Consider the following 135420-nt stretch of genomic DNA (forward strand, 5'->3'; position numbering starts at 1 on the left):
GCGACCTGCGACTTATGCTGTCGTACGAAGGCCCTCCGAAGGCTTCCGCACGGGGAGCTACATCCAACCGAAGTCCCCCCCGAGCGCTGGCACACCGTCACTGTGGACTTCATCGTCGAGCTCCCCGAGGCCCATGGGTATGACGCGGTTATGGTAGTGGTTGACGCCCTCGGGAAACGCGCTCACTTCACCGAATGCCATACGACAATAGACCGGTCGGAGCTGCCCGCTTGTACTATCGGAACGTCTGGAGACACCACGGAACCCCGAGAAGTACATTTCGGACCGTGGTTTGCAGTTCATCGCTGACTTCACGCGCGAACTCTGGCGCTTAATTGGCGTCAAGCCGGCTACCTCTACGGCTTACCACCCGCAGACCGACGGACAAACTGAACGCGTTAACCAGGAGCTCAAGCAGTACATCCGAATCTTCACCAACTACCAACAAGACGACTGGGACGAGCTTATCCCTGCCGCTGAGTTCGCCTATAATAACCACGTTCACTCCTCCACTCAACAGGTACCCTTTATGACGGACACTGGCCGGCTCCCCCGAATGGGTTTCGAGCCGGGCACCCGCTCAGAGTTGGAGTCAGTGAACGAGTTTCGCGATCGGATAGCGAACGGCGTCTCCGAGGCGAAGGCCCGCTCGTCAAAGCCAAAGACGAGTATAAACGGTACTACGATCGGAGACGATCGGACGCTCCGAATATTCAAGTTGGTGATAAGGTTTGGTTAGATGCCTCTGACATCAGAACAACTCGGCCCTCCGAGAAGTTCTCCCACAAGCGCCTCGGCACCTGTAGTTGTGCACATTTGACAACTGCACTGAGTGCACTGAGTCAACCTGGTGTCAAATCCACTAGCTCCACTGAGGCCTGAGTGCAGTTAGTGCATTTGTCTTCTGTTCCCCTATAAGACTGATCAAACTTTGATATAACATCAGTATTAATAATGATTATACTTAATAAATGAATGTTAAGTTCCTTTTCTTCAGGCCGAAGACCCGTTATATAATTTGGAAGACTATATATATAGAAAATAATTAATAATCCCAATTTGGACAGAAATGATGTAGCTGGTTACAATCATCAAAACTTTTGATGGCAATCAAAAATGTTTCCACATTGATGACATTATCTAGATGCCATCAATTCCATCATCAATTCCTATAATAGTAGTCTTAAATAAATAAAATAAGCCTTTGAAGGAATGTGACATATGTGACAAAAAGCCCTGCTCAGTGTATTTGACAACCGTTATGCTAGCTGTAGCTAGTTGCATTTGTAAAAATATAACGCCTATGGCTCGCCTCGGACCGTTCAAGGTGCTCGCAGAGGTTAGCAAAGGTGCCTACAAGCTCGACCTCCCCCCGCGTTACTCCAAGCTCCACCCCGTCTTCCCCGTTGTTAAACTCGAGCTCGCTCAGGACGACCCCCTTCAATGGGACGACCCGGCTACGACGAACCGCCCCCGAACTAGAGGACGGAGTCCCCGAATGGGAAGTCGAGGAAATCTTGGATGCCAGGATAAGGTATAAGCGTCTTAACTACTCCGTCAGGTGGAAAGGCTACGATGCCCGCCACGACTCGTGGGTTCGGTTCGACCGTGTCTTCGCGCCAGACAAAATTGCGGACTTCTATCGGAGGTACCCAGGTAAACCACGGCACATCGCCTCAGCAACCTTCGACTCCTTGCCCTTCCGAACTATGCGTCGGGACGCCGCATTTAAAGGGGGGTGATGTCAGGGGAACCCCCGCTGGCCTCCTTCGGACCCTCCGAACGCATCCGAGGCGCATCCGACCGGCGCCCCCTCGGACGCTCCGACCCACCCCGACCATCGTCCACGGCCTCCTTCGCCCGCACAATCACCGATCCGTCAAGACCCTCCCAACGATCACCTTGGGACAGAGCCTGCGACGCCGCTCAGGCCTTCTGCGCTCTACGTCGGCAGTTACGGACGACCAGTATATAGTTGGCGCCCTAGCAGGCGGACCCTTAGAGTTTCTTCTCTTTGGATCCTCCCCTGCTAGGTCGGTCCCTCCGTGTATTTCCTGTAGTCTTATTCACGCTTTGGATCCTCCCCTGCTAGGCTTTTCGTCGGAGTCTCCAGGGTTGCCCTTACAGACTCAATTGAGCTTGAAAAACTATATATATCATTTTAGTGGCATCTATACAAGAGCTAAGAGCTGAAAATATACAATTGTGAAATGCTTTCCATAATGTCAAGACAAGAATCACTAATAAATGGTTATTAATTTTTGGTTTTTTTATAACAAAATACACAAACTAGTTTCTCCAGCAAGTAAGGAGATGTAGCAGACAAGTCCAGTGTTGTTGGAGCTATCAAGAAAGCAAGAAATGTGACTAGAGGGTGAAGCATTGACTACTAATAAGAGTTGTTAAGGTATGTAGCCAGGTTATAAATCAAACTTACTTTGAAAAGAATGTGTCCATTGTAGTACAGCCCATATATTCACGATGCCTGTTGCCTGTTACATAGAAGAATAGATTATCAACTGTTTCAAAAAAAAAAAAAAATGCTTACCCCCCATAATACAACAAAGAAGATAAGCAATTTTTTAGATTGCTGATATAAAGCCCAGGTTCGAATCATAAGAAGAACTATAATATAATGATTTATGAGTCTTCTTGTCCTCAATTGTGGTTATACTTCCTGCAATGGCAATTCCAAGCCCAGCAAATACTATATTATATTCAGCTCTCTGTTTTCATAGTTATGATCATACCTGTTGTGAATTCCATCAGGTGACCACATGATGTGGGATCTTGATGGACATCAACTCATTCTATAAAGTTGTTCAGAATCAAGAATGGAATAGTATAGTATATATTGTTAGTAAAAAGAAAATAATACCTTGCACTGCAAGAATAGTATCAATAAAGGTTGAATATCTTGTCCAGAGATAGATGACTTTGACCACACTCCAGCGTGATTTCCCAAGGGTACCGCAGATCATCAGCTGATGACATCAAGTCACATATGTCACATAGGGTAGGGTGGGTTACTAGGGTGAAATTTCACTTTTTGGACTTGTGTCTGGAGAAGGTTCATGGACATTTAGGAGGATTAGAAATGCACAGTTATACGTTTTTAGGACTTGTTGCCAAAGAATCTGGAATGTTCAAGGGCCTATATCCCAATCGGGAGAGTTTGATGATAAGTACAGTGCTAAACAATGACATGTAAGCATGACATTTACATCTGCTTCTTTCCTTCCCATATGATATTTCTTGAATGGCCCTGGCATAGACTCCAATGAGCCCAGTGCTGTGTCCTGTACAGACACTGATGACAAACAATTTCATTTTTGGGAAGTCACATGGCTTAGTCATGCTTACGTCAATAGGGTAGGGAGGGCTGACTCATCCTTAATTCACTTTTTCGACCCGATGTCTAGGATTTTTTTTTTGCGAGGTACCCTTGTGATTTCCAGATATAATGATACTAGATAAGATTTGGATGTTAATAATATAATGGGTGAAGAAGTTTAAGAAAATCATCCCTCAATATCAAAGTGCAATATAGTGTCATAGATCTAAATTCAATGCTTGAGGAAAGAAATTCAAGCTGGTAGCTGAGTACTTGCAAGTAGTGTCAAAAATGATGCTATTGGAATTTAATAAGTAAATATGGCAGTCCAAGTTGATCTTTGAGTTTGACCTTTCACATACTAAGATCATATTATCCAGTGAGTTGGGAATACTGGTAAGATGCCAATGCTCACAGCAACTGCTTGAAGATCTGTTAAAATGGAATGAGAAGGGGAATCCATACTGGCTTTCATCGAATATGCCTGCCTGCTTATTAGTACAGGCTCGGGGTCTTGCATCTGACACCTGGATCATGATCTGTAAGCTGTACCACTTCCCAAGGAGGATCTTATTGGTCCATGATCCATGGAACTGATCATCTCGTAGACATAGTGAAACACTGCAAGCGTAGGGGCAACTAAAATTGTGGTGGCTTTGAATGAAAAATATGGGATGGCAGTGCCTCTATGGCCCGGGGATTCGAAGTGAGGTGAAACCAACTCTCAACTCGACCACTAGATTAGGGTGCAGGATTGAATTATGGGGGGTTATTAAAACCGGTTTGAACTCCCAGCCGATTTAGAAACCGGTTTGCAAACAGGGATTGATTAAAATTGCCTAAAATGGCAATTTTTGACCTTTTGAATGATTTTTTGGGCTAGCATATGTATTCACTTGTTCTTTTACACCATTTCTCAAGCTTTCAGGGTACCCCCTGCTATCCTAAGTTATATTCTGTGTTGTCTGTATATGGTGTGACCCTATCACTGATGTGATGGTAACACTTAGAGCCTTTAAAAGACCTCCAGTAACATTAAATGGAGAGTAACAATAGTTGATTAGGATGTTACCTTTATAGCTGTAAGTATAGCTGCTACAGCAGGAGCCAAAGTCTGTCTAAAACCAGTGAATTGCCTAATTTTCCCACGGGTCATGTGTTTTGAAACAGCACTTTTTCTGGAAATAATTAAAAACAGCGGTTTGAAACAGCTGTTTCGAAACGCGGTTTGAAACACCACTTAAATCCTGCACCCTACACTAGATAACTTGTTGAGCTCACTTGAAGGGTATTGAAGCCGACGCCATTGGCGGAGCCTAAGTGGAACTTGCAGTCCGGGCCGAACAACGTCAGCCGGCTCAAAATTGACCACAGTGCACGGATATCAAAATCAACTTCGAGGCAGACTTCGAGGACACACACATCACCTTCTTTTTCGAATGTCACACATGGCTGTGACAGATCGCTTGTTCCGTCTCATCCACAACTTGACGGTGACCTATCTCACTTCCTGCACGAAGCAATCGCGAGGGCCAATGGCATACAGTGCTGACATCATACTGCCGCTTCCGGTTCCCGCTGTCTGATTCCCTTTTCACGCCTCGAGCTCTTTGCCGGCCTATCAGCGATGATTCTTCACGACACCTCGAATTCGCAACCCTACCACTTTCATGTCGAATATCATTGACGCTGTTGAGCACTACAGCGCTCTTGTGGACCTCTCGCGGCCTTCGCTGTACATTAGCCTGGTCTCCATCTCCGCCAGTCCCATCGTATGGAATATCATTGGGCGAAATGGTTGTTTTTGAATCTTGATATGTCTCCTTTCAACGTCTGCTTATATTACCACTGCACTTCTCCAGAATATAAGAACCACACACTGACCAAGCTCATTGGGGCCCGAACAGCATGCAGTATTCTGGGCACAGCGATCTTCCTTGCGGGTCTTTTGCGCGACGTTCTGTACAGTGTTTCCTGCGACGCGTCATGACCTACTCACACCTTGTTTATTAGCTACAAGATTGCTCTCCACGACCAACCCCAGTATCGCCTTCCTTACCCAATTCAGACCATCCTTGCCTGGATCATATTCGGCACTGGCAACTTCCTCGTCGCAATTTCCTACTACCAACTCGGTTTCTATGGTACATTCTGCGGAGACTACTTTGGTATTCTCAAAGAAGAACGCGTAACGAGTTTTCCGTACAACTGGCTGGATAACCCGATGTACATTGGAGCGAAGATGTGTTTCATCGGTGCCGCGCTTTGGTGAGTGTGCAGCGACTGTCAAAAATTTTCTCACGTTCGATTGTAGGTACGAGCGACCAGTTGGGTTGTTGATCTCTCTCTATGTCCATCTGGTGTATTCTGTTGCGTTGCATTATGAAGGGTACGGACTTGCCAGCAGGTTTCATGACGCTCAATTTTTCGTATAGGCCATTCACAGACATGATCTACTCGAATGTCAAAAATGAGAAATATAGCCAGTAGAAAGGAAGGGGCGAACGAACCGAGTTGGCTTTAGAATCATCTCACACCGCTGCATAAATTTTAGAACATGTCTCGAGTGCGTTACCGTTCGCGCTTCGCTTCAGTGCTTCAAATTGGTATACCTAATAGTAGTAGTGCTTAACAGCAACTTGAATCTTGGACCGAGCCTTATGTATGGGCGTCAGGAAACATCGCAGTGCCATACTTAGAATGCGACCCAAATGCGACCACAAGTTTACGGCTTGCCAATGTGTGATGGATGTGGTACAACTTTTATTCCGAATTAGCATGATTACTCTACAAAACAACATTTTAGAAGGATGCATTATAATCGACATCTCTACTGTCAAGCTAGTTGGTGTAGGGAAATGAGGGGAAGTGCATGACCTGCGAATGACGCGCTATTCCGAGTATCACCATGCACTTGAGGATGGAGCCCATATCTGACGTCTATATCGGACCAGTGGAAGCTAAAGTTGTATTCAGCACATGGTCTTCCGTAGCCGAGCTTACTGGGACAATGTCCAAGGCTCTTCGACGTCATCCCGCCGAAGCTCGTGTTGGATTCCTTCGCCAGCTGGGGGGGAGGACAGCATATACGACGCGAAGAGGCGAGAAACCATAGAAAGGTCGTCGTTGGTGTCGACCTGGCAGGGATTGATATAGGTCGAGCAAGGAACTCGCCCAAGTATGGATATAATCCACGATCACTTCTCCCTGCCTCGACGGGAATCTCGTCTTCCCTCGCATGCAACTTGGCTGTAGTCGCATCCAGGTCGGCGTTGCTTTCATAGCGAAGGTCGGTGGGCAGTGGCTCTTGCCTGAGCAGCAATAATATTCTTCGGGGAGTCCAGTAAACGGTTTCTTCAAGTTGTCATTATGTTAGTATGCTCAGACGGCGGCCCCAAACCTCGTTCCACTCGAGGAAGTTAGGGGGGTAAAGCTGATATTGAGAGCCTGGCGGTGACCGGCTGTGGCGGCACTTGACCATCCCTTGACCTGATATAATGGCGAATAAGGAAGAAAGATGACCTACACATGGTCGCACAATGAAGATACTATCTTGAGGGAGCAGCAAATGAGGGATGTGGATGACAGAATGACCTACGTAGCACGATTCTGTCGTATTAAAATGGCCTTTAAACATTGCTCTACTGTCGATGGAGTGAGCATAATATAAGCATGCCAAAGACAAACAAAGCTGTTCACCTGTGTACATATCAGGCTAACCACGATTGGATAGCCCAACTAATTATACCTGCCGCAGCCGCAACGCCCGCCAGAGTCCCTGCAACCTCCGGATCGCGCGTTTTGTTCCATACTCGATTGGGCAGTGAACCTTCGGTCGGTGATTGTGTTGGTGGGGGTGTTGGTGTCTTCTCCTCCTCAGCATTAGAAAGAGCCCGAGTTTCCGCCACGACTTTCTCAATCTTTCTTGCGATATCCGCCATCCCTGCCTCTACAACGCCTTTATACTCCGCCTCCATCTCCTCAATCTTCTTCTCAAATGTCATCGCGAGTCTCCTCCGCTTCCAAGGTTCAACGAATATAATCGCAGTGACGAAGACGAGCAAGTTCAGCGCTAGCGCGGCCAAACTCCCATATGTCGACGCGCTCCTGATCTTGTCCGACCACACCTGCTCTTCGTGATAGCGCGCCAAGATAGTACGCATAAGCTCTGTGAATGCGACCTCAACCGCTTCTTCCGAGTCGTGAACCGCTGCCCGAGCAGTAGTTTCCTGCTGCTCCAAGACGTGGTCTTGGGGGACAAGTGTGGTGAACCGGGCAATATCAGCGTGATTCCATGTAGACTTTCGCTGCAAGAGGTCGTTTATCTCGCGCTGGGAGTTCGAACGTTGCAACACGGCAAGGTCGTATGCGGCTTTGGCAGCACGGGCGGCATTACGCGCGTCGTTGATGTGGGATTCTGTTTATGAAGGAAGTTGAAGAGGCAGCCTTGGTCAGTTTTTGCGGTGGGAATAAAGCAAGACACATACACACCCTGTTCAACCACCCGTCGCTTCAGTGCCTCTATCTCCTCATACCCGGTAATCCGATTCAGATGCAGACCTAGCTGGGACAGCGTTGTCCTGGTCGACGATGAGAACTCGTCTGCGCGGGTCCGTACAGCAATGGCGGTGTTTTCAGACCAATTTCGTAGTCTGGCCGCCAGCTCGGAGGGTTGGGGATGAGAGCTGGAAGGACCAGCCTGGGGTTGAATCGGGTTTGCCTTGCGATCTTCTTGTTGTTGCTTGTCACTCTCCAGCTGAGAAATACTTCTAGTTGGCACCGTCCATGTGAGCTGGCGAGAGAGGATACGCGGTCTGAGTGACGACCGCAGTGGAAGCATAAAAAGAAGTCCGCTGTCACAAAACTTAACTTCCCCAACAAGTGCGAATTTGCAGTCGATGCATCTAAAGTTCTAGTCGTACTACCCAATTACACCTCGTTCTACTAGGATTAATCCTGGCTAGAATCCACCATTGTATAACAGGAGGGCATGCATTAGGGGCAAAAAATGGCAATGAATGATTAATCAAAGAGAGAGAGCAGGGACCCACACCCCCCCAACGTTCAACTCCACACATCCAGCATCAGTCGTGACCGTTCCTTCAACAGCTTGACCTCCGCCGCACCCTCCACCTCCGCAGAGCCGCCCTTGGCCTCCCCAAGAATGCGCGCAAGCACCTCCTCAACAGCCTTGCTCATGCTCTTCGCGTCGCCACAGATATAGACATATCCCTTGCCATTGATGATAGCGTCGGCAATGTGTTCCCGGTCCTCCCATACCAAATCCTGAACGTAGATCTTGCTTCCATCCGGTTTATAGGGCGGCTCACGCGAAAACGCAGTGTGCAGCTTGAATTTTCCCTTGAGCTCTTCCGCGTATTGCGGCCATTCATCCTTATACAAGAAGTCCTCCGTTGATTTCCGGCAACCATAGAATAGCGAAATTTGGCCCCAATCGGCAAGCGCATCAGGACCATTTTTCTCGATCGTTCGGCGAGCCAGGGCAACACGCTCTTGAACGAACCCACGGAAAGGCGCAACACCCTGATATTCAAGTTATAAACTGCTCAGATAGCAAGAATTAGCGACTTACAGTTCCGGGACCAATCATGATAACCGGGCTCTTGGGATTGGTGGGCAGACGGAAGGTTGAACGCCGGACATGGACGGGAGCTTTATAGACCGACTCGCTCTTGTATGCGCCGCGAGGGCCTTCAATAGCATATGTCGGAACTGGACCAGAAGAAGCCAACAGCGGCTGTGTTTCACCGGCAGCCGCATACTTGAGGTTGAGCAGGAAGTTGGAACCGACACCGAATACCCATCTTGGCTGGACCTTGGGTGCATCAACCGACTCGTATTTCAGCACGACACAAGTAACGTGGATCGAGGTCGGGTGTAACTTGGGGCTCGAAGAAATGGAGTAGTAACGGGGTTGAAGACGAGGAATCGCGGAAACGATGATGTCGAAGGGGATGGCCCATGCCGTTGTGTTTTCCGGTGTCGGGTGAGCGACAAGGTCGTTGCCAGCAGCCAGCTGTAAAACTTCACCCAGCTTCAAGCAACCATTGGCGACGACGTTATGATACTCTTCCTTGTTGGAATTAAGATTCTTCAGCAACTCTTCAGCCTCTGGTGATGGGGCAAACTTGGAGAGAGCACCGAGGATTTGACGTCCAACGACAGCGCTGATGTCGATATAATGGCGGAGAACGGTAGCGTATGTCGTGGGAACGGGGAAGGGGACTTTGGCCAGTGCAGGGTCGAGCGATTCGATACCGATGGTGTTGTCCTTTTTATCCCAAAGACCGAGGACACAGAGTAGACGGTCAACCTCCATATCGGGGTTGGATGGCCAGACACCGACATGATCTCCATGTTGGTAAGTGATGCCAGATCCGTCCGTGTTGAGCTCGATGTGGACACAATTTCGGTCAGCTGTGGACTGGAAGAGCTCCCGATATCCGGCAAGTGGCGCAGGGTACGGGTTCTTGGCATCGTGAATACCTTTGGTCCGGGTAAGCGCACGAGCCGAGAGTTCACCTGGTCAAGATTAGATCACAACAATCAGATATGAAACGTGTTGGGACCCACCAAGATAGACTTTCTCTGCGGGGTGATTGGGAAGCTCCGAAACGGCAAAGTCCGCAGAGTCACCGCCCTGGCCTTCTTCAACCCCCATTGCAGTCGCAAAGGCCTCCCACATGCCGTCTTTCCATTCTAGGTAGTCCTCCTCCATGCTCTTATCATCGTCACCCTCACCGCGTTCACCAATTCGGATACCGCCCATTTTGGAGACATATTGGTCAACTTGGCGGCCAATGAGATTGTAGTGCTCGTATGTCTTGTTTCCGAGGGCGAAAACGACATATTTGAGTCCGTCCAGTCTGCGGGAGCCATTGCTGAACTCGAATGACTCGTCGTTCAGGTTTTGCATAAGAGTAACAGCGTTATCAGTCGGTTCTCCCTCGCCATAGGTAGCCATAACGAAAAATACCGCACAGTCCTCCGGAACTTGGTCGAGGTTCTCGAAGTCGTATTCCTCCGGGTCGCATACAAGGGAAGCCAGGCCAAATTTGGTTTTTGCCTCTTTGGCCAGTCGGATGGCATACTCCTCCGCTGTGCCCGTTTGTGAGCCGTAGAAGATCACAATACGTTTTTTCTGTGGTACAGGGTGAGCCAGAGTGAAGTAGGTGGAGTAAATAGTGCCACGTACACCCTCCTTCATCTTCGCAATGAAGTCTCGAGGATTTCCTGAGCCATTTGCTGCCTTCGTTGGAAGCGGTGCGACTTTAGGTTTGGCGGGAGTGAAGAGTTGTTCGCGGAAGAGATAGAGGGCTGCAAGCACAACCCCGAGGCCGATGATTACTACGTCTGAGGACGAGCTGGAAGCCATGCGAGGGAGAATAGAGGAGACAGCGACCAAGGGTAGAACTGGTGATTGGGTGTCTGAGTCCAAATCCATAATGAGGGGGGATATAAGAAGAAGGGGAATCACCGAGAATAAAAGAGGAACCGACAAGCCCAGCTCTGGTTTATGTAGAGCAAGGACGGTCTAAGGATAAGACGTGGCGAAGCCTGATCAAAATCACAAATCACGTCAGTCACACGGTTGTCACGCGGGTTAGCCTGTTGCCGACAGCGAAAGCTTTCTCGAGTGAAGAGTACAGATCGTTCTACAATATTCTACCCAGTCTCGGTCGGCCTGGACTAACCGACTTTCCGTTTTATCATCGTGCTCCACGGCCAACAGCCAACTGCTGCGATCGGCCTTGGCCCGAGTCGATTCTTGCTCAAAAGCCCCAAAGATCTTGACCAATTGACCGTTACTCAACCAGCCGATGGCCATGGACCGCCCACCGGCAACGGCTCCCTTGAATTCCACGCAGTGTGTGCCTTGGGATTAGCAGCGAACCTGACAACTTCCAAAACAGTCTCGCTGTCTCCACCTAACTCTATCGTATACCATTTGGCAGCGAGCCTGGCCCAGCTCCGTACGGCAGAAAAACTGGCAGTGAAATCAGCATGCTTCTTTCGATAGATATCGCGCGGTTTATAGATAAACACGTACTCAGAATGGGCAGCAGCTATCCACACTGCGTCCGCTGCCAGTCGCCCACGTTCGCTCCAGTAGCCTTCTTCCTCTTCCAGTTTCCAGATGTTATTAATAGCCTCAATCGCCTCGACACCAGTAATGTCACCATTGCCCCACGTCGCAAAGTACCGATAAAACTCGGAAATAGACGTCAGCCGCCGGTCGGACGCAAGTGAGCCAGCATTGTCCAGAGAGCACACCGCGCAAGTGCACTCAAATCCGTAATGAGAAGAAAGGAAAGCTCGTCGCTCGTTCCGTGGTCGTTTGGTGTCCGTGTAAGTTGTAAGCAGTTCCTATCAGTCGCAGTTTAGTCGCGACGAGAGAGGAGCTACCATAGCAAACCTGGCCCTTGGAGATATTCCTTAACGCATGCACATATAGCATTTGCTCGCTCTCTCTCCACGTATAGACCGCATTGAATGCGCTTGAGCACCCATGGTTCAGTCTGGCCATTCCCGGAAATATCCCCACTTGCTGCCCAGCAGCGACCGCATTCGTTTCGAAAATTGCCAGCGCGACATGATCTCGTTGCGTCACAGTCTCCGGAAGGTTCACATACGAGAGGTCCCAGAACGCAGCCTGTCCTTCTGCGCTAGTCGCCTGAAGCAGCTTCCAAACTAGTTGTTGGGGGGATTCAGTGGCTGCAGAGACGTTCAGTGGAGCAAAACACGCAAATACGAGTAGTTACTTGACGATGGAACACGAAATAGCGGCTTTTCTCGTATGAGAAGCTCTCCTTGTTGGATATCTCGTTGAGCAATCAAGCCTTTTCCCTTTCCTGGGATCCGAACGACCTCGAATGCAGGCCGGTTGGGGGCATTAGCGCCATTGGTAAAGAGATAGGCAACAACTGCCACAACGAACGCGAGACCTAGGCGCAGGCCAAAGGAGAAACGCTTTGAATATGTAAGCATTCATGAAAGCTGACCAAGGCATCGCGTGCCTGAGGAGGTTTCTTGGGCGGTGGTGGTTTGCGTTTAGTTGATGTCATGACTTGAAAACACGTCTCGTCACATTGCACGGGATTACAGTAAGTACAGGAAATATGAGTCCTAATAACGTCTCCACGAGCTGCCAAAGTTGTAGTCAGCATAGTCTTCCGTAGCCTTGCTCATGACATCCAAGTACCAGCCAGGCTCTTCCACGTCATCCCACCCAAGCTCCCGCAAAATATCCTTGGCGATTTTGGCCAGCTGTTCAACCCAGTACGGTGGACTGGGGGAGGTCGGTATATACGAAGCGAAGAGACGGAAAAGAATATATATGTCGTCGTCGGTGTCGACTTCGCAGGGGCTGATGTAGTCAATAAAATCGCCGTCGATAGATTCGCTGATGTATTTGGCTATGGCGCGCGTAGGTCCGTATTTGGTCCTGTTTCGTAGGTCCTCATCCGGAATCTTGTCTTGCATAGCATACAATTTCGCAGCAGTACGGGTGAGATCCTGGTCGCCCTCAGCGTAACGGAGCGGAAAACCGAAGACGAAATCTGGCGGGCGGTCGCTTTTGCGAGAGCATGGGTAGTATTCCTCCGGTAGTTTATCCAGAGGAAAAGGCTGGTTTCGGCGCATGTAGCCTAGTCGCAGTTTCTGAATTATTGCTTTAGCACACTGGCGTCAATGGTACGCTTCAGAGTGGTACCTCATTATAAGGCAGAACTGGGATGAGAATATATTTCTCAGTGGTCTGAGCTGTTCGTTCGTCAACTAGTGTGGTTGCTCGCTGGATAGACATGGGGGAGGAAGAGCGTGTGTTTATGTCACGGTCATAAACACACATTGTTTGTCCATTGTCTTCTTGGGCGGTGAGGGTTTGCGTTAACGTTTAGTTGATGGCATGACATACACGTCTAGTCACATTGCACGGGATTATCAAGTACAGGAACTGAGTCAGATGAACTGACGCGTGTCGATGCATGGAGTCCTAATAACGTCTCCACGAGCTACCAAAGTTGTAGTCGGCATGGTTCTCTGTAGCCTTGCTCATAACATCCAGATACCAGCCGGGTTCCTCCACATCCTCCCACCCCAGCTCCTGCAGAATATCCTTCGCGATTTCGGCCAGCTGCGCAACCCAATCTGGGGGACGGGGGGAGGCGGGCATAAATGAAGCATAGAGGCGAAAAACGAGGTAAATATCTTCGTTAGTATCAACAGGGCAGGGGTTGATATAGTCGATAAAGTCGCCGTCAATGGAGTCGCGAACGTATTCCGCGATGGCGCGTGCAGCACCATATTTGGTTCGATCCCGGAACTTCTCGTCTGGTATTTTGTCTTGCATGGCATACAATTTTGCAGCAGTGCCGGTAAGATCCTGGTCGCCCTTAGCAAAACGAAAAGGAAAGCCAAAGACAAAATCTGGCGGGCGGTCGCTTTTGCCAGAGCATGGGTAGTATTCTTCCGGAAGCTCGTCTAAATGAAATGGCTGGTTTTTACGCATGTAGCCAAGTGTCAGTTTCTATCGTGCGTGAACTTGAGCATTACAGTACAGCGAAAACTTGAAGCTTGGCGGAAGTACCTTGTTGTAAGGAAGTATAGGAATCATAATGAAATTGTGAGGCTGCTGTGGCACTGGAGGTGAGGAATCATGATGCTTGACTGTACCTCGACCTGACATGAGGGTTCGAAAAGACTGAGAGGTCACACTGACACCGTGACCTCTCAGCTTCTTTCAACCACAATGACGGTCGATCCTCGCAAAATCAGCTGCGACGCCCGACGATGCCACTGTCGACATAATACCGCTACACTCAGACTACCCGCCTCCTACACTCCCGTACAATGAGGTTTTTTGTTTGTGTTTTCCGCCGTCCGGGTTCGCAGTGGGTTCGCCCAGCTTAATTTCGTAGTGCAACAACTTACTAGCCCCCCCCCACAGAAACTACTACTTAGCGATATGCGCACATGCCAGCCATTTACAGAGCTTCCGGAAGAATACTACTCCTGCTCCCAAAAGAGTCTAGATCCGCCATGCCTCTTGTATGGCTTTCCCTTTCGCTTTACAAACCTCGATGCTATTGCCGACAAGTTGTAAGCTATGCAAGACAAAATACCCATCGAAGCACTGCGAATCAGAGAAATATATACGCCAGGGAAGGCTATCACCCAATATCTGCGCGATCACATCGAAGGCGACTTTCCCAAATGCATCGGGACGCACTTGGTCGACTCAAAAGACAACATCTTCCACCTGTTCTAAGTATATCTACGGGACATTCACGGCTTATACTCCGCATAAGCCAGAGTGGGTAGATGTCATGGCGAAAGCCTGCACACAGATTTTCCGTGGGCTCGGTTGGGATGATGTCGAGGCTCCAAGGTGGTTTTTATGTGTATTCGCATTTCACTGATTACAACATAATGAGCTCGGTGACGGAGGACCATGTTGCTGACTACAACTTTGGTCACTGGGACAGGCGGATATGATAGTATGCCGCTAACGTAGCGAACCTTTCGGTCCTTCAAGTTGCGGTCGTCCCGCACTTGACTCTGTGATATTTTTAAAGCAGTTGCATAGTCCGGATCCATCACACTAATATTACTGTAATTGAAACTTGAAATCCAAGTCCACCACTGTCGTTTCCCTTTGCATGTGCTAGATTCAATTATGAAGATGGACAAACGAACAAGTAGTCAACTTGTCACACACTCATCCTCAACCACGATGTCCAACGTCGAAGCCAGATCTAGAGCTACTCCCTTCGAGTCCGTCGTCCGCATGGAGTCCAAAACTTCAAACATGTTCTACTATCGAGCCGAAATATTGCCTTATAATGAGGTGCCAACCCTTTCAGCGGTGTTTCTTCTGCTAAGCAACTCGCCCGCCCACAGAAACTGATACTCGGCTATATGCGCAAAAATCAACCGTTCGCAAGCCTCCCAGAGGAATATTACGAGTGCTCAAGAAAGAGTCAAGACCCGCCAGGCTTCATCTATGGGTTTCCCTTCCGTTTCGACAAGAATGGGGACCTCGATGCCACCGCTGCGAAGCTATACGCGATGCAGGATAGAATACCTGTCAAAGAGCTCAGAGACCGAACAAAATACGCGCCGGGGAAAGCTATAACCAAGTATCTACAGGACTCAATTGACGGCGACTTCCCCAAGTACATCGGGACGGACGTCGTTGACTCAGACGACGACGTGTTCCAATTGTTCCACATCTACGGGACATTCTTGGCACGTACCCCGCAGAAGCCACGCTGGGTCGATGCTATGGCGGATATCTGCACCGACATTTTCCACGAGCTCGGTTGGGAAGATGTCGAGGCGCCGAAGTGGTATTTGGAGCTTGAGTCGAGAGTATATCCGGATTCTAAGGACTACAATATCAAATATAACGCCCACGACTTGTATGCTTCAGTTTCCCCATGATATCACATGAGTGGGTGGGGCCCGGTCGACGCGATTGTGGACTTGCACAGAGACTCGATTTCCCATGCGCTCGGGGAGTCGGGTTGGGATGAGGTTTAGGCGGCCAGCCGGGCCATTTGGCATGGTGGTATTTGGAGTTTGAATCGAGGGCATATTCAGGACATCGACTAAACGGCTGTTGGCAGTATCTCTTGTGACTTATTGCCATCCACTGGCATCCAGTTCGACAAACTTGAACTAGGATGGCATTTCTCGCCTCGCTGTCGTAGTGAAGAGCATAGTACACAGGTCGAGGAAGAAGACTCTGACTTTTTGAATCGTGTTCAGACATACATAGTTCAGCCGTTTTGACAACTTGAGGCGTTGCACTCAGCTGGTGATGTCTTGATCATATGAGCATTCATGCCTTATACGGGGTCGGAAAGCTTCATGGGTTGCACAAGGGGTTGCAACTCGTCGAGACATGATTGGTAAGTAGCCAGATTCAGATGGTAGCGCGAAGCAAGGACAGACGGTGGGAAGGGGAACAGAGGTCAGCCCAGGTCAGCCGGGCAGAGGATCAGTCAGGGATCAGCTTCTTGAGCTTGTCTATTCTTGAAGCCATTGCACTCCCCGAGCCCTCTCGCCCTCTTCGTCTAATCGAGTCGGGCATCGGCCGGGCAAGCTATGGGTCGACGCCTTGACGGAGTACATGCTGCTTGAGCCGGAATGCATTACGTAAAACCGGGCGATTTACTGCCGGTTTTTTAACTCTTACCCTTTGCTTTCGACGACACCGCCGTTCAACAGACCATGGCTGACTTCATCCCGGAGAATGGGCTCAACACTTCCGCATGGGGAGCACCCATCTCGCCTCTTCCGCAATCAAGCAGCAGGCCCGCAAGCCTCCACGACAGGCCACAAAACTTATCGTGCGCCGCGTGCTATCCCTGTTGACTCTCGGCAACGCTGACCTCTCTGGTGCAGTCATACCCTCCGCCCACACTCCCGAGTCGACCCCAATGCCTTTCCTTCAAGTCGGTTTGGCGGCGGCTTGTCCTCCTCCCACAACAGCGAACGAATCCCAGCGCCGTTGAGCGTGCTCGTTCAAGGCACGAAAGTCTCTCTACCCCATTATCACGACGAATGCCGCATACTTGGAAGCAGCGTCCGGTACTCCCTAACGGACTGGCGCAAACGGGAAGCCTCGCAGGCGCTGCAAGATCCTGTTGCGGTCCAACGGTACTTCCTGACGGACTACGATGTGAAGGAGGTGTTCGACATGGAGGGCCGTCTTGTTAGCACCGCGCGAGGGAAAGGGTATCCGGAAATGCTGTCGATGCTGTGAGACGGTGGTATTCTATTTTATGGTTTGATATTGGGGCATTATCTTACGCAGGGCGCTGTTATATAAATCCTAGCCACCATGTAGTACCGCTAGTAGAGAACGGGGAAACATCCACTTGTTTCAAGTGAAGTATCATTCAACAGTGAAGACAGTTGTCGAGAAATTCAACAGCGATTTCCTCTTTGATCACACGTGGCCCGTTTACTCTTTGCGTCCATCTTCCACCAACCATTTCCCATGCCGGCTGGAGGTCATTGTCAATCCTACGCGATCCCACGTTCTCAGAGGCTTGCGATTGAATTTCTGTGGCAACCAGGTGGCAACTTGAATCCTACACTATGTCTCCGACAGCCAACCCGAGACAACGTCTAAAATACTATTCGGTCAAGCAAAACTGTACAGGCAACAGTAGTGATGTGCATATATCCTCAGGCTCGGACGATAGCAAAAGTGGCTCGTTGACGATGGCCTCTTCGTTCCCAACGTTGTTGTTTTCTCTACCTGATATGATCGATGGGATTGCAAGTATTTATGTAACTGTATGGGAAACGCTCAATCTGCGCCTGCCGGTGAGTGTAGCTCTGCAAAGGGGTCGATTACATCTCTCATTCGTTGCTCATTCGCCGACTTCAAGACTTCAGTCTAAAAATTGTTCAATTCAGGGCACCGTGACAGTGCTGATAAACAAGCTCACAAGCCAAATCTGTCGACACAAGTCACCTTTGGAGAAAGGATCACCGACTATGTCGTTCTCCATTGACGAAGTCATCTTTACACGAAGACCCAGGAGGAGATATTGATTGAGACTTAGGGACTAGGGCGCATGTGTAGCTGGTTTATGGACCCTGCGAGAAGACCATGGTTAGCCCTGCTTTTGTCTCTCGCAATATATGATGTTTCAGACTCTAAATAGTCTCAAAATTTTTCGCTGGCCCACTTTGCCAAATCCAGAGTACAATTTTTTAGGCGATGGTTGTCGGACTGTCGCTCGTCGTGATCCGACGTTTGTTTTACAGAGCTTCTTGGCTTGTGGGCCAAGTGTCAACATGATCTGCCAGCTTTTAGCTCGCCCGTCCGGAAGTTTCCTCAAAGCTTCCTTTTCCTCAACCTCTCCTTCCCCCTCCACATATTGATGATCTTACTTTTTCTGGTAGTTTGAGATTTCTGCATTGTGTCGCAGCCTTCTGACGTGTTTCGGGGGCTACGCAAGCAAAATCTCCGCGGTTCAAATATACTTGTTTTGGCGTCTGCGCCTATCACGATCTAGCGTCGGAGTCGGGTATCACGCTCATCATGATGCGCACGCCTGTCAGTCTTTTCTGCTGCCAAGATGCTACATTGTCGGGCTCGTCCCTCTTTTCTTCCTGAACAACGGACACACCGCGGTTTGTGCTCAGCATGAATGGTGCTCGCTCGAGCAATACTTCTTTGGAAACTGGGTCAAACAAGCAGCGTCGACCCCGATCCCCGCCGTCGATGTATGTCGCCTATGAATCGAACGTCGCGAAAGCGCCGAAGCCACTCATCAAGCTGGACAAAACGAAGAAGAGGGACAAGGGGAAGGACTCAGACTCTACCGCCAGTCCGCGACCATCTTCCAGTGGGACTGGAAGTAACTCTGTGCCCCGCCGACCCTCATTCCTCAGTCTTCGGCGGAAGAAATCCAGCAACTCCTCATTGAATTCTCACTTCCCTCCGCCATTGGAGATTCCGCCCCCATTACCGTCGCCCTCACTTACCAGGAGTGGAACTACACCCTCATCTGCCGCGTCTTCCCCATACGAGCTTCCCCGACTACCAAGGTCGTCACTCCCGCTTCAAGAAACACACGTTCATCCCGGAGACGATCTCAGCCTCAACGAAGATCTCACAATTGAAGACCATATCCCCGCGAGACGATCAGACAAAGCTGCACGAATGCTCGGCGAGCCGATTCAGAGGTACCCGAAGTACAATATTCCTGACGTATCCTATTTCGTCTCGCCTTCGGATGACGAGTTCCCGAGCCCAACTCGGGGGGCGGATGCCAAATTGCCGTCATTTTCCACCTCAAACGCGTTCTACACGCCAGAGGGCGGGTGGTACGCCAACGATGACGTGCCTGACGACCGCGGGGACAGAATTAGTCCTATTGCCTTCCGGCCACCTTCCCTGGCAGTCTTTCCGCCGAATCCGAAAGATAGAGGCGGCGATTCAGATATCGATGAAGGAGTAGACATGACGGCGGATGATAAAGTCCCATCCCCAAGAGCAATTCGACCACCGCGCGTAGATTCGCACATCCATCATGCTTATGGACATTTGCGTGTCGAGTCGCAGGCCTCGTCGTCGACAATAGCGATGGGAGGAGCCGCCAGACCGGACACGCTCTACATGGACCAGTTCTTGGCCCCCAATTCTGTCCCCAGCTCTAGTAACAGTATCCCAGCTCGACGCAATCGGGACTCCAAGGTGATACGAGCGGAGCGTGGCTGGGAGGGCGAGTGGAATCAGGGCGACATGAGCGATGTTATTAACAAGCTGCGGACGTTGCGGTGACTGGAAACCGCTAACAGTGACTCTACGTATCGATTTACAGCCGGCCTAATCGTAATTTCCTCCTACTTATGCAACCTGGTTCGTAATGTTTGGTACAAACAGTGGAAGGGTGTTTCAACTTTGCAAGCACCATGCTGATGACGATGACGATCACTGCATCCTGTGAGTTTGTACTTTCTGAGATTGGCAACAAGGAATTTTTACGGTAAGCACTCCAATTCACTTTGAGCTTACTTCCTTACAAGTAGGGCATATATCACTCACCCATACCCATCGTCCTCGCTGATTTATAACGACGGCAAAACGGAGGATGATTCCTCGCACCCCTCATCGGCGCATAAAAAACCAATGAAACGATCGTCTACAACACGAGATGACTCCCCTTCATTCCAAAATGCGTTGGTATATGGCTGAATACTTGCGTTTATTTACTAATATCTGAACGTACTTTTTGCAGGCATGAGCGCTCTGACGCGTAACCGCGCGTCCAAGACTATTCCGACCGAGATATTATAGAGCAATACTACCAACGCGCTGAGGGCGGTGCTGGTATCATGGTCCCCGAAGGTGTCCTCATTTCGCGTCACCGTCTGTGGAATCTGGATCAACTGCGTGCTGCGATTATACCAATGACATCGTAGAAGCAAATGGTCAGACGCGCCAGATAAGACGTGACGCAGAGGTCAAAGCTTGGAAGACGATAACCGAGGCATTTCATGGTGCAAGAGCAAGATTTATGCCCCAGTGCGTTCTTTCTCTCTGATCGTCTTCGAAACCGACACATTTTCAATAGCTCTGGCATATTTCGTGCTGAGAATTCTCCTTTCGCGGTTGAACCTCCAGAGTTTCGACTCTCGAGTGTTATGAATAGAGATATTTCCTGTTCAAGATGAGTACGAGAACGAAGCTTTGGATGTTGAACGCAGACCGTGAATCGTTTCAGGCTTTTGTCTCGTTACAGTTGCGATCAACATGCATTGGTCCAGAAAGAGTGCTGCTTTTCTGGTCCACCTGCGACGAGGTCCGCCCAGTCGATAAGGGACGCATTCGGTAGCTATTTCTCCATCGTTCGATTGTCGAAGAGGATGTTCCCCTCGCTAATGCTCACACGAAGGACATCGGCAGGCGGTTTTGATTTTGTGGTCTGGAAATAAGCAGTTAGATAAAAATGGCTGCGGGAAATTCACAGATGACAGTCATGAGTAAGGCATACCTATATGTGGGACTACTACATAGACGGGCTTGTTAAACTCTGTTGAACTGTCGAATGTTGAGAAGTACCCTCTTGTGCCTTTATTCAAGTTTATTGAGGTAATGAAGTGGTCGGCCCATAAGACTGATGAGGGGGTTGACATATCACTCGCAGTCCATACATATCCTTCGTCGATTCGCTCGTCGACACTGGCGCTGAGGCCTCAGGCTTGAAGCGTCAACGAACGTTGTCCGTAGTGTGACTCGGATATGTCACGATCCTGTGATTCTGTGACAGGTGCGTCACGCAACTCCCTCTTTCTACGGATGCAAGGTGCTGAGCTTCGGGCAGATTCGGAGTAAGTAGTCATGGATCTTTATCGACTTACCCCATTCCGAGGCATGTTGTACTTTTTCACAAATCATGCCACATCCGAGTCAACCCAAGTCTTCATTTTCCCGCCATCATACTCTAAACCTTCCTACCAGCGCAGCCGCTGCGTTGACCAAATCTACGACGGAGCCAAACGCGCATGTATTCTCCTGTTCCATCACCACCAGAACGACTACGCGGCTGTCCGCAACTCCAACACTTCAAGTTTCTGGGGGCCAGCACCGCTTCTGAATCACTCTCCGTCAGAGCTATTTGGCCATTCTCTAGAAGCGCGTCGAAACACCCAGCTGTAAACGGCGCCCTCGTGCTTCCCGAATAGGCGTCAAACTGCTGTCTGGCGGCCTTTTTGCGAATTGCTATTTTGAACAATTGCTTACTGGAATAATGTGATTGCAGTCAGCACAATAAATGTGATCCTCGTCGGTGCCGCTCATGTTCTTCCAGTTCCGCGGCATCTTTTCCCCATTCTATGCTGTTGCGGGCGGAGGCCGGAATAGTTCATATAAAAGGACTGTGCTCCAATCCACGACATTCTCTCTTTGCGTCTCGGATGGACACTCCCACCCTCAACCCACTACTCCGATACTTCAACGCGCCACGAGAGACATCCACTTGCCCCGTAATCTGGGACCTCCGCAAGGCCCCAAAGACGGCACATCACGTGCACACTATCGGCGAACATTGCCGACCTCTCTCGGACTCCGAGCTTTCGCAGCACGCAACCCACCCACCGGTGGCAACCCTGCGCGTCAGATGCGGGGTATACCCCTCCGAGACCTGGGTGTCCGAGGCGCGCAATCGTCAAGGCGTAACTGTCAAGAACGTCCTCGACGCGATCTACAGAACGCTGAACATCCAGCTCACGCATGCCGAATGGGAAAGTCTCTGTCCCAAACAACAGAACCGCGTCAATCTCGTGTTTGACGCCAGATGGCGGGCCGGCCGCGATCCCAAAGCGGAGCGCGCGGTAGGCATTCTCAGGCGAGACTGCCTCCTCCAGCATGTTCTGTTCGCTGGTCTATCGGAAACCGACGAGGAGAATGATTACATGATGACGGTTGGACGCACGAAATGATCAGACCTTGAAATCGGGCGGTGTTCGTTCTTGCCGGCACAGGTTAGCCTCGCAGGAGTATCATTCAATCAGTGCTTGAGACTCGAGCTGCGAGCGCAACTGGCGCTATCGCTTGTCCAAAGGGACAAAAACAAGCACAACGGAATCACATCCCTCCCAGTTTGCCAACAGTTTGCAGACTAAATCGGACAACTTGAAACTTGTCTGGTCACCGATATTGCTGTGAGTTATTGATTCTTAATAAAGTACCGTTTCACTGATATCTCTAGGCTCTTCCTGCAATGCTTCCATGGCAGAGATGTGGGGGGGCTATTTGCGCTGCCTTCATGACTCGGGGGCTTTTGTGGACCGCTCCTCATCATACGCTTGACAGAGAATTGTTGTTTGTTGAAGAGCTCGATGTATTATGTTTTACATATCATCAATTTGCAGGCATCTTGTTTCGTTTCTTAAGTAAGCACATCATCGTCCCTTTCCCCAACAACTACCCTTTCGAATTCTTTGTGTCCACCAGAAGCCACATCGACCACAAGCATACTGTAACGAAAGGAAAATGGAGCCAATCGATGTTCCTCCTTTCCTTACGACTCACTTCCCCCTCTCTCCATCCCGATGTCTCGTCTTTCCATCTGGTTAATCTTCGCGACGGCTTGCATACTTTTCACCTTCTACTTCATCGCGCGCACCCACATCGACCCCCCCTCCCTTCCCCGCATAACATTTGAATCGCACGCCCAGTCAAATTGGACCGCAGTCTTCTCGTCGCCCAGCCGGCTCAACCTGACCTTGGAGGGAAATGAGCGACGGTACCAAGAGGTCGTGAGGGAGCGCAAGGCCGAGATCCAGCGGTTCGGATCGGACAAAGTCGCGTACGTGCCATTGTCAGTTATGACTTGAAACTACTTACAACCCACAAACAGCTTCCCCGCGCCGTTCACCGAGTTCTACACGCTCTGGGACTTTTTTGTGCCCGCATTCTCCTGTCCGTGCCCCGTTTACCGCGTCGGCACGCTGGGCGACGGGGGCAAATGGACCTGCTGCGTCGAGCGTGCGCTGAAAACCAACCGGCAGTCTGGCGGGTGTGTCGTGTACTCTCTGGGTGTCGAGCGCCAATCGAGCTTCGAGCAAGAAATCCTGCATGCAGACAAACACTGCCAAGTTTTCGGCTTCGATTTTTCGGTCGCGGAGTTCGGGCCGGAGCTCCTCGCTGACGCCGCGGTCAACCATCGCGCGCATTTCTTTCCGTACAAGATTGGCGGCGGGGCGGACAACCACTCTGCGACGCCGCCAGAATATTCGTTGCGGGGGATTATGGATGAGCTTGGCCACGACTTTGTCGATATACTCAAGGTGGACATCGAGGGCTCCGAATGGCATGCCCTGCTCTCGCTTGTGAGCGCGTTTGAGGGAAAGCCACTCCCGTTTGGGCAGCTGCTGATCGAGATTCATGTTGGCTATATCGCTGGTACGCATGCGGTCGTACTACTGGAGTGCAACTAATCACATTAGAACGTAACTCCTTGGGAAGCATCGACGAATGGTGGTCAATCCTTGAAGATGCCGGCCTGCGGCCCTTTTGGACAGAAGTCAATCTGCTCGACGTCAACTTTCTAAGGAGAGGACCGTTAGTTGCTGAGGTGGGCACCCAATTAATTCTCGTTTTGCTTGTCTGCAAACTGAGCCGTGTCAGTGGTCATTCTTGAACATCCGCGGAAACCACGCGTTGGTAGATGATACCTTGCCAGATTATCCCTGATGTTTTGTTGTGTGCGAAACGGTTTTCTTGCACTGAAGGTTGGGGTGGACTCGATGTGAACTGGAAAAGTTGTCCATCGCAAGTGGATGGCTAGACTGCGGCGTTGTCATGTTATTTAGCTATGACTGAGCTATTGCCCGTTTTAAATTTCATTTTTTGGTTTCACTAGGGGTATGGATGCACAGCTGACGTATTCATTCTCTGGCCCATGGATTCCCATGACGCACAACTGGATTTCCGGAGCGAGCCACGACCCGAAATCCACATCGACATACTGCTCCTTTGAATTGGTGTCATTCCCAGAGGCCATCTCAAAGATTTCGCGATAGGAGAACGTGCGCGGCATGCGCCGCGGTTTTCTGTGGCTCGCGTTGACGATGGTGCAATGAAGCTGCACATTTCAGGTCAATAAATGTCAGATGGCAAAACAACAACACGAACCACTGCAGGCCGTTCGGGGTCCGAGATGAATCCCTCTTCGCGGAACCGTCTGTTAACCAGCTCTGTCAACCTTTATGAGTGTCCAACTTGAACCCTGCCTATGTTCTGTGGTGCTCACCCAGAACACGACGGAGCTTCATCGTGTCCTCGCTTTTTTCGTCCTTCGGGCCCAGATATAGCACGCCCGCTTGCCCTTTCTGCATTTTTAACACGCCCATCTTGTTTAATGGGACGCGCAATGGCCCCTCGGTCAGCTCCGCAACGGCTGGCTCCAGCGAGCGCAGAAGGGCGATGGCTTCATCGAGCGTATGGGTGGGTGGCGCTGGTGTCGTTATAGATGGTGGGCTGGTTCCAACAGCGGCTGAAGGCGAGAGCGCCATGACGCCGAGCGTAAAATGCAGCCGGCGAGGGTCAACCAGGATGCTCTTGTCGATCCCTTCTATCGCAGTTGCGTCCGGAGAGAGTACCCTTTCGTGCAACGCTTTTATTCGCGCGCGGAGCTCCGGATGGTGGCCCTAAGGTCGTCTATATCCTAATATGAATAGCAGAGAAAACTTGCGATTGGCAGAGACAAGACTTTTCGCATCGAAGGTCAGTCAGCCATAGTCTCGTCAGGAAGAGCTGGCTCACAGTGTGTGGGCCTTACATTCGTTGGCTTTCCTTGACCAGCCCGCGAGCGCCTGGGCTGTGGGTTCCGATTACTTGCGCTCTTCACGGTGTTCAACTTGAAGTCACTGGTGGAATCAAGTACTGGATGACCAGATGCAGTGGAAGGATTCTGAAGCATTCTGAGAAGTGAAGTTGAGCTGCTCGGAGTCACAATACATGAGTATGGGTATCCAACTCACATCGACGGCGACGAGGTCAAAAGGAATCGAAGTGCACGCATGTCGGAGTCACCGGCGCGATCAGGTGACCTGCCAACTTCGCGTTGACTGCTTTTCCCAAGCCTCAAGGGTTTGCATTGGCACGCGAAAGGGCACTTCATTGTATTGAAAGTACACAGACAGCATTTACTTGTTCTTACTACCACTCCGAAGAACTCGACCCATGTCCTTCGAAGGCTCATCCCGTGATCGCAAATTGTGCGAATGCGTTAGACCAGCGCTTGCGCTGCCCAGGCTTGTGAGCCTGTCGGCCGCAGAACCCGCCGTTCTACGATCCGCCGCTGCTCCAGCACCGCCTGATTTAACGGTTTCTTTGAAGAACTTGAGTGCGCGATCGTTGGCTGGCCAGATTTTGTCTGGTTGGAAGTATTCATCAAAAATATCTTCGATCAACGGATGAGACAGAAACGTGCGCTCTGCGGTCAAAGGGGGGGCGACTGATCTCGCTTTGCGTCCCGTATGAGGCACTGGCTTGGGCAGCAATATGGGGTTTTGCTTGATGATTTCCTCTCGCAGAGCTTCGCACAAATCGTACAAGGCGTTGCCGCTCTTCAACGGCAAATTATTAGGAACCTCATTCTCTGTGCCAGTTCCGTCGAGTGGAACAGTCTCATATAGGAGGGATCGCTTGCGGAGGCCATCCCCTGAGCCAAAAAAGTAGCTTGAGGGACCGCCATGCGCCTTGTATGTGTCAGGTGGGCAGTGCTCGGTATACCGGAACAGCATCCACATCTGTACCCAAAAGAGGGATTCAAGGTCATGATAGTGCTTGTGACCGAATCCGGGATTTCCAGCGTTACGCAAAATATCGAGTGCCATGAAAGGGAGGGTACCCTGAATGAAAAGATCAGTAAAGACAACAACTTGAACATTGAATCTTGTACCGTGAACCGCTTAAGACTCTCCTTCAGTGCCGTCTTGTTAATCGGCATCCGGTCCGGGAACTTGGCTTCAAACAGAGCGATGCCTTCATTGACAAACTCCGCGTAGTCCCAGTCAACCAAAAAGGCCCGTGGAAGTGGATCGTCCATAGTCGTCTCGTCGAATAGAATGTTGCCTTCACTAATGTCGCGATGTAAAACACCGGCATTATACGCAACCTGGTGGTCTGTAGAACACTTAATGGCGCGAAACAAAACTAGGCGGGGAATACGCACGCATACCGGCTGTCTGAATGGCCGTGCATAGCGCCTTTGTGGACGGAAACTTATTGAGCGGACGACCAACAGGGGTAAGGAGGGCCCGAGTGTGGTAGCGCTCGTAAAGACTGATATCCAAAGCCTCTTCTTCTTCGCCACGACTTTGAAGGGGCTGAGTGCAAGTTTTGTGAAGTTCGGGTTTCCAGACCCACGGAGGCTGGGGGCCCTTGAAGCTTTGGGACAAATTGAGCATCCCATGACACTTAGCCATCCCTGCAGCCTTCATTTTCTTCGTTCTGTCGTCGTCCTCCTCGAATTTTTCCTCCTCATTCAACTGTCGAATATAGTCTTCAATGAGGTCATAAAAATCAATCTCGTCGCGACGGCAGCCCTGCTTCCACGCGTCTTTTAACGCATAAATCGTAAGTTCTGGAAGGTCCTCGAGAATAGCAACTCGATAAACGTGGGTGGCACGGCTGAAGAGACCGTCTGAGACAGAAAGCGGTGGACCGATTTGAAGACAGGTGACCAACTCGGTTGGCGCGTCAGGATCGTTGGGTTTTCGGCGAGCGGCAATGTATTTACGACAATACTTCTCGAAGGTGGGTTCATCAAGGAGGTCCTTGTAGAATGTATGGCCCTGGAGCGCCTTCCACAGTTCTCCTAGATCTCTCTTCGTTGCAGGCCGGGCAGTGTCATCATCGCCGTCAATGCGATTGGAGAGGGGGCCGGATAAGCCACTGTTTGGTCGGAAGAGACGAAGGAGAAGCTCGATGAATGGACGAGGATTTGCAACCCAGTCAAACTTCTCTGATGCCTTGAAGCCACCGTGGTCGAAACGGAAAATGCGCGCAAACTTGTGCTGGAAGACACTCGCGACGAAAACATGAGTGCTGCCGGAAGTCATAAGCAAGCTTCGTGCACTCTTGGCCAACTGTGTAGCGGCATCCATGGATTGGCCATCGGTCTTCAGTTGCCCGTTTTCGTCGATAAAGTCAAGTTGGAGTTTGAACTCGACGATGGCCTTAATCAAGTTCCAGACCCATTCTTCCGGCTCGAGAGAACAATTCGGGTCCATAATGCCTACGTCTGGGCGACTGCCATGTTCGCCGGGCAAATGGGGACGAATGAATCGATTATGGAGGTCGAAGAATTTTGGCCGTTTACTAGGAGGAAAGTTCTGGACAAATGCTTCGAAGAGTTTTATCTGACGAATGTAAGTCAATGAGCAACAGATGAAGAGTGAGCGACAGACCAAGGACGGCAGCATATCGTTTTCATCTCTACGACCACCACGATTGCGCTTAAGACTCGGTATGCTCCTCAGCTTCTCCTTCGTAGTGGCAATTACTTCCGTTGATTGGTCGAATATTCTGCTGATCTGGGTTGGAAGAGTAGCTGTCGCCGAGTAGCCCATGCATTCCTCAAAGAAGTCGGCGATGGGCAAAACTCCTCCGTAGCCTGCTATGAGCATGTCGGTCCAGTCACGAATAGAGTCAGGGTCGTCCTTCGTTGCCTGAGAGCGAACAGCCGTTTGCTGGGAAGGAACTTTGTCCCGTTGTTGAGCGGGCGAGTAGCTTGCAGCTTGGGCGTAGTTGGTGACTGGTTCAGGGGTTGCCGCGCGATTGTTGCCACCTGAACCCGACCCAGTAGTCGGTCGTCCACCGGCTGGTGGCGAATGGGCACTGCTGGCCTGACTAGCTTGGTTGGGGTTGGTCCCTGAGCGGGACATGATGGTTAGAGAAAGAGATGGAGGAAACAAAGCGTCCTCACCAAATAAGGTCTATATAGCTCGTCAATGCGTAGTCCAAGTTGGGCCAGTTCCAACCAAGCACAAGAAGCAAGTGTGACAATCAACAATGACTAATGTGACCCGACGCGTTCGACCCAAACTGACATACAAATTGACAATAGCGATTTCAGAAGCCTCGCTGAGATAAGTACAGTGATTAAAATTACAGAGAAATGAAGGGCTTCGACAGATCCCTCATCCCTAATTTAAGTAGATGCAATGGATATTTCTAACAAATCGTCATAAAATGCGTTAAGGATTTGATTGCGGCATTCAACCAGAACGAGCCCCATCCTCTCCATGAACATCATCACCAAACATTACAGCCCGTGGTGTGTTCGTCCCGCTCCCACTCCCTGGTCGCTGAGAATCATGCTCTGCGAATCTTACTGATCTGGCAGGCGACACATCCCTCGAGCCTCTCCTGCTTGTCGCTACATCTGCCCTTAGACTGTCCAGTCGAGACTGCCTTCCAATTCGGCGGGCAGCAGATGGGTATGCATAATCAGTTGCGCTAACTGACGGATGTGGAGAGAGCGGAGGACGAGCAGGAATCGAGACAGAAGGGGAGTCATCGCCAGGAAGGTCGACCGGGGGAGGGCTTGTAACAACGGCTGGCAAGCTTGCGGTGGGTGGAGCCCGATCACGAACGGCTAGAGATTTCAAACCGGTAGAGGCTCGTCGTTTGGCTCCTGACTTGGTCTTGGGTGACTTCGAGCGCGGCCGGCGACTAGAACCAGCAAGGGGAGTAGGATGTGTTGCTTTGTTGCTATCTTCAGAAGCCCAGCCGTCGTCATCATCATCCTCAACTTGGTCCTTATGGTGGTAGAACCCAGGCAGCGGCGATTTCGAAATTCGCTCCTCTATACTCTTCCCCAATGCCTCCAAATCCATCTCCACTGTCTTCGGTGCGCCTTTGAGCCTATCCATCATTTTGTGAACAACAGCTTCAGAGCCACGATATGCAGATGATATATCTTCTCCGTCAACGTTCCGGATAACTTCCACTTCAACCTGTCTCCTGTGTTACAGAGGCAAAACGAAATCAGAGGACATACCTCTTCCCCAGGTCCCGCACGCCGTTCAATAATCCTATGATGCCCTTCCTGCCACTCTGACACCAACTCCTCTCCGTCAGGTGGTACATCGCCTTCCGGAGTCAAACCAGCCTCGACTTGACGCTGTTTTTGGTCCTTGTCCGAGCTCACGACAGTTGGACTCTCGCTATGCTGCTTCCTGTCGATTTCGATTTCCTCTTGCAAGCGACCATTAACAGTGTCTTTCTCTGGTCCACTAAAGCCCGTGCCTTCCTCGAGGTCTGCAATTCGATTTGGGTCCCGATTTGGGTCACGATTCACAACGATTCCACCTTCGGCCTTCCGAACCTGGTCCAACCAATCTGGTTGTTGAGCATGAGCTGTACCCGTATGTCTAGACCACGTCCGAGACACGGAATGCACTCTTCTGCCAAGAGAGAATCCAGGAATAGACAGTCCATGCACGGCAATACTGCACAACACCATAAAGGCACAAATAGGCTGTATAGTCTTGATCAGCAGTGCAACCTGCTCGTTTTCTTCGGCCATTGGGCTCTCTTGTAGCACTTCTGTGGCCAAAGTCGAGATAAAAACAGCGCCAACACCGATGGGTCCGAAATGACCGCTGAAAATAGCTTCGCGGAAAGTTTTGATGTCAGGAATCCAACGGTAAAACGCGATCATTGCAGGAAGACGACGGAAGAGAAGTACAAGAATGGCGATAACGATAAGCCGCCAGACCTGCAAGGTCGTCCCCTCGGGGTCGCTAAACGAGCCGAAAGGCATCCAAGCGCCAATGTAAACGAAGGCAGCTACGTTGAAGAGCAGATCGATGACGGATGAGAATACTGATTCTTCGGTTTGTCTGTTGAAAAAACCGTCCCAGGCAAAGGCCGCGCCACATGCAAACGCGCTTAGAAGGTCGTCTGATCCCAAAAGAGTGGTCAATCCAATAGTGAGCAGTGCCAAAGAAACATATTGGGCAACGTAGGAGTGTCTGTCGATGAGAGTGTGGCGCTCCGAGAACTTCATGAGATAGCGGAAGGCGAACCCAATCAGAGAGCCGATGACCACCCCGAGAATAATTTGGTCTAGATATAGTCAGCACAGGCAGAGTCCAATGAGACGGGGCATACAAAGCCACAGCTTCAAAAACCAATCCTTCATCGCATCATTCGTTGAATGATCCAAAATGAGGTAAATAGCGAGATATAGGAATGGAAAGGCTGCGCCGTCATTGCAGCCACTCTCTGCCGCAAGGAGATGACGAATATGAGCTGGAACATGCTTATCTGCATATTTTCCGCCCACGACAGCAGCTGCAAGAATAGGATCGGTCGGAGTTAAGCATGCTGCAACAACGAGGGACGAAAGGAAGTTGAGGCCAGGTATCAAGGCGAAAATGAAGCCCGCAGAGACTAACCAACCCTATGAATGAATGAGCACACGAACGGTAAGCCAAGGAAAGATGGAGCAGACCCAAATCATGATGGGGCCTAATAGAAAGAACAGACTCTGCCAATGGCGGCGCATGTAGGCTTTGGGGAGTTCGACGCCGATAGCGAATACTCCTATTGCAAGGACGACGCGAGAAAATTCTAGTGTTATTGTATTGACGGTCTCGACTATAGCGCGTCAGGTAATCACAGTAAAGACTGAGGAAACACACCATTATCGCCAGCCCATCCTCGCGGATTGAATATATTCGCGCCGTATGGTCCAATTACTACGCCGAATAGAAAGGACCAGCAAGCTTCACCGATGTAAAGGCGTTCGCGGAGTAAAAGGGAGAACATCCCAAACTATTTTGTGCATAAGAACCAGTCACAAGCAAAAGCGACACATACCAAGACCACGAAGCCCCCCAGGGCTGCATAGGCGACATGGGGCACGGTTACGTCGATCTAAGAGTTGGTGGGCGTCGATGGAGGAAGAAGGAAGACTACTCACGGGATGAAAGACCATTCTTGCCGGTTGCCCGAATGGCGAAAATCGCGCAAGTTGATTGGCTACCTTGAATTCACCAACTTCTCCCCAAACGACGTCGCCGCAGAAGGAAAAGGCGGAGGGAGGGATAGTGGCGGTTCTGAACAGAGAGGCGTTGGGATTTGACTGGATTCGATCGCGTGCTACAGCTCCGTTCTGCCGTTGACCTCCGTGAAGCAATGAGGTCAGTGCTCCCACTCCAAAAATATTTAAACAAAGAACCCTTCGCTCTTCCAAGAGACTCTCAATGACCACTGCCAAGCTCTTTTAACCTGTTCATGACTTGTACCCTCAATCAAACGTGTTTCATCAACTTTATGGCGAACCAGCAACTCTCCACGTTCCGCCACATTAGCCTCCGTTGAGGACATCCATAAGGGGTCCAGTGGTAGTCAGTGGTGCAAGACTGACTGCTCCACGCCTTCTTCATACTCTCATGGAAAGCATCGCGGTCCGGCCATCTGCTTCGTGTTCCCAGCACACTCAGGCTCAGTCTACGTGATTCCCTACATGCCGAATTTCAAGTGGATACTAGAGCTTATTTATTAGCAGTCTGAAATTTAGCAAAATTTAGCGGAGTGGTCTCTATTCACCAAACCTCCACCCCCTGCTCAAGCCCATGCCCTCAAGCCTCTTGAGCATGCTCTGAAGGACTCAACTGCTCGAAAACTAGAGGTTGAGATTCGGAGTCGTTGTCCTGTGAGCAAGTAAACAACTATTGTGGCAGGCTCCACTTGAAAAAAATTAACAGAGATATGACACACAAATAGAAGAGAAAAAAAAACGCGTTTTCGCCGCTGCTAATGAGCTCTACTATCAAAGGAACACCCTCAATGCCCAACCTACTCCCTTTGAAGTTCAAAGTTCTCAAGCAGAACCCAGTTCGGTGTCTATACTGTGATCCACTCCTGATCACCCTGGGCCTGGAGTCGGGAACTCGACGGCTCATTTGTGCTGAAGACATACGACATGTACGATCCAGATTTGGTTTCCCAGGAGCTCTTCAAGCGCTAGATCGATTAACGACTGACATCGTCGTTATCGCCTCTGGACGCTAACAAAGTCGTGTGCCGCAATCCAGAACCTCAATAATACCTCATTACGCTGTGCTCTTTAATACATCGAAGCAATGTCATCACTTGATTCCTCAATTCTCAAAGCCCACTCCGAGTCTTGCTCCCGCACCCACTCTTTATTCGGCACCAGAACCACTTTATTCAGCGAGCAACTGACGCTCCCCCAGCTTGACACATAGCGCATACACTCTGTTTGGCTCGGAGGATGCACCCGCACCCTCCCCATCGCCAAGTCTCGGTGGAACGCACGCTGTGCCGCCATGTAAGTGCTATAGGAAGGATGCCGGCGTCTGAAAATCGAGTGCAGGACCAGCGAGTGCTCGGTGGGATGGAGGCGCAGCGTTTTGATGTTGGTAAGACAGGGAAGGAGATCGGTAATAGTCCGAAAAAGGAAGTCCTGCGTCCAAACTAAGCAGAATGAATTTTTTGGCAGCAAAACACACCGAAGAAGGGCCGCCGGCCTCATAGAGGATGCCGACCGTCTCGCAACTCGGGAGCATACTTGCAATCAGTGGCAGAAGTGACTCGTCCTAGTCATCGAGCACGAGCTGGAGGGTGCGTGTGGCAGTGAGCCGTTCTATCAACTGAGCTGCCTGTTTGACAGATATCGCATCAAGGAGGTGAACTTGGTCCAAGTGGACTCCGGAAGCCAGGATGCTCATCGCCATGTCCCATGATCCCGAAAACGATTGGAGAAGCGGAAGAATAGGCGGCGCCGCGACAGTTGGTATCCATATTTCGTCTGAAGTAACCCCCAGGATTTGCAAGCGAACTAGGTTGGGAAAATGAGGAAGAAACAGCGTCGCTTGGCTTTCGGCATATGCTGTTGTTTCGGTGGAGGAGATAACTGAGAACTCGCGTACTCTGTGCCAAAGTTGGGAAGATACCTGGCTGCTTGGGTTGCACAGAACGATGTCGATCAGAACAAGGGAAGTGATCGTCAAGTCTGGCTCGTACAGCAAGTCCTCCACGTCAGAATGAGGCACGCAAACTGTACAGGACTGGAGTCGAAGCCGGTCAAGACGACGAAGTTGGCGAAAAGTGTCGAAGAAATGCGTGAGAATGGATCCTCCGACGATGGTGAGACAACGCAGATTGGATAGTGTCCCTAAAGAACGAAGACGGACAGCCTCTTGCAGGTCCGGCAGTTGACCGAGTTTTGAGTCGCGCAACTCATAAATGCTGATTGTGTCCGCCGCTGCAACATAGATGAGCAGCAAAAGACGAAAAAACAAGCGAAACGCACCCGAAGGAACTGCTCCAAGTTTCATTGAAATAACTCGGGGTATGCACCTCTTCTCCGGGTTTTGCAACAGGGACACCAACCGACTGTGGGTCTTCTCTGCGGTGTCCCAGACAAGAACTCGCAAGGCGATTTCTAGCCCCAAGACACGGAAATGTCGCGACGCGGAGAGTATTGACTTGAGCGTGTATGTATCGTAGATGTAGTCGAGGATGTTGATCCATGTTTCGTTGGGCAAGGACATGCCTGTGGGCGTAGATGTGGAGGATGGTTTGCTCGCCATTTCGTGGAATTCAGGAGGGCTAGTGTAGACCATGTGAAAATGAGGTCCAGCGTCAATTGACAAGAGAGAAGCTGAGTAGCTCCTATCGCCTCGAGAGGGAAAAGACAGAGCCCAGAATGTTTCACCGACCCCGTCAGTTTTCAGACTTCCTAGTGGAGCGTTCACAGACAGGGTTTTAGGTAGCCGTGAATTCCCCAGAGTTTATGTGGCGGCGTCTGGAGTCTGGACGGCAGTCATGCTGTGGAACATGTCGTCGTCGATGAGAGTGAACCGTAAATTGTTGAGAATTGCAAGTATTCTGCAGCTTGGATGAAGCATGCTAAATTTATTCTCCAACGGGTTCGGGCTCTTCTTGCATGGCGTGGCGGAATCCTGGTGGAAGAGGACGAAATCACGTTGGAAGCCCGGATGACACTGATGCGATTAGTCATAACGGTTGCCTTTCACGTCCGGTCACTGCCGTGACCCCCAATTGTCTTTGCTCAGGTCCTGCTATTGTGGTCTCCATCGCAAAGATGCCATTTCGTGACTTTGTGCGCCCCGTTCTTTAACCGACACAATAAGCGCGGGAGCCTCGTTTCTCATGCCGCTACTTAAAAGCAAGGGTCAAGCACAACACGGCCTTCAACCCCACTTTCTGGTCGTCTACTTTCCAGGTCGTCTTGCCGTGCCCTTCTTTTCCCCTGCTCGTCCTCACGCCCCTCCACCATATCTACCTTTCTCACGACCGCTACCTCGAAGCTACTTGGAGCAATGGACGCCTTTGTAACCACCACCATCTCCATCTTCTCTTACCCGTCCAAACCGTCGACCCCCGAGCAGCCACGTGCATCCACACCTCCGTCTGGGCGCCCAGAGGGCCCGTCACTCGAGGAGGAGTTTCCAGAAATCGGAACGACAGACTTTGACCAGACTTTGGGATCCTCTGGGTCATGCATCGTTGTTTGAACGACTGCGAATACGGCTCTTTATCTCCACCCGTAAGCAACATAACCTCTAAGTTCACGCTTGGCAACCACGCTCATCCTTGCCAGTCGCACCTATCCCTCTCTAATCGCATACCACTATCACACGCTCCACGCATACCCACATTCACGACGCCACGGTCCACAAGCGAACGAAACCGCGATGAACCCACACACACACGTTGCAACCCTCCTTCATTGGCTGGCCTCCAATTAAATCCCCCCATTGGGCGATCGTCTCTCTTTTTACCTACCCTCAGCGCTTGGCGCTACTGTACGACATGTATTTCTACTAATCAATGTATCGGACTTGTATCTGCTCAATTCAGACATGCTAAGTCAGCAACGCGATCACGTTTTTACCTTATTTAGCCAGAAGCGTTGAGCATGACTCATCTTCGAAGTACTCGACACAAGCTCTCACATGAACTGAAACAGTTTTCTTCGCCACGAATCAACCATAATTATTGAATTAACGCGTAACCCCAAATGTGACTGCCCAAACCTGAGAGGTGGAGCCGTTGCAGTCCACCGTTGTGACCTATGTTAATTCAGTCAAGAGGGTAGCATTGTTGATAGAAACCGACCGTTGTTCCTGCTTTGGTCAGACACTATATTGCAGCCGAAATCAGGCAGTGTCACTGAACGGAAAGGATAGCTCATACCTTGCCCTGCGCGTCCCATTGGATGATGACCGTGTTTGACGACGGACCGTTGAGCATCCGCCACAACTGCCGATTCTTGGCCGGGCTGAGGCATGTCTGCGCCTGGACTTGCACGTTGTCGTCGATGTTGCCGCCGGGGACGGTCAGACAGAGGTTTGTGCTCGAGCTGGTGACCATGTTGACCGCGACTGAACCAAAGTCCCCGGACTGGGCGACAGATGTGGGGTAGATCGCGAAGAAGCCTTGGGTGGGCGGGTTCGGCCGGGTTGGGAGGGAGGTGAAGCACGGGGTGAGCGTGCTGGGGGCGTTGATGCTCGAGTTGACAAAGCCCATACAAGTGGATGCTGCGGCGAATCAGTGAAGACATAAACGTGGCTCGGAGAAACACTTGCGGCTCGAAGGCGGGTGAAGGTCAAACACGCTGAGGAATGATTTAGCAATGGAGCCAAATACCGGTCAACATACAAGACATCTGCCAGAGCAAATTTGAAAGCGACGCAGACGATGAAAAGTAGAGAGTTCATCGCGAAGATAAGGGATAATTTGCTGCTCAGAGAGCCCTTTTAAGAGTCGTCAAGATATATATCCTTTAGAAGCGTCTCAGCGCCCACCCAGCCTCAACTTGTCAAAGAGACTTTCCCTGACATCGCTTCAAAGCAGATTCTGTCGTGCATCTGCGCGCCCGCCCTAAGTTGACAGTCGGCGCATCGAGGGTTGCGGGAAAGGATGGCGAGTTCCTGAGTTGACAACACGAGGTCGGTATCGGGAGAGCAAGAGTCCCGTTGGTTGTCCTGGGAAAAGGTTGAGGAAAGGCTAGCCAAAACCTCTGAAATGTCAGTAATAATGTTTCAAGTCCCCAGGTTGGACTGTCGAAATGACTCGAATTCGCCAGACGCTTGGAAGTCCCGACTCCCCAGGTTGGATGGTCCACTCGGAAGTGATTCGACTCCGCCAGACCCTTGACCATTGTCCATGATGGCCTCACAATCCAGGACGGCGTTGGCCGCAACATTGACTGCATTCATTTCAGGTCCTCTCGAGCCCGCACCCCTTTTCTTCTCCACCCACTATATCCCGCGGCTCGCGACAGCCATCGCCGCCGGGCACTCGTTTGTCGTTGGACCTTCTCGAATCTCGAGGCACCGACACCATTGCTCTCGCCCATCTCCTCCAAGCTGGCGTCCCACCCCAACGCATCACCGTCTTCCTACGCCATTCCGAAGTAAGCTGGGGTCCCCGTTTCTGTAAACAGGGCGTGCAAGTCGTCGTTTCGGGCCAAACACACACGGAACACGATGCTGCAATGACGGCGGCCAGTGATTATGATATCTTGCGCTATTTGACGGAGGCCGAGGCGAGGAGGCTGTATGGAGAGAAATACCGACCGAGGGTGAGTGGGACGGAGAAAAAGGAGATCAGGAGGATCAAAAATTGGTGATGAGTTATGAAAGTCGAGTGCCAGTGGGCCAGTCTGTATCTCCAACCACCTTCCAGTCTGACTGCGGGAGACATCACCCAAACGGATAGCTAATAGTACAGAAGTATATGAACAAGACATCATAGTCTACGGCGCGACTAGTACAAGTCCAACGTGAATTGAACATACAAGTCGAAAAGAGCAACAGTGCAGAAGTAATACATGGACAAAAAGCAACACAAGAAAAAGTCAAGGACTACCCTCAAAGGTTGCCGGACGAGACGAAGGTGGCGTCGTTTTGCGCTTTTTACTAGCCTGCGAAGTGGGATCCGTGATCTGATCTGAACCTCGCTTCAAGGGACCAGCAGCAGGAGCTCCAAGTTGTTGTTGCTGCTGAATTGATCTGCGCTCGCGCGCTTGGGACTGCCGAGCCTTTTCTCCATTCAAATGAGGCTTGTTGGCAGAAACGAGTTTGTATGGAATGGCGGTGTCGTTGACAGGCCACCCGCTCAATCGAAGAGCATCCTGTAGCATTGTGCACCATTTCTCATAAGATATTGGTTGCTTGACATGCCGGAGCGTGAGGGCACCAACATGAATGACTTCCGCGAGTTCGAGGAGCAGCTCGCGAAGGGGCGTTTCTTTGTCCGGAAGTAGTTCAGTTGACGAGCTCAAATTCAGCCACGCCAACTTGCCGCTTGCCTTAGGCGCGTCGAAGAGGTTACGACAAGCATTAGCTCCGTGAGGATGACAGTGCTTCGTATGGCGCAAGACGAGCCAAATCAAAACCCAGTATACGGATTCGAGATCATGGACAATGTCGTGACGTTCGCCACGCTCCTCCAGGATAGCGATGGCCATGAATGCAAACGTTCCCTACACGGTATTCAGTAACTTCGTGCAAGGAAAACCAACAATAAACTTACAGTCATGTCCTTCAGGGTTTCTTTTATCTCCTCCCAATTGGCTTTGATGCGGTTCGAGCCAGGTGTCACCTAAGTAAGCTACCGAATTCCTTACGTACGACCTAGTTAGATGTACTAGTTTGTAAGTAATAAAATTATCTAAGAGGGCTGTGGATGAAGTAGACTGCGTAGCAGCCTCAGCGGAAGCTTAAGCATGGGGAGCTGTGTGCAGCACCAAGGTAATGTTTTCCATGTCATATCATCCATATGTCAAAAACATGAAAAACTCAATTCTGGAGGGCGTACAATATGCTACAACTTACAAAGTACAGTATTCACAACATCGACGAGCAACAATGACACACTACAAGTAACAACGATAGCGATAGCGACACAGGCAGCAGGGGAAGCAAGATAGCAAACAGTCCAAGAAACGAGCGTGTTACAATTCAAAAATTGCCTACCAGCAGACCGAGGAACTTCACTTGCATGTCATCGTCCATCTTCTCGAGATACCACGCCTTCCTCCCCTCATCGAGTGTGTCCCATTGTCTGACGAGCGCCGGAAGAAGGGCAGCAGATATCATGGTACCAGTGCTGGAACCAGCAACGAAGGCCGGGGCATCACTGGATCTACCAACGTGAGCCGGGATGGCGCCGGGTGCAGCGTGCAGAGCGCTACTGTTCTGCTGGGGTCTCTGATGAGCCACGGAGGGAGCAGGACGGTGCTCTGGAACCAATGGTGTAGCACGATTGTCGCTAGTAGGAATATCACCAGGAGGAGCTCGAGTGTTTTGAGTAGGGGCAGATGCCGGAATGGTGTTTGTCGTGGAACGTTGGGCCGCTTGAGAGTCGCCGGTAGCGTTACCAGTAGTCTTGGGTGCTGGCCGTTGCAACGAACCCACAGGAGGGGGCTGTCTTTGGTTGCTCGGTGCTGGTTTTGTCGGCACTGGTTTTGTCGGCACTGGTTTTGTCTGCTTCAAATTTGAGCCAGATTTCGAGGGAGGGGTAATGTCGACGTAGTCCATGAGCATTCGTGGCCGCTTTCCACCTGCTGTGCCTTCGCCCTGGGTAGGTTGTCCCGCAGCACGTCGTTTAACACCCATTGGAGGTTTTGGTTTCGGCTGAGGCGAAGGGGATGATCCATTGCCTCCGTGATCATCCTCGGAATCATCGTGCTTCTGTTGATATGGCTTAAGAAAGCCGCCACGGCGCTGGCCAAATTGCCGTTCCTCTGGGATAACATTCACGGCCTCAGAAGGCAGTCGAAGCACTTGCTGACTGGCACTATTGCGATGGGTTGGCGCTACTTCGGAAACAGCTCTTGCGCCTCCTCCAACCTGCGCCCGTATATTGCGTTGACGCTTTTCATTGGGACCGTTAGCATTGTGCATCTCGACATCAATATCTCCGCTCGTTGAAGCTTGGCGACGTGGCGGATCTTGACTTGGAGCGACCTTCTTGAAAGGCGGGAGGGCAGCGTCATCGTAGTCATCGTCCTCTGACTTGGAGTCGATTATGTAGGTTTGGCGGTGGGTTCTAACTTGCTGAGTCGCCTGTTTAGGCCGAATAGATTTGCCCTCCTTCTTAGGAGGAACAAAATCACTGTCGCTTGCTCCCATCTTGGCTTCTCCATCTCCATCCGACTCTGATTCCGATGGCGTCTCGCTCGCTTCGACGCTCGAGGCAGGTGCAGCTGATTTGCGGTCCTTTTTGGTAGTTGCTACAACTGTGCTCGTTGGTTTCGAGACCGTCTTTGCTTTTGTCTTGGAGATCATCGTTGGAGGATTGTTGAGCGGTTGACCATTGGTTGGCTCTGGGTCCTTGTCCAAGTCGAACATCGAAAACCAGATGTTGTCGGTCGCATCAAGATTGTACACGGGGCGTTTACTGCTTGAGCGCCAATAACAACGAATTCGGCGCTCATCAGCCGTGGGGGAAGGTGGTGGGCGAGTATAATCATGTCGGAGTATCAACAAGAGATCTTAAAATTTCGATTAGAATGTAGTAGAGCGGTAGCATAAGGAAGATACACACTGGAAATATCGGGTATTTGATCAGAGACTCTTTCGATACGGATACCCGCTTGAGGATGGAGCTTCCGACTTTGTAATGCTGTTTCGAGCCCTTGACGCTGGCGTTTGGTCAGACCAGAGACGCCCTTCCGCATCCGATGTTCGATAGGAAATGGAGTAATGGCTGGAAAGTTGACGATGCGGAATCGTTCAGGCAGGAGAACCCTCGAGGTAAGCTGGTTCCAGGCAAAACCGTTGTGGGTGAACGAATGAAAAATGTCGATGCCAACATCCTCGATGCTCGCTGCTCCCATTTCTTTTCGCAAGGCTCTCGAAGCCTCAGTGGCTTCAGCGCTGGCACCACCAGAAGCCTTGTGGGCAGTCTTTGTGGTATTTCCCTCATTGTCGTTGTCAGAAGACGGCGGGGAAGTAGCTTTGGCCTTCCCCTTTATGCTTTTGCTGGGTGCGGGCGCCTTCGGATTGTGACTTGTACTCATGCTACCAGTTGCTGCGTTGGAGGTAGTCGCGCTACCGGTCGCTACTTTGGACGCAGAGGTAGTCGCGCTACCGGTCGCTACTTTGGACGCAGTGGTACTACCATTGAGTGCTCCTTGGAACGCTTTCGCTACTGGCACTAATTCAGTTCCACTAAAGAAGCATCAGTAGAGAGCAATGGCATCTCTGTTCAGCGACGTACAAGGCAATCGATTGGAACAAGCCAATGATATCATTTTCGTCTGCATGCAACACATCTGGATACTACGAGAGGTATTAGTAAGAAGATAAGAGGGAAAAAGTCACGCTACCGATTGGAGCTTCCCAGTCGCATGCGCCCAACCAAGGTCCTTGTCTTGATTTATTATTGGGGCAACGACAACTGTAAACCCTTCGAAACCAGCGCGCTCAAGACGAACAAGCTAAGTAATAAGGAATGTGAGCATTGGTCTGCAGATAAAGGAAGACAAGCATACCGAGGCCTTGCAGTCTTTGGTAAGCCGATTGAAATTTGCCCGTCGCGACTGCTGCGTGGGTTGTTGAACATTTCTGGCGAGATACGTGTGAAGAATGTGTGTCGCATTGCCACCATGCTCAACACAGAAAGCATCATACGCGCGACTAACTTCCGCCTGTGACATATCAAAGTCTCCATTGATTGTGCACGTTGGATCGACTGGGTCTTCAATTTGAGGCGGACTGAAGTTAGGATCGATGCGGCTGTCAGGGGAACCCCCGCTTCGGCCTCCTTCGGACCCTCCGAACGCATCCGAGGAGCATCCGACCGGCGCCCCCTCGGACGCTCCGACCCACCCCGACCATCGTCCACGGCCTCCTTCGCCCGCACAATCACCGATCCGTCAAGACCCTCCCAACGATCACCTTGGGACAGAGCCTGCGACGCCGCTCAGGCCTTCTGCGCTCTACGTCGGCAGTTACGGACGACCAGTATATAGTTGGCGCCCTAGCAGGCGGACCCTTAGAGTTTCTTCTCTTTGGATCCTCCCCTGCTAGGTCGGTCCCTCCGTGTATTTCCCGTAGCTTTTATTCACGCTTTGGATCCTCCCCTGCTAGGCTTTCGTCGGAGTCTCCAGGGTTGCTCTTACAGCAGAAGAAACTCTCTACGGGATTAACCGGTCAAGATTGCCAGGTTTGGTGCTGACTCAGGCTCGGAGTACGAGTCCGTACCCCCCCTCGTCACCGCCCCTGCCACTTGACCCCTCCTCCTCTGCTCTTGTCGTCTTTACGCCCGCTATGTCTACCGGAGCTGCTCCGGACGCTGATGCGCGCATGGACGCACTTGAGGCGAAACTAGACAACCTCACCAATCTCCTCACCCACCTTGCTTCCCAGGCTTCCGCTGCCGCACCACCTCCGGCAGCTCCCGAACCGCCGCCGGCATCTCCGAATGCCCCCCGACGCGGATGCGTTATTTGGTGACATTACTGTCGCCTCAAAACTGGTCTTACGACCAAACCCCCCGTTTGCGTTTAACGGAGATCGCAAACGCGGCCGCGCCTTCCTATACGCGGTCAAAACCTACGCTCGGCTTGCCCGGAGGCCTTCGTAGTTAACGGAGAGCCGAGCGAAGAAAAGGCCGTCCGCTACGCCATGTCCTATATGGCGGAGGGACCTGCTCAGCAATGGGCAGAGCGTCATGGGAGCAAAAACCCCTTCCCCTTCCCTCGGTGGAGCCAGTTCCTCTCCGAGTTTCGCCTTCGGTTCGTCGAGGAGAACGAACAGGACCTCGCGCTCGCTAAGTTGGAAGCGCGGGTTATCACATGGGAACGCGGGATGTCTACGGATATACCGACGACTTCGAGGACTTGATGGACCTCGCTGGCTTCGAAGACGCGTTGGTTAAGGTAACCAAGTACCGCCACGGACTTGACCCCTTGATCAACAACGGCATCACCTCTTCGAACGATCCCCCAGACCTCCGTGACTATCTAGGCTGGCGCACTCGGGCTTTCCGACAATATGAAGCCCTGGTGCGAGCGAAGCTCATTAAGGGAACGGCTACCCCGCGGACCGCCGGGAGCTCCCGCGGCGCCTTCCCCATCACTCGTTCGGCAACTCCGTTCCCCATCCGCCCGGTGGCCGCACCTGCGCCACCCGCGGCCCGCGCCCCGTCCCGGTACCTCCGGCTCCCGTCCCTATGGAGTTGGATCGTACTAGGGCTCGGGGGCCCCTCGTCGAGCCTGCTTCAGATGCGGCGACCCCAATCACTTGGCTCGGGACTGTCCGCTCCCCGCCGATGTTCGCCATATGGACATCCTCGACGAGGTGATCCAGCAACTTGGCGATGAGATGCTAGGAGAGCTACTTGCGCGGTTGTCCGACACCGCGGCCTTAGCAGGAGCGCATTCGGAGGCTCCGGCAGAGGATTTTGTCCCCGCGACGAGTGACTGGTGTGCCCTCGTTCGCGTCCATAAATCGTTTCACTTGTTTGTATGATGAATCAACTCCCTTGCCTTACAACGAGCCTGAAACGAAAGACGCACCCCCTGCCCCCTCCGAAGCCCCCGTTCGGATACGCCGACTTGCCTGGGAGAAAAAGCTACCTGGCAGTTATACCATCTCTGCCGCTCCTGGCGTTAACTCGCTGCACCTCCCCCTTGAACTTGAGTCCACTGCGAACGCGCTCAAGCTCTCCCTCTCGGGTCTGGTCGACTGCGGAGCCACTTCGGACTTTATCGACACAGAATACGTCAACCGAAACAACGTGCCAGTCCGAAATCTCTCAGTACCCATACCGGTCTACAATGTCGACGGCACCCCCAATGATGCTGGGTCTATTCGCCAAATCGCGGACCTGGTCCTACGATACAACGGACACTCCGAACGCGTTCAGCTGGCTGTAACCCACCTTGGGAAACAGGACTTGATACTCGGGTACTCCTGGCTCAAAAGCATAACCCCGAGATCAACTGGGAAACAAAGGAGGTGAAAATGAGCCGCTGCCCCGAGCTGCTCCACCTGCCGCGACGAGGAACGGACCGAGCGCGCTGAGGTTCGCCGCCTCCGACTCCTTAAATCGCTTACTTGCGGGCGCCTTCCCCACCGTTTGCGCTATCGATATCGCTGGCCCAGACGATGCCGACGACGAACTTCGGAGCTCCTTCGGACCCTCCGGAGCGCTCACCAGACCTTGACGACGACGAGCATCTTGAAGACGGCGACCGCATCTTCTACACCTCCTTTCGCCCAATCGAGGAGATTCGCTGGGAGCACCGTGTCCCAACGCCTTGCAGAGGCCTTCGCCCGTAACTCGGCCCCCCCGCCTTGGAGATTCCGGACTGGGCCAAGGAGTTCCAAGACGTCTTTGACAAGGAGTCCTTCGACACGTTACCAGAGCGGAGGGCTTGGGACCACGCTATCGAACTCGTCCCCGACGCGAAGCCCGCTAATTGCAAGGTGTATCCGATCTCCCCCTTGAACAGCGCGAACTTGACGAGTTCATCGAGGAGGGACTTGCCACAGGCCGTATCCGCCCCTTCGAAATCTCCGATGGCTTCCCCCGTCTTCTTCGTTAAGAAAAAGGACGGAGGACTTCGGTTTGTCCAGGACTACCGCGCCCTCAACGCAATGACGATTAAGAACCGGTACCCCCTCCCGTTGATTAATGACCTTATCAACAGGCTTAAGGGCGCCCGTTACTTCACCAAACTCGGCGTTCGCTGGGGCTTTAATAACGTCCGGATTAAAGAAGGAGACGAGTGGAAGGCGGCCTTTCGGACCAACCGAGGGTTGTTCGAACCTTTGGTGATGTATTTTGGCCTGACGAACTCCCCGCGACTTTCCAAACGATGATGAATGACATTTTCCAGGATCTCATTCTCTCAGGAGACGTCATGATCTACCTCGACGATATCCTTATCGCGCATTCGGACCTCCGTAAGCACCGCGAGATCGTCCGCGAAGTCCTTCGGCGACTCGAATGCACAAGCTGTACCTTCGCAAGGAGAAGTGCGACTTCGAGAAATCGTCAATCGAGTACCTGGGGGTTATCATCTCTCACAACCACGTCGAAATGGATCCCGTTAAGGTTGCCGGAGTCTCCGCATGGCCTCCGCCCGAGAACAAGAAGGACGTCCAGCAGTTCCTGGGGTTTGCTAATTTCTACCGCAGGTTCATTCGGGATTTCTCGGCCCTAGCGCAACCCCTCTTCGCTCACCAAGAAAGACCAGAAATGGACCTGGGGAGACGCCGGCCGCCGCCTTTCAAGCTATCAAAGACGCGGTCGTCTCAGAGCCCGTCTTAGCGATCCCGGACGACTCCCGGCCTTTCCGACTTGAAGCAGACAGCTCAGATTATGCGACGGGGCGGTTCTTTCACAACAATCCGCCCCGGACGGGAAGTGGCACCCTGTAGCGTTCTATTCCAAAAGCTTAAATGATGTCCAGCGCAACTACGAGATTCACGACAAGGAGATGCTCGCGATCATCCGCGCACTCGAGGAGTATCGGCATTTCCTCGAGGGCGCCGCGCATCCGGTCGAGATCTGGACTGACCATAAGAATTTGGAGTATTTCCGAAAGGCACAGCACCTTAACCGTCGGCAAGCCCGATGGTCGTTGTACCTTTCCAGGTTTGACTTTACGCTGCACCACGTCCCAGGTCGCCAGATGGGCCGTCCCGATGCTCTCTCTCGCCGGCCCGACCACGGTATCTCCGACGACAACTCGGATGTCACCCTCTTACGCCCCGAACTGTTCCACGTTCGCGCTTGAGGCCGTCACCGTCTCTGGGCCTGGCTCCGAACTTGTCCGCGACATCAAGGAAGCGCTATCCGGTGAGCCTGACCTAGAGGAGCCCGTCGCGCTTGCGGCCCGGCAACTCTTGAAGGTCCGAGGTCAAGTTCGGGGCCCCCGCTCATCACGTTCGGACGAGTGGGCCGTCTCCGGCGACCTCCTGTACTTCCGCGGCAAGGTTGTAGTCCCTAAAGACAAGGACCTAAGGAGGCGCATCATCGAGCTCTGCCACGATACGCGAGTCGCCGGACACGCCGGGCGGTTCAAGACCTTAGAGTTGGTTTTCGCGCAACTACTGGTGGCCGCAGATGTCTCGCCATATCGGACGCTACGTCGCGACCTGCGACTTATGCTGCCGCCACGAAGGCCCTCCGAAGGCTTCCGCATGGAGAGCTCCATCCGACCGAAGTCCCGCCCGAACGTTGGCACACTGTCACTGTAGACTTCATTGTCGAGCTGCCCGAGGCCCATGGGTATGACGGTTATGGTAGTGGTCGACGCCCTCGGAAAGCGCGCCCACTTCACTGAGTGCCATACGACAATAGACGCGGTCGGAGCTGCCCGCTTGTACTATCGGAACGTCTGGAGGCACCACGGAACCCCCGAGAAGTACATTTCGGACCGTGGCTCGCAGTTCATCGCTGACTTCACGCGCGAACTCTGGCGCTTAATTGGCGTCAAACCGGCTACCTCCACGGCTTACCACCCGCAAACCGACGGACAAACCGAGCGCGTTAACCAAGAGCTCGAGCAGTACATCCGGATCTTCACCAACTACCAACAAGACGACTGGGACGAGCTTATCCCTGCCGCTGAGTTCGCCTATAACAACCACGTTCACTCCTCCACTCAACAGGTACCCTTTATGACGGACACTGGCCGGCTTCCCGAATGGGTTTCGAGCCAGGCGCCCGCTCAGAGTTGGAGTCGGTAAACGAGTTTCGCGATCGGATAGCTAACGGCGTCTCCGAGGCAAAGGCCGCACTCGTTAAAGCCAAAGACGAGTATAAACGGTACTACGATCGGAAACGTTCGGACGCTCCGAAGATTCAAGTTGGTGATAAGGTTTGGTTGGACGCCTCTGACATTAGAACGACTCGGCCCTCCGAGAAGTTCTCCCACAAGCGCCTTGGACCGTTCAAGGTGCTCGCAGAGGTTAGCAAAGGTGCCTACAAGCTAGACCTCCCCGCGTTACTCCAAGCTCCACCCCGTCTTCCCCGTTGTTAAGCTCGAGCCCGCTCAGGGACGACCCCTTCGACGGACGACCCGGCTACGACGAACCGCCCCCGAACTAGAGGACGGAGTTCCCGAATGGGAAGTCGAGGAAATCTTGGATGCCAGGATAAGGTATAAGCGTCTTAACTATTTCGTCAGGTGGAAAGGCTACGATGCTTCACACGACTCGTGGGTTCGGTTCGACCGTGTCTTTGCGCCAGACAAGATTGCGGACTTCTATCGGAGATACCCGGGTAAACCACGGCACATCGCCTCAGCAACCTTCGACTCGCTGCCCTTCCGTATTATGCGTCGGGACGCCGCATTCAAAGGGGGGGGTGATGTCAGGGGAACCCCCGCTTCGGCCTCCTTCGGACCCTCCGAACACATCCGAGGAGCATCCGACCGGCGCCCCCTCGGACGCTCCGACCCACCCCGACCATCGTCCACGGCCTCCTTCGCCCGCACAATCACCGATCCGTCAAGACCCTCCCAACGATCACCTTGGGACAGAGCCTGCGACGCCGCTCAGGCCTTCTGCGCTCTACGTCGGCAGTTACGGACGACCAGTATATAGTTGGCGCCCTAGCAGGCGGACCCTTAGAGTTTCTTCTCTTTGGATCCTCCCCTGCTAGGTCGGTCCCTCCGTGTATTTCCCGTAGCTTTTATTCACGCTTTGGATCCTCCCCTGCTAGGCTTTCGTCGGAGTCTCCAGGGTTGCCCTTACAGCGGCGCATTTCACGGAGGCGATGTTCTGGGTCGGCGACGAAAGTCTGATAGATATTCCAATTATTTGGTGAGCGAGATGGCGTTCCATCGAGCATTTTGACGATGATGTCCTGGATATGCATGGGCTCCAGCCCAGTTTGTTTGGAAGCCTCGGTAATGAGTTCCTGGAATTGAGTGAACACAGACGCGATGATATCCGCCTGCTTCTTCGAGCGAGCACCTTTGGGCTTTTTTGATGGGAGATGGGAATGCTGCTGCTTCCATCCAGAAGGTGGTGGTGGTAGCATCACCTCCTGGAAGCCTCCTTGCGCACGAAACTCCTCCATTGTGCCATGGAAATGAGCGGGGAGGATTGGTTGGATACGAGCAGCGTCTGGTGTCAATGGCTCAGAACACTGCGCGCAGCGGAGTGATGGGAGAACGTTGATATGGTGGGTTGGCCCAATGAACAGAGCGGATGGGTGGTGCAGGTGGTGCGGGTGGTGCGGGTGGTGCGGGTGGTGCGGGTGGTGCGGGTGGTGCAGGCAGTGTGGGCAGCGCAATTGGTGTATGCGTCGCAGGCGGTCCAGGCAGCGTTGGAGCAGGTTGAGGGCTTGACGACTCCGAAGTCAGCGGAGACCCGTTTCCAACGATTTGTGGTGACGAAAACGATAGCGGAAAGTGCTGCGATAATGGTGGTAGTACAGCAGGTTTTTGATGGGGGCCTTGTTGGAGGCCATGGCGAGCATTCTTGAAAGTAAGAGCAGCAGCGCTATGAGTACCGCGCTCAGAGAGCTGTATTTTGGATCGCAAACGAGTATGGCGTTCATCTTCGGGTGACAACGGTGGCGGGTCTCCACGGCCACCTGCTTCCTGATCATCGTCGTTGTCGTATTCAAGCTCGTCAATATCCTGTTGTTTGTTGAAGAATAAGGGATGACGAGGTCCCAAGTCGACAAACGATTCATCGAGAAACGGGTCTTCTTCATCTCTTCCATAGCCACCGCCTTGCTGCTCGAAATTCCACCCGGCATGCAGGCCAATACTAGCGTTCATCGCAATTGTCGGAGTTTGCTCGATGGTGTCGATATGAGGAAGACTGACGTCGCCGGCTTTAGTCAGTTTGGGAACATAATAGTTCAGGTCCGAGATGAAATTGTGATTGAGAGATGGGATTCCACTGAAGGCTTGGCTGTCGAGGACGAGCCACGTCCTGATCTCCTAGGATGTCGGAGTATGACTGTTGGCTTGAAGGAGCAGGACGAAGCTCCTCATTATATGGAGGAGTAGGAGTTTCCGGGCGCTGAGGATATGCCATTTTGATCTTGTCTAAACACCATGTCAGTATTGAAAGACTGTAGAAGACCTTGCTCACCGTTGTCGAGTCTTTTGATGAGAGATAAGCGAGTAGCACCAGACAGCAGACAGGAAAAGACGTCTTCTGGTGGGTTGTCAGCACGCCGCCCGATACATAAGTAAGGCTTGGGCGCTCGCTCACCTGTGTCGAGCTTTTTGATGGTGAATGTGCGAGAAGCACCGGAAAGCGGATAGAGAAGAACGTGAACAACGTCTCCTGGCTGCTGTCAGCACACAACCCAGACCTAATATAGAATTGAAAACAACTTACCTGGAGCAGATTTTGTAGCGTCTTGCAAACAAGCGCTGTTGAGGAGACAACACAGAAGGGAGAATAGAAGGACCTGTTGACAGCGTCTGAGAAACAGCTCAGGGGATGCATATGTATGTACTCACGAGGATTAATCGAGCCCAATAGTGGTTGCTGGCTTGAGAAGGAGCAGGAGGTGACGAATACTGAGGACGGTGTGGTGGTGGTAGTGAAAAAAAAAAAGGGCACGTGGATGAAATGCGCCACTGCCCAGTTTTGCATAAGCTGAAGAGGCTTGGGGAGCATCGGCAGCGTTGGTAGCTGTTGGATAGCATTCGTAGCATTGCCGCCGCCGCCACCCATGAGTTGGAGTCAAAGTGATGTGTCACACCGTGACAGTAGCAAGTGACCTCACCCCGCCTCATCTTCAGTTAAATCTCGCTTCATGATCTTCTTCGTTTTCTAATGTCTTCTTCTTCAAGAAGCAACGACCTGGATATATTTTCACCTCTTCTATGACTGTCCGATCCCAAGGTAAGCACACTTTATAATTTTCAAGCTGGATTGTGAAATGGTCATCTTCACAGAGCTTCCTCCTGCTCCCAAACAAAAACTCGCATCATCTCATTTCACATCGGTCTCGCGATCTACTCAGGGAAAAATTCGACAAAATATGGTGTTATTTTCAAGGTAAGCGTCCGTTCATACCTCTACAAGTCCGCTATCCATTCAACTGGATTAGCATGCATGGACAAGAAATGCATTGAGTGACGTTACTGACTGCATTACAAGCTTTCGTCCTACTATCACTTCCTCGATGACTCGTCTCAAGCTATATCATACTGATGAAGAACGAGCCGAAGCGCAAAGGCGTTATAATCAAACATATAACCAGAGTAAACGGTGGGTTGCTTTCTGAAAGGTATCTACTCCAAACTCATCAATATTTAGTGGTAAATCTGTTCGAGCGGAGCAAAATGCCCTCAGTCAGAAACAAGCGCAAAGTCGCGCTCTGTTCAATCTCGCGGCTGCCAGCCCTCCCCGACCAACTAATCGCATTCGCGCGTTGCCCTCTTCCGGAACACGATATCATGTTTCAAGATCTTCTGGCATCTCCAATCAATCCGGATGAATCTGCGCTTGCCATCTGGAAGCGAGTCCCTCCGTTTAACGTTGACGAGGAGCAACTTGGTCTGGACCATGCTCAGATCAATGAGCTTAGCATTATCCTTCACGTGGTGCGGCAGCGCAACCAGTGGACACGCGATGTCTCTCTGAAGGCAACCATCGCACAATCAGGCTACAAGAAGACTGTCGATAAATTGCGCACGGAGCTCAAGACACGCATTGACACTTGGAGACGGGTTCATTCCATATCATATGATTCCCTTGAGCAGCCCTGCAGCTTCGAGATGTGGAAGCATTACCTCCAATGGGAGGCGCGTAACATATTTCATCTGTACTACTTGAAGTTTCTGTCAACTTAGAGAGCTTGAAGACAACGTGTAAAATGCTTCAATTAGATAGTACAAGATGTGCGAAGAGCTGTCTAATATAAGCCATTTCTGCCTCAACAATATTTACTGCGCTATACCCTCGTAGAACTGCTGCTATCATACATATAACCCATAGACCACAATCATACCCGTTGGTTTGCTGTGGCACACCCTTGATACCAGTGAGTAGATCAAATATGCGAAGCAGGAGGACATACCGCTTGGAATAAGGGGTGAACAAGCCACGGCCGCTTGGAGTGGACAGAGGGGATATGGTGGCCATTCGCACTCGCTAGCTTAGTCATTTGAGCGAGAAGTTTCATGATATCCTCCCATAATGTCAGAAGGAAGTTGCATTACGAAGCGCTACTTACCTCAAGGTCGGAGTTCCAGCCAGTAGCATCCGCAAAACTATCGTAGATAAACAACAGCTGTTCCTGTTTCGATGCGATCGCGAAAACCCAGTGTTGTTGCTGCCGTCGATGAATCGGAATAAGCCAGAGATCCTTCTCCCAGTAGAGTGTCGGTGCAAGATGATGCCAAAGAACGGAGTCGTCCGTGCCATATTGAACTCGGTGGAGATCTAGCGTACTCAGGAGCGCACAGGAGCTGGTCGGAGACATGAAGTTTTGCATAATGATGGCTGCGACACCATTGAGGCAAAAGTTGTTCAGCCATCGTTTGCGATGCAAGAGGCGATCAAGGTCCGTTGAGTCGATGAAATGCTTGCGGCCAGTTATGTCGATGATGGTGCATGAAGTGTTGGCACTTCGTTGAGCGGGATGCTGATTAACGTAGTTTTTCAAGCACTCGAAAAGCTCTGTGTCAACCTGCACAGGAGGCTACCGAAGATAGATCAGTGAAGAAAATATAATCGAATAGATGGCTGACCGATTCGTCACAATGCTTGAATGCGTATACTGTCTCCGCTCCCTCAGGAGAATCATCTCCGCCTTCTTCTTCGAGTACGAGTGTCTCCTGAGCATTGATCGTATCATCCACCAGCATCTCCAAATCGGGCTCTAGTGCCATCTCATCTTGAGGAGAGTCGAATGGCGATTCCTCAGCATCTTGATCGAGTTCATCAGACGGTTGAAGCTCTACCTGAACAGGTGCAGGAAGAGCATCCTGACGGCTTGTCGGAGCTATGAGTGTTGGTATGTCAAGAGTGCGATTACCAATAGAGGTGCTTGTTAAGCCTCTTGCCCACGAAGCTCCTAGAATGGCCAAGTACTCCCGCCGCTCACGAAGGGGCAATTGTACAAGAGCATCTGTATAGTAAGAAGACTCAGAGGAGCAGGAAGCATGTAATTGAGCCTTACCTTGACAATGCTCCAGAGCATAGGTTACGACTCGGACCTCGCTCTCCAACCACCGATGCAGATTCTCCTTCTCCATCCTCAATCGCAGCGCTTCCTCTCGGCACCGATCAAGCGTGTGAAGACAACGGATGCCCTGTCGGACATCCTCGTCATCGAGCCATCGAGGCGGCCGTCCTTCTGTTGGCGTAATCCAGACATCTTCGTGCAAAGATTCGTCGGCTCGCAGGGCACTGAGTTGGGTGGGAAGTGGTTGCGGGACTGGAATGAGACAGTCAGATGGTCGTAGCAGCTCGAATTCAGAGCAATATGCGTTGAATTTCTTGAGAGCCTTGATGAGCGCTGGTTGGCGTTTGGTAATAGTGGAGCGAGTCGCTTGGTACATTTTGGTTCCTGTAAATGAACAATGAGTTAGTAGCTCAATAGATCAAGTGGAAGCATACCTAATGGCTCCCGTCGTCCCGAAACAGCCTGATCCAGAGTCTCCCATTCTTGAAAGGAGCCAATTGCCTTCTTTCGAATACTGATTTTCAGGTCGCGCATCATGAGAAGAAGCCGCGCGAGCTCTGGGGCGAGTCCCTGAAGTGCCGGATATATGCCAGGAATGTTGAGTGAGGCGTACAACTCCTCGGCTTGCCGTTGCAGCTCTGCTTGTGTTGCCTGGAGCTCGGTTAACAACTCGCGCGAGGTGCTTCCAGGAGCTCTGTTGGGGATTGATTGTTGTACGTCGTCAATCGATTTCTCCACTGCATCAATTTGGGCTTGAAGTGCGATAACTTTGTCTAATTCACGACGCAAACGCTTTGGAGCATCTACAGTTTGCTTCAGCATCAAAACAGTAGCAAAAAGTAGCGCTACTTACGTCTTCGCGCAGAAATTTGCGCTGCCTTTTGCTCCTCCCACTCAACTCGAAGCTTAGTGACTGGAACACCACATCGCCGTAGGGTAGCCACGGCCGCCTTGTATTTTGCGACTAGGTTTTTGGAATCTTGTCGAAGTATCCAAGCGCTTAGGTTATAGAAGCCATCCTCATTGACGAAGGCAGCGTACTGGTCGATTGTCCATATACGCCGTGAATTCTAAATCAAGTGAGTTTACACACAGTATCTTGAAAAAACTGCATACCCACTGTCCGCGCGTGATTGGAATAAGCTTGCGAATACGGGACCACAGTCGTTCGATGCATTCATTATCAGTCAATCCCATTCCGACAACCATTCGCGGATTGTACAAGAGTTGGCACGCCCATTCATGCCCATAGGCATGCATTGCATTCAATACGAATGCTACCCGCTGCCGGACTCCGGGCCCAAGAATGTCATACTATGTTTAAATGATGAGCTCTTCTTTTGGTCAATCAACGCAAGGGAAGGGGTGCTCACCAAATTCAGTGTTCGATCAACTACACAACCTACATCGTAAGCTTGCCAGATGGTCGCTACCAAGGGGGAGGCGAGAGAGCACTTCTTCGAGAAGGGCAACAATATAGTGGTGTTGTTCGCCAGGTGTGTCGATGTTGCACATGAAGATCACCTGAGAGTGTCGACAGGTCAGCGCGAAGATGCCGCTCGCGTCATATCGCTTGGGATCCGCCACCCTCTTCTTCTCGTTGGCAGCATTCCAGTTCTCCGCACATCCATCATCTGCTGGTGCTGGTCGCCTCCGTCTTGCTTCGTCCATCCGACGTTTGACTGCATCGACTTTCTCTTTGCCAATGAAGTACTTTGGTTGATATCCTGTCGGACCATCGCCAGCGGAGCGCAGATGGCGATAGCTAAAACAAGCATCTCCGGCTAGCTGGATGTCGCCACCACTAACGGCCAAGTCAGTGCCAAAGAAGCAAACAAATAGAATGCTTGAATACGTGCCTACTGAGTGGACGACCCCAGTCCGTGCTGCTGAAGCACAAGGGGCAGCGCTCCCGTAGAATCCTGTCCGCCTGACCAGTTTGAAGCGTTACTTGAGGGTTATTGTTGTTGTCGACCAGTGGAGTTGGCGTCGCAGAGCTATCGTGGCTAGCTTCGTTCAAAACGACTGACGAGGAGATGCTACCCATTGATGCTGAGTGATCGATGTCGCTTTGAGTAGCACCTTGAGTAGCACCCTGAGTAGCGCTTGTTATAGCATCCTCCGCAGAGGCCAGTACCGCAGTGAGGCGAGACTGAAGGCGGTCTCGGAGGTTGCTTGACCACAGCACGGCTTGGGTCAAGCTCTGCCGAAATGGATCCGAGGCACGAGCACCCGCTTGCTATAAGTGCTATAGTCAGCAGCAGTGACCGGGCAAGTCAATTGCATACCTTTGTTGAGAGAACTTGATATCCACGACGTTCGTAAACGGTACGGAGGGCGTGAGCCAAGGCCGTGATTGCATCGCACGATCGTTCAAATACAGCGCGGTAGAGCTCGAGAAGATCGATGGAGATGCCTATGCGAGGCCGTCTTGGTGACGAGGGGAAAACTCCATGTTGAACAAGAATTGCGCCAAGAGACTTGCAGGAACACGTGGAGATCGACACGGTTTGCATATCTGAAACTTTTTGAGAACTCTGCCGTTGTCATATTGAGAGAACGTACGGGTTGGATATAAACATTGGACAGTGCTGTGGGTGAGCGAAGTACATCCAGATTCGCAGGCGTAGTGGACGGAAGGGGGAATATGGGAGGGGCGGGGAAGCATATGTTGCAGTTCGAAATGCCGTCCATGGCGCTTCCAAGGCTGGCAAGAGAACTAGCCATGCACCTAGTAGGCTGAGCCGTGATTGTGCCATGGCTGGATCCCGTTGAGGCAGTGGGACCTGGATTGGTGCCGGGAATACCATCTCCTCCGCGACATCCAGCACCTCATCCTCCCATTCCATCGATTCCACTATGTCTGGCTGAAGGATGGGACTCTCTTGAATATCACTCGGGGTTTCGCCATTCAGAAGAGCAGCCAATTTGGAGCGCAGAGCAGCGCTACGCATCTCTTGATTTTTGGTAGGCTTCACAAGACGCTTCATACGACCCGCACGCGGCCGTAGGGGGGCTGACATGGTATTTGCCCGCGCCACTAGTACTGGTGCGTTCATGCCGATTGGAAGCGCGGTGGTTTGGGAGGCCTCCGCTCGGCGCCATGGAAGCTCTTGTTGAAAGAAGTGTCACAGCATTTTCGGATCAAGCACGATAACGTGACGCGAAGCACTCTTAGATCGTTCAAGGTAGGTGGTTTAATTACTTACAAAAAAGTATACCTAACAGGTCTTACGGTATGGTAGAAGGTAGCTCACTGGGGTGCCAGGTGTAACGAATACTTCATTAAATCGTTTGACACCGTCTTTTGTCAACTTCGGCATAGTCCCAGTCCACCAGAAAGCCGGCAACTGATGACTCGGCGGACGTATCTTCGACGAAAAGAATATTGCCAACGCTAACGTCGCGATGAATAATTCCCGCGTCATAGGCAATTTTGAGGTCTACCCGTGAGTCAGAAAGAAACCAAGCAGCACAAGGATGACGAACGTATCGAAACATTCAAGAGTGCTTCTATAACCCGTTTCGTCGACGGAAAGTTTTCTATTGACGAACCAACAGGTGTGAGGAGGGTGCGAGTATGGAGGCGTTGCCTTTCGTTGTCTACGCCAAAGCGGGTTTTGTGAAGAGCAGGGTCCCAAGTCTTGTCGAACAAGGGGGATGTCGCGTCAGAAAGATCGATGCTACCGCGACAACGCGCCATCCCAATCGCATCCATGTCAATTCTGGGTTCGGCGGTCTCACAGTGGTGCTCGATGAGGTCGTAGAAGTCTGCCTCGGGACGTCGGCATGCTTGACGCCAAACGTCTTTGAGCGCATAAACGGCGGGAGGACCGTCCTTGTCCAAGTCTTCCTCAATAATGACGCGGTATACTCGTGTCGCACGACCAAACAAGCCGTCAGAGACGGACAGAATTTCGCCCACTGTTAGACAATGAACAAGCTCCTGCTCGTATGACAATGGGTCGCCGACCCGTCGAGCGGCGGCGATGCGCAGACAATGGTTTGTCACTGTTTTTTCGTCCAGCGTCTTGGAGTAATAGGGATGGCGAGAGAGCGCCTTCCACAATTTGGCGACAGTATCGTCCTCGGGGAAAGTGATGGTGTCGTCAAGGCCATCCATCCTCAACGAGGTTGAAGGGTTGTGGACGCGAAAGAAGAAACGAGGAAAGATGTCGATGTCGTGCTCGAGCCAATTAAATTTCGTGGTGGCTATGAAGCCGGCGCGGTCGAAACGGAAAATACGGGCGTATCTAATGGCAAATATGGTGAGGACATAGACGTGACATCGTCCCAAGGCCATAAGGAGGTTTCGCGCGCTCTTGCATAGCTGAGCACGGGCTGCCACGGCTTTTTCGCTCTCTGAAAGTGTTCCCTCGTCGGTGATGATATCGATGTCCCATTTGAGCTCGCCAGTTAAATCAGTGATATACCAGCTCAGTTTTTTGTTGTCCGTCCCAAGCAATCTGCTGAGAAAATCAGGACTAGTGTGGTTCGGAGGGTGTGGTTTAAGAGTAGGAAGTTTGGTGCGATGCGTGTCTTTGAGATAGGCTCCTGCTCCACTAGCAACCAGAACAACATTTCCGTAAGTAATCTGAAGGAACGTTAGCAACGGATCCTGAAAATGAACATGGTGGCACATACGAATGGTTCGGACATGACGTTCTCGTCGCGACCCTCTTTATTTTCATAACGCTTGATGTGTGGTTCAAGGGTTACATTTGCTTGTGCAAGAGCTGGCGCTGCTTCCTTCACTATGCGTCGGATGGTCTCCGGATTTTCGGCAAGCGTCGGTGGCAAGTACTTCTGGAAGAAGACTTCAGGGGACACGACGCTCTGCAAGCTCGACTCGGTCATGCTGTCCCAAAGACCCATGTTGTTTGCGTCTTGTTTAATTTGCTGAGTATGATACTTGATGGGTTTCAAGGCGCGAGGGGTATTGGTGAAAGATACTATTCGCCCTTCGCTCTCAGTGGCTGGCGGTGGAGTGATTAGACGACCAGATGTCGATTCCCGTGGAATAATGTCGAGGGGGTCCGGACTGGATTCCCGTTCGTCAGACCGCTGCAAACGGCGAGCTGAGGTGGACATGAGGATAGTTGGAAAGATAGAACAGAAGCAATGATAGGTTATAAGCACTCACCGAGTCAAAGCACTCGCAAAACCAAGCACTGACAGCGGTCCTCAACAATGCGTGTTCGTTGAGTCACGGGGCGTGACTCAACGCGTTTTGGTTGATCAATGTCATGATCCCATCCAAATCCAATGATGCTGAATCAGCGCAACTTACTTATTCGCTCTGCTACTTCAATACTTGTTGACTGAGCCACATATCTCCCGGCGTGTTATTTGTCCATAAATATGGCATATGTACAGAGAAATATTGGTGAATTCTACCTCACCGTAATCTCAGTGACCGAAGTTGTAGTCAGCACGATGCTTTCGTTGTGCTCCATAAAGTTGGTGGGTCGCTGTCCGCTTTGGCCGCTTAATTGCGACTCAGAGTCGGACGGCACACTCGAGATCGTAAGTATCTCACCCAGCATATCAGATGGCCTGCGAGGAGAATGAAGAAATACTGTCCAGACTCAGTTACTATAGTCACGCCGGCAGACTCACGGTTTGGATTTCTAACTGCAACGACGTCAGTAAAATAAAGTCATCATGAAACAAAGTCAGTAAGATACAAAAGCAAGTACAGTAGAGTACTAATAGTAAATGAACAAAATGTAGCGATAGGTTAATAGGTAGATGATTAGAGCAGTGATAATGTAACTTGGTTGCGCTCGGGATCGGACATGCGCTGAACCCGCACACTTGGGCCAGGAGTAATGTTGTTCATGTCCTGCGGTGTGATGAGAACATACTGCTTTCTATCGGAGCTGTTCGCGGCATCGATCTGTCGCTTAGTTAGCTCGACAACCAAAGAGAGTGTCTGACTCACCAGCATACTCATGCTAATCCGCCTATTGACGGCGTCCATAAACACGTCAAACTCGTCTAAGAGCAAAAAAAAATCAGCCCGGATCTTCCCTCGGCGGATGAATCCTTACCAAGACATCTAATTGGACAGCTCATGGACTCCCAGAGCGAAAGCAGCAAGCAGATCGTCGCAAATGACTTCTCGCCTCCGCTCAGAGACCGGGGGTCCTTCTCGCGACGGCCCTGAGTAGCAGCTTGGTCGTCGGTTTGTACCCGCAACTCCAATGTCTCCTTCCCATGGTCAAAGAGAACCTTGCCATAATATCCACGTTGCGAAATATGCCAGCTGAAGATGTGCTTGCAGCGAACCGAGATATATTTTCTGAATTGGTGCCAGCGATCGGATCGGGCTTCCAGCGAGCTTTTAAGAGTCTAAGTCGGCCTATCAGTCGGATGGTCGTATGTGCGAAGAAAAGAAAAATACCTTGTAGAGCGTGTTCATCTGCTTCAGGTCACGTGCAGCCAAGGTAAGCTGATCCTGCGCCTTATTGGCCTTGGCTATTGCCTCCTCAAGGGTGGCCCCTTGCCTATCGAGTTGTCAGTGGTAAGAAAAAGAAGCGACAAGATGGTACCGTCTCTCGTGATCTTTCAAAGCATCCTTAACGGATCGCAACTTTCGTTCGATAACTTCGGGAGATAGGTCCGTTTCTACACGTTCACCAAACCCTTGTGCATCGCTGGTCCACCTCTGGCAATTGTTATCAACGATACAGTCCGGAACTAGAACTTGACGAACAATCAACTCCATCTCTGCACGTTCAGCTTCCGCCTGCATTTCGTGGAGCTTGTTCGTTTCGTCTGCCGTTTTCTTTTCCCAGTGCTGAACTTCGGATGCTACCCTTGCGCGTTCCTCTGCTGCTTGCACAATTTTATCCTGCACATGTGAGCATCTAACCGAAATTCAGCGCGCAAGTTCGATACCTTCACAGCTTGCTTTGTGGTATCAAACTCATCCAGCTCGTGTTGTATCCTGTCTCGCTCTGCCGTGAGCTTGGCCTTCTCCTCATTCAAGATATTGCCCTTTGGAGCGATAGCTGTTGCCTGCTTGACCAAGTCCTCCTTTTCTCGTTGCGAACGCTATTCATGGTGATAGTCAGTGTTCCATTTGCAAAATTTGGGGGAAATCGCACCCCAAGTAGGTCTCGAAGAACCCCGATTTGTATCGAGTCTTCTGTGTTGAGCTGGGTCATGAGTTCGTCTAGGCGCATCTTGGCTCTATGTCTACGTTCGTCTGTTGTTCGCTCTCGGGCCTGGCAATGGCACGCTATGAAACTTAGACCCAAACAGCAATTCAACAACTCACTTTGAGATTCTGGAGATCTCGTTGTAGAGTGTTCCGTTGGTGAGTTAGTTTCTCTAACTCGGCCTGTAGGTTCCGACGTTCTTCTTCGCATCGAGTCTTTTGCTGAATGTATTGCCTTTGTACAGTCAAAATAATATGCGCCGGATGAGATGCAACTCACTCGATTTCAACATTCGCTTGCGCAGCGGCGAGAAGCATAGGGTTAACCTGCCTGCCACTACTTGGGACGGATGATTCCCCTCCGTCGCTGTGTAAATATAGTCAGCCACAGTGTCGCCAGGATCATGTAACCACTTACGACCAACGGACGAGATTAAACCCATCCTTTGTCCAAGCATGACCTTGACCCAGCTCTCGAAGAATGCCTTGCCCTTCCAAACGGGTGTGAGCGAGGACACGACTTTCGATGGAAGCCTTGTTGATCAAGATACGCAGGACGTGAGGATCGTCAAACTGGCGCAAATATCAGTTTCTTGATAAGGATCAATGTAGGAGCTTCAGACCTCGAGAGTACGGAGAACAGTCAGAACTCCTTCTGGAGGCTCGCCCTCACTGTAGTCAAATATATCAGGAGAGAATATATGAACTGCAGTCTGGGCACTGAGCGGCGGAAGATGAGTCTTAATTAAACAGCAAGATTCTTCACTCACTTCTTCGTGCTTTGGAGAATCCTCCGAAGAGCCGGCAGGTCACGTGGGTCAGTGATGGCAAAAGACGTCAATTGCTTGCTCAGTTGCTGACGCAGCAGTGGTCCGAAGTCAGGCTGTAGCAGCTTGACATGCAGCCCTAGCGGTCCCAACGGGGTTTGACCATACCACTGACTCTCTCCAATTTGCTTGATGACGGACTGGATATCATTACCGTAGACGGCGTAGCGATCTTGTTCAGCCTTTTCGCATTTTTGGATGGCTTCTTCGGCCTGGCGAATCTCCAGCTGTAAATCATTGGCTCGGCGTCCAGCAGAGGTTTCGCTTTGCTTCGATTGATTGAGCGAGACTTCATTCTTCTGGATATCTCTGCGAATCTGTTCGAGTTCGGAACGAGCCGCTTCTTGCTGTTGTTCCACTTCGTTGCGCTGGTTCTGTATTTCCCGGCGTGCAGATTCGGTGTCTGCTGCGAGGCGCTGTTCTTCCGTGGCAATTTGGTCCAGGTGATTCTTGATAGCAGCATCAACCGCTTCAATTTCTCTGCTCATGCCCTTCATCTCTGCCTTTATACGATTTAGTGAAGGTTTCGACACCAGTGGGAGACGTGGACGCACACGAAAGCCCTCGATATCATCATTTTTCGCGCGAATCTTCATCTGAATCTCTCTCTTTTGGCTTTGAAGGTCATCGGGTGTGCCGATAGCGTTGTGTTCGGCCTCAAGAGACGCCTTCAGTTCGTTCACTTTCGCGAGGTTATCCTACATTTGATGGCAATCAGTCAGACAAGTCAAGGTAAACCAAAAGCAAATCTGGAACCTTCGCTGCGCCGAGCTTCCCGTCGACCTGAGCCAGACGGCGCTCCTGCTTCACGATTTTCTCCTGACGCGTCTGCAATTCGGATTGCTTGGCCTTGACGTGGGACCAGGCCAGCTCAATGACAAGCCCTTTGGCCGTCGCAGCCATCTTGCGGGCTTGCATCGCTTCATTAACCCGGGTCTTGGCATCTTCGAGGCTCTCCTTGAGGTCTGGGATTGCCTTTTTCTTCTGATTGAGAATGCGCTCGGTCGCGAGAAGATTGGTGTGACATCCCGTATACTCCTCCCAAAGTTGCGATAGTTGCGTCCCCCGCATGAAAAACTGGAGGGGCGAAAAGTTGAGTTCTAATCGATCTTCAAAAAAGCGACATTTACCTTGTACTTGTCTCTTGCAGAAGAAGCACCAAGGAACTGCCGGGCGGAGTCTACCGATCATGGCATATCAACAAAGGCTTTGTAACGGTTGGGTCAACTATGGCGAACCTTGGGTCAGCACGGTGAGCGGGTTGTCGATTTGAATATTCATATGGTCGCAAATAGCCGTGAGTTCGTCCCTGCGCGTACTAATGATGCGACCCTCCTTGGTCTTGATCTTCCAGGAGCCGTTGCCCTCCTTCGTAAAGCGACGGTTGATAACAATAGATTTCCCATATTGCTCAGGCTTGTATGCTTCTTCGCCCTGGTTCTTCAATGTGAGAGTTACTTCGGCAACGCTAGTAAATGCATCAGCACAAAGAAAAACCGTATCATATGAACGCACGATTGTCCTTCACGGATAAAGGATTTTATCCCAGTTCCACGGCCTGTGGAAGAGGTCTTGCCGCCCAATGCTATCGTGATGGCGGTCAACACTGCACTCTTCCCACCTGGTCGAAAATAAACAACGCCTGATTAAACTTGCATTAAAACCTACTTCCGTTGTGGCCTTTGAGTGGTAGTTCTTCAGAAGGGCATTATCCTCCTAGGAGACCACTCACCGATGATGAAATTCATCTGTGGCCCGAAACTGACATTGAGATGCTGGTGGCACATGAACTGCTTCAACTCAATGCCCTCGAGGATGCCGCTCTCCGCAACGCTCTAGCCATTATTAGCAGAGTGGCGAAAGGCATATTCGACTCACCCCAAACACATTTTTCTTGTTCCGCTTACTTTCGTAGGTAGCACGGATATAGGCTCCATACTGTGCTTCAAACTCACTCTCCGTTTCATCGTCCTCTCGTTCGGGGTCCGAATCTTGCTCAGGCGCCTTGCCGTTGTCTCTTGCGTAGGATGTCGGTTCATCGTCGGTCCGCGCCCGTTTGTGCGGAATGTCGTCAATAGACGAGTCGCTGGAAGTTTCGGAAGTGGCTCGTCGTTTGGGCATTGCGACTATCAATTGTCTGCAATGTAGATTTCCTGTTCATTGATAAGATACCATGCTCGGAGCGTCAGGAATGAAGCTGTACCGGAAGATCGTCGAGCAACACCTCATGGGTGCGTGAAAAACAATGTCAAACCTACATAAATCACCCCCGTGACCGTGACTTTTTCAAGTTGCTCCCAAATTCTCAGCGTTTGACGCGATCCTTCCCCGGAGTACTTTGGTTCTTCACTCGACAAAGATAGAACGGGCAGTAGCGACGCAAGAAATGTTTTCCGAACGAGTCGATCAAAATCAATCCGTCTCTCTACCTCAAACTACCACTAGAACGTGAAGGATGAACGTCCACACGCCTCGCAAAATTCTTGTTGTGGGTGGGGGACCCTGCGGGCTTGTAACTCTGCGCAATCTCATAGACCGAGGACAATTCGAGCAAGCTCTACTTGTTGAAAGACGAGACGATGTTGGCGGCGTCTGGTCAGTGCGTTCATTTTTGGATCACACTCTGTTCTCAAAAGTTCATGTCAGGTATTTGGAAGACCCACCACTGCCTGGGGTGCCTCGCGATAGGCCATACTGGCCATCTCCTGCCTATCCGGCTCTCGTCGGCAACGTCTTGTCCGAATATCTGTCCTTCTCACACCATCCATTTCCTGAGCTTCCCTCACAACTTCATCCATATCCGACCCTCCTCCAAACACATCAATATCTAAAGCGTTTTGCGGCACCTTTCCTTGAGTCCGGCCATATTCTTTTGTCAACAGAGGTGGTTTGGGTCGATGAGTTGGCCGATGGACAAGGCTGGAATGTGACTTTGCGAGATTGGCGATCTGGATCAGCGGGGAACGAGCGGGTAGAGACTTGGGATGCGGTCGTCGTGGCCACTGCATGGTATGACTTTCCATCATGGCCGGATGGCGTTCCAGGGCTGGCTGAAGCGAGAGAAGCTGGTTTGGCAACACACGCGAAGAATTGGAAGGGGCCAAGTGGATACGAGGGAAAGGTCTGTTATTTGTCGGGTCTACCTTTGTGGTGGAAATTCAATCTCATTAGAAAATCGTCGTCGTCGGCAACGCCAATTCCTCGAACGACATCGTGGCCCAACTCAAATCTGTTGCTCAAACGCCTGTTTACCGCTCCATTCGTCGACAGGGCCTGCGGAGATTTGCTTTCCTCCCCGATAACCGAGTGGTCGATGTTGCTCAAATCGCCTGCTATTCAATAGACGCCAACAAAAAGCTTGATTTAGAACTTCTTGATGGACAAATTCTTACTGGAGTCGACAGTGTCATTTTGGGCACAGGCTATAAAGCTGCTGCCGCGCCATTCGTTCGATTACTCGAGAATGAAGTCATGACTCCGATGACTTCATCTTTAACTATGCCACCAAGAATCCCCGCGCTTTACGAGCACATCATATATTCGCGAAACCCCAGCCTTGCGTTCATCGGCACCATTATGTCATACACACCATTCACACTGGCGGATGTTGCTTCGACATTCCTCTGCCTCGTCTGGAGCAAACATATCACTATTCCCAACTCGCTCGAGGGCCGGCTGGCCGGAGAGCAAGCCCGGATTGCCTTTGTCGAAGCGACACGGAGACAAATAGACGACCCGTCATCATTCGTGGCCTATCATATTCTTGCTGCTGCCGAGCAGGGCTATGCCCAAGGACTGAAAGACGCAATCAGAAAGGTTGATTCGGATGGGGCGAGGAAGTGGGCGGAAGCGTTGCCGGAATGGGAGGATGGTGATTGGAAGCGGAGGGAAGGCATGTATGAGCGAAAATGGGCCAGTTTGGAGGCAGAGGCCGCAGGGGAAGATCAGTTTAAAATGGATGCAAGGTTATAACCGCGCTGTGATTGTACGGTTTGGGCTACAAAAGACCGAGCCAAGACTACTTACTGATCATCGGCATTCCTATATCTTGTACCGCTCACTGCAACTCGGTCATTATCATATTTGTTTTGCGACTGCTTCTACGGTGGTCTTTCCTTTCCTCTCCCAAAGTAGTTGTACCCTCTTGTTCCACTTCCCTTCAAGGCTGAACTTGTGCAATATTAATTTGGCCATCTCTCCCAAAGCGCGGTGGATTTGCCATAGCATTTACCTTCAACGAACCGCGCGGCCAACGTATTGATGATCGCGACGAAAGCAACAGGCCATGCCTGCCGCGTAGGCAAAGGCACAGAGGATTGTATGCACGTACTTAGTGGTTCAGTTATTTCGATGACACCACAGGGCAAAATGAGAAAAAGCTCGGCCGCCAACACTGGAAAAGATTCGAACAAGGAGCAATTGAAGCTGACCACGATCAATGAATTTCGGTAGCATGTACTAGTGTGTTGACTATATGACAAAGTGGTCTGACGCTCCAGTTTGCTCAGTCGAGGAAAGTGGAAGTAAAGGAAGACATACATGTCAGTGTAGGCTGTCTGCAAACTGCATGTATCACAATTGGAGGCATTCGACTCTCAGTGTCTCTCACTCTCCCAGGTAGGCTGTAACATTACTCATGCTGAAGTTGGCTGAGATGGGAGAAAAATGGGAAGTGAAGGAAGACATACGTGTCGGTGTAGGATGTCTGCCAAGTCACACTCCGGAGCGAGCCTATCGAGAATGACGCGGGTAACGAGCCTGGCGCCAGCGTGTGTACGAGTCCAGTGGTGGTGGCGGCACTGGCGATGTGCGGTAGGGGTGCCAGCGCCTGGTCTGGAAAAAATATTGAGTAAGAGTTGACAGTGAACCTGTAGCAAGAACAAACTTGCGATCGGCTGAGACTTTTTGCACGCATTTCTTCCAAGACATCTCGAGTCACATTCTCCCTTGCGATCTGAGCACGAGAAAAGGATCTCGCCGGCATGCTCGCCCAGTGCTTAGTTGTAACTCGCCGAAGCGGTTCCAACAACCCCCATAACCATGTCAGGTGGACAGGAAGTGAGCTTTCTTCCTCGCTGACGAAGTAGTAGAAGACGGCGAGGTCCAGATGCCTCGAATCGGCGATTGCGGGAAGATTGAGGTTGTTCGCGATGATCGACATTCGAGCTTTGTTATCGAAGGTCGCTTGTCGAATCCACTGGTGGGATTGAGCATCCAAAAACAAAAGAAGCAGGCAAACACACCGTCAACTCGGCCTGGGGCAACTTGGGGGCCGCAAAATGAAGAACACCATTCGCATCCCTGGCCAATCTCTTCCGACCACAATCGAGTGCCTTGATATATATCTCGCTGCTGCTCCTTAGGCCACGCATAATCTCAAAAGCGGACAGGGAACGTCGATGAGGACAGACATGGAAAAGTTGTCCAGGTGATAGAGACTCGAGTAATCGACGGAACTCGTAGGAACTCTGGCGTTCTTCGTTCCGGGGACGACTCGCGCGTATGTTTGTTGGCGTGTTCATGAGGAGGAGAGTCTAGTTATGGTGTGTGATGAGCGAGGTGAGACAAGGAGCTTTCATATCGAGCGTAAAATGTCTTTGTCATATGAGAATAGTCTGTCGGGGAATAGTTGTCCTACACCAAGGTCCTCGGTCACTTCTGCTTTCATCTCTCTCATCTTCACTCCCTGAAATAGGTCAGCGAGGTGTTGGTAAACAAGATGTGCTGTTGACCTTGACATCACTATGTCAATTAGATCCATGAATATATATTCCATCCATGCGTAAGCTAAGGTCCAGTTGTAGCGTGCCAGGGCTGAAATATAAACTTCGAAAGCGTCGGCCTTCTCTTTTGCGAAGGGTTGTTGGCAGACGCCAAAGGCACAGAGGAGAGCATGGAAAGTCGTATTTGACAAGAGAATCTTTCGAGCCACCTGCAGGATTAGATGCCTGTCCCGACCCGGCTAGAGCCATTCACCTCGCGTTCATGGTTTAAAGATTTAGGGTATCGGTGAGCCTGCAACATTGCCACGCACTCTGCCACGATGACGTCTCCTCGAAGCTGGTTGTTCCCAAGCGTCTCTCGGTTGTCTGGATCATCAAGACCGTCCCAGATAGCGTCCGGAATCCAGGGTAACCGGTCAAAGCGGGTTCGTGCGATATGGCGATTGACGCGTTGCTGCAGCTTGAAGGCTCGAAGCGACAGATGTGACGGAAAATTGCGCGGTTTCGACGAAGGGACTTGGTTCGTGATATCTCGTAGAGGCATAAGAAAGATAGACTATAGATTGTTGTGTGTGGTGGGAGAAGACAAGTGAACTTGACAACGACGTCGCACTGGATCGTGATTGCTCTTCTGCGACTTACATAATTTCGAAGCTCAGCAAGTCGCAGCCCACAATTGGATGATATCAGATTAGAAAGGTTGTGCAGTGCAGAAAAATCGTTGCAAAGCAAATTACAGATTTACAAAAGTAGAGAAACGAGCGGTGCAGAGCGGAGCGACATCTTCCGTAACATTAGCGCCAGTATTTTTACGACTGGCGGATCCATCGGGGAGCGCTTGATGATACAGGGCGCGCAAAAGAGCTTAACCTAGAAGCTAGCGCGGAGTCGTTCGCTCGAACCTGCTGCAACGCAAGTCGAGTCCCGGCAGCGCACCCTCCCAGGCCGCCTTCTGCCCCTTGACCTCCCCTTTGGCGAGTTGTCGTTGTCGAAGACTTGAAGTGAACCTCGGACTTGAAGAATGAACCTAAACAGAATCGGGTCCATGGATGTCCGGGAGTCGTGTCCACACTGGGAAATTCAGGAAGAGTCGCCCACTCGTTGCCGCTCGTGAAAAACAGGTTCTGGTGACAGTGCATGCTGAGACGTCGGCTTCCCTAGCATCGAGGCCAGTATTTTTGCGACTTGTAGTGCAAGGGGAGGGGTAAGTGTGCAAGTCGCGCAAGAGGACTTCAGCCTTGAACCCAAGTACCGGGTCACCAAAAAGGGTCCCCAGCAGCCGGGGCACGAAGGTTGTCCACTGCCACTTGCTCTCCCTTCTTTATTGCCAGTGAGGAAGGGGGGCACGTCGCATCGGCACTGGGGAATTCGGGAAGAGACGCTCAGCAGTTCCTGGTGTCGTCGCAATGTGATCGAGTGGAATAATCAATCGAGAGAAGTCGTGTGGTGGCTAAGACATGCCTGTGCAAGACGAGATGGAACTACGAGCTAGATATCAGTAGGTCCTGATCAAGTAGGCGAGTAACAACGTACTGAGAACAGTGGAAATTGAGGAATGAGAAGACGATTCAATTCAGTGTTGTGATGGGTAGCCTGAGTGTGTGCTGAGACGTGGTCCTCCCTCGCATCAAGGCCAGTATTTTTGCATCGTTGAAGTCGTGGTCCGTCCAATGAGAGTAATTTTGAATAGAAGCTAGAAAGAATCGATAGATCATCACATAGACAAAAAAAAACGTACTTGGAGTTCGGTGTTGATAGGTGGGTAGCCTGAGTGCGTCCTGAAGCGTCATCTTCCCTAACATCAAGTCCAGTATTTTTGCAGCGGAGGTGTAGTCCAATGGGAGTAATTTAAATAAGTTAGTCGCGCAGAAGGACTTGAGCACCATGACCTATGCCCGCTGTGGTCTAAGCCTGCGTCGCCATAAGTTAATAAGCGCCTAGCGGGCACGGGCACAAGGGCTGTCCTCTGCCACTAGCTCTCCCTTCTTGGTTACGTCCTGGAGGGGGAGCCTCGTCGCATCGGCACTGGGGAATTCGGGAAGAGACGCTCAGCAGTTCCTCATTATCGGCAAGCCGGTCTCGAGGTCGTCGCAAAAAGCCATCTGCAAATTCAAGTCAGTGGGATTTGAGGAGTACTATTAGTGACCAACTGACGATTTCGACATGCGCGCAATGGGTCCAGCAGATCGTAGAAGCTAATGACAAACGATGAGGGTGGAAGACCAGTGTTGAGACAGAAATCACCTCAAGGCGAAAGGAAAGAAACGGTCTGCTGTGACCATGCCGTTACAGTGGATCCAACGACTTAAAAAGCAATCCAGTTGAGACTGTTTCGGATGCACAGCCGAAACCGCACCACCTTCCGCCAGCGGTTGTCTTGGGTGTTTGCTTTCAGAAGGTTTCATAGTCTGACCCGATGCTCTCATGAGAATAGGATGGAAATTTCTAGTAATGTACTTGAAGAAAATATATGATAGACTAGTTCAAGCGATGTGGTTCGAGCGATGCCGGGACCTCGAGTCGAGTGGTGCAGGGCTATAGGTCATGTGAGGCGCAATGGCTCGGGATACGCTGGGCCAGTTATCTGTCTCTTCGTCCGGTGCCTGGATGCAAAGTCAGCAGCTATCACAACCGTGTTCGTCCGCACTCACACCTGTATACCCCAGCCACTGAATAGTTTCGATGACGGTCCGGGTGGTCGTTTGATCTCTGGTGTCGAGGCGCTGACGAAAAGTCGCTCTGGAGTTTGCAATCATCACTCGTGCAGGACTCAAAAGATTCCAGACCCAGGTTTGATCAAACGGCACTGCTCTTTCCAGTTCTGCGATGAAATAGTACAAAGCGTAAAGGCCGTCACTGCGTCGGCGAATCTTTTTGCAGGGAGGTATCTTGAGTAGTTTGACTAGCTTGTGGATACGTTTCGAATGACTGCAAGTAGCAGCTCGGAGTAGCTGCCAGTGGATAATGATAAAAAAACTCATCGACCTCAAAACCAGAAACATACGGTGAGATCGCCACTAGAGGCGTTGGGCCAAGCGTGTAAGAACACCGAAAGACAGTCGCGTATAAACAGCGTTTTCCCTCTGTCAATTACACCAGCAGCGCGAGAGGGTTCAAGCAAGGATAGACTGCTGAGGACGCCTAGTGGAGGGCTGGCAGTCACGTCGAACAGGCTACCAATGGAGCACGATTTCAGTTCTAGGCGAAACTGCAGGCGAGAATCGTCGTGGTCGTCATCGTGCCAGTGGCGTGGGACGTAGGGTTGGGGCTGGCGGCGTGTCGTTGTCAAGTCTCGTATTTTCTGGGGAGAAAGCCAGCCTGCGAACGGATTGGGGATTGTCCAGAGAGTATTGCAGTGTGCGTATGTCTCAAGACGTGTTCGTTTGAGGGGGCTTGGCTGCTCCGAGTCTGCTTCTTCAAAATTCTTGCGTTTTACTCCGCAGCCCCGTCTTGAACAATCGATTGAGGGAATAGAACAGTGAAAAGAAAGACGCACGGGCTCATGACGATATGTATCAGATCAGAGAAGACACGTTCCAGCCAGGTTTCTGCCAAGATACAATCTGACTTGACCAGAGCGCGAAAGTATATTTCAAAGGCATTTGCAACAGTCTTATCGAATGGCAGGCGTGTCGCTTCGAACCGGACGAGGATGGCGTGAAACGTAGCATTGGAGACCAAGGATCGACGAGCTCTCTGGAGTTGGCTGATGAGAACGGGGGAACGATAGTACCTCATTTAACATAAACGCACCTGCCGCTCAATCACAGAGCTCCGTGGATACAACATCTCTTGCTGAGTGGCCATAGAAGCATTGACATCAGCGTCGCCTTGCGTTTCACTTGATCCAAAAGATTGCCTATTATTGTAGAGAACGTGGTCCCAGTGTCGAATATCAAGTTGCGGAAACCAGATTTTGTGGGGAAGCACGCTAATGTACCAAGTAATTCGTTGCTGATCAGTTGCAGGCAGCGGGTGAAGGCGAAAAGGCGATTTCTTCTTTGAGGTAGTTGGCGGGGAAGGCGAGGAGCTCAGCGAGAAGGAGGTATCACTGCGAGACTGAGGCATTGGACGAGAAGAGAACGAAGACTGGGGAGGTAGGATGGAAGGAGAAATGATGTTATGTCACATCCTCCGCACTCTATGACACGCGCGACAATGTAGGTATTATTTCCAAAATAGACTACGTAGCAATGTACAGAATACTACAAGCGTTGAGGGGAATAACAATCTCAAGAATGTCTGCCAAAACCTATGAGTTAAGCGATTGTAGCAAATGGTAGTACGAACTGTGATAGTCTGTGGTGTTCGAGCCCTTCCTTCGTGAAGACCCGCTTCGAGGTAGGACACTGTTTGCAATGCAGTCGGCCTTTGAGATTGGCAACGACAAGATCAGGATCTTGATCCTTATGGCTGTAATGCGAGATGATCTGACAATATTGACCATTCTTTGGTCGCACTCACCAATCCACGATGTGGTCCCCCATTCCGACACGTGAAATCATTCGCTCGCAAAAACGACATTGTACCTTCCCTCCTCCAAGGCCAAGTGCGGATATTTCGGCCAGAATCAGTGACCGATTGTCCTCCCAAACTGAAAGCCATTAACCCGTCATCCAGATTTGGTATCACAACTTGAACAGACCCTTGCGAGTAATCAACGCGAGATCGCGATTGAACGAGGCTAGTATTTGTTGCACCTTCGGCACATCCTGAAAGCGCTTTGGTTTGATGTTTTCTTTGGCCCAGACGCTTTGAAGACTAAATTGGCAAGTCAGACCCAAGCCAGAATATCAGAGAAACGAACTGAACAACTGTATATTCAGTGCTATAACATCCTTCTTCTCTTGCAGGTACTTGGCCGACCAAGCTTCCAGTTTTTTAGCGTTCTGATGCAAGTTAAGGGAGTAAGCTCGAATGACATGAGCAAACCTTCTCCAACAGCGGTCGGGCGCGTTCTCGACGGCCATATTCCTGAAGCAAATCTAAGCTTGTTTCGACGCAAAATCCGTGACCTACCTCCACAAGCGCCGTTTCGTTGCGAAGTACGAAGATGCATGATGCTGGTGGCCGATGTCCCCGGAGAGTACCTGCTCGCGTGAAAATGGCCGCCGCTTTGGCTTCTGCTCGCGCCGTTTGAAGAGATTTGAGATTGTAAACGTAGGTTGTAGTATTGAATATGGCTCTGGGTAGCCATTTACCAAATGAAAAGTTGTCGTATTCGTGCTTGATATCGAAATAGAGGAACCTGGATCTGAGTGGGCTGTCAGTTGCTGAGGGAAAGATAGAATTAGGAGCACGAACGTCTTGAGAATTCTTGCGCAGCGAGGCTAGGAAATAGTCAAGGGCAGATATGTATTGGACGAGAAGTTGCGCACCGAGCATGCTCTTAGCCGCAAAAGAAAATGAGAGGGTAGCGATGATGTCAATTGACCACAGTGCTTTACCATTCAGTCAATAGGCGCAACAGAATGAGCACAAATGAGCCCATACCGAACACGGCCCTCCTTGGAAGATCCATCTAGCATATGCGACTTGAGAAAAATTACCACTGGCTTCTATTGCTGGACAGGAAGGGGGAAGTGGGCATTGACCGCGTGAAACGTTGGAGAATGCGATGGACCACAAGTACGAGTGGTCGTTTATTAGCCTACGAAGGGAAACGGAGGTGGCAGCGAGCTCGACCAGATCGAATGGGCTGCAATGCTCGAAAATCTGGAATCCCATCTAAGCTTTGCAATAGTCAGCCGCGGCACAAGTTTCGACCCACCAGCAAGCCAATATCGCGAGGGAAGGCAGCAAAAACTTGAAAGGAAGTGTCGCCTGCATGTGTGGTTGGGTTGGGACGAGGCATTTATGAAAGGTATTGCGTCGTTGTGATGGTGAAAGAATGAAAGTGCGTGACCGTTTCCATCTCCGAGTCTCCATCCTCACTACTTATCGACTCCAGATCGACTCTCTATAGCCTCCTGAACCAGCTGCATTGCATTTTGATACCTTGCAGTGAACCTTTCAATTGACGGAAGCGCAGATAGCCGGTGTTACCGTGACACGGTATGTCCAGTTGTCCGCCTGACCGCGATGAGAAGCTTCAAATTGGTTCCGGAAACATTGGTCTCGAGCTACTATGTCGACTCTCCCAAAGACCATGAAAGCTGTCCGCTGGCATCCACCATCGTTTGACATCCGAGTTGAGGATGTGCCTGTACCAACGTGAGTTGCTTCTCCACCTGTCTTGTTAAGCCTCAGGAGACGCGATAAACAGGATCCAAGAGCCGGACGATGCAATAGTCAAAGTCACTGTGAGTCTTGCACTCTCATTGTTCAGCAACCATGCTGAAACCTGACAAGTTGGCTGCTTTATGTGGTCGGTTTGCAACTATTCGTGGTTCGAACACATTTTAAAAGCTACCTCTTCAGGGAGCGATCTCCATGTTTATCGAGGACACGGAGGCGTTAACCAAACGTTCATTATAGTTTCTACAGTCGTTCCAAACGCTGACTTCTCAAAGCCATATCTCTGGTCACGAATTCATGGGCGAAGTGGTGGAGCTTGGGTCAAGTTATGGTGCTAGCAGCGCACAAGGAAGACCTGACCTATATGCAAGTTTGAAGGTTGGGGACAAGGTGTGCTTATTGTCCATCATTCATCGAGTCGTTGACCTGTTTTAGGTCGTGTCCCCTTTCACGGTGAATTGTGGCGAATGCAAGTATGTCCATGTCCTTTTTGTCTAAATAGCCTTGATAAAAATAGTGTCTGTCGCCTCGGTTATACCTGTCGCTGTCCCACGGGTGCGCTCTTCGGTAGTCCAGCTCTTGAAGGTGGTCAAGCACAATATATCAGGGTCCCGAAGGCGGGGGGAACGCTATTCAATCTCAGCGACCCGAGTTCTTGGCATTCAACAATGTCGAACGAAACGAGAGCAACAGCGCTCGAGGGAATAAACGACAGTTCCTTACTCATGCTTGCCGATATTCTCCCAACTGGAGTATTCGCCGCCTTGCAAGCTGTAAACCACCCCAAAGTTGCCCCTGCTCTCACAGGGCGTGCCTGGCCGGCTAGTTTCTTCTCGGATGGACAGAGTGGGGGTGTTAGCGCTATGACAAATGAAGACCGCGCGTTAACATTCGCCATCATTGGACTCGGTCCTGTTGGGCTTTGCGCTTCTGTGAGCCTGCTGGATATGCTTTCAGCACAGTCTCTTCCGTTTCAAATCGTTGCCATCGACCCAGTGGAGGAGCGAAGACAAAAGGCGATGGCGATCTATAACAAGATCGACGCTTCTGGGAAAGGATCGGGCCAGTTCGTTGCCCTTGGAATCGACGACGCAAAAGAACAAGTGAAGAATTGGACCGGTGGAGTCGGAGCCACAGCGATTCTCGAGGTTGTCGGCAATCCCAGCGCGATCTCGCTTGCATATGACTTAGTGCGGCCATTTGGAGCGATCGTCTCAGTTGGTGTTCATGGAGAACCACAAATGCCGTTCACTGGACGGCAGCTCTACAACAAGAATGTCTCCTTCGACTTTGGGTGGGCTGCTTCAATTAGGTCAAGGGTTTAACTAACGCCAATCAGTCGATGCCCCGCTCGCGCGATGTTCCCGATGGCATTTGAACTTTTGGGTAAGATTCATTGTCCTATTAAGAGGAGAGCACGGCCTCACAGAAACTAGTCAAACGACAAGACGTGTTTGGTGGTATTGGAGGTCCCGACAGTCTCGTGGACCGCATCGTTGGCCCAGATGAGGCTCCTGAGATGTACAAACAATTCGAGCAGAATCAGGTTGGAAAGGTTGTGTTTGATATGTGGAAATAAACAAGGAAGGAGAGGAACAAGTCACAAGTGTACAATACTAGCGCCTCTGTAGCTTATTCCCGACTCCGGCACTGGAGTGGCCATCACTTCGATCAACGGTTTGACCACTCTTAGCCTCCTCCCCAAACGAAGCCTTGCGGTGAAGGTGAGGACCATGTCTTGCGTGCTCCCTTCATGGCGCATAACTTTGCGCGTCCTAGAAATCTCCGACGACGGAGGCCCCGCCGAATGGACCTTCCTCCAACACCAATCACGAACGGAAGTAATGGGATCGACCACGCAGCTCCGCCAGCGCCAGCAAGTGTAGTTGCCTTCGATACGGAAGTTTTTCGCGTCTATCTGAGAGCATTACTGCCTCCAGTAATCGCGGCTTCTCCAGACGACGTGGAATCCCTCTTTGACGACTCCTTTGACGACCGTGTCGCAAAGTTTGCTTCTGACCCAGCAGCGACCTTATATGTTGTAAAATCGAGGTTTAGTGGGGAAGAGGGGACCGAAGGTGTGTATGGCCCAGTTCATCTCCGATACAAACTACTCAGAATCGGAACCAACCAGACGAACCGTCATCCTACGAATACTCCCTCACCTCCCAGCTTACTTACCACTCATCCCATGTCCTCACCCTTGCCCTCATCAAACGAAGTCCCGTTCTTGACCCCTCGACATCCCTCGCAACCCAGTTACACTTCCTCAACTTGTTTGGGGGAGACGAAACACCATACGAGAGTTTGCATGCCGTCGTTTCCTACGGTGTGAAACCATGGTTTGACGCATTCGTCGGCTCGCGGGGGTCTGGCGCTGTGGGGAGGGATAACGCGGACAGCAAAACAGGCATTCCAATGACCAAGAAAAAGTTCGCGGAGTTGGAGTTGTCTCTGTTACACCTCCAACAAAATGTTGAGATTCCTGAGACGAATCTTGTCATCCATCCGGTGATTCAACGGGCTGTTGAGCAGGTGCGTGGTTTATTTTTAATGATCATGCTCTAACAATATGCCCAGGCTCAAGCAGCCAACGCTCGACCAAGTATAAATGAGCTTCCTGCCAAGTTACTTGCCGACAGTGCTTTCCTGAACTCTCTACACGCCAATGTCAACTCATGGATACGATCTATTCAGGCCGTCACCAAGCTGAATCGCGATGTAACATCTGGGACGGCTTCGCAGGAAATCAATTTTTGGATCAGTTTGGAGCGTGAGCTTGAGGGTATCGAGACGCAACTCAGGAGTCCAGAGGTCGAGATGGTCATGGATTGTTTGCGCAATGCCAAACGATTCAGGGCCACAGTCAGTTTCATCGCTGATACGGGCTTGAAGAACGCGGTGGAGTCGGTTCACAAGTACAACATTCTTATGAAGGACTTCCCGTTGGACGAGCTTCTGGCAGCAACCGACCTGGGCAAAGTCCAAGAGGCGATTTCGCTGATTATGCAACATGTCAACCGCAAGCTACGACTTTCCCCGTATCCCATTCGCCGAGCTCTTCCCCTCGTTGAAGCCATTTCTCGCGATTTCAACGACCAACTTCTGCGCATATTAACGTCCCATCGCTTGCCGTATACACCCTATGAGACCTTCGACCGCCTTCTTGGCCAAGTCACCGCCATATTTCGGACTTGGGATGAACTCATCAAAGAGTTCACCAACGTTGCTCGCGAAGTAATGCGTAAACGAGATGAACGGTTCATTCCTATCAAGGTCGTAAATGCCCATGTGAAGCTGCAAGAACGAACGCGGTATCTCCGCGAATGGCGAAAGCAACACGAACAATTGGCGGTTATGACCGGCCCAACACGTGGAATTAGTGGCAGCGTGTTGGATATGGGTATCGGCGGAATGGATATGGAGGAGGAGGTTAAGGAAGCATACGAGATTGTGAAGAGTATTGACGTGCTTGATGTTTCGGTGGAGGGGACCGAAATTTGGATTGCTGCTGAACAAGCGTACAACGAGCGGGTATCGAGGGTCGAGAACCAAATCATCGCCAGACTACGCGATAGGTTGGGCACGGCGCGAAACGCCAACGAGATGTTTAGGGTTTTCTCAAAATTCAATGCGCTCTTCGTTCGCCCCAAGGTTTGCATATATGCTTGTATGTCAACCTTGAGTTACTCACCGTATGCCTAGATTCGAGGAGCTATCCAAGAGTACCAAACACAACTGATCGACTCCGTCAAAGAAGACATCAAACTTCTACATGACAAGGTCAGTTTGTACACTTGTTGTTTCGCCTTTCTCAACTGCCCAGTTCAAAACACGTTTCCGTGATTCGGAAGCCTCCCATATGTCGCAAATGCGCGACCTTCCTGCCATATCCAGCGCCATTATTTGGGCACGTCAAATCGAACGACAGCTTCTTACCTACATGAAGCGGGTCGAGGATGTCCTAGGAAAAGGATGGGAGCTTTACGCAGAGGGTCAGAAACTGCAATCGGAGAGCAGCGCATTCCGGAAGAAGCTCGATACTCGACCAGTCTATGATGCTTGGCTGCACGATATCAACCGACGCAATATGGGTGTTGATGGACGACTATTTGAGATCATTCGTCCGCGAGGGAGTGGAAGTGCTGCTGGATTATACCAATTGGCGGTGAACTTCGACCCACAGATCATAACACTTTTCAAGGAAGTGCGGAATCTATTGTGGTTGGGCTTTCAAGTACCACATGCCGTAGCAAACATGGCCAAGGAGGCGAAGAGAGTCTATCCTCACGCAGTCAGTCTGATGGAGACGGTGCGGACGTATGGGCAAACGCTGGATCTTGTGGAGGAGAACAAGGGAATCGAGTGGCTGGTTGCCGAGTATCGGAATGACTCTCAAAAGATGATCTCTAAAGGTAAATTTTCCACACAAGTATCTGGCGACCACCTAACATGACGAAGGGATGAACATCAAATGGGATTACTTCGTCAGTCAATATGACTCGGCAGTGCGGTATCTTCCTAGCGCAGATGGACGAGAGAACCGACATATTCAGTTCGTCCGTGAGTTTGCTAGCGTCATCTCAGTGCTGCAGGACAAGACGAACAACGTCATCGACTTGTACAAGGACATACTACGGGCAGTAGAAGACCTTTCGACCTGTTCATATACGACAGAGGCGTTCTCGGAACTGCTGAGCAAAGTGCAGGGAGCCATCGATCAACTTAACCTCGAGGGCTATGCCAACCTAGAGCAATGGGTAGCAGAACTTGACAAGCGGATTGAGGGTATCTTGCTGCAGCGACTTGTCCAGATCATCGAAGTCTGGTGTGGTGAATTTGACCGAGCCGCGGACGACGCTGATACCGGTGGACGACCAGTTCTAAAAGAAATAACCAACAAGCGGAGAAATGACAAACGAGGAAAGGAGGAGAAGGTCACGTGCTCATTCGGACCAAAAAAAGCTGTTTGACTGATATTCAGCAGTTCTTGGAGGGCAACATGACGCTCAAGCCTGTTGTCCACGAAATACGGATACAAAACCAAGTCATTTTCTTGGACCCGCCAATAGAGTATGCTCGTGCGAATTGGATTCGACAGCTCCATGATTGGTTGGGTGTGGTTTGTCGATTACGGCGAATACAAAGTTCGCGGTACGAAATTGGACTGCAAGTGCAGGGCACGAGTGTAACAGAGACAAATTACACTGCTTTGGTATGTTTTATGTTTGAATTGATCAGTTCTCATAGTGTACTGACAGTTAACCCAACTACCCGATACTGTTCTTCAACGACCATTCGCATTGATCGAGACAAAAGTCCAGCAGTTGACCGAGTATGTCGGGAAATGGCTGCAATTCCAGTCCCTCTGGGATCTCGAAGCCGAATACGTCTTCAATCGACTGGGGGACTCATTGCAAAACTGGCAACAACTCTTGACCGAGATCAAGAAGACACGGTCAACGTTCGACACGTCGGAAACACAAAAGTCGTTTGGGGTGTGCATCATCGACTACGAGCAAGTCCAGGCCAAGGTGAATGCCAAGTACGACGCGTGGCAGCGAGATATTCTCAGTCGGTTTGGAGTCAAGTTGGGCAATGCTATGAAGGAGATGCATGCAGCCATTTTGAAGGCGCGGAATGACCTGGAGCATCACTCAATAGAGGGACTGACTGCGGGAAGGAGGTAGACACCCGTTCTTTACTACTGATACCTACTGGATATGTACTTTCTAGCTAATGACTTAATGACCGGCAACGAAAGAGGGGCACGACTTTCCATATCGGGAAACCAAAAATTTTCATCTTAATGGCCACAACCTCGACAACGCCGGCCCCGCCTTCTGCTGCATCCATACTTTTTGCGCGCGGCGTAATTGCGCGGCTGGCGATATGGGATACCCTCCGACTGGCGATTCAGGAAGGCTGGGGCGGGGGCGCGAATGGCCCAGAAAAACGGACATGGCTAGCGTCCGTCATCGTTGACGCATTCGAGGAAACTGTGCCCATCCCCGACGACCAATATGTCGAAGAAATACTCGTCCAAGTGCTAGCTGATGAATTCGACACGGTTCTGCAGGACGGCAGTGCCGAGCCTGTTGCGGTGGACATCGTTCGCCTGTGGGAAGAAACGAGTATTGGGAAGGACGAGCTCGTGGTCAAGTTTGAGACTAAGGCGGACGGGCTTAAAGGAAAAAAGGCTGTCGCTCAGGAAATTCCTGGCGGAGACGAGGAGGAGTGGATTAGCGATAGTGGGTCTGAAGATGATGATGCAATGGATGAAGACGAGGCACCACAATTAATCGAAGCTCAACAGTCAGAACCCAGAAAACGAGAGGAACCAGAGGTCGACGAAGATGGCTTTACGCTGGTGAAAGGCAAAGGAAAAAGTCATAGATAGGTGCGTCTTTCTAAAATTTTTGACCTTGGCTAACTCTGGTAGGATGATATCTGTATTTTACTTTTTTACTTGTTAGGAGACCGATCATACTGAAGCTTGCTTCTGACCATCATGCCGCCGCCTTCGAAACTTTTCGCCATCCCAGAACTCATCGAGCAAGTCATTGACCACTTATACGCGGACCCAACATCCCTCCTTGCTTGCGTCAGTGTCAGCCGCACTTGGGTTATCCCTACCCAATTCCACTTCTTCAGCGTTATCGACATCAAGTCAGAAACACAATGTCGAAGGCTTTGTGAAGTCATAGCCTCTTCCCCGTATATCGCCTCATACATTCGCACCCTCCGGATCCATTTCCGTACTCCGTGCCTCTCCTTTCTCTCGCCAGACTCCAACTACCCCATCTTCGCACCATCGTTTTGGCTAACTGTCCAAATGTCGAGCAGATGAGGCGTGTAGAGCATTTACTCACCCTACCGTCTCTCAAACAAATCCGCGTTTGGTCGTCTCCAGCAACAAAGCAACCCCAATTAGCTTTGTTGGGGAAAATACGCGGACGTGTCGATACTCTCCAGCTTTCCTGTGCCTCCGATGTTGTCGCAGATGAAGACATGCCTTTCGAGCTCTCACCCGACACAAAACCACTCCAAGTCTCGCATCTCCATCTCACGGGACAAACTATCCGTAACGTGTGTCGTCTCCGCGACCCCAAAGTGCTCATTTCTGGCATAACTCAGCTTACCTATGACTCTTCCTGCATCCAAACGCTGAGCGTCTTGTTGACCTCTGCTCGTTTCCGCGCCCTGAAGAAACTCTCCATTTCTGTGGCCTTCATGGTCAATGCTTGCAAATCTCGCGAATTTACCTCACTATCTATGAACAGCAACTACGAGGATAGGGGAGTGAAATTCGTTCACGAGGCAGAACGGTTTTCGCAGCGACATTGGCTTGCACTCAGTTACCATTTCCTCCCTGAATTGCGGTACTTGCGGCTATATGACGTTGCAGTGTCAAACGAGTACGGATCCGAGAGTGATGCGCTCGAAATGGTCAACGCTGTTGTCCGTCAGTTGGCCGATTCCGAGTCCTTCCTCGACAGCGTCCGTAGGTCGCAGCGAGACGATGCATTGCTTGCCGAGTTAAATCTTACGGTAAAACCTAAGGCCAAAGGCCGTCGAACCGGTCGAACCGAGCCGCCTGTTCAGCCTCCGACCGAACTCGCACAGTTTACCCTCCATCTTTCTCTGCGTCCCTTTCCTCGCAATTGTAGGACACGTGGATCGGATTATCCAATTGAGGCGGCGCTAAATACGACTGACACCTTTTGGCACATGGACGGCAGCCTCAGCGATCTTGCGGAGGGGCCGATAGACCCATTAACTCCATACCGCCTCGCGTGTCTCCGTGTGGACCGTGATGAACGTGCGGTGATAGACTGCAAGACACCCAGAAAACCTATCGAAGGGGGGAGGGGAGTATCGCTGACAGAGACGGAGCAAGCCGCGATTCGAGAACAGCTGCCAAAGGCGGTTGCACTGGGATTGCTTAGGTTCTGACAAAAGACTGTGGTGAATTGAGCGATTGCCGAGTTAACATTCGCAATGGTGTACAAAAAACTTGCGTAGCTAGCTAGTACCAAAATACAGATGTCGATTTGGCTGGGCGCCAAACAGCGATAGACGCCGAATTCCAGCAAGGTCAAACAACCAAGACAGCCGCTGGCGGAAGGTGGTGCGGTTTCGGCTGTGCAACTGAAACAGTCTCAACTGGATTGCTTTTTAAGTGGTTGGACCCACTGTAACGGCATGGTCACAGCAGACCGTTTCTTTCCTTTCGCCTTGAGGTGATTTCTGTCTCAACACTGGTCTTCCACCCTCATCGTTTGTCATTAGCTTCTACGATCTGCTGGACCCATTGCGCGCATGTCGAAATCGTCAGTTGGTCACTAATAGTACTCCTCAAATCCCACTGACTTGAATTTGCAGATGGCTTTTTGCGACGACCTCGAGACCGGCTTGCCGATAATGAGGAACTGCTGAGCGTCTCTTCCCGAATTCCCCAGTGCCGATGCGACGAGGCTCCCCCTCCAGGACGTAACCAAGAAGGGAGAGCTAGTGGCAGAGGACAGCCCTTGTGCCCGTGCCCGCTAGGCGCTTATTAACTTATGGCGACGCAGGCTTAGACCACAGCGGGCATAGGTCAAGGTGCTCAAGTCCTTCTGCGCGACTAACTTATTTAAATTACTCCCATTGGACTACACCTCCGCTGCAAAAATACTGGGCTTGATGTTAGGGAAGATGACGCTTCAGCATGCACTCAGGCTGCCTCCCATATCAACACTGGATTATCTCCTCATCTCAAGTACGTTGTCGTTCGTCTATTCGATGGTCTGTTCATCCTTAATTCGTGATATCAGAACCGTTTTGCACAGGCATGCCTTAATCGTTGCCCATTTTCTCCTGGTTGATTCCTATTCCAGCTCCTTCTACTCGACCACTCCGACTCTATCGCATCAGGAATTGCTGAGCGTCTCTTCCCGAACTCCCCAGTGCCGATGCGACGTGGCCCCCCCATAGGACGTATCCAAGAAGGGAGAGCAAGTGGCAGTGGACAATCTTGGCGCCCCGGCTGCTAGGGACCCTTTTTGGCAACCAGGTACTCTATCGCCAGCAGCATTTGGGTCCAAGGTTCAAGTCCTCCTGCGCGACTTGCCTACGTAAGCCCTCCCTTTGGACTACAAGTCGGAGCAAAAATACTGGCCTCGATGTTAGGGAAGACGACGTCTCGGTATGCACTGTCACCAAAACCTAAGTGTGGATGCTTGTCCGTTGTAATAATAATATTCCCAATACTCTATGCGCATTAAGTCTGCATCAGAGTACAGATCAACTACCAAATATTCCTTTTTGCTAGCGCCAGCCTTCGCACGGATATCGTTGTCCTATTGCCTTCGTTGCGATGCACTCGCGGCAGCGGAGTTTCCGCTCCCCCTGGCTCCCTTCTGTGTTCCACTAGCATTTCGTGAACGCTTTCGGGGCGTTACTGCCAGATTTGACAGTTTCAGTAAAATCGCTCTCCTCATCGGATGTGGAGTTACGATCCTCTGCGTCGCTAGCGTTGAGTGGAGAAGAAGAGAGTGCGGAGGTTGGTCTGTGGAAGGGAAGGGCCTTGTCTCCGGAAGGCCAAGAATGTTCTGGCAGGAAAAGCTCGAATAACTGATGCACCATACGGTGGCTGATGCATTGGGAGGGAAGAGGCTGCACCGGCGGAGCCACCATCGAAGCGAGTTCTTTTTTAAGCGGAAGAGTGCTGGGGATATATGCTTCTTCGGCATTTTGACGCGAGACTGCGTTGGCAAACATGTGCAGTCCGGTAAACAAGGGCAGCCCGCGGGTATTCTCGTCAAAGAGCTTGAAGAGCTCTTTCCGTTTAAGCAGCTCGCTTTTCGTGGATCCATTTGCCGAGTTAAAGTACCGGTCGCATGCGAGCTCGTCTTTAGGATCAATATGCACAGTATGCCGGAGCGACATCCAAATTAACACCCAATACAAAGACTCGAGGTCGTGGTGACTTTGGTGCCGAAAAGCTTCGTCTTGCGCTTCAACGTCTATAGTTTCAAGTGCCATGAATGGGAATGTTCCCTGTTCGAAATGAGTACGGAAACAAAGTTGGTGAGGAGACGAACCGTAAATCGTTTCAGACTTTTGTCTCTCTCCTCGCGATCAACAGGCATTCGTCCAGTCAGAGTGCCGTCCTCAAACTTGTCCGGTCCGCCTCCGACGAGTTCTGCGTAATCCCAGTCGACGAGAAACGCATCCGGAAGGTCTTGCTCCATCGTCCGCTCGTCAAACAGGATGTTCCCCTCGCTAATGTCACGATGAAGGACGCCAGCATCAAACGCCGTTTCGTGGTCTGAAAATGATTGTGAGTGGTTAGACAAAGATGGCTATGAGGATCTCACGGAGTGCAGCGGTGTACAAGGCATTGAAAAGTGCCTTTGTTGAGGGGAACTCCTTCAGTGGTCGGCCGACGGGAGTGATAAGCGAGCGAACATGGTGACGCTCATAGTCCATTTTACTAGTCGATTCGCTGCTCGACGCTGAAGCTGTTTCAGCTGAGGCTTGAGTACAAGTTTTATGAAGGGCGGGATTCCATTCGGCGTCTTCACGAGCTTGGGAGAGATCGATGCTTCCGTGGCACTTGGCCATCCCTTCCGATTTCTCTTTCTTCGTCAATTTATCTTCTGGATGCGGTGGCTGGCTCGAGTTGTCCAAGGTTGCGATATGATGCGCGATGACGTCATAGAAGTCAATCTCGTCTCGACGGCAACCTTGCTTCCAAACATCCTTCAAAGCGAAGACCGAAAGCTTGGCTGGGAAGTCTTCCATTATTGCAACCCGGTAGACACAGGTTGCACGGCTGAAGAGACCGTCACTAATAGAGAGAGCCCGGCCCATTGTGATACAATGAACGACGGTGTTGGACGCATTGAGATCATTTGAGGTTCGGCGAGCAGCAAGCATTATTCTGGAGTCCTTCAAGCTGTCGAGAGTTGGGAACATAGCTTTGTAGAACTCGTCGAGTTGGATGGCGGAGAATAGTTGCTTTTGTTCGTCATCGGTCGCTGCTCGGACTGTATCGTCGCCTCCATCAACGAGCTTATCGGCCGGAGTAGGAGCCACTTCCGAGTCCACCTTGGTGATGTCTGAGAGTCGAATTCGATACATTCGGACAAAGAGTTGGATGAATGGCGTGAGGTCACGTGTCCATTGGAATTTTTCGGTGGCCTGGAAGCCTCCGTGGTCGAACCGGAAGATGCGGGCCCACTCGTGGTCGAAAATGCTGACAGCGAAGACATGTGTGCCACCCGAACTCATCAACAAGTTCCGCGCACTTTTGCCTAATTGCCGAGCAGCCAGCAAGGCCTCTTTACTCTGCTTCAAGCCGCCTTGTGCGTCGATGATGTCGACAGTGAGCTTGAGCTCGAAAACAAGTTGCAGTAGACGCCAAAGCCACTTCAATGGCTTGCGCACCCCGGCTTTGCCCATAACAACATCTGGGCGAGTCCCAGGCTCGTCGGGAACAAGCGATGGGACTGGGGTATTGCGCATATCGGCAAGGGCGGGGCGACGGTCCTTGGGGAAGAGACGGAACATAGCTCCAAAGACGTCCATCTAATAGAGCATCAGAATGAATCCATTGGCAATTTGAAATCTTACCATTTTCTGTTGCAGAGCACTCTCGTCTTGTCGCTGCTTTTTTGTCTTCTTGCGTGCACTGCGAGCGTTTTTCTGTTTCGAGAGGGTTTTGGCAGCCTCTGTGGCCTTCAGGGACGCGTCTTCACAATGACCGAGAATAGTCGCTGTCATTTCTTGGAGGTTTGGTGGGGCAGGATAACCCATGGCCTGTTCGAAGAATTCCTGGAGCGGAAGAACGCCCCCAAAGCCATCATTAAGCATCTCTTTCCACTCTTTGACGACGTCCGGGTCGTCTCTTCCCACCGTTCGGCGGGTGTGGTTTCCGTGTTCAGAGACTCGATTGCGAGGTGTTTGTGACGGGATAGGCTTCTCTGAGCCGTTGCCACCTTTCTGCGAGGCCGAGCGACCTACTCCGGAGCGTCGCGGAGGTGTTGACTGAGTAGGGCGAGATTCAGACGCGACTGGTGGAGAGCCACTGTCTGCAGTGTTTGTGGCGAGGTTGAGACTAGTTTCTGGGTCTGACATGGTGATTAGAGCGAGAGAAAGGGTAAAGAGTAGCGCGAAGAGGACTCACCTTGTTATATTAGTCCTCGTCTCAAAAGTCAAAGCGTCGCCCAAGCATAGTCAACGGAGGAACAATGCGTGTTGCGGACAAGACAACGTGATATGTAACGGTCACTGATTTGTGACACAACGCGTTTGCGTCAATTTGACTTTTCTTTCGCGCCGACTCCCGAGTGCTACATCCTGATTTTCGCCATTAGGCACATATGACGTATAATGCCTATTCTACAGTGTAACATCCAAATGGTGATTTCGATGTCTCATCTTTCAAGCACTCTTGTTGTCCAACCCAGCCTCGCAATAACCCCGTATATTCGATGTGATGAGCAGCCAGCTCAATGTTGTGCTGTACTCAAATCTCGTTCTGCTTACGATTCAGACGGTCGTCAAAAACACAGACAACCAGGGAAAGGAAAACTGCCGCTTTAGGCCTTCTTGGATCTACGACGGGTGTTTTGTGCAGGAGTTTTGTCAAGATCTATGGTGACGACTTCTGGTTCATCGACAGGTGGTGTCTTTCGTTTCGTACCAGGTTTTCTGCTACTCTCCGCGGCTGTGTCGGCATCCGCGACCGTTTCTTTGGCTTTACCACCACGAGTAGACTGGGTGGTCGTAAGTTTTCTGCGCCGGTTACGAGCGGCATTGCTGTTCTCGACAGACGGCTGGAACGGACTTGCTTATTCGTTTGCTCTGCCTCGTTGACGCTTCCACCTTCTTGCTCCCCTTGCTACGTTGCGTCGGCTTTCTTCTGGTTTGTATGGGCGTCTCTTCAACCTCCTCAAACTCTTCCTCATACACAATCGGCCCATCCCACCTCGCCTCCGGCCATGTCACATACTTCTGCTCTCGCTCAGTGAGATACTCCAACTTGAGCCTTTTCCGACTCGTCCACAGCGTGTTCTCATCGCTGCTCTCCCAGCGCGATTTGCGTTTGTGACCCGCAAGCACTCCGGCAACGATGGCATCAAATAGGTCTGTTTGCATGACTTGGGAAGGACGGGACTCGAAGGCGGAGATGTTAACGATGGCAACATCGGTGGTGTCGATGTCTTCATAAACATTGACCGCATCCTCATCGAGCCTGGGTATTTCGATTGGAAAAGCACATATGGCGCGCAACACCTTGCAGCTGCCGCTATTGGGGAGAGCATCAAAGACGCGCTGCAACTGAGATTGGGTGGTTTCGCCAACTCCCTAGTCAACTTGTGAGGTTGCAAAGATGGAATAATTAGCAAACTGACCTGGAAGAATTCGTTGGCATTCAAACCTGACAGTGTCGCTTGCAGATCCGAAAGTCGCACAGGTTCTTGGGTTAACAACGCCTTCAACGCTACCCAGACAAAATTTCCATCGGCCAGTTGGATGGCGAAGAGTAAGTCGGCGTTTGATGAATGCGGTAAACAAAACACGGTCCCAACACGATGTTCCATCCACGAAAGAGTGTCCTGTATAGAGACCGCCTGATGGGCAAGTGGCCGGAAAGATTCGAAGTCATCTGCAGCCACTGGAGACCATTCTACCTCGTCGGACTCTGTTCGGTAGAAACGAACTAGAGTTGCAGGCTTTGCCGCCCATTGCGGAGAACCACGTGGAAAAGGGAAGATCCGATCCAGACGGTCGCCCTTACCCAAAGCCTGGGTAAGATAAAAGACAAGATAGTAGGCAAGAGATTCTGATGTTCGAGGGATGTTTCGACGAAGGCTCTGAATGAAGGTTGCCGGATTTTTGTTTGGCCCTCCTGATATTGGTCGAGTCGGAAAGGGAAATAAGGTCCTTGCGATGACGAGAAGCGGTGTCGGTTCATCGAGTACCAACTCTGTGAAGTTTCCATCCTGAAAACGCGCTAAATCGCGATACATCAGAGGAATTTGATCTTCTCCGAGCAGTGGCGAGGCATTGTGGGTTGCCAAGTAACGCAATAGGATTTCGAGAAACAGGTTCTTGTCCTCTAGGTCAATCATTAGTATTCAACCTGCAACCGGCTTGTAAATTAACCTTCAGACACTCCACGAATTTTGATTGGATAAAAGGTTGCTGCCCAAATCGGCGCCTCCCCTTCAGCCCCTACGCACTCGACTGCATCCATGGGGCGAAAGGAGACAGCATGCTCCATGTATTTATCCAAATGCGTATGTGGAAAATGGAGACCCTCGACGAGCAGGAAAGCAACGAAAGTTGCTGTAAACCGATGTCTGATGAGCAGTTGATAAGCATTTTTGCTCCCACAAAACAGGAACAGTACCTGCCGCGCAGCCAGCGCCAAGTTCTTGCTATTAGAAAACGGCCTGCAGGAGACTCGCGGAAAGCCGGCGGCAGAAACTGAGACACATATTGCTCTTGCCGAAGAGGGTCATCGAAGGAACCAGTATTCGAGGTCCAAGCGAAATCGCTCCCAGCTCCATCTGCAAAGCGTTCTCGGGGTATCTTGATTCCCGCACAGATGATTGGACATTGTCCTTTCGTCAGGTCTGTCCACGTCTGGAGGATTATTTGCAAGAGAGGGGTGTCGTTGAAGTGGTGTGAGTACATGTCGACAACATAACTTGCTTCGTCCAACACAATAAACAAAGGGTCTTCGCCGATAAAGGTCCGAATTTTGCGTAGTGCAATAGTGATGTTTTCGGCGAGGTAAGTGCAGTCATGTTCCATCAGCTTTCTCGTCACCTCTTCAAAGGGTTCGGTGTTTCTGTCGGCAAGATTTCTGGGCAGTAACTGGGTTGTGAGCCACCGCTTCTTTGTCTCATCCGAAAACTCTGCCTCATCAACGGCTGCCTCTTGCAAAAACATCAAAAACACCAATAATCGGGTCAACAAGATAGCACCGAATAGGTTGGTCATCACTTGGAGCTTTTGAGATACGTCTTTGTCCATGAGATCAGTTCGACATTCACGTAGTAGCAATTGCAAGTCGTACGAGCCGAGGCGGCCGTCATCGATATGGCCACTGAGGTAAAAGCCCCAGTTTGAGCAAAGCCCCTCATAACAAAGTCGAGTCTTGCCATTCCCAGATGCATTGACGAGAAATCTAAACGGTGTTAATGTCATCAGCTTTTTAGAATCGATATGTAGCCTCACTGACTTGTTGGTCGTTGTGAATATATTTGAGACGCGCTCACGAAGAACCTCATCGTGGTGGAAACCTCCCAAGTCATGCAGAATTATGGAGAGATATTTCGACTCTTGATAGAGATGGAGAGATTCCAGGAAGGTGAATGTCGCCTCGTCTGTGTAATCGGTGTGTTTCCGTGGCTCCCAAGGCTCCAAAAGTCTGCCATCGATGGCCTTCTTCAATGTGGGGCGAAAATAGTCGAGGCATGACCGTGCAGGGGATGAAACAAAGGGTGGTATGTAAGCTGTGGTTTGTTCAGCGTCGCAGAACACCGTTGTATTTGACCTACTGACGCGAATCGGTGACCTGCGTCCAGTCTTCAGCCAGTCTTGCACTTTGTATTGCATGATATAGTTGCGGGTGAGTGTGAAGAAGTTGGGAGCAATGGGGAATAGCGATGATATCTTCGTCTACTGGCCGCCTTGCGTCCAAAAACAACGCCTTCAGCAACAGCGAGAGGAATTGTGAGGCAGCATCCAAGCTTTCGATACGGGAATAGCGTATCTCCAAAGCAGTTAGCTGCTCACGAGTCGAAGGAGGTGCTGATTCCATGGGATATTGGAAGGGATGCAATGGGGAGCCATTGTACTAGTGGCTTTTGTGTCACCTGCCCTGCCCAAATATAGCAACAGATCGGATGTGTTGATGGGACCCGATCAACACATCTCATCTGTATGAAAACCATTCATTTCTCTTACTCTCTGACAATACTCTCCCAGAAACCCCCAACTCGACTTCTCCCTGAGCTCGGTGCTGTCCGGGCGGCCTGCCGCTGCCATCAACGGCGCGGTGGTGTTACTCGGCGTGACACCCACCCCCTCTGTCCGTCACCGTTGCGCGCGCGTCGGGCCTCGGCGCCGCGCGGCTGACGTCACAGCGCCATCATCGCGTGACGCATGGCCGGGCTCTGTCAGCTGCCACGTCGACCATACCCACCTGCTCACTGTCCTCCCGCCTCACTGTCCGCCCGCTCGCTGCTGCCGCCGTCGCGCAACCTCACAACCTGGTCATCGCACTGTGACGTTGCGGCTGCATCAGTGGCCAGGTCGGCCCAGCAGCAAGCACTCCAGCCCACTGTCAGCGGCCAGCCTGCCCGCCGCCACCACGCTCGTTACCATCGCGCTCGTTGCTGCCGCGGTCGTTGCCCTCCGCATCACCGCCGGACTGACACATCGCATCACTGTCGCGCTTACTGTCGACGTCACGACACAGTCACCGCGTAACCCGGCCACGTCGACCCGGCCACACGTCCTTCGTCCACCGTCGCTCTCCTCTCACACCGCAGCGGCACACATCTCCTCCGCCGTACCGACGCCCGCGGCCACCGCCCGCCTATGCTTGCCGCCCTCGCGCTCCATCCGCGTTTGCGCTGATCAACGCCGCAACGCCGCCTGCCCACCTATCTCTCGTTGTTGCCACCGTCGTCGCGCTCGTTGGCTCCGCATGCGCCGCTATTTCCCGTCCTCGTCAACCACGAGCGCGTGGGACAGCTACGTCATGCGGCATCTCTTCAGGCTGATCTCGCCCACTCGCTACGCGCTCGCCGCCTGCTCTTCTGTCGGCCGCCGCGGCGCTGCAGTGACAAGCTGAATTCACTCACCGGGAGGAAATTGGGCGCTGCGGGACGACGAGTGCGTCGTTCCGCTTGCGGTTTAGAGGAGATGGGCAGGCATAGCGTCGCTGCCGCTGGGTGAGCTCCCAGGCCGAACGCGCGGGAGGCGGGCCGGAACGCCGCTCGTCTCTGAAGACAGAGGCAGGGCCGGGAAGAGCCAACCACTGACCCGTTGCGCTTGATATTTTCAGGAAATAGAGGAGATCGCTGCCCCTCTGCATCCTGACAGTCTCAGGCGCAACGCGTAAGAGCTCCGCCCAGCGCCTCCGGGCCTCGCTGACACCCATTACAGCAGCGTCCGCTACGTTCAGAGCCAACGGCCCATGGGCTTCCCATCTTCCGCAAGAGGGCAGGACTCTCCGCACGGCCCTCCACAACCTCGCGGTCACTCGCTGCCTGCCCATCGGAGGCATTGGCCTGTTGGGCCATGATGGGGGCTTAATTGGGCATGTAGTTCTCCTCAGTTGCCTCCATGTATGATACTAGTCTACAATAAACCACATTTCAAGTCAAATGTATATTTCAGGGACCATAACAACTTCTATCAAAGCTTGTGCTACGGAGTAAGCGTATGAAACAGCCTCCCATCACTGAATCATGTGGTTTTGATGGAGCGGATGTTGGACTATATCTCCACATCCAGACCACGGATATGAATGATTGAGTACTCATTTGAAAGGTATGAAGGGCTCTAATATCAACCATGATAGATCAATGTTGCTCAACACTCTCATGCAATACCATTCAGCAGTGATTGACTGTATTTGACTACCTAGGGAATAAAAAGCTGAATTCTTCATATATACTGGGTGGATAAGATTGATCTAAGTGGATTTGATCATAAGGGATGGAATAATGGAATCTGACCCATTTTTGAGCCAGGGGCACTTGATGGTATCACTCAATAGTAGGGTTTATTGTGCATATTGTATTCTGCCTTCTGGTATGTCTATCTGGAAGCGCATGTCAGTTTCTGGGAGCTACACATACACGCTACTAGCCCCCACACTACCAACTTATTCTGCCAAAAATCAGTACAGATATGGAGGAGCTGATTTTGGCAAAGATAACACTGATTCCTCAATCATGTAACATCCAAGATAGCTAGTAGACTGATTGAAGTGTCAGAAGAGTTAGTTTGAAGTCTTCTAGTTGCCTATTTAAGTCTCTTGAATCCTGCTTGAAATAAATTTTTGACCAGTTGTAAGAGCGGAGACAGTTCTTTTGGCCTGAAGTGTACCAACCCTGTCTTCAGGTTTGAGGTTTGGAACTGCTCACAAGAATGCATATATGTCATCAGGAACTGTCATGGGCCTATAAACACACCACTTTCTGACCTCTGTATCATGTATTCCAAACCACAAGTTCAATATTTGAGTGCAAACAGTGTCACAAAAGTGACACATGCAACATTCACCTGATTTCACCATACAAAAGGCTTAGGATTTCATACCTAAATGAATATTATGGCAGATGTAGGTCTATCCTTCATCTCTACACTCTTTGATAGCTTATCTAACCCCAGATTTAGGAAGATCTTAGGCATATGTGATAAAATATTCAACATGATCTTAGGACCAAGGATGGTCTGATAAGGCAATCTCAGTTCTCCAACTGAGCCAATACATATTTCAAGCACCTCCACCCAGTTCTACAATAAATTCTGCAGACCTCTCTAAGTTAGAGCATTGGCAATGAAATTTCCTGTGAACTATCCTACAATGCTTCCTCCACTTCTGTAGATATGTGAAGGGCATCAGACCATAGTGTGATGTGCTAAGCACTGGGAGCAAACATATCTGGACAATCTAGGAAGTATTAGGTGAGATCCACTGGCATCATTTATCAGGGGTGAGAACAGTTCTAACATGCTATTGTATCATCTTGTAGAGAAAAAAAGGAAAATATAGTTAGTTGACACTTCCCAAGAGTGGAGAGCCACAACAGTAATGTGGTTGTGATTGCTTGAAGCATCCATTTGTAGAGATATAGTACAGTCAAGATAAATGATGGAAGATCACTCCTGATCGGAGGGTGATTATCAATAGTTTTGTGATAACTTTATGGCATCACTATGACATTCTTCGACAATGATCCACTCTGCCCTATTCAACGTTTTGCTTGTGCAAGAGTTGGACAACATCTGACAACATCCGCGATGATCTATACACTAAGTAGCGCGTTGCAGCGGCAAGCGCCAATGTGATGCCGCCACATCCAATGGTGTCGAGACTGCGGTGGCAAACCAAGCCGTGGTGGGCAGATATTGAGGCACAGGCCGCTATGCTGTGGGTCACGCGGAGGGGACCCGACGCGTCGGCCACAGGAGCAGCGTAAATGGTGGGGCGTCATGTTATGTCGGCGACGTGGGATAGTCGTGACAGGCAACGAGAATGCCAGCTGTTGACATGGCAGCTGGCACGGGTTACGCACTGTCATTGTGACATGTGCGCCGCGCCGACGCGCGGGCAACGAGAGCGGCATGAGCACGCCTAGTCGCGAGACGTGGGGACTGGGTCGACGTAGCACACAGTCAGCGCGCGCGGCGCTGATGCGCAGGCGCACAATAGCGGCGGTCACAGCTTGCCGGAGTGGACGGCTCTATCAGCTGACGGCGCTGCAGGATACGCAGTTATTGCGTGTCGTTCGACATCCAAGGCGAGGCGGCGCTGCGGCAATGGCGGGAAGGACAGCGAGCGGGCAGCGAGGGTTGGATGCGGGTTGTCGCTCACGGTCACCGGGGCGGAGCGGCGGCAGCGGTGGGAAAGACCGCGGGTGCTGACCGCGCGGTAAGCGGGGCGCCGACGGCGAGGAATCCAGTCCGACGGAGGCGACCGTAAGCGGGTAGTGCCAGGGTAGGCAGATGGTGATCGTGCTGATGTCAGTCCCGCGGGGCGCCAAGGACTGACGGTGGGCGGGTAGCGAAGAGTTGGCGCTGGCGCGGAGCCAACGAGCGCGACGACAACGGGCGGACGTAGCAGCTAGCGTAGCGGGTTGACGGTTGCGTGCCGTGACTTTAACAGTAAGCCGTATGGCAGCAACGAGCGGGCAACGAGGAGCCGCCGTGGCAGCTGACAGAACGAACGGTGAGTGCAGAGGCGACGCGGAAGGCAGCGAGCGCGCTCAAAGCATGACGGCGGCGGTAGCGAAGGGGTGGACAGTGAGGTGATGGGCGTGGTCAACGTGGCAGCTGACCAGAGCCACGCTGTCACGCGATGATCGCGGCGCGCGGCGCCGAGGCCTGACGGGGAGCGCGACGGGGACGGCGGTGGCAGGCAGACGGTCCAGACAGCCTGAAAGGGGACAGGTCACGCCGAGTGACACCGCCGCGCCGTTGATGGCAGCGGCAGACCGCCCGGGCTGCGTTGAGCCTAGGAGAAGTCCAATGGGGGAATTGTCGGAGAGGATTCTCAAAGAGTAAGAGAATCAGATGATTTTCATACCCCGGAGATGTGTACGGTAAGCGAGACGGTTGAGGTTCGATTTCGATTTGACAGATCGAAGATGCCAAAATCAGACGGATGTCCGATATCGGACATAGGCCGATAGAGATCATTTGAGTGCTGCAAGGACACCACCCACGAACATATCATAGCAGTAGCATAGCACAGTTGTTATCGTAGCTTTACAGGCAGTAATTTGAGGGACAGACTACACTTGATCGTCGCCCGAAAAGGCCGAGTTGTCATCTCCGGTAATTCCCCCCTCTGATCCGTCTGTCGGATCCGGTCCGAGAACATCCGTTGTCAGCTCAAGTGGAAAAACCTCGTCGAACTCGAGACGCTTGCAGAGCTGGTTGCACTGATGAGAGTTGACAAAGGACTCGATGCCGTCCATCCCAAAGTCGCCAAGGCCAGACCCACTAACAAATTTAGTCAGTAAGTATCATTGGAAATAGTGGGAGCGAACCCGTCGGGAGTGTGAGTCATGATGTCGAAGAGGATGAGTCCATCGTTGCCTCGGACCGTGGCCGGAGTCCCTTGAATGTCGGCCATAACAAGTGTCCCATTGGTGGCTCCGAAGACATAATGGGCAAAGCTATGGATTGTGAGCGTCTGGAGGTCAGTGCCGCGAGCCTTGTGATTGAGAGTGGAGGTAAACTGGATGACGGCGGCGGCGCGTTTGTCCTCAACCAGCCAAGTGATGCCGTCGCCGCTGATGTCGAAGCTTTCAAGGTCTGATGCAATGCTTGGGGCACGGGTGACTTGGATAGACTTCTCGGTCGCGAGGTAGGCAGGAGTAAATTCAATTGCTAAGTAATCTTATCAGTATGGAGCTATATAGATGAGATTGGAAACACACCAGTGAAGATCGCAACATCCATTTCCTTGGCGTATGAGAAGAAGTCGGCAAGTAATTTGCGTCCAAGGGAAATACGGACACACTCGGCTTCCAGAAGTGCCCGGTTTTGAAGCGAAGTGACATTGCCCGATGTCGAGAGCCTGTCGTCGTCGTCTGAGGCCCGATAGACACGCTTGACGACAACGCGCCTGTCTTCCTTGCCATCCTGCATGATGGTCATCTAGTAAGAGAAGATAGTAAGCTTAGTAGGAGGGAATATAATTTCCGGACGCACATCAAATGCAAGTTTTGATCCACCTTTGGCAAAATAGATGTCACCAATGAATGCCTCGATGGTCCCAGGGCGCCGGAAGACCTCAGGTTCGTATGTCTTTGGGTCAACAGAGACATCAAACTGCTCGAGCGTAACCCTCGACTGGGACTTGACTTGAAGCGGTACCGCGGCGCGACTGCCCGAAGGGCCAAAGCGGGAGCCAAGAAGAGACCCGATATCTGATGGTTCAATCGGTATCCTGAACAGTAAAAAGACTGAATTCACGCACTGTTGCTGCTTATCGCGCGAAGCCGCTTGCTACCCACCGTGGCTCCAGTGGTGGACGCTGTACGCTTGCGGCTGGAGTTGCTGCCGCCGTTTATGTCGTCTGTCAAGTTTCGCGAGACAGCATCAAGCTCTTCGCGATCTCCGTACTAGGAAAACATGTCAGTCAATGTTGATGGAAGACAGAATATAGTAACATACTGCGTCCATATTAACGACCAACTCAAGACAGAGTAGTTTTTGTGTTGTGACCACGGGCCAATGTCTTAAAGACAGACGGGATGTTGTTGATAAAGGTCGAGGTCTTCTCGGTTGTGCAGGAGTGCATGGTGTAGAAGTTGGCCAGGGTTCCCGTCATTGAATTGACTTCGGGGAGTCGATTCCCAGACCAGCGAAGATCGACATCAGCGCTAGATATAAGTTAGAATCATTGATTCCTTCCGAGGACGGCACAACTCACAGCTCGAGAGGAAGAGTACCCAGCTTGTACTTGATAAACTGCGGGGAAACGACATCAACGATCTCCTGGACAAGATCTATAGGCAACATGAGACGAGTGTCAACGGAACTGGGTAATATAAAGTTGGAGGCAACCCCATACCTGGCATTTCTATTGACGCGGGATACAACTTGATTAGGTTTCCGATCTTTGCATTGGGCGTCTTTGAGTCGCTTGTGCGTGTCTGCAGTAAACATGAGCTCGAGCAAGAATAGGCACGATGACGCAATGATGACATACCATCACAGCCACGCGAATCCTTTCCTCGGCAGTCTGACTCCCAGTCCCGCCACCCTCATGGAAGATCAAAGCAGCCGTGTGCAAGGCAGTTCCAGGCCTCGCCGACCCTCCAAGCGATTGCCGAAGGCGCTGTCTGGTCGCAACAATACGTTCAGCGAAGGTCTCCGGAACATCACGATTGGTGGATCCAGAGTTCGAGCTAGCTGGGGTCGAGGCGCCTTAGAGAATCGAGTTAGCAAGGAGGAAGCAATGGTCTAGGGACACGAACCTTGGAACTGTGCCGAGCCTGAGTTTGCATTTCTAGCCTCAGCGACGCAACGGTCAGCGCCGCAGGTCTGTATCGCGCCAATCAATGGCATCTTGTTGGGACGAGTGAGTCCACAGAGGGCACACTGGGGTTGATCCTACACATACAGCAGTGAGTACTGAGATGAGATGCAAAGTCAAGGGAACTACTCACTTCAAGAGCTTGGTAGTCGGCACTTCCGTGCTTGAAGCGGGAGAGCTTCTCGCATTTTTGACAGATACTGTCATCGGTGCGAAGTAGGAAGGTTGTTCCGCAGTCGGAGCACTCGGAAGGATGGAAGTCAGTCATTGGAGTGCAGATTGGAGCAGAGAAGGGTAAACCTTTCGCTCCTGGGCTCCTGCTTTTGAAGGCAAGTCCCTCTTCCCGCTCGTTAGTGAGATGCGAGACATGTTTTGCATTGTCCTGCCGATTATTTTGCTAAGCGCATTGTTTATAGGCAGTTCGTGGGATTGCTGAATGCCCATGCGCATCAGTGCCCGACGCATCGGGTGAGAGGTAACAAAAAAACAAAGTAAGAGTGTGCGAATCTGCTCAGTAAGCCACTCGCAATTGTCCATTCTTCGACTCATGGGGCTAACAAACTGCTTTGATTAAAACCAGAACCGATGATACAGGCAGTTTACGTCTGTACGATGCCGAATTATACCGGAAAAAATGGATATGCTGAACAGACACGTTTGTTTCGACTCTTGGTACCCGATTCCGTCTCATGACTCACGCCATTCTCCAGCTCCCGATGACGAAATTTTGAAGGAGGCTCTTCTGCGATATGCTCGTCAAGGGATGACTCGTGAACTTCAGATTGCAGCGTTGGGAAGGGATTTTAACTATCATATTCGGTGAGCAAGCTGCTTTTCATTTTGCTCTGTAAGCTTACGCACCCATTGATTGAACTCTTTGGCCAACGTCAAGCGGCGACTTGGCATCACAGCAAGTGTACGAATGCAGAAAACACCTATCGACAAAGTTCGTCAAGCCGTTATAGACGAGGTTGAGGTCGATCCCGCGCAATCGAGAGGTCCAGCATTCATCAAAGATCAGCTTCGCCTTAAGATGATATTTGCACCACGGTGAGCAGCCAACTTGAAGCCGGAATTCCTCGAACCAATTATATTCCAGCGACCTCATTCGTAGCATTATGATTGAACAATATCCCGGTGGTTTCGATGTTCGCTTCCCGGGGAAGAAGAACCGACGTGTCATTCGTGTTCCACTACGCGCCAGTGGTCCTTACCACGAAATCAGTAGTGACGGTCACGAGAAACTTGCGCCAGCCGCTCTTCGAATGGGTGGCGTAGGGTTTTCCATCTATGCCTACAAGGATAAATATGGGGATTCTGTCGAACAAATGCGAGTTCTCCCTGATGTTCGCAGCGCTGGAGCTGGTGGGCATATTTTTCTCGACTTTGTGGAAGACACTGGATGTGAGTTGCTTGTTCATTGGTGTTGCAGCGGCTTGTGAGTCTAATAATTTCGCACTAGGTATTCCCATCCAGCTCACGACAGACAAGGGTTCAGAGGTTGGTTGGCCCTATGCGTTCATGGCAGCGTTGAGGTATATTTCTGCTCAATTTTCATTTTATGCCAACTCACATGAGAACTACAGAGATATGTATGCTCCAGATATCGATCCAGCCCTCTATCCATTCCACGTTATGATCAAGAGCACACACAACACAGTTATCGAGGGTTTCTGGCGACACCTGAAGGATCAATTGGGCCTGAACTTGAAGGAGTTCCTTCTTCGTGGCAAGACACAGCATCTCTTCAACTCTCATAATCCATTGCACGAGTGAGCACCAACCTAGTACTAAACTAACCACTCAACATTACAGGCCGTTGTTTTACTGGATCTTTGCGCCTCTTATTCAGAAAGAGCTCGACGACTTCGCAGACTGGTGGAACAATCACCGTATCCGCCATCAACACGAGAAAATCCTTCCCTCTGGCCACGTCCCGTCTCATGCAATGAACTACCCGGAGCTGTTTGGTGCTCTGGACTGCCGAATCCGTATCCCACAAGCCGCTATCGACGAGCTCCGCTCCCAACTCACTGCAGAAGAAGGGCCGAAGTCCCAGTTCCAGTCGTGGCCTGGCCTAACTGCAGAGTTTTGACGCGTATGCGGAGCGTGTCTACGAAGAAATTGGCAGACCGATGCTTACCATGGCGAAAGGATGGGATGTCTTTACATCAATGGCTGTAGTTATGGCAGTAGACGGTGTACAGTAGGCTGTAATCATATCTGATTCGAACGGGAACCGATGACGTAGACGGTGGTGGAGAAAATTTGCTCGACTTTAATATACGTCATAGCACTGCCTCAAGCGCTGGGCGGATCAGCGCTTCCCGCCCATCGCATCACCACTTCCTCACATTAACCTCCCTCTTGCCCCACATGGCGGCGCTGATAGACGCCTTCCTACTACTCCGTTAACACTCCCTAACCCCGGGATAGACAGCTGGAAAAACTGGTGAAGGCGGGGTCAAGAAACAATAACAATTGATGGTACTTATCTTGCCGAGCCCATGACAGATGAGATCTGTCAAATCGAAATCGAACCTCAACCGTCTCGCTTACCGTAGATGTGTTGATCGGGTCCCATCAACACATCTCATCTGTTGACATATTTGGGCAGGGCAGGTGTTTGTGTTTGGCCGTTGTGGGTGAGGTCCATCATTACGCTGACCAATCAGCCGGTCTACGCGTACTGCCTCAGTGCCTGCAGGTGGCTTGTCTATCGGTTGGGCCGTCTCCGGATTGCCATCCCGGCTCCTTCTCTTCTTGCAAACCAGGCTACGATCTCCATCCGGATTACGGTCAAGTCAGAACTTAAAGTTCGAATTCTCAGAACGAACAATTGGCAAAGCTAAGAGTCAACTTTCACGAGAATTGTTGTCAAATATGTATACTTCAATTATCTGCCATACAAGCATCGGCAGCGCAACTTATTGACCATCGTCCAGCCCATCCTCGGGTTGTGGTCCTTTCCGCTTGCCATGAGCAACAACGGGCCTCTTCTTCTTAGTATTCGCAGCCGGTGACAAACCCCTCCGTTTCCTCTTCCTTGGCTTGCTCTGCCTGACCACAAGCTCCTCGTTATTTTCATCTTTCTCAGCCACAATCGGCCCGTCCCACCACACTTCTGGCCATATAAGTAGCCTCTGCTCTCGGCCATTGAGATACTCCAACTTGAGCCGCTTCCGACTTGTCCACAATGTTTTTTCGTCATCATTTTCCCAGCGCGACTTGCGGTCGTTGCCCGCTAGCACACCCGCGACGATTGCATCAAAAAAAGACAGCTGCATGACTTGATAAGAGCGAGATTCGAGAGCTGAGATGTTGATAATAGCAACGTTACTGGTTTCAAGATCCTGATCAAAACCAGGAGTCTGATCGGCCTCGAAAACAGGAATCTCGACAGGAAAGGCACATAAGGTGCGCAGAATTTTGCAGCCACCAGTCTTCGGAAGCGAATCGTATGCAAGCTGTAGTCGAGTTTGAGTGATGTCATCGATTTCCTGTATGAGCATTCAGAATGGATATACAGAAAGTCACCAACGAACCTGCAGGAGAGCGTTGGGCTGTAGTGATGATAACATCGCACGGAGACTTGAGGGTTGAATAGGCTCTTCATTGACCACTGCTTTGAGGATGACCCAGACGAAACTTTGACCGTTGATGAATGTGGTAAACAAAACGCTGTTCCAACCCGATGTTCCATCCACGCAAGGGTATCCTCTACTGATGTTGCTTGATATGCAAGCGGTCGGAAAGATTGGAAGTCGCCTCTAGCTACCGGCGACCAAGCCACCTCGTCTGAATCAGTTCGGTAGAAACGAACCAGCTCTGCGGGTTGTTGGGTCCACTCCGGAGGTTCACTTGTAAATGAGAAGATTTGGTTGAGGCGCTTGCCCTTGCCGAGGGCCTGGGTAAGATAAAAGACAAGACAATGCGCAAGACGTTCTGATGTTTGAGGGACGTTTCGACGGAGACTGCGAATAAAGGTCGCCGGATTCTCATTTGGCTCGCCTGGCCTTGGTTCTGTCGGGTAGGGAAAGAGTGTCCGTGCGATGCCTAAAAGAGGCATGGGTTCGTCAAGGACGATTTTCGTCATGCGCGTGTCTCCGAAACGTGCCCAGTCGTAATACATCAGAGCCACTTGGTCGATTGCCAAAGCGGGCGAGGTTTGATGAGTCGCTAGGTAGCGGAAGAGAATTTTGCGAATCAACTCCTTTTCCTCTGTTCCCATCTCAGTCAGATATTCGGAGAGCTCCGAAAAGACACACACCTTCGAACATGTCCGAGGCTTTTATTGGATGGAATCCCCCGGGCCAACTTGGTGCATCTCCTTCCGCTTCCAAAAAGTCGACAGCATCCACGGGTCGGAAGGATATGGCGTGCTCGATATAACCATCAAGCCGCTTATGAGGCTGGGAAAGCCCCTCGGACAGAAGAATGGCCATGAACGTCGCTGTAAGACGATGTCTAGTAGTTACGATCAACAGCTGATTATTGCTCAGATAAAGGTATTACCTTCCTCGCAGCCAGCGCCACGTTCTCGCCACGAGAAAATGACCAGCTGGGGAATCACGTAGCGATGGCGGCAGAAACTGGGCGACATAGCGTTCTTGCTGAGCAGGATCGTCAAATCCACCCGTGTCGGAGGTCCAGTCGAAATCACTACCTGGGCCGTCTTTGAACCGCTCTTGTGGTATTTTGATACCGGCGCAGATGATGATGCCGTGTTTTCTGGCCCTTTCTGTCCATTCTGCAATGAGAATTTGCAGAAGACTAGCATCTTCCAACTCATCGGAGAACATGTCCACGGCGTAACTCGCTTCGTCGACAACCAAAAACAGGGGCTCCCCAATTATCTGATGAATCTTGTCCAGAGCAATTGCTATGTTCTGTGAGAGATAGAGCGAGTCGTGCTTAACCAGATTGTACGCGAGGCGTTCGAATGGGTCATTTATTACTGGTGGACCATTGATGTTCGTTGGATTAAGTTGCATCGTGAGCCAACGCTTCTTGAGATGGTCGTGTGAGCCTTGGAGTTCGGCAACGTCTTCTGCTTCGAGGAAAACCAGGAATAAAAGTAGCCGAGCAAGCAAGATAGCACGAAACGATACCGCCAGTCGTTCGACTTTCTTGTCGTATTCGTCGGATTTGATTCTCAACAGAAAGTCCTCTTGGCATTTACGCATGAGCCTCTCAACATCATACGACCCCAAACGACCCTCGTCGTTATGGACACAGACATAAAAGCCCCACTTGGTGCAGAGCCCTTCATAACAAAGACGGGTTTTGCCAGTCCCGGAGGCGTTCACAAGGAACCTAGGAATCTAAGTCAAGGACAAATCCAAAACGCAGCGTACTTGTTTGTTGGACTGAAGATGTCTGAAACGCGTGCACTGAGAATTGGGTCGTTGCTGAATCCTCCCAAGTCGTGCAGAATAATGGAAAGCGAGTTGTATCGGTGGGATAGCCCGAGGGATTCCAGGAAAGTGAGAATGCTTTCGTCCTTGTAATCTGTGTGCTTTCGCGGCTCCCAAAGATCCAATATTTCAGATGTCCTAATATTCTTACTGACTTCGTCCAGAATACGCCGACAAAATGAAGAGACGAGCGCGGGAGCCAGTGCTGTACTCTTTCTTCAGCGCCAAGTTATTAAACCAGAACTCGATCACGTACGAGAACTGGCTATGGCTGCGAATTGGACATCCGAGTTGACGGCTAATCGTGCACGTTGCAATTGAGAAAACAACTTGGGTTTAGCGGAGAGGATGTCGCGACAAGTCGTGACCGCCGTAAGCCCCTCGTCTTCTGGGACTGAGGCTTGCAGGAATGCATCTGCCAGGAGGACAGATAAAAATTCTGCTGCGACATCCAAGCTTTTGATTTGAGGATAGCGTGTTGTCAAAGCATCGAGTTTGCTGCGGGTTGAAGGGGACACTATCTCCATGAGTCGCTGGAAGAGAGAGGATGGGGAGCCATTGTTGACGTGCTGCCACTGTGCTATTGTGTTTGGCGGTTGTGGGTGTGGTCAATGATCATTCTTACATAACACGCAAACCTCACTTCTTTTCGAATCGGCTGAAAATTGCAACTGCTGCCATTACAAAGACGTTGGCCTTCGCATACATTGGGCTCTCGTAGTCCGAGTTCCTCTGCTCTTCTAGCTCGATCGAGCTCACAGCAGTACCCTAGCGTTTCCTCCTACCTAGCAGCTGCAGAAGGTTCACAACGACTCCAACGAGTTTTCTCGACTACCGTTTGACCTTCGTCGTTGTCATCAATTTATTGCGTTTTGGCAAGTGCAACAGCCTATGCGACATCCGCCGGCGGAAAGTGGTGCAATGTATCAGTGCAACCGAAACAGTCTCAGTTGGATGGCCTTTTAAGTCGTTGGACCCCACACATTTGCTCCCAGCCGCAGATCGTCGCTCTCTTTCTCTCTCCCACCATCATAAGTAATTCCCGTCTTCATCAGTTAGCAAACCATGAATCTCTGACAGTCAGCTTTCTTTGACGACTTCGAAACCGACTTGCCGACAATTAACAGCAACTTTGGGTCAAGGTCGATGTCCTTCTCTTGAATAACTAACCCTTCCCTTGCCTGCAACTCCGGCATGAACTCTACCCTGAACATCGACTACGAACCTGGTCTCTTTCGCCTCTTTTCACGATCTCAAGTACGATTCAACAGTTGTTGTCGTTTCTGTGCTGATTGTCCATCAATTTGGCTCCCGGTCTTCGCAACGAGTGGGCGACTCTTCCTGAATTTCCCAGTGTGGACGCGACGGGCGGATATCCATGGACCCGATTTTCTTTAGGTTCACTTCAAGGTTTTCGTCAAACGACAACTCAGCACAGGGGAGGGCAAGGGGCAAAGGGCGGCCTGGGAGGGTGTAATGCCGGCACTCGGCTTAAACGCCTGATCGATCGCCGACATCACGCTAGCTTTCTGGTCAAGCACTTTGCGCGCCTTGCATCATCAAACGCTCCCCGATGGATCCGCGCGTCGCAGAAATACTGGCGTTAATGTTACGGAAGATGTCGCCCCACTCTGGACCGTTCGTTTCCTACTTGTTTTGTACTGTCTCAATCTTCTGAACTCCAATCACTACCGCGGTTTTAAATCCATTCGTGAATTAGACCATGACTCGATCTTGGTCCTTACCAACATGTTGAGCGACCTTGGAAACAGCATTAGTGAAGAGAGAGATTTGTTGCGCCGTAGCCGTTTGACGGCCTCGTCAGTCCAAGCTGCTGCAGCTGCCAACCAGGAATTCATTTTGCTGTCGGAGACCTGTGACCAGACAGAAATGTTGTTCAAGTTCAAGTGGGAAGTTGACACTTGCCGTGCCACATTGCCCACACCAAGTTATTTCAGCCAATGTGTTATATAGCAGCCTGATTATGACACATGTTCTCCCCCCTTGTCCTTAAGCTGATGAAACAAGTCTTCAATCTTATCCTCCATCATCCGGGCCACCACATCTTTGAGGTTTTCGTGTGTGACGGCAGGAGACGACTCTTGCCTTGCCTTGGCCTCGTGCTCCTTCTCTTTCGCCTCTTGCTCCTTCTCTTTCGCCTTGCCCTTCTCATATTGTTTGTCCGGAATGAGGAAGCCATCTGGGAGCTTGCTCGGCATCATTTCTCCTTCATCAGAGTTTAGCTTCTGGACCATATACCCAAGTATCTGTCGCAACTGAGTCTCTGATTGAACGCAGAAGACTTAACATACCTGCGGGCCAGGGATTTTCACAACAAAGCCATTCGAATACGCCTCATAGTTGCTCGACGACGCCTCGGAGCTACTTGAAGAACTCTGCGCGTAAGAGAAGCACAGGATACCGCCCGAAGCGGCCGAGTTGTGCGAATCATACTTCTTTCGGTCTTCTGACTGACTTGTCCCATGGGTAATGCGAATGACGATGTCTTTGGCCAGAATAAAAGCGATCGGAAAGCCAGGCATGAGCCCCGTAACTTTGTCCTTTTCATTCTTCACTTTGCTGGTCCAAGATATGTCCTTGTTAACCTAAATCTTCGGTCAGTCTTGTGCAAGCAGAAAGAACGAGAAATGCACCTTATAGAACGCATTCGATTGTTTAAAAAATTGGGGCTGGAACCAACCGCCCCGATCGACGGTGACCAGCGTCGCACGGAACGCGAGTTCAATTGTGTCGTCACTGGCCGTAGTCTTCTGCGACGAGTCTGCACTTTCAGAAGACGCACTCCCGGATGCCGAAGCGAACCACAGGTTACATGACCATTGCTTTGACTGATAATCTGTTGAGTGACAGATGGCGCAGCCAAAAAGAGAATCTTACTGTAGCAGACGCATTATTCTGAGTAAGCTTCTTGCGAGTCTGCGAGCTGCTCGTGAACGCAATCGTCTGCCAGCGACTCCCGCCAGAGGAGCTCTCCCCAGGTAATTTGATAGGCGTCTTGGGAATTTCCTCTTTACTGCGATCAGGCCGCGGATTGGGTTTGGCACCACCCTCAGTGCTATTGGCCGTCAATGTTTTCCATCGCAGCTGCAGCTGGTTAAGCTCCTCCGTCAACGACTGAATCCGCAGAGTAATTTGTTGTTGTTGGTCCTTGGTATCAGACGCCTTCGCGAGTGCATGCGCAACCTTTATATCGGTTAATGCACGCGAAGACGCGGTGAGCCGTGCTTGTGCGTCCTCCAACTTCTCCATCATAGCTTCTATCGGCTTCAGGAAATCGGGCGTTTTCTTGACTAACAACGCCAGCGCCTCGATGTTGACCTTTCCCGCAGCGTTGAGACACGTCTTGGCCGTCTCGACGATGTTAGATGTGTAGGTTTTGAGCAAGTTGCTTTTCGCGGTGTCGACCTCGCCTTGCTCGTCTTTGACCTTCTTCTCCAACTCCGCGGGGTTCCCGTTCTCGCCTAATTGTAAGGAGACGAGTTGGGAGGTCAATGTGTCACGTTGTTGGGACTTGGCGCCAATTTGCTGTCGAATCAGTTCGGGATCCTGGGTCAAATCTTCCATGGTGAATGATGTCGACAGACCCTCGAACCAATCAAGAGGAGTGAGCTGAATGGGATAAACTTTCATACTGCCGTCGAGAGATGACATGGCGGATTCGCGTAACGAGTCTTTGGCACTCTAAGTTGCACGAATAAGACACGCCATCAACTTTGAGCAAATATTCACCTGCAGCGCCTCCGCGGGACTCGCTATATCGAGGTACCCAAGATACTCTTTGATGGTGTGCGAATGACCGCGGACGACTGCGTCATTGTATTTCTCGGCCAACAACGCTTGCCGGGATGCAGTTATGTGAGAAAGCTTGCGCGCGAGTTCGTCCAGCGCTTTGGCCGATTCAGCAGTCCCAAGATCAGCCTGACAAGTGACATGAGTTCGACAAGTAGGATATCATAAGTGAGACCCCGCACCGCATTAGCGTGCTTCATTAGCGCATCGCGCTCGGTCTGCCAGTCTTGCTTCGTGTACAGATACTCGTTCATGAGCAGCTGGCTGAGCTCAATGCGATTAATTGTTTCCTTGTTGTTCTCTGAGTCATCTCCAGAAGCACTCTGTTCCTGTTCATGTTCAGCAGCTAAGCAGAATCGTTAACAGTTTTCAAGCCAAGGCAAAACATTAACACCCACCGATTTGTTCTGCGGTCTTGGTTCCCAAAAGTAGCGCCAAAGCATCAGCTCGTTCTCGTTCTCGGACCCGATGGCGCGCTTGGATATCTTTCATCCACTGCGACATCGGCACGTCTTGTGTCAACCAGTCGCGAATTTCTGCTTGTTGGGTACCAAGCCCATTGGGTACAAATTTCGGCAATAAATTATTCAACAGCTGAGGAGGGAAAATCAGCCACTTTGCTTCAAGAAAGCAACTATTTCACAGACCTGCTCATATACAATCGACAGATTTGTCCCGTTTGGTCCACCCACCACGTCTGAGAGGTCATAGAGTTGATCAGCAAGGCGAAACTCCGCCTCATTGACGACAGTCGGTTTTACGAACTGTCCATTGATACCTGCGTCGGCCGTGTTCCACGCATACGAGTTCTGATCGAGAAACCGCCCAGGGAATTGGAGGGTAAATTGTTGACTTTGCCCTGGATTGAAAAACTGCTTCAAGTTTTGCACAAGCTCGTATAAAAATCCAGTTGCTTGGCCACCCGACTCTGCCGTGTCACTATCGGCGAGAATGCCAACCTCACCACCGGCGTTCGGTGCAACAAGGTTGTTTTCTTCACCTGTACGTTCCCGCAGATGAATATCCGCTATAGGTTTTGCTATCCGGGGGGCAAGATTAATGTCGAGGGCAATGCTGCTACGTATTTTCTTGATTTCAGTCGCATTCACCTGCGAGGGTCGCGCAATAGCCAATGCCACTTTAGCGAGAAGGGATTGTATGTCTGTTGAAGAGAACTGCATTTGTCGTAAGGCATGCGCAAATGCACTATTGGCAGTTCCGTTATCCGGATACATCAACTATTTGGAGAGATTCAGTTGGGGCTCAAGTCAAAATCTTATTCTTACTCTAAGAAGAGCTAGGTCGGTGGCGGACGGCGTTGGATTGGACTTGCAATAGGTTGACAGCTGTGAAGCTTTGGGGAATGGTTTGTTTCGGTATAACATGACACTATCAGGATCGATCTGTTGCCAAAAAAATGTCATCGAGGACAGTGGTTGCAAAAGAACGACGAACCATGCTCGCGACCAGGAGTTGACCGATGTTATTTGGGGTAGCAGATGTCGGCGCTTCGGATTGGTGGGAAAGACCAAATATATGGCCAACTTCATGATAAACAGCCCGAGTCGCTTCTGCTAGATGTTCTTTGGATACTTCATGTGGTGAGCCGTGAGGGAGGCCTGCCAGGAAAGTGGTTGCATATGCGAGTGCGCCAGCTTTAGGAAGTCCATCGAACTTTCTGGCGTCTGCCCCGGTATAAGACCAGCCCCAAACCCATTTCTCTGCCGTCTTCTGAACAGGACCCCCGAACGCAATACGGATATCGACACGGTGGCGATCTGCTTCACTCCAAAAATCGGCGGAACCCATGAGAGTGTCCGACACCTCTTCAAAGATGAGAGAGGTGTGTTTGGTATATTGTGCGATAACCTCTCTAACGAATCGTTTGCGGTATTCGGTGGGTGCTGTCTCCCTTTCGGGACCAAGAGATGGCAAGAAACCATACGTGATTCGTTCATGGGGCAGCCACAGTTGATCACGCGATTCGAGGTGGCGGTGAGAACTTGGTCTGGTTACGGAGGTCTTGGAGACAGCATCGTCACAAATCGCCGAAGCACACCATACATTTGCTGGCTCGAATTCAGGATCTAGAACGCCATGAGTCTAGCATCAAATCGAATTCAAGAATCTCACCTATCAGAGGGCCCGACACGTATGCTAGATCGTTGAGCACAGGTGCGCTTGTTGAAAGTCGTCCACGGCGATAATCTTGATTGAATGCCGTAGCGATGCTTGACCAGAGAATACCGATGAGTCCCTCGTCGATTTTGTTCCTTTCGCCGATAACTCTTTCAGCCAAGGCCAAGAGATTGCTCCGGTCATCCGGAGAGAAATTAAAAGCGTTTAAAGCAGCAGCAAACTTGCCATTGCTTGAGCCATTATCCGGGTACAGGAGCTGGAGGTGTGCTTAGATAACTGATCCGCCATCTGTCAAATTGCTCACACGTAGTAGGTCCAAATCGGTTGGAGAAGGAATAGTATTGGAGTTTGCGTCCCTCGAAGTACTAATCATGATGCTCATTGGGTCCACCTTGGGAATCATCAGCACAGAAACACTTGAAACGGACCAGGTCACGTGCCAACGATGATCTCAAAGAGTTTGCAACATTTTGTAAATTCTTGCTGTCAGCCGGATGCGATAAACCTATCCATAAGATGAGAGGACGCTTCAGATCATGAATTGAAAGACGCACCAAGAACATGACCAAGTTCATGATAAATCGCGGCCGTTGCACGACCATTCTCTTGCGCAGTGCTCTCGATCCAAGGCTGCCCGCCAAGCCACATCGTTGCATACCTGGGGCCAGGAGCGCTGTGCACATTACCGGGACCCGCAAACTCGAATGTCGCAAGCTTCTTCCCATTTTGCGACCACCCGTACCGCACTTTTCCACCCACTGTCTCCGGTTCACCAAACGCGATACGAAGGGGGCATTGAACACGGTCTGACACTTTCGAGAAATCCAACGAACGGAACTCGTCGTCTTCAACCTCAATGAATACGAGCGAAGTATGCCTCATGTAGAGCTTGAGAGCATTGCGAACACGGGTCTTGCGAAACTCTGTAGCTTCGCAGCCCCGTTGGTTCGAGTCAAAAAATCCAAATCTGATTTGCTGGTGCGGAAGCCAAAGAAGTTGTTTGGGGCTGATGCCTCGGTAGTTTTGCTGATCATCAAGAGTCAGACACCACTCGTCTGGTGATTCCTTTGCTGCTGGTGGATTTGAGATCGGGTCTACTTTTGGAGCCGCTGGCGATTGGTTGATTCTCGCTGAAGCCTGAAATGTAGCAAACAGGGCACGGACACTGGCGATGTCTCCAGCTTTGTGAGCTGCTGAAATTTCAGCTGCTGCATCTTTCCCGGTTGCCGAAACTTCGAGAGCGTGGTCTAACGTCCATTGAGGAGCGGAAGCATGTGGCGTTGGCCTGGGATAGTTGATGACCATGTAAGCCATGTCTTGGGGCGAGAGGGCTTGGTTGGTTTCGACAGCAACCCCTTCGACAGTCAACTCCGAGGGAATTGGATATCTTCAATTCGATATCAGGCGAAGAAGAAGGATCAAGTCATTGGACTCACTTCATAATGGATGCCATGTCTATCTCACTGTAGTTGGAGACGTCTGTCGTATTATAAACATCGAGAATACGTTGCTTGATCGTCTCCTTGTTCCAGCCTTGCGCTGCTGTATAGTATGCGTAGACTGCCTCTTCTTTCAGTGTAACCCCTCCACCCGCAGTGGGGTTATGGTGCTCTGATCACGGACGATTCAATACTCGATCAAGCACAGAAAATTCAGATTTACCGTGCAGCAAGCCAAGGCAATGTCCGAACTGATGCAAAATGGCTCCTCGGTCACTGACAGTGATTGTGGTGGTGTCAGCGACCGAACCTAGGTTCATTGTTGGAGCAGGACTAGGGATCTCTTTACTAGCATTCCCAACTGCGAAGAAATATTAAGAGAATGCGAAGTATAACTGAACAAGTACGTGCCATAACTCCAAGAAGCCTGGTGAGGGTCGAAGGAGATGCGAACGGTACCAACAGCTTCGCGCTGGAAAGCGATGTTGGCGTAGGGAAGCCTCCAACATTTGAGGTAGGGAGACGAGGAAGGGTAACAAAACTCACCATTCGAGCAGTACTTTGTCGACTTTTTCTTGCTGATTTTGAGTTCCCTCGATGAAGGAATAGGTGACGGTCTGGATATATGTTAGAAACTAGAACTGGGTTAGTGTCAGCATACACACCGCTCCACTATCCCACAAGCCGTCAACTTTTGCGTTCACCGCATCTTGCTGTGATCCCGCAGGTCCACCAATGGCACTGACAATCTTTTCGTCGCTGATTGCTCTTCTCTGCTGAGCCTCTTCTATCACGCAGGCGTGGGGGGTGGTTGAATCTGTAGCCATTGTAAGACGGATGGAGGCTGGGGTTAATGGCCCTCACTCGCTCGCTCTTCGCCATTTATCGAAATTGGTGAGGGACGAGTGTCAACAGAAAAAGCCGGCTTCACCAGCCGTAGCCGTAGCCGTAGAACAAGGGCTCCAAGCGCGATTCAGGGCGCAAAACCGGTGACAGGTCCAACCAGTCCGACACTAAAGTGATGTTGAAACTTGTAAATGAGCAAGTGGAATGGACCCCAAATGGTACGCGTACCTGATAATTACGACATGTCGTTGTTGTGAAAGGAGCCTGAGTTGCTAATAAGCTCTAATGCGAGTTTCTGGGCGGTACGGCAGGCGGGTGAAACTTGGGATGAAGGAACAGAACAAGATTAGGCGCCGATGACAAGTCACGCTTTCGTTACTCGCTTTATGACGACGACTGTCGTGCTCGGGTCGCAGTGGGGCGACGAGGGTAAGGGAAAGCTCGTTGACATCCTTGCTGCGGAGGCGGACATCTGCGCCCGATGTGCTGGTGGTAACAACGCTGGCCACACAATTGTTGCGCCTATCAATGGCGTCAAGACAACTTTTGCCTTTCATCTCTTGCCCAGTGGCCTTGTGAATCCTTCATGTATCGGCCTCATCGGAAACGGCGTTGTCGTTCATGTGCCCTCGTTCTTTGCGGAGCTCGATGCATTACAGTCCCAAGGCAAGCCAGCTGTCGAGATCTACCGCGACAATTTGACAGTCTTATAGGGCTTGACTGTTCTGGTCGACTTTTTGTTTCTGACCGTGCTCATTTGGTCTTTGACTTCCACCAAATTGTCGATGGACTGAAAGAAGTCGAGCTAGGAGGATCAAGGTGATCTTTCACTGTGGTCTCCACAATCGCATCTCAAGTTGTTATCGTAGCATCGGAACGACAAAAAAAGGAATCGGCCCAGCGTATTCTGGAAAAGCCTCCCGCTCTGGCCTGCGCATCCATCATCTCTTCGATCCGGAAACATTTGCGGACAAATTTCGCAAACTGGTCGAGGGCCGGTTCAAGCGCTATGGCTCGTTTGAATATGACACAGAGGGGGAGATAGTGCGCTATAAGGTGATTAAAACATGAATTGACAACCGTTTTTCTAAAAATCCATTTAGGAACTCGCTGAACGCCTCAAGCCCTACGTTGTAGATAGTGTTGTTTACCTCCACAAGGCACTGGAAGAGAAGAAGCGCGTCCTGGTTGAAGGCGCTAACGCTGCGATGCTCGACCTTGATTTCGGGACCTACCCCTTCGTGACATCATCGTCTACGACAATAGGAGGCGTTTGTACTGGCCTCGGCCTACCTCCACGAGCAATTGGCAACGCTGTCGGTGTCGTCAAAGCATACACAACTCGCGTGGGTGGTGGTCCCTTCCCAACGGAGCAACTTGATACTATTGGAGAGCATCTTCAATCTGTCGGACACGAATTTGGCGTAACTACTGGCCGAACACGTCGTTGTGGCTGGCTGGACTTGGTCGTTCTCACCCACTCCTGCTTGATCAATGGTTACGACGAGCTCAACCTCACCAAACTCGACGTTCTTGACGGACTGGCTGAAATCAAAATTGGTGTCGAATACAAAGTCAATGGAGCTGCCCTCCCAGGTTTCCCCGCCGACTTAGGCGTCCTAGGCTCAGTCGATGTTCAGTATTTCACTCTTCCCGGTTGGCAAACCCCGATCTCTTCGATCCGCAAGTACGAAGATCTACCAGAAAACTGCAGGACCTATGTGGAGTTCATCGAAGGGTTCTTGGGAGTGCCGATAAAGTGGATTGGTGTAGGTCCTGAACGAGACGCCATGTTGGTCAAGCCCAGAAAAGCTTGATCAGTTTAGAAAGGAAGGGAAAGAAGTAAGTAGTTCAGTGTAGCTTAGAGTACTAGATTATTGGCTATATAAGCTCATACCAACCGTAAACGATCCTCCGTCGAGTCCAAAACGCTGCAACTGGCCAGAGATCTTTCAGGCTGAGTCATGTCGGGCAAAATCGGACCATCGGCTCGGGATAATTCCGCTCCTGTGATTGGTTCCGGCGAAGACCGGCATCAACGTGATTTAAAAAGTTTTGCTGGCACTGCTGGTTGTTCCTCTTCCACTTCGTTGTACATTAACCAACCCTCTTTCCCCTCAACATCAAAATGCCTTTCGCACCTGGCGAGTCCTGTCCACCCTGTATTCCTTCTGGAGGCTAATGACGGTGCAGGAGACGCTGGTAAGGGAGCCGGTCTGTTCAAGACTCGCTGCGCTCAATGCCACACCGTTCGTTTTCTCTCTTTCTCTCGATCTGCTTTTGACCTCAAAGCTTACCTCTCCTCTAGCTCGGCGCGGGTGAGCCCAATAAAGTCGGGCCTAACCTCCACGGGTATGTCGTTGTCCATGTTGACACCATGAGCTAACTGTGGGCCCTCCAAACAGCATCTTCGGGCGCAAGTCTGGTCAAGCTAAAGACTTCTCATACACCGCTGCCAACGTCAACAAGGGCGTAACATGGGACGAGTCAACGCTCTTTGAGTACCTCGAAAACCCGAAAAAATACATCCCCGGCACGAAGATGGCCTTCGCCGGTCTCAAGAAAGACAAAGACCGGAACGACCTTATCACGTATATGAAGGAGGCGGTACGTTGCGCTGTCTTTGTGTTCAGGCTGTGAAGCTAACTAATTTGTTGCCAGACTGCTTAGACGGAGTTAGGGCGCGCCATCGGACGACTAGACTACTACATACACATTATAATCTGTCTCGGACGGCAAGCGCGTTTGGGTTCATTAGACGGTATTGTGGTCGTATATCCCCCCACTCATATCATTATTTGCATCATCAGCATGAGCTCATATGAGGATGTCGGATACTTTCCACATCGGATTCGGTGTACGCTTGACCGTGGTTGACATCATTGCTCACTTCATATAGGCCTCAGTCATGCGCTCTGTAGGCGTTGAATACTAACGGTCCGACCTATGAGGAACGAACGACTAGGTGAACACGTCCGGTCACATACGCGCTGACTGTGACATTCTGGTTCCAAAATCTACAGTGAATCGTGCTCTCTTGTGCTTGTGTCGACAATGGATAGTGTCGGTGGTGACGCGAGTGTTCTGTCTACCAGCGAGTGTTCTGTCTACCAACGAGCCATCCAACGAGCCAGTTCAGGGAGAATAGCTTGAAGTGTTCGCGAAATGTACTCAGGCACCAGCGGAACCTTCAATGCATCGAAACAGGCCCAGAAATCGGAAATGGTTTTGCAAGTTAATAGGTCAAATACAGCACGATTCAAACCACAAGATCTAGCTCATCATCATGACCACTCTTTCATCCGTCAGCTGGTTTTTTTTCTATGGGGGCGATCTAGCCAAGGATTTCAAGATCGTGGTTCGGTGCGTGGATATCGACTAAGAAAAGCTTATGAACAACTAGACGCAAAGCAGACAACTAGACAACGCACGGTCGGATTTTGCTTGAACAAGTCGGGCGTGAACGTGAGCGCCAACATACGAGGGCAGAGGTTTTTCCTAAAGACAGGGTGAATATCTCGCTTGGTATGTATAAGTAGTTACCTTGTTCGAACCAGGGACTGGCGGTTGCAAGAAGGGGACGTCTTGAACCGTCAGAGGGTATGGCGGATGGGCACGGTCTTTAAGAATACCCTCTGCTCGGCCAAGGAGATTATAATTGGCCACCAGCCGAGTAGGACGAGCGATATCCCAAGTAAAAAGGGACCTGTTTTTTCTGGAACGATAAGCAAGACGAAGCTCTTTGATATGGTATTCGACGCCTCCGTTCCTATAGGAAGTCGGCTGTTAAGTTGTGCAACGTCGAAACTTGTCTTCACTTACAGAGGCAAGTGCAAAAGATCAGAAAGAACTTGTTGGAAAGTCTGCCTGTGGCCGTCCGAAATTGCAACGGTACCGAGGAGTGCGTCTAGACCGGCAGGAAGGGGAAAAACTTCGTCGTAGTCATACAAAACTTCCATAGGGAGTTCATCTTCTTCTCCAGTGAAAGGTGGGCGCCACGGTTCTACGGGAGGAGCCGTGACCGCGAGGTCGATGTAAGCCGCCACTTGCTCAGCGATAGTTTTGTATAGGGGAGTGTGGTCTTCTGCCATTGAGGGCTGGGGGCAAGAAGCTAGAGCGGAAGACGAGCATTTATGGGGCTTCAAGTCACTAGCGCCAAGTCGAGTTAACTTTCATAAGTTGCGTGCCATCGCGGCGGAGGAGCTTGAGCATATAGTAAGTATGAGCATAGGTAAATTTCAATGCTGTCCTGCAAAGACAAGCTAAGACGCGTCGTGTCCGAGTCACATCAATGTTTCTGTTGCAGCTTGCAGAGATGAAGAGCGAATCGTGGCCTTCTCAGTTCAAATGGAACAGCGAGGATTGTCAGTTCAGAAAATCGCGTTGCGAGAACTAGTACGAAGGTACAAAACAAGTAGGAAACGAGCGGTCCAGAGTGGGGCGACATCTTCCGTAACATTAACGCCAGTATTTTTGCGACGCGCGGATCCATCGGGGAGCACTTGATGATGCAAGGCGCGCAAAGTGCTTAACCTGGAAGCTAGCGCACTGCCGGCGGTCCATCAGACGTTTAAGCCGAGTGCCGACACCACACCCTTCCAGGCCGCAGTTTGCCCCTTGCCCTCCCCTGTGCTGAGTTGTTGTTTGTCGGAAACTTGAAAAACCTTGAATTGAAGCTAAACAGAATCGGGTCCATGGATATCCGCCCGTCGCGTCCACACTGGGAAATTCAGGAAGAGTCGCCCACTCGTTGCGAAGACCGGGAGCCAAATCGATGGATAATCAGCACAGAAACAACGACAACTGTTGAATCGTACTTGAGATCGTGAAAAGAGGTGAAAGAGACCAGGTTCGTGGTCGATGTTCAGGGTAGAGTTCATGCTGGAGTTGTAGGCAAGGGAAGGGTTAGTTATTCAAGAGAAGGACATCGACCTGGACCCAAAGCTCGATTCCTCATTGTCGGCAAGTCAGTTTCGAAGTCGTCGAAGAAAGCCGGCTGCCAGAGATTCAAGATTTGCCAACTGATCAAGACGAGAATTACTTATGAAGGTGGTAGATAGAAAGCGAGCGACGATCTGAGGCTGGGATCAAATGCATGGGGTCCAACGACTTAAAAAGGCCATCCAGTTGAGACTGTTTCGGTTGCACTGATACATTGCACTACTTTCCGCCGGCGGCTGTCGCATATGTTTGCTTCTGGACTGTTTCATCGAAATCATCGTCCAAGTGGTGAGCAAGAAATGGGGATATACTTACTTGGAGCTTTCCGCTACGAGGCAAAAGGAGGACAAGTTTGTTGTAGATCGTGGCAAAAGGAAGTTTTCCAAGAAATTGATGACAACGACGAAGGTGAAACAGTAGTCGAGAAAACTCGCTGGAGTCGTTGTGGACTTCTGTAGCCGCTCCGTGGGAGGGTGCTGTGAGCTTTTGCGAGCTGGATCGAGAAGAACAGAGGGACTCGGATTGCGAGAACTCCAACTCCTTTGTAATATGTAGCAGCAGTTGTGTATTTTGAGCACAGTCGATTCGAAAAGTGATCACGAAGGCTTCCGAAAGCAAACATGGGCAAACGCGTTGTGTCACAGTTCTGTGGCTGTGACATATCACGTTGTCTTGTCCACAACACGCACTACGCTAGTACTACGCTTAGGCGACGCTTTGATTTTCTAGACGAGGACTAATATAACTCGGTGAGTCCTCTTTGCGGTGCTGTTATATCTTTCTCTCGCTCTAATCACCATGTCAGACCCAGAAACTAGTCTCAACCTCGCCACAAACACTGCCGACAGTGGCTCCCCACCAGTCGCGTCTAAATCCCGCCCTACTCATTCAACACCGCCGCGGCGCTCCGGAGTAGGTCACTCGGCCTCGCAGAAAGGTGGCAACGGCCCAGAGAAGCCTATCCCGTCACAAACACCTCGTAATCGAGTCTCTGAACACGGCAACCACACCCGCCGAACGGTGGGAAGGGACGACCCGGACGTCAGATGCTTAATGATGGATTTGGGGGTGTTCTTCCGCTCCAGGAATTCTTCGAACAGGCCATGGGTTATCCTGCCCCACCAAACCTCCAAGAAATGACGGCAACTATTCTCGAGCAATGTGAAGCCGCGTCCATCAAGGCCACAGAGGCTGCCAAAACCCTCTCGAAACAGAAAAAGGCTCGCAGTGCACGCAAGAAGACAAAAAAGCAGCGGCAAGACGAGAGCGCTCTGCAACAGAAGATGGTAAGATTCCAAATTGCCAATGGATTCATTCTGATGCTCTATTAGATGGACGTCTTTGGGGCTATGTTCCGTCTCTTCCCAAAGGACCGTCGCCCCGCCCTTGTCGATATGCGCAATACCCCAGTCTCATCGCTTGTTCCCGACGAGCCGGGGACTCGCCCAGATGTTGTTATGGGCAAAGCCGGGGTGCGCAAGCCATTAAAGTGGCTGTGGCGTCTACTGCAACTTGTTTTCGAGCTCAAACTCACCGTTGACATTATCGACGCACAAGGCGGCTTGAAGCAGAGTAAAGAGGCCTTGCTGGCTGCTCGGCAGTTAGGCAAAAGTGCGCGGAACTTGTTGATGAGTTCGGGTAGCACACATGTCTTCGCTGTCAGCATTTTCGACCACGAGTGGGCCCGCATCTTCCGATTCGACCACGGAGGCTTCCAGGCCACCGAAAAATTCCAATGGACACATGACCTCACGCCATTCCATCCAACTCTTTGTCCGAATGTATCGAATTCAACTCTCAGACATCACCAAGGTGGACTCGGAAGTGGCTCCTACTCCGGATGATAAGCTCGTTGATGGAAGCGACGATACAGTCCGAGTAGCGACCGATGACGAAAAAAAGCAACTATTCGCCGCCATCCAACTCGACGAGTTCTACAAAGCTATGTTCCCAACTCTCGACAGCTTGAAGGACTCCAGAATAATGCTTGCTGCTCGCCGAACCTCAAAAGACCTCAATGCGTCTAACACCGTCGTTCATTGTATCACAATGGGCGGGGCTCTCTCTACCAGTGACGGTCTCTTCAGCCGCGCAACCTGCGTCTACCGGGTTGCAATCGTGGAAGATTTCCCATCCAAGCTTTCGGTGTTCGCTTTGAAGGATGTTTGGAAGCAAGGTTGTCGTCGAGACGAGATGGACTTCTATGACGTCATCGCGAACCATATCGCAACCTTGGACAACTCGAACCAGCCACCGCATCCGGAAGATAAATTGACGAAGAAAGAGAAATCGGAAGGGATGGCCAAGTGCCACGGAAGCATCGATCTCTCCCAAGCCCGTGAAGACGCCCAATGGAACCCGACCCTTCATAAAACTTGCACTCAAGCCTCAGCACAAACGGCTTCAGCGTCGAGCAGCGAATCGACTAGTAAAATGGACTATGAGCGTCATCATGTTCGCTCGCTTAATCACTCCCGTCGGCCGACCACTGAAGGAGTTCCCTTCAACAAAGGCACTTTTCAATGCCCTATACACAGCTGCACTCCGTGAGATCCTCATGGCCATCTTCGTCTGATCACTCACAATCATTTTCAGACCACGAAACTGCGTTTGATGCTGGCGTCCTTCATCGTGACATCAGTGAGGGGAACATACTGTTTGACGAACGGACAATGAAGCAAGACCTTCCGGATGCGTTTCTCGTCGACTGGGATTACGCGGAACTGGTCGGAGGCGGACCGGACAAGTTTGAGGACGGGACTCTTACTGGACGAATGCCTGTTGATCGCGAGGAGCGAGACAAAAGTCTGAAACGATTCACGGTTCGTCTCCTCACCAACTTCGTTTCCGTACTCATTTCGAACAGGGAACATTTCCATTCATGGCACTGCAAAGTGTCAAACCTGAATCTACTTTCCGACACCAAAGCCATCATGATCTCGAATCTCTCTATTGGGTTCTGCTTTGGATGTCGCTTCGACACACGACGCATATCGACCCTTCGGAGGACACGCTCGCATGTGACGAGTACTTCAACTCGTCGGATGGGTTGAAGAAACGCGACTTGCTGCGATTCGACGAGCTTGCTGCTCTTTTTGACGAGGCTGCTAAACGGCTGCCGCTTTACCGCGCGCAACAAAGCTCTTCACCAATGCTGTTCTAAGGCAAAATCCAGTCGCTCAATACGTTGATGAAGACGAGGATGTGCAATACCCCCCGACACTCGCAGCGCTATCAGCAGCAGCACAACCCTCGGCGCATGGGGCGAACGACGTTTCGCAGCACGGCAATGAACCAATCTTGCTGACCCATCGTCTTGTCAATCAGCTTTTCGAGGCTTTCAAGCAACGAAACACCTGGCCTGTCGACGATAAATCGCAGCCTTTTCACCGAAAAACGGCGGCCACATCTTCAGCTCACGAGATGGTTCCCAATAATGATAGTGGCTCGGACACCTCGTCGTCTGACAGTACTTCTTACACCGAAACACTCAAGTCTGGAAATGCTCCGAAGCGTTCGCGAAATGGGACCGGGTCGCAGAAGGGGGCCAGGAACAGCGTGAATTCCGATGCAGGGAGCGCGACGCGACGAAGGCCACAAGACAACGATACCCAGCCGGTCGGCCGAGCCCTTCGCAGTCTAACCCGTGCAAGCACAAAGAAATAAGATTAAGACTGTCTGTCATCGTGTACTATGTAATGTTACTTGAGACCATGTTCGTAGTCGATGCCGGAGGTAGCCTGAGTTCAATGCCGAGACGTCGTCTTCCCTAACATCTGGGCCAGTATTTTGCTTCAGAGTTGTAGGCCAAGGGAGGGGTTAGATGTGCAAGTCGCGCAGAAGGACATCGGCCTTGACCCAAAGTTTAAGCCGCTGAAGGTCACTGCGCCGTAGCGTCAAGTGCCCGCTAATGCTTCGCCAAAAAGGGTCCCTAGCAGCAGGGGGTACAAGGCTGTCCTCTACCACTTGCTCTCCTTGCTTGGATCCGTCCGGTTAAGGCCTCGCCGCATCGGCACTGGGGAATTCAGGAAGAGACGCTCGGCAGTTCCTCGTTGTCGGCAAGTCGGTCGAGAAATTGTCGCATAGAGGAATTCGAGATTTGTAGAGGGCCGGAAGATCACAGCAACTATGGATGAACGAAGAGGGTAGAAGAGCGTCGTCAAGCATGAATCACCTCGAGGTGCAAGAAAAGAGACGTCTGCTGTGACCATGGCGTTACAGTGGGTCCGAGTCCAACCACTGGCACTTTAAAAGCAATCCAATCCAGTTGAGACACAACCGATACCGCACCACTTTTCCGCCGTCGGTGTGTCTCATCTTCAAGTATGTTTCATGGGCTTCACGTGCATCAGCTGGTTCTGGTTTGCTTTCTGGTTCCTGGCTTCCCTTTTATCTTCAGATTCTTCACGTTGTTGGCTTATTCTACAGAGAATATGGGAAATACAATTAGTTTACACCTATACTTCTAAGGCCAGCATCCCAAGCCATAGGTAATACTAAGTAATAGTCATTAAATCAGTCATTTCGAAGTCATCTACGTCAGCCTCTGGAGGCTCTGAAAGCGCCACCGACATCGACACATCTCGATTTGTTGCCATCGATGGAGAGCGCATGTAGTCATCAGAGCCTTCGCGTTGCCTTTGTCGCTTTGAGATGTTCGGCGCTGCGCTAGGCGTCTTCCGCTTTCGAGACGTTGTCGGCGGAGGGGGGCTTGAACTTGGAGGCAAGTTCTGAACTCGACTAGATCTACGGGCCCATATGTTGACCTTGGGATCCGGCTGAGGTGAGGACTTGTTGAATGTCGCCCGCTGGTCAGGCTTCTGTTCGTAGTCTGTTTTCCATTTGTTTAAGAAATCCCTGTTGTCTTCTTCCAAGATAATTTTATCCCAATTAATGGTACAGATGGGATGGTGGCCAGGATCGTTCAGCACTTCTTCGTCCACTGACTCGAGACCTAAATGAAGGGGGAAAAATGCAAGGACGCCGAAGAAGTCGAAATCCGTGTCGGTCAAGGGTGGCTTTCTTTGGCGCATCGGGATTAGGGAAAGGTGGCTAACGCCATTGCAGCCTCTTTACGCAAATTTGGGCATTTTACATGTTTGTAGGCGGTGCCATTCTAAGGGTTCATCAGTTGGAACACCTCCAGCGTGGAAAGAAACAAACTTGTAACATCCAAAAACTTTCTTGGCGTCACCGTTTTGATTGCTTTTTTCTCTTTCTCTGCAATCTGTGCGGGGTCCCCGTGAATTTTTTCCCCTCCACTCCAGTTTTTGCACTGTACTACCACCCAGACAAAGGAACCATCATCATCATCTAGTTGTAGTTTGAGGATGACATCTGGTCCCATATTCTGACTAGGGAAGCATATCGGGGCGCGGAAGGGGGTCGCAATGATTGAGCCACTCGAGAGTAGCCTCCTCGCTCCGACACTGACGGCCGAGATGCCCTGTTGGAAGCAAGTACTCTGGCCAGTTCACAGGGTAGACCCGAGCAGTTGAACCAGGACCGTCTTCGCGATGAATTGAGACCAGACGAGCGCGCCGATTTCGCATCCAAACAGGGTTGTACTTCTCATCGAAAGAGAAAACATCTGAGAGCGGCGCAAAGTTGCCAAAGGCGCGCGCGAGGACCAGGGCAACATAACTTTCGAAACCATTATGTTGCGAGCCAAGCCTTGTTAATGTAGCGCTTTCGACTTTTCGCATAAAGTACTCCCCAAAGGCATTCCGAGCGCTGCCCTGTTCGTTTTCCGCTTGCTCTATTTGCCAGATGGCCGCAAGAATGATCAATGGTTCGAAGAGACATGTTTCCCCTAGCTTCTCCTTTTGGGTGAAGCGAGCAAAACCAGCCTCCACAAGAACATGCGATGCGCGTGTAATGTCCAAAGCCGAGGAACGAACGAACGATTCAAAAATCGTGTTGACAAACAGTTCTCGGGTGGAGGCACCTGTAAAGTCAAGTGGTGAGATGCTGTTTTAGACCATCATCTATGCCAGCAACCTACTTTTCGCAATCTTGCTGTACTTCAATTGTTTGATTAGAGTATTACGATGCTCGCCAATATTAAGGGGCAGGCGTATCTCAGAATTTGGCGAGTCTGAAGGAATAAATCCAGTATTCAACATGATCCAGTTGTCAAGTTCGTCATGGGGATTCTCGAAACCCGTCTCCAACAGGTACGAAATGGCCGAAGCCGTAGTTCGGTAGCTGCGAAAGCCACTGAATTGGGGAAGTAAATAAAGAAACGAAGAGAACGTACCGGCCGGTGAGCCATATGCTCATACGCTTGATGAGACTTTCTCGTGAAAGAACGTCAGGCGGAACAAACTTGTTGAGATATGCGATGTGCGCTCGAGGGTCCTCGTAAAATCCTCCGATAGTTGTCTTGAACATAGAATATCTCGGAGTCCCCTTGTAAGCCACTGAGTGTGCAGCGTCCTCGATGACTTCAATATCCAAGCCAGTGCCAGTGAGAATAGCAGCAAGACCGGCCAACACCAGAAAATTGAGAATGACGATGAACTCCCTTAAAAGAGGACGCTGTTCATAAATGCCTCGACTGTTTGGCTCGCCTGAGCGGAACGCATTTCGCATTCCAGCAGCGAGCTGGGCTTCGTCTAAAACAAAAGAGTAGGCTTTGTTGTCGACTTTCTGGTCAGGTGGGTGGTCCGAGTGGGCCGTGATAAGTTCCGAGACTGCCTGGAGAATCTGCTGCCAGAGTTCTTCGAATCCGTCCGTGGTCATGGTTGGAATTAATTTTCGCTGTGCATAATTGGGCGAATCCAAATATCTGGCCAGATCAAGAAAGATGTCTGCATTGATCGAACCGAGGAATGCTGGATGAATTTGGAGCAGGGTCCATCGGCGCTTATCAGAGGCAGAAATTTTTCGTCCGGACTTGACTATAGCGGTGATAAAGAGCCTGAACAAAAGGATACGAGCGATAATGACATGAATAAAACAACTCTGTGCACACAGTTGATTATTCTCCAGTTTCGCCTTGAATTTTTCGAATTCATCATCGTTTGAGTAGCGCGGAAGGTGAGAAGTGAAATAGCCTTTTTCCTTCCTAAGAGTCAAACGGTGGATGATATTGTTCATGTCACCCGAGCCCAGATCTCCCTCTTTGTCTTTGAGGCAAAAGTAGAAGCCCCACTGGTGGCACAAGGCTTCCAAAGCATGACGTGTTTTGCCGGCACCTGAACAGTTCATGACACATCTACAGAATATCAGAGGGAGGTCTCATATACTTTCTGGAAGCGTACGTTAAGCAGCCTTTCTTAAATAACTCTTGGATCCGCTGGTCCATATTCTGGTCTTCCGCGTAGTTACCTAGTTCATGAAGAAGCAGACTGGGTGTTGACGAAGGCTCGAAACTCGGTATACGAAGATTTCGGATAAAATCTAGACGGTCGGGGGACAAGGTACCCCGAATATTCTCGGGAGGTTCCCACATCGGTATATTCTCCTTCTCCCAAGTAGGTTTGACGAATTCGAGCATCTTCTCGAAGTTGTCGTTGAGCAGTTTGATCACTTCGTCGGAGAGGTCCAGCCCCCAACTTCGTGCATCGAAGTCGCAGTCGGATGTCGAGGACATATCGTCGTGGAGAAGAATGGGTCTGTTCGGTTGATAGTGAAAGGGGAGACGGATGAGAATCAAGGAGGGCACAGAGTTGTTTTATAGCCCGAGAGAACAAAAGACTTGGTTGCGAGATGCTATTATCGTTGTCAATGATGAAGGAATAACAACAACTTCGTCGCGAAGGATTGTTGCCGCTGGGCCGATTGGTGGGTATTTTGAACTGCTCTTGTCTGTACAAACACATCGTAACTCATGGCTTGTCCTGGGCGGTGAATACCGGATTTGGAAGATGGGGAGTTCAAAAAAACAATAATTCCTGTCGAAAGAAGCATCACCCAGTTGACAGACACGATGATACATCCCAGTACATCCCACGGACCCACACTGGCAAGAATTCAAAAGCGTGTAGTGTCAGCAACTGGCGCGACTAGTAGTGGCTCAGTAGGGTTTTTCATGCGTTGAAACGACCTTCGGTGGTTGTATGAGGAAACTTGCTTGGACCAATGTTACACCTAGACGGGCTGGAGTCAAGATCAAAGAGTGGGACCTACATACATGCACTACACACAACGTGACCGTGACTGTCAAACATTCATGCTTCAAGCTGTTGGCCCACAAAAGTCTTTCCATGGACTCGCCACTCTCGCTGAACGACAAAAAACTCGATGCATTAAACGCAGCTCATGCTCGCATCGAAAGTTTGGAGGTCGCCGCCGATTTTTTGTCTGTCTTTCTGACAGATGCATTCTTGAAAGCTGAGGTCCCGGTGGACGAACAGCTCACAGCAGTGACCTCCTGTCGCAACATTCTCTCCACTAATCCCAAGCTATACAGTAAGATTCAACGTGCGCGACTAGCAGGCGACTCGGATGCCCGATTCGCAGCCATAGCCAGCTCTCGTAGGGCACAAATCATTTGCGAACGATCGAGGCTGACATAGTTTAGTTCCTGCACTCGTATCCTCGAATGCTCGCCTTATCCTGGACAAATTCAGGACGGATATTCAGACAGCGGAGATACTGGATCTTTGGGAGCCCCGAAAACAGACCGAGTACAAGGACGAAGGCATTCTCGCTTTCCTGGAGTCCCTCCGGCTATCCCACCGATACGACTCTCTCTCTATCATTCTGCACGACTTGGGAGGATTCAGCAACGACCCAATTCTCAGTGCACGCGTTTCAGACATTTTCAGTCCAACAAACAAGTACGCTGCGTTTTAGATTTGTTCTTGACTTAGATTCCTAGGTTCCTTGTGAACGCCTCTGGGACTGGCAAAACTCGTCTTTGTTATGAGGGGCTCTGCACTAAGTGGGGCTTTTATGTCTGTGTCCACAACGACGAGGGTCGTTTGGGGTCGTTTGATGTTGAGAGGCTCATGCGCAAATGTCAAGAGGACTTTTTGTTGAGAATCAAATCCGACGAATATGACAAGAAAGTCGAACATCTGGCGGTATCGTTTCGTGCTATCTTGCTTGCTCGGCTACTTTTATTCCTGGTTTTCCTCGAAGCAGAAGACGTTGCCGAAGTCCAAGGCTCACACGACCATCTCAAGAAGCGTTGGCTCACGATGCAACTTAATCCAACGAACATCAATACACCACCAGCAATCACTGACCCATTCGAACGTCTCGCGTACAATCTGGTGAAGCACGACTCGCTCTATCTCTCACAGAACATAGCAATTGCTCTGGACAAGATTCATCAGATAATTGGGGAGCCCCTGTTTCTGGTCGTGGACGAGGCGAGCTATGCCGTGGACAAGTTCTCCGATAAGTTAAAAGGCGCTAGTCTTTTGCAAATTCTCCTTGCAGAATGGACAGAAAGGGCCGGAAAACACGGCATCATCATCTGCGCCGGTATCAAAATACCACAAGAGCGGTTTAAAGACGGCCCAGGTAGTGATTTCGACTGGACCTCCGACACGGGTGGATTTGACGATCCTGCTCAGCAAGAGCGCTATGTAGCCCAGTTTTTGCCGCCATCGCTACGTGATTCCCCAGCTGGGCATTTTCTCGTGGCGAGAACGTGGCGCTGGCTGCGAGGAAGGTAATACCTTTATCTGAGCAATAATCAGCTGTTGATAAAGAAAAACCAGACACCGTCTTACAGCGACGTTCATGGCCATTCTTCTGTCTGAGGGGCTTTCCCAGCCCCATAAGCGGCTTGATGGTTATATCGAGCACGCCATATCCTTCCGACCTGTGGATGCTGTCGACTTTTTGGAAGCGGAAGGAGATGCACCAAGTTGGCCCGGGGGATTCCATCCAATAAAAGCCTCTGACATGTCGGAAGGTGTGTGTCTTTTCGGAGCTCCCCGAAAATCTGACTGATATGAAAATAGAGGAAAAGGACTTGTTTCGCAAAATTCTCTTCCGGTACCTAGCGACTCATCAAACCTCGCCCGCTTTGGCAATCGACCAAGTGGCTTTGATGTACTATGACTGGGCACGTTTTGGAGACACGCGCATGACGGAAATCGTGCTTGACGAACCCATGCCTCTTTTAGGCATCGCACGGACACTCTTTCCGTACCCCACAGAATCAAGGCCAGGCGAGCCAAATGAGAATCCGGCAACCTTTATTCGCAGTCTCCGTCGAAACATCCCTCAAACATCAGAATCTCTTGCGCATTGTCTTGTCTTTTATCTTACCCAGGCCCTCGGTAAGGGCAAGCGCCTCAACCAAATCTTCTCATCTCTAAGTGGACCTCCGGAATGGACCCAACAACCCGCAGAGCTGGTTCGTTTCCACCGGACTGATTCAGACGAGATAGCTTGGTCGCCGGTAGCTAGAGGCGACTTCCAATCTTTCCGACCGCTTGCATATCAAGCAACATCAGTAGAGGATACCCTTGCGTGGATGGAACATCGGGTTGGAACAGCGTTTTGTTTACCACACTCATCAAACGTCAACCTCGTATTCGTCATTCGCATAGCAGACGGAAGTTTCGTCTGGGTCATCCTCAAAGCCGTGGTCAATGAAGAGCCTATTCAACCCTCAAATCTCCTTGCGATGTTATCATCACTACAGCCCAACGCTCTCCTGCAGGTTCGTTGGTGACCTTCTCTATATCCATTCTGAATGTTAACACAGGAAATCGATGACATCACTCAAACTCGACTACAGCTTGCATACGATTCGCTTCCGAAGACTGGCGGCTGCAAAATTCTGCGTGCCTTATGTGCCTTTCCTGTCGAGATTCCTGTTTTCGAGGCCGATCAGACTCCCGGTTTTGATCAGGGTCTTGAAACCACTGACGTTGCCATTATCAACATCTCAGCTCTCGAATCTCGCTCTTATCAAGTCATGCAGCTGTCTTTTTTTGATGCAATCGTCGCGGGTGTGCTAGCGGGCAACAAACGCAAGTCGCGCTGGGAAAATGACGATGAAAAAACATTGTGGACAAGTCGGAAGCGGCTCAAGTTGGAGTATCTCAATGGCCGAGAGCAGAGGCTACTTATATGGCCACAAGTGTGGTGGGACGGGCCAATCGTGCCCGAACCTGAGGATTTGGAGGCGGTCGAAGCGACGCACACGCAAGCCAGGAGGCCACCAATGCGGCGCAACAAGGGGAAAAATAAGAAAACGGAGGGGTCTACAGTAGAGAGAACGCGAACAGACGGAGCCTACAAGTTGTCTACTAAGAACACCAAGACTACTCAGAGCAAGCGAAGTAGGCCTCCGACTGACCAGACTGTGGCGCCTCGTGGTAGATCGAGAAGAACCACAGCAGATGTCGATGGCCCGTCTGAGCCTTCTGCGGAAAGCAGCAAAAATCCTCGTACGAAACGAAAGGCGCCGCTTGTAGATGAACCAGAAGTCGTCACTATAGATCTTGACAAAACTCCAGCACAAAACACGCGCAGTAGATCCAAGAAGGTCTGAAGTTACAATTTTCTCTTTCTCCTGACCTGTGCTGTCTATTTTGCTTTCGTCGTTCTAGTTCGCATTTTGCCCTGTTTTCCTGTTGCTTTCAAGATGTATTTGTACTGTACTCGGACGTTATCTGCAATGTCTGGCCGCTGTTGAATCAATTCAAGTTTTGAACTTGATCTCTACACTGCCACATGCCTTTCCCTTGATGACACTTCCACACGCAGACAACGGACTCGAAAAGAGAATGGTCCTGAAGAGCAATAGAGGGTGAAAAGGTGGGACGTAGTCCTGAATTGCATCTAATTAGGCACCGCTTACCTCAAAGCATAGACGATGTCCTGGACCCACAAGGAATGTCACCCAAACAATGTTCATCCGAACCTACGATGGATGACCAAACCCTATCAAGATACTCCTCGAACGAGGAAGGTCTGACTGTCTTCAAGGAACGCCATAGCCAGATAGACAACTTGGATGCCGCGGCAGAATTCCTGTCTTTAGTGCTCAAGGTCTCATTCTCGAGAGCCGAACGGCCAGTCGACGAGGACCTCACGGCAATTACTCACTGTCACGAGCTCCTCGTTACTCAGCCTAAACTATATCATGCCATTCAACAGGCAAGGTTGGAGGATGACTTGGCGTTGGTGACGGATTCCCGTATGTGAAAGTATCACTGCAGACAACTCATACAGAAGACTGTAGCTTTTACCCCACCTTTGATCTCCGCGACTTCGCGTCTGTATCTAAACGCCTTTCGTCCAAGAATGAACATTGCAACTGAGGGTAGACTTCTTGGAGCTTGGGAGCCGCGAAAACACACCAAATACACGAGCGAGAGAACACTGACGTTTTTAGAATCCCTCAAGCTATACCAATGTTCGGAATCCCTTCCTATCATCCTCCATAACTTAGGGGGGGTTCTTGAACGATGATATATTCAAGTTGAAGGATCGTCTCTCAAGGTTATTTACTCCCACAAACAAGTCAGTCAAGTCTGGAAACGTATGCAGACTTCAAACTGACAACGATTAGATTCCTCGTCAATGCATCTGGAACCGGCAAGACTCGGTTGTGCTACGAAGGACTTTGCTATAAGTGGGGTTTTTACTTCAGCTTCCACATAGACGACAGTCGCCTTGGGTCACTCGACTTGCATATCCTGCTCCCTGAAACTCGGAATGCAGAATATATTAACGGTGAATTGTCCCAGAAAACAGAAGCCCTGACCATTACCTTTCGTGCCATCCTTTTGGCTCGGCTCTTGGTATTCTTGTCATTCCTCGAAGCCGCGGCAGTTGAAGAGGGTCATATCGCTGATGAAATGAAGAAGCGATGGCTCATCCTGCAGCTCGTGCCAGATAATCTCCGCGAAGCATGGAAGATGGCCGACATTTTTAAGGACCTTGCAAGAATGCTGGCAGCACACGACTCGCCCTCCCTCGCGTGGAACATAGATATAGCCCTGCGCAAGATTCGCACCTTTATCGGAGATGACGCTTTGTTCCTTGTCTTGGATGAAGCCAGTTATGCCGTTAATATGTTCTCCCATGACCTGGAAGGCGGCTCCTTCTTGCAAGTTGCTCTTCAGGTCTGGGGAGACGCGACAGAGGGGCAGTGTCCAATCATTTGTGCGGGCATTAAAATACCTCAGGAACGGTTCAAAGACGGCCCTGGCAGTGCTTTCGCGTGGACTTCAGATACTGGTGGATTCGACGACCCTGTTCAGCAAGAACAATATGTGGCTCAGTTTCTGCCTCCTAATTTCCGTGATTCGCCTGCAGGGCGTTTTCTCATAGCGAGGACGTGGCGTTGGCTACGTGGAAGGTGCTGCGACCGTTCTGGTGGTGGAAAATCGTTTGACAATTCTTAGGCATCGTTTTACTGCAATGTTTGTGGAAATTCTGCTATATGAAGGCATCGAATTCCCGCACGCGTGTTTGGACAAATATATCCAGCACGCACTTTCTTTTCGAGCTGCCGACGCCCTCGACTTGGTGGAAGCTGAAGGGAAACCGCCCAGGTGGGAGAAAGGTTTCTATCCAATCAAAGTCCGCAGAGAGTCGGAGGGTGTGTAATTTCAAGCTATACGAACTATCGGCGGCTAATGTTGCGACAGAGAACAAGAACTTGTTTCTTCAGATCCTGTGGCGTTACATGGCGACCCATAACGTCGCACCGTTGCTGGGTGGAGATCAAGTCGTCCTAATGTATGACGACTTGGCGCGCTTTCACAATCCGGAGTTGACAGAAATTGCACTCGATGAACCGATACCCCTTCTCGTCATCGCAAGGACTTTGTTCCCCTTTCCGACCAAACCAAGTCCAGGCAAGCCCAACGAGAATCCGGCGACCTTCATTCGCAGTCTCCGCCGAAACATTCCTCGTACATCGGAATCTCTGGCGCATTGTCTCGTCTTTTATCTTACACAGGCCCTCGGCAAGGGCAAGGGCCTCGACCAAATCTTCTCCTTTCCACCTGGGCCTCCGGAATGGGTCAAACAAGCCGCAACCCTTGTTCGTTTCTATAGAACGGAGTCAGATGAGATAGCCTGGTCGCCAGTAGCCGCAGACGAGTTCGAATCTTTTCGACCACTAGCACATCATGCTGCGTCCGTGAAGGAAACTCTTTCCTGGCTGGAGCATCAGGTTGGCACCGCGTTTTGTCTACCGCATTCTTCAAACGCCGACTTGATATTCGCCGTTCAACTGGCAGATGGAACCTTCACCTGGGTTGTACTCAAAGCGATGGTTACCGAAGAGCCTGTGCAACTAGCGGAGCTGCAGACGATCCTGTCTTCACTTCAAGTTGGCAATTTATCCAAGGTCAGTCTGCTCCTGTGCTCATTTTTCTCATTCTCACAATCCAACCAGGACGCTGACGACACCACTCAATCTCAATTCCAACGCGCATTTGATGCACTCCCCAATACCGGCAGCTGCAAAGTTCTGCGCGCTGTCTGTGCTTTTCCAATCGAGATACCTGCTGATTCTGCCGATCTTCATGGCGATTTAGACACCGCCGCCATCGTTAACATCTCCGCCCTCGAATCGCGCTCCTACCAAGTCATGCAGACAGACTTTTTCGCCGCGATCGTTGCAGGTGTTCTTGCCGGTCATAAACGCAGGTCGCCATGGGAAAGCAGCGGCGAAAACACACTGCAGACGAGTCGGAAACGAATGAAGTTGAAGCATTTCCACCCCGACGAACAGCCGTATGTCACGTGGCCGCAGGCGTGGTGGGACGGGCCAATTCTGGATGACGAGGAGGGAGTTGAAGCGGTCGAAGAGGCACCGGTGCAAACCAAAAAATCAGCGACACGCGGCAAGGGGAAGAAGAAAGCGGAGGCGTCAACGAAACGAGAGACCAACGCCGCTCCATCTAAAGCTCACAAGTTGTCTGCCGAGAAGACTATCCGTAGCAGGCGAAAGGGGCTTCCAATCGACCAGCCTGCGGCGCGTCGTGGCGGTAAAGCCAAGTCCGCGGCCACGGATGTTGGTGCTATAGCTGAGACTCATGCTGAGGGGAGCAGAAATCCTCGTCCGAAGAAACGCAAGGCGCCACCTGTAAATGAACCTGATGTCGGCACTATAGATCTCGACAAAACTCCCGCACAAAACACGCGGAGTCGAACGAAAAAGACGTGAAAAACGGATGCCTTTCCCTATGATACCCTGTTCAATTAGTGCTTTGACCTGCTTTCTTTTGCTATTCGTTTCCGTTGTATCCATATATTGTACCTCTGAGGGTCCCATCATCCTATATCATAGAGCCGTAGCATATACTTATAGGTAGGCATTGTAAGGTAGTAGGTAGTGCTTGAAGCAAGACACGAGTAGCTCTAACCAGAGGTGGCTTGCTTGAAATGGCTACGGCACTTCCACAGGATGAAAGGAAATTTCATTGCCTATGCCTACTTACTCAACACCACCATGATCACGAAAACGTGTTTTCTGGTTTACATACCTACCTAACACACGCACACCTAACTAGTCTTACGATTACCTTGGCGAACTAAAACACACTCAGTATCATCAGGATAAAGGAAGGGAAACTTTTGGCTCCGATCCATGCTTCAACTGCTCGACTTGCGCGTGCGGATGACCTTGTTCCGAAGCTCGTTCTCGCGTTTGGTGAGGTCAGGGGTGGGTTCACGGTTCGGCTAAACGACTCGTCAGAAACCTATCAAAAACGGAGTGGTAAACAACGAACCTCGCCTTCATCCCAGCGACTTTGTAAGGGCAACCCCGGAGGCCTGAGATCAAGGTCCTAGCAGGGGAGGATCCAAAGCGTGAACATTGGTAAGCGAATACAAATGAAGCTGACCTAGCAGGGGAGGATCCAAAGAGAAGAAACTCTAAGGGTCCGCCTGCTAGGTAGCTGACTATATACTGCTTGTCCGTAGCTGCCGCTGTCGGGCACAGAAGGCTTGGGCGGCGTCGCAGGCGAGGTCCCAGGGCGACCGTCGGGAGGGCGTTGACGGATCGGTGATTGTGCGGGCGAGATGGAGGGCCGGACCGGAGACGGAACCGAGTCGGACCGGAATCGGAGGCGTCTCCGAGGGGCCGAAAGGGGGGTTCCCCTGACATCACCCCCCCCTTTGAATGCGGCGTCCCGACGCATAGACCGGAACGGAATCGAGTCGAAGGTCGCGGAGGCGATGTGTCGTGGCTTGCCAGGGTACTTACGATAGAACTCCGCAATTTTCTCCGGGGCGAAGACGCGGTCGAAGCGGACCCATTGGTCGTGCGATGCGTCGTAGCCTTTCCATCTGACGAAGTAGTTCAGCCGCTTATACCTCACCCTTGCGTCCAGGATTTCCTCTACTTCCCACTCCGGGACTCCGTCCTCGAGGTCCGGAGGGGGCTGGTCGTAGCCGGGCGTCCGTCGAAGGGGTCATCCTGGGCGAGCTCGAGCTTGACGACGGGGAAGACCGGGTGGAGCTTCGAGTAGCGCGGAGGGAGGTCGAGCTTGTAGGCACCTTTGCTGATCTCCGCGACTATCTTGAACGGTCCAAGGCGGCGATGGGAGAACTTTTCCGAGGGGCGAGTCGTCCTGATGTCAGAGGCATCCAGCCAAACACGGTCGCCAACCTTAAACTCCGGAGACGGAGTCCGTCTCCGGTCGTAGTAGCGCTTGTACTCCTCTTTGGCCTTAGTGAGCGGCCTTGGCTTCAGCAACACCAGTGGCGATCCGGTCGCGGAACTCGTTCACTGACTCCATGGCGGAACGGACTCCGGGTTCGAAGCCCATGCGGGAGCCGTCCCGTGTCCGTCATGAAGGGGACCTGCTGCGTGGAGGAGTGAACGGGTGGTTGTTGTAGGCGAACTCCGCGGCCGGAATCAGCTCATCCCAGTCGTCCTGCTGGTAGTTGGTGAAGATCCGCAAGTACTGCTCCAGCTCCTGGTTGACGCGCTCTGTCTGACCGTCTGTCTGCGGGTGGTACGCGGTGGACGTGGCGGGCTTGATGCCGATTAGACGCCAAAGTTCTCGGGTGAAGTCCGCGATGAACTGCGAGCCCGGTCGGAGACGTACTTCTCCGGAGTCCCATGGTGCCGCCAGACATTCCGGTAGTAGAGGCGGGCTGCCCCTACTGCATCGACCGTCGTATGACACTCTGAGAAGTGGTGTCAGGGGAACCCCCCGCTTCGGCCTCCTTCGGACCCTCCGAACGCATCCGAGGCGCATCCGACCGGCGCCCCCTCGGACGCTCCGACCCACCCCCGACCATCGTCCCACGGCCTCCTTCGCCCGCACAATCACCGATCCGTCAAGACCCTCCCAACGATCACCTTGGGACAGAGCCTGCGACGCCGCTCAGGCCTTCTGCGCTCTACGTCGGCAGTTACGGACGACCAGTATATAGTTGGCGCCCTAGCAGGCGGACCCTTAGAGTTTCTTCTCTTTGGATCCTCCCCTGCTAGGTCGGTCCCTCCGTGTATTTCCCGTAGCTTTTATTCACCTTTGGATCCTCCCCTGCTAGGCTTTCGTCGGAGTCTCCAGGGTTGCCCTTACAGCAGAAGAAACTCTCTACGGGATTAACCGGTCAAGATTGCCAGGTTTGGTGCTGACTCAGGCTCGGAGTACGAGTCCGTACCCCCCCTCGTCACCGCCCCTGCCACTTGACCCCTCCTCCTCTGCTCTTGTCGTCTTTACGCCCGCTATGTCTACCGGAGCTGCTCCGGACGCTGACGACGCGCATGGACGCACTTGAGGCGAAACTAGACAACCTCACCAATCTCCTCACCCACCTTGCTTCCCAGGCTTCCGCTGCCGCACCACCTCCGGCAGCTCCCGAACCGCCGCCGGCATCTCCGAATGCCCCCGACGCGGATGCGTTATTTGGTGACATTACTGTCGCCTCAAAACTGGTCTTACGACCAAACCCCCCGTTTGCGTTTAACGGAGATCGCAAACGCGGCCGCGCCTTCCTATACGCGGTCAAAACCTACGCTCGGCTTGCCCCGGAGGCCTTCGTAGTTAACGGAGAGCCGAGCGAAGAAAAGGCCGTCCGCTACGCCATGTCCTATATGGCGGAGGGACCTGCTCAGCAATGGGCAGAGCGTCATGGGAGCAAAAACCCCTTCCCCTTCCCTCGGTGGAGCCAGTTCCTCTCCGAGTTTCGCCTTCGGTTCGTCGAGGAGAACGAACAGGACCCTCGCTCGCTAAGTTGGAAGCGCGGGTTATCACATGGGAACGCGGGATGTCTACGGATATACCGACGACTTCGAGGACTTGATGGACCTCGCTGGCTTGAAGACGCGTTGGTTAAGGTAACCAAGTACCGCCACGGACTTGACCCCTTGATCAACAACGGCATCACCTCTTCGAACGACCCCCCAGACCTCCGTGACTATCTAGGCTGGCGCACTCGGGCTTTCCGACAATATGAAGCCCTGGTGCGAGCGAAGCTCATTAAGGGAACGGCTACCCCGCGGACCGCCGGGAGCTCCGCGGCGCCTTCCCCATCACTCGTTCGGCAACTCCGTTCCCCCATCCGCCCGGTGGCCGCACCTGCACCACCCGCGGCCCGCGCCCCGTCCCGGTACCTCCGGCTCCCGTCCCTATGGAGTTGGATCGTACTAGGGCTCGGGGCGCCCCTCGTCGAGCCTGCTTCAGATGCGGCGACCCCAATCACTTGGCTCGGGACTGTCCGCTCCCCGCCGATGTTCGCCATATGGACATCCTCGACGAGGTGATCCAGCAACTTGGCGATGAGATGCTAGGAGAGCTACTTGCGCGGTTGTCCGACACCGCCGGCCTTAGCAGAAGCGCATTCGGAGGCTCCGGCAGAGGATTTTGTCCCCGCGACGAGTGACTGGTGTGCCCTCGTTCGCGTCCATAAATCGTTTCACTTGTTTGTATGATGAATCAACTCCCTTGCCTTACAACGAGCCTGAAACGAAAGACGCACCCCCTGCCCCCCCTCCGAAGCCCCCCGTTCGGATACGCCGACTTGCCTGGGAGAAAAAGCTACCTGGCAGTTATACCATCTCTGCCGCTCCTGGCGTTAACTCGCTGCACCTCCCCCTTGAACTTGAGTCCACTGCGAACGCGCTCAAGCTCTCCCTCTCGGGTCTGGTCGACTGCGGAGCCACTTCGGACTTTATCGACACAGAATACGTCAACCGAAACAACGTGCCAGTCCGAAATCTCTCAGTACCCATACCGGTCTACAATGTCGACGGCACCCCCAATGATGCTGGGTCTATTCGCCAAATCGCGGACCTGGTCCTATGATACAACGGACACTCCGAACGCGTTCAGCTGGCTGTAACCCACCTTGGGAAACAGGACTTGATACTCGGGTACTCCTGGCTCAAAAGCATAACCCCGAGATCAACTGGGAAACAAAGGAGGTGAAAATGAGCCGCTGCCCCCGAAGCTGCTCCACCTGCCGCGACGAGGAACGGACCGAGGCGCTGAGGTTCGCCGCCTCCGACTCCTTAAATCGCTTACTTGCGGGCACCTTCCCCACCGTTTGCGCTATCGATATCGCTGGCCCAGACGATGCCGACGACGAACTCGGAGCTCCTCCGGACCCTCCGGAGCGCTCACCAGACCTTGACGACGATGAGCATCTTGAAGACGGCGACCGCATCTTCTACACCTCCTTTCGCCCAATCGAGGAGATTCGCGCTGGGAGCACCGTGTCCCAACGCCTTGCAGAGGCCTTCGCCCGTAACTTCGGCCCCCCCGCCTTCGGAGATTCCGGACTGGGCCAAGGAGTTCCAAGACGTCTTTGACAAGGAGTCCTTCGACACGTTACCAGAGCGGAGGGCTTGGGACCACGCTTATCGAACTCGTCCCCGACGCGAAGCCCGCTAATTGCAAGGTGTATCCGATCTCCCCCTTGAACAGCGAACTTGACGAGTTCATCGAGGAGGGACTTGCCACAGGCCGTATCCGCCCTTCGAAATCTCCGATGGCTTCCCCGTCTTCTTCGTTAAGAAAAAGGACGGAGGACTTCGGTTTGTCCAGGACTACCGCGCCCTCAACGCAATGACGATTAAGAACCGGTACCCCCTCCCGTTGATTAATGACCTTATCAACAGGCTTAAGGGCGCCCGTTACTTCACCAAACTCGACGTTCGCTGGGGCTTTAATAACGTCCGGATTAAAGAAGGAGACGAGTGGAAGGCGGCCTTTCGGACCAACCGAGGGTTGTTCGAACCTTTGGTGATGTATTTTGGCCTGACGAACTCCCCGCGACTTTCCAAACGATGATGAATGACATTTTCCAGGATCTCATTCTCTCAGGAGACGTCATGATCTACCTCGACGATATCCTTATCGCGCATTCGGACCTCCGTAAGCACCGCGAGATCGTCCCTGAAGTCCTTCGGCGACTCCGAATGCACAAGCTGTACCTTCGCAAGGAGAAGTGCGACTTCGAGAAATCGTCAATCGAGTACCTGGGGGTTATCATCTCTCACAACCACGTCGAAATGGATCCCGTTAAGGTTGCCGGAGTCTCCGCATGGCCTCCGCCCGAGAACAAGAAGGACGTCCAGCAGTTCCTGGGGTTTGCTAATTTCTACCGCAGGTTCATTCGGGATTTTCTCGGCCCTAGCGCAACCCCTCTTCGCTCACCAAGAAAGACCAGAAATGGACCTGGGGAGACGCCCGAAGCCGCCGCCTTTCAAGCTATCAAAGACGCGGTCGTCTCAGAGCCCGTCTTAGCGATCCCGGACGACTCCCGGCCTTTCCGACTTGAAGCAGACAGCTCAGATTATGCGGACGGGGCGGTTCTTTCACAACAATCCGCCCCGGACGGGAAGTGGCACCCTGTAGCATTCTATTCCAAAAGCTTAAATGATGTCCAGCGCAACTACGAGATTCACGACAAGGAGATGCTCGCGATCATCCGCGCCTCGAGGAGTATCGGCATTTCCTCGAGGGCGCCGCGCATCCGGTCGAGATCTGGACTGACCATAAGAATTTGGAGTATTTCCGAAAGGCACAGCACCTTAACCGTCGGCAAGCCCGATGGTCGTTGTACCTTTCCAGGTTTGACTTTACGCTGCACCACGTCCCAGGTCGCCAGATGGGCCGTCCCGATGCTCTCTCTCGCCCGGCCCGACCACGGTATCTCCGACGACAACTCGGATGTCACCCTCTTACGCCCCGAACTGTTCCACGTTCGCGCTTGAGGCCGTCACCGTCTCTGGGCCTGGCTCCGAACTTGTCCGCGACATCAAGGAAGCGCTATCCGGTGAGCCTGACCTAGAGGAGCCCGTCGCGCTTGCGGCCCGGCAACTCTTGAAGGTCCGAGGTCAAGTTCGGGGCCCCGCTCATCACGTTCGGACGAGTGGGCCGTCTCCGGCGACCTCCTGTACTTCCGCGGCAAGGTTGTAGTCCCTAAAGACAAGGACCTAAGGAGGCGCATCATCGAGCTCTGCCACGATACGCGAGTCGCCGGACACGCCGGGCGGTTCAAGACCTTAGAGTTGGTTTCGCGCAACTACTGGTGGCCGCAGATGTCTCGCCATATCGGACGCTACGTCGCGACCTGCGACTTATGCTGCCGCACGAAGGCCCTCCGAAGGCTTCCGCATGGAGAGCTCCATCCGACCGAAGTCCCGCCCGAACGTTGGCACACTGTCACTGTAGACTTCATTGTCGAGCTGCCCGAGGCCCATGGGTATGACGCGGTTATGGTAGTGGTCGACGCCCTCGGAAAGCGCGCCCACTTCACTGAGTGCCATACGACAATAGACGCGGTCGGAGCTGCCCGCTTGTACTATCGGAATGTCTGGAGGCACCACGGAACCCCCGAGAAGTACATTTCGGACCGTGGCTCGCAGTTCATCGCTGACTTCACGCGCGAACTCTGGCGCTTAATTGGCGTCAAACCGGCTACCTCCACGGCTTACCACCCGCAAACCGACGGACAAACCGAGCGCGTTAACCAAGAGCTCGAGCAGTACATCCGGATCTTCACCAACTACCAACAAGACGACTGGGACGAGCTTATCCCTGCCGCTGAGTTCGCCTATAACAACCACGTTCACTCCTCCACTCAACAGGTACCCTTTATGACGGACACTGGCCGGCTTCCCCGAATGGGTTTCGAGCCAGGCGCCCGCTCAGAGTTGGAGTCGGTAAACGAGTTTCGCGATCGGATAGCTAACGGCGTCTCCGAGGCAAAGGCCGCACTCGTTAAAGCCAAAGACGAGTATAAACGGTACTACGATCGGAAACGTTCGGACGCTCCGAAGATTCAAGTTGGTGATAAGGTTTGGTTGGACGCCTCTGACATTAGAACGACTCGGCCCTCCGAGAAGTTCTCCCACAAGCGCCTTGGACCGTTCAAGGTGCTCGCAGAGGTTAGCAAAGGTGCCTACAAGCTAGACCTCCCCCGCGTTACTCCAAGCTCCACCCCGTCTTCCCCGTTGTTAAGCTCGAGCCCGCTCAGGACGACCCCTTCGACGGACGACCCGGCTACGACGAACCGCCCCCGAACTAGAGGACGGAGTTCCCGAATGGGAAGTCGAGGAAATCTTGGATGCCAGGATAAGGTATAAGCGTCTTAACTATTTCGTCAGGTGGAAAGGCTACGATGCTTCACATGACTCGTGGGTTCGGTTCGACCGTG

General features: G+C 51.4%; 35 protein-coding genes across 35 annotated transcripts; 13 read left to right on the plus strand and 22 right to left on the minus strand.

The window, feature by feature from the left end:
- Window positions 1–5004: 5004 nt before the first annotated feature.
- On the plus strand, window positions 5005–5824 carry MIND_00884600 (Phosphatidyl-N-methylethanolamine N-methyltransferase; the record flags this gene model as incomplete). Its single annotated transcript, XM_037365500.1, has 5 exons — window positions 5005–5131; window positions 5197–5296; window positions 5348–5602; window positions 5649–5723; window positions 5770–5824. 5 exons carry the CDS (start codon window positions 5005–5007, stop codon window positions 5822–5824), a joined length of 612 nt encoding a protein of 203 aa, XP_037218742.1.
- Window positions 5825–6928: 1104 nt separating this feature from the next.
- Window positions 6929–8174, minus strand: MIND_00884700 (NADPH--cytochrome P450 reductase; the record flags this gene model as incomplete). Its single annotated transcript, XM_037365501.1, has 4 exons — window positions 6929–6978; window positions 7022–7033; window positions 7083–7751; window positions 7826–8174. The coding sequence occupies 4 exons, from the start codon at window positions 8172–8174 to the stop codon at window positions 6929–6931; spliced, it is 1080 nt and encodes a 359-aa protein (XP_037218743.1).
- Window positions 8175–8398: 224 nt separating this feature from the next.
- On the minus strand, window positions 8399–10799 carry MIND_00884800 (NADPH--cytochrome P450 reductase; the record flags this gene model as incomplete). Its single annotated transcript, XM_037365502.1, has 4 exons — window positions 8399–8878; window positions 8928–9877; window positions 9929–10496; window positions 10551–10799. The coding sequence occupies 4 exons, from the start codon at window positions 10797–10799 to the stop codon at window positions 8399–8401; spliced, it is 2247 nt and encodes a 748-aa protein (XP_037218744.1).
- Window positions 10800–11164: 365 nt separating this feature from the next.
- Window positions 11165–12420, minus strand: MIND_00884900 (SET domain-containing protein 5; the record flags this gene model as incomplete). The annotated part of the gene is made up of 5 exons (XM_037365503.1): window positions 11165–11342; window positions 11406–11722; window positions 11772–12070; window positions 12118–12325; window positions 12358–12420. 5 exons carry the CDS (start codon window positions 12418–12420, stop codon window positions 11165–11167), a joined length of 1065 nt encoding a protein of 354 aa, XP_037218745.1.
- A 61-nt stretch (window positions 12421–12481) lies between these two features.
- On the minus strand, window positions 12482–13160 carry MIND_00885000 (uncharacterized protein; the record flags this gene model as incomplete). Its single annotated transcript, XM_037365504.1, has 2 exons — window positions 12482–13015; window positions 13068–13160. The coding sequence occupies 2 exons, from the start codon at window positions 13158–13160 to the stop codon at window positions 12482–12484; spliced, it is 627 nt and encodes a 208-aa protein (XP_037218746.1).
- Window positions 13161–13349: 189 nt separating this feature from the next.
- MIND_00885100 (uncharacterized protein) lies at window positions 13350–14042 on the minus strand (the record flags this gene model as incomplete). Its single annotated transcript, XM_037365505.1, has 2 exons — window positions 13350–13883; window positions 13944–14042. 2 exons carry the CDS (start codon window positions 14040–14042, stop codon window positions 13350–13352), a joined length of 633 nt encoding a protein of 210 aa, XP_037218747.1.
- Window positions 14043–15089: 1047 nt separating this feature from the next.
- Window positions 15090–15799, plus strand: MIND_00885200 (uncharacterized protein; the record flags this gene model as incomplete). The annotated part of the gene is made up of 2 exons (XM_037365506.1): window positions 15090–15203; window positions 15257–15799. 2 exons carry the CDS (start codon window positions 15090–15092, stop codon window positions 15797–15799), a joined length of 657 nt encoding a protein of 218 aa, XP_037218748.1.
- Window positions 15800–16591: 792 nt separating this feature from the next.
- MIND_00885300 (Iwr1 domain-containing protein) lies at window positions 16592–17126 on the plus strand (the record flags this gene model as incomplete). Its single annotated transcript, XM_037365507.1, has 2 exons — window positions 16592–16710; window positions 16766–17126. 2 exons carry the CDS (start codon window positions 16592–16594, stop codon window positions 17124–17126), a joined length of 480 nt encoding a protein of 159 aa, XP_037218749.1.
- Window positions 17127–18524: 1398 nt separating this feature from the next.
- Window positions 18525–19664, plus strand: MIND_00885500 (uncharacterized protein; the record flags this gene model as incomplete). Its single annotated transcript, XM_037365508.1, has 1 exon — window positions 18525–19664. One exon carries the CDS (start codon window positions 18525–18527, stop codon window positions 19662–19664), a length of 1140 nt encoding a protein of 379 aa, XP_037218750.1.
- A 2054-nt stretch (window positions 19665–21718) lies between these two features.
- MIND_00885600 (Ectomycorrhiza-regulated small secreted protein) lies at window positions 21719–22324 on the plus strand (the record flags this gene model as incomplete). The annotated part of the gene is made up of 1 exon (XM_037365509.1): window positions 21719–22324. One exon carries the CDS (start codon window positions 21719–21721, stop codon window positions 22322–22324), a length of 606 nt encoding a protein of 201 aa, XP_037218751.1.
- A 612-nt stretch (window positions 22325–22936) lies between these two features.
- MIND_00885700 (Methyltranfer-dom domain-containing protein) lies at window positions 22937–24080 on the plus strand (the record flags this gene model as incomplete). Its single annotated transcript, XM_037365510.1, has 4 exons — window positions 22937–23193; window positions 23245–23789; window positions 23834–23961; window positions 24015–24080. The coding sequence occupies 4 exons, from the start codon at window positions 22937–22939 to the stop codon at window positions 24078–24080; spliced, it is 996 nt and encodes a 331-aa protein (XP_037218752.1).
- A 142-nt stretch (window positions 24081–24222) lies between these two features.
- MIND_00885800 (uncharacterized protein) lies at window positions 24223–25413 on the minus strand (the record flags this gene model as incomplete). The annotated part of the gene is made up of 6 exons (XM_037365511.1): window positions 25370–25413; window positions 25152–25309; window positions 25081–25097; window positions 24640–25036; window positions 24522–24583; window positions 24223–24471 (listed from the first exon to the last, which is right to left on the minus strand). Exons 1-6 carry the CDS (start codon window positions 25408–25410, stop codon window positions 24223–24225), a joined length of 924 nt encoding a protein of 307 aa, XP_037218753.1. The 5' UTR covers window positions 25411–25413.
- A 121-nt stretch (window positions 25414–25534) lies between these two features.
- MIND_00885900 (Pkinase-fungal domain-containing protein) lies at window positions 25535–28279 on the minus strand (the record flags this gene model as incomplete). Its single annotated transcript, XM_037365512.1, has 4 exons — window positions 25535–26242; window positions 26293–26516; window positions 26566–27754; window positions 27803–28279. The coding sequence occupies 4 exons, from the start codon at window positions 28277–28279 to the stop codon at window positions 25535–25537; spliced, it is 2598 nt and encodes an 865-aa protein (XP_037218754.1).
- Window positions 28280–28612: 333 nt separating this feature from the next.
- On the minus strand, window positions 28613–31467 carry MIND_00886000 (Na-H-Exchanger domain-containing protein; the record flags this gene model as incomplete). The annotated part of the gene is made up of 7 exons (XM_037365513.1): window positions 31327–31467; window positions 31224–31280; window positions 31046–31178; window positions 30856–31001; window positions 30513–30804; window positions 29398–30467; window positions 28613–29353 (listed from the first exon to the last, which is right to left on the minus strand). The coding sequence occupies exons 1-7, from the start codon at window positions 31339–31341 to the stop codon at window positions 28613–28615; spliced, it is 2454 nt and encodes an 817-aa protein (XP_037218755.1). The 5' UTR covers window positions 31342–31467.
- Window positions 31468–32968: 1501 nt separating this feature from the next.
- MIND_00886100 (uncharacterized protein) lies at window positions 32969–33997 on the minus strand (the record flags this gene model as incomplete). The annotated part of the gene is made up of 2 exons (XM_037365514.1): window positions 32969–33636; window positions 33685–33997. The coding sequence occupies 2 exons, from the start codon at window positions 33995–33997 to the stop codon at window positions 32969–32971; spliced, it is 981 nt and encodes a 326-aa protein (XP_037218756.1).
- A 1404-nt stretch (window positions 33998–35401) lies between these two features.
- Window positions 35402–36118, minus strand: MIND_00886200 (uncharacterized protein; the record flags this gene model as incomplete). The annotated part of the gene is made up of 5 exons (XM_037365515.1): window positions 35402–35470; window positions 35517–35540; window positions 35595–35938; window positions 35987–36015; window positions 36060–36118. 5 exons carry the CDS (start codon window positions 36116–36118, stop codon window positions 35402–35404), a joined length of 525 nt encoding a protein of 174 aa, XP_037218757.1.
- A 1142-nt stretch (window positions 36119–37260) lies between these two features.
- MIND_00886300 (Pkinase-fungal domain-containing protein) lies at window positions 37261–41067 on the minus strand (the record flags this gene model as incomplete). The annotated part of the gene is made up of 7 exons (XM_037365516.1): window positions 37261–37887; window positions 37938–38006; window positions 38381–39900; window positions 39954–40579; window positions 40629–40690; window positions 40738–40848; window positions 40903–41067. The coding sequence occupies 7 exons, from the start codon at window positions 41065–41067 to the stop codon at window positions 37261–37263; spliced, it is 3180 nt and encodes a 1059-aa protein (XP_037218758.1).
- A 9329-nt stretch (window positions 41068–50396) lies between these two features.
- On the minus strand, window positions 50397–54556 carry MIND_00886400 (uncharacterized protein; the record flags this gene model as incomplete). The annotated part of the gene is made up of 12 exons (XM_037365517.1): window positions 50397–50534; window positions 50580–51047; window positions 51097–51476; window positions 51528–51917; window positions 51968–52336; window positions 52387–52603; window positions 52650–52810; window positions 52940–53422; window positions 53469–53772; window positions 53822–54051; window positions 54099–54240; window positions 54341–54556. The coding sequence occupies 12 exons, from the start codon at window positions 54554–54556 to the stop codon at window positions 50397–50399; spliced, it is 3498 nt and encodes a 1165-aa protein (XP_037218759.1).
- A 262-nt stretch (window positions 54557–54818) lies between these two features.
- MIND_00886500 (Protein kinase domain-containing protein) lies at window positions 54819–56624 on the minus strand (the record flags this gene model as incomplete). Its single annotated transcript, XM_037365518.1, has 3 exons — window positions 54819–54976; window positions 55023–56127; window positions 56178–56624. The coding sequence occupies 3 exons, from the start codon at window positions 56622–56624 to the stop codon at window positions 54819–54821; spliced, it is 1710 nt and encodes a 569-aa protein (XP_037218760.1).
- Window positions 56625–57288: 664 nt separating this feature from the next.
- On the minus strand, window positions 57289–61646 carry MIND_00886600 (p-loop containing nucleoside triphosphate hydrolase protein; the record flags this gene model as incomplete). Its single annotated transcript, XM_037365519.1, has 21 exons — window positions 57289–57432; window positions 57478–57533; window positions 57587–57887; window positions 57940–58042; window positions 58088–58203; window positions 58252–58389; window positions 58437–58592; window positions 58646–58765; window positions 58819–58933; window positions 58979–59065; window positions 59117–59271; window positions 59322–59418; window positions 59469–60028; window positions 60080–60223; window positions 60282–60602; window positions 60656–60705; window positions 60764–60993; window positions 61041–61146; window positions 61194–61205; window positions 61258–61360; window positions 61404–61646. The coding sequence occupies 21 exons, from the start codon at window positions 61644–61646 to the stop codon at window positions 57289–57291; spliced, it is 3357 nt and encodes a 1118-aa protein (XP_037218761.1).
- Window positions 61647–61980: 334 nt separating this feature from the next.
- On the plus strand, window positions 61981–63497 carry MIND_00886700 (uncharacterized protein; the record flags this gene model as incomplete). The annotated part of the gene is made up of 3 exons (XM_037365520.1): window positions 61981–62120; window positions 62172–62646; window positions 62697–63497. The coding sequence occupies 3 exons, from the start codon at window positions 61981–61983 to the stop codon at window positions 63495–63497; spliced, it is 1416 nt and encodes a 471-aa protein (XP_037218762.1).
- A 759-nt stretch (window positions 63498–64256) lies between these two features.
- On the minus strand, window positions 64257–65047 carry MIND_00886800 (uncharacterized protein; the record flags this gene model as incomplete). Its single annotated transcript, XM_037365521.1, has 3 exons — window positions 64257–64358; window positions 64411–64722; window positions 64769–65047. The coding sequence occupies 3 exons, from the start codon at window positions 65045–65047 to the stop codon at window positions 64257–64259; spliced, it is 693 nt and encodes a 230-aa protein (XP_037218763.1).
- A 4433-nt stretch (window positions 65048–69480) lies between these two features.
- Window positions 69481–71102, minus strand: MIND_00886900 (uncharacterized protein; the record flags this gene model as incomplete). The annotated part of the gene is made up of 11 exons (XM_037365522.1): window positions 69481–69490; window positions 69539–69661; window positions 69713–69842; window positions 69894–70009; window positions 70061–70137; window positions 70181–70222; window positions 70268–70502; window positions 70553–70578; window positions 70627–70689; window positions 70742–70963; window positions 71019–71102. 11 exons carry the CDS (start codon window positions 71100–71102, stop codon window positions 69481–69483), a joined length of 1128 nt encoding a protein of 375 aa, XP_037218764.1.
- Window positions 71103–71396: 294 nt separating this feature from the next.
- Window positions 71397–77175, plus strand: MIND_00887000 (uncharacterized protein; the record flags this gene model as incomplete). The annotated part of the gene is made up of 17 exons (XM_037365523.1): window positions 71397–71461; window positions 71514–71550; window positions 71600–71615; window positions 71669–71714; window positions 71761–71875; window positions 71921–71958; window positions 72003–72779; window positions 72825–72871; window positions 72922–73031; window positions 73179–73563; window positions 73620–74020; window positions 74066–75139; window positions 75191–75268; window positions 75312–75900; window positions 75947–76422; window positions 76473–76700; window positions 76747–77175. The coding sequence occupies 17 exons, from the start codon at window positions 71397–71399 to the stop codon at window positions 77173–77175; spliced, it is 4911 nt and encodes a 1636-aa protein (XP_037218765.1).
- A 119-nt stretch (window positions 77176–77294) lies between these two features.
- MIND_00887100 (uncharacterized protein) lies at window positions 77295–77885 on the plus strand (the record flags this gene model as incomplete). Its single annotated transcript, XM_037365524.1, has 1 exon — window positions 77295–77885. One exon carries the CDS (start codon window positions 77295–77297, stop codon window positions 77883–77885), a length of 591 nt encoding a protein of 196 aa, XP_037218766.1.
- A 3011-nt stretch (window positions 77886–80896) lies between these two features.
- Window positions 80897–83608, minus strand: MIND_00887200 (Protein kinase domain-containing protein; the record flags this gene model as incomplete). Its single annotated transcript, XM_037365525.1, has 4 exons — window positions 80897–81526; window positions 81571–81797; window positions 81847–83059; window positions 83105–83608. 4 exons carry the CDS (start codon window positions 83606–83608, stop codon window positions 80897–80899), a joined length of 2574 nt encoding a protein of 857 aa, XP_037218767.1.
- Window positions 83609–84072: 464 nt separating this feature from the next.
- Window positions 84073–87308, minus strand: MIND_00887300 (uncharacterized protein; the record flags this gene model as incomplete). The annotated part of the gene is made up of 7 exons (XM_037365526.1): window positions 84073–84268; window positions 84321–84841; window positions 84889–85595; window positions 85643–85839; window positions 85890–86672; window positions 86727–87000; window positions 87050–87308. The coding sequence occupies 7 exons, from the start codon at window positions 87306–87308 to the stop codon at window positions 84073–84075; spliced, it is 2937 nt and encodes a 978-aa protein (XP_037218768.1).
- Window positions 87309–95196: 7888 nt separating this feature from the next.
- MIND_00887400 (GATA-type domain-containing protein) lies at window positions 95197–96369 on the plus strand (the record flags this gene model as incomplete). The annotated part of the gene is made up of 5 exons (XM_037365527.1): window positions 95197–95324; window positions 95374–95678; window positions 95737–95809; window positions 95861–96046; window positions 96090–96369. 5 exons carry the CDS (start codon window positions 95197–95199, stop codon window positions 96367–96369), a joined length of 972 nt encoding a protein of 323 aa, XP_037218769.1.
- An 832-nt stretch (window positions 96370–97201) lies between these two features.
- Window positions 97202–100218, minus strand: MIND_00887500 (uncharacterized protein; the record flags this gene model as incomplete). Its single annotated transcript, XM_037365528.1, has 7 exons — window positions 97202–97774; window positions 97820–97922; window positions 97982–98495; window positions 98545–98741; window positions 98790–99590; window positions 99632–99896; window positions 99948–100218. 7 exons carry the CDS (start codon window positions 100216–100218, stop codon window positions 97202–97204), a joined length of 2724 nt encoding a protein of 907 aa, XP_037218770.1.
- Window positions 100219–101673: 1455 nt separating this feature from the next.
- MIND_00887600 (ZnMc domain-containing protein) lies at window positions 101674–107961 on the minus strand (the record flags this gene model as incomplete). The annotated part of the gene is made up of 21 exons (XM_037365529.1): window positions 101674–101958; window positions 102004–102297; window positions 102346–102540; window positions 102590–103393; window positions 103442–103630; window positions 103684–103847; window positions 103900–104095; window positions 104149–104739; window positions 104788–104904; window positions 104957–105588; window positions 105635–105896; window positions 105945–106031; window positions 106081–106145; window positions 106195–107027; window positions 107077–107251; window positions 107303–107440; window positions 107491–107579; window positions 107626–107696; window positions 107745–107820; window positions 107874–107896; window positions 107944–107961. 21 exons carry the CDS (start codon window positions 107959–107961, stop codon window positions 101674–101676), a joined length of 5304 nt encoding a protein of 1767 aa, XP_037218771.1.
- Window positions 107962–108311: 350 nt separating this feature from the next.
- MIND_00887700 (Adenylosuccinate synthetase) lies at window positions 108312–110595 on the plus strand (the record flags this gene model as incomplete). Its single annotated transcript, XM_037365530.1, has 7 exons — window positions 108312–108583; window positions 108631–108744; window positions 108795–108981; window positions 109029–109694; window positions 110234–110277; window positions 110331–110532; window positions 110587–110595. The coding sequence occupies 7 exons, from the start codon at window positions 108312–108314 to the stop codon at window positions 110593–110595; spliced, it is 1494 nt and encodes a 497-aa protein (XP_037218772.1).
- A 664-nt stretch (window positions 110596–111259) lies between these two features.
- MIND_00887800 (uncharacterized protein) lies at window positions 111260–112016 on the minus strand (the record flags this gene model as incomplete). The annotated part of the gene is made up of 4 exons (XM_037365531.1): window positions 111260–111303; window positions 111357–111423; window positions 111469–111694; window positions 111748–112016. 4 exons carry the CDS (start codon window positions 112014–112016, stop codon window positions 111260–111262), a joined length of 606 nt encoding a protein of 201 aa, XP_037218773.1.
- Window positions 112017–117938: 5922 nt separating this feature from the next.
- On the minus strand, window positions 117939–120463 carry MIND_00887900 (uncharacterized protein; the record flags this gene model as incomplete). Its single annotated transcript, XM_037365532.1, has 6 exons — window positions 117939–117982; window positions 118030–118312; window positions 118353–118813; window positions 118871–119073; window positions 119126–120085; window positions 120132–120463. 6 exons carry the CDS (start codon window positions 120461–120463, stop codon window positions 117939–117941), a joined length of 2283 nt encoding a protein of 760 aa, XP_037218774.1.
- A 589-nt stretch (window positions 120464–121052) lies between these two features.
- MIND_00888000 (uncharacterized protein) lies at window positions 121053–124333 on the plus strand (the record flags this gene model as incomplete). Its single annotated transcript, XM_037365533.1, has 6 exons — window positions 121053–121347; window positions 121394–121652; window positions 121694–122494; window positions 122544–122740; window positions 122790–123496; window positions 123542–124333. The coding sequence occupies exons 1-6, from the start codon at window positions 121077–121079 to the stop codon at window positions 124331–124333; spliced, it is 3027 nt and encodes a 1008-aa protein (XP_037218775.1). The 5' UTR covers window positions 121053–121076.
- Window positions 124334–124710: 377 nt separating this feature from the next.
- On the plus strand, window positions 124711–127969 carry MIND_00888100 (uncharacterized protein; the record flags this gene model as incomplete). The annotated part of the gene is made up of 5 exons (XM_037365534.1): window positions 124711–124946; window positions 125357–126148; window positions 126195–126391; window positions 126441–127147; window positions 127196–127969. 5 exons carry the CDS (start codon window positions 124711–124713, stop codon window positions 127967–127969), a joined length of 2706 nt encoding a protein of 901 aa, XP_037218776.1.
- Between the last annotated feature and the right edge of the window lie 7451 nt (window positions 127970–135420).

The sequence above is a fragment of the Mycena indigotica genome, assembly GCF_014461135.1.
Source record: "Mycena indigotica strain 171206Taipei chromosome Unknown Mind.scaff0007, whole genome shotgun sequence".
NCBI classification, from domain to species: domain Eukaryota; kingdom Fungi; phylum Basidiomycota; class Agaricomycetes; order Agaricales; family Mycenaceae; genus Mycena; species Mycena indigotica.